The sequence below is a fragment of the Saccopteryx leptura genome, chromosome 2 (assembly GCF_036850995.1).
Source record: "Saccopteryx leptura isolate mSacLep1 chromosome 2, mSacLep1_pri_phased_curated, whole genome shotgun sequence".
Lineage (NCBI taxonomy): Eukaryota > Metazoa > Chordata > Mammalia > Chiroptera > Emballonuridae > Saccopteryx > Saccopteryx leptura.
In genome coordinates, this window is record NC_089504.1 from 43,516,458 (window position 1) to 43,660,636 (window position 144,179).

The 144,179-nt window shown below is 41.9% G+C and overlaps 1 protein-coding gene, 2 non-coding genes and 1 pseudogene across 3 annotated transcripts; all 4 read left to right on the top strand.

Annotated features, from left to right (window-relative positions):
* The first annotated feature begins 39,878 nt into the window (after nucleotides 1-39,878).
* Nucleotides 39,879-106,270, top strand: SLC28A3 (solute carrier family 28 member 3). The gene is made up of 18 exons (XM_066367880.1): nucleotides 39,879-40,067; nucleotides 72,657-72,737; nucleotides 76,903-76,985; nucleotides 79,890-79,981; nucleotides 81,666-81,855; nucleotides 82,915-83,059; nucleotides 84,293-84,406; nucleotides 85,382-85,459; nucleotides 87,508-87,588; nucleotides 89,309-89,389; nucleotides 91,540-91,665; nucleotides 93,238-93,368; nucleotides 96,130-96,298; nucleotides 96,674-96,871; nucleotides 101,618-101,699; nucleotides 102,750-102,848; nucleotides 103,088-103,208; nucleotides 104,044-106,270. Exons 1-18 carry the CDS (start codon nucleotides 40,008-40,010, stop codon nucleotides 104,168-104,170), a joined length of 2,058 nt encoding a protein of 685 aa, XP_066223977.1. The 5' UTR covers nucleotides 39,879-40,007; the 3' UTR covers nucleotides 104,171-106,270.
* On the top strand, nucleotides 42,300-42,451 carry LOC136396368 (U4 spliceosomal RNA; annotated as a pseudogene).
* Nucleotides 101,900-101,975, top strand: TRNAA-GGC (transfer RNA alanine (anticodon GGC)). The gene has a single exon. It is a non-coding gene; the product is annotated as a tRNA-Ala (tRNA).
* Nucleotides 106,271-116,151: 9,881 nt separating the features above from the next.
* On the top strand, nucleotides 116,152-116,227 carry TRNAV-CAC (transfer RNA valine (anticodon CAC)). Its single transcript has one exon. It is a non-coding gene; the product is annotated as a tRNA-Val (tRNA).
* Nucleotides 116,228-144,179: the final 27,952 nt, after the last annotated feature.

Genomic DNA, 144,179 nt, shown 5'->3' on the forward strand with positions numbered 1-144,179 from the left:
GGGGCCGAGCATCGCCCCCTGGTGGGCATGCCGGGTGAATCCCAGTTGGGCACATGTGGGAGTCTGCCTCCCCCTTCGGCTTCTCACTTTGGAAAAATACAAAAAAAAAAAAAGTTCTTCCTCCCCTAGTAGGTCACTGAGCTTGATGACTAAGAGTGGCCTCTAGAGATTGATGTCTGAATTTGTCTCCCAAACCCACATGAATAAAGCTTGGCCTCTGGTAACTTGACCTCACTGAACTTCCATTTCCTTACTGTCGGTCAAATAAGTTTGTAAATATGATATATATGTTTGCTCACTTATAGTTTGCATTGGGTGTGGGAGACAGGCTGTAAGCTGGCAAAGTCATCATAGCCTAAGGCTTAGTTTTAAGACTAAGCCTTTTCTGCCCTTTTTTTCTTTCTTTCTTTCTTTTTTTTTTTAACAGAGACAGAGAGTCAGAGAGAGGAATAGACAGGGACAGACAGACAGGAATGGAGAGATGAGAAGCATCAATTACTATAGTTTTTCATTGCGCATTGTGACACCTTAGTTGTTTATTGATTGCTTTCTTATATGTGCCTTGACCACGGACCTTCAGCAGACTGAGGAACCCCTTGCTCGAGCCAGCGACCTTGGGTCCAAGCTGGTGAGTTTTTGCTCAAACCAGATGAACCCACGCTCAAGCTGGCGACCTCGGGGTCTTGAATCTGGGTCCTCTGCATCCCATTCCGACACTCTATCCACTGTGCCACTGCCTGGTCAGGCTTCTGCCCTTTTAATACTAAGATCTTTTCATAACTAAGCTTTTCCCCACACCCTTGACTGTTGCATGATGTGAGATGGTGCACTCTTATGAGGAATCCCATTTATGCCTCAGATAAGTGACTTTGTATAAAAGACTTTCTTATTTGTATATTGGCTTAAAGGTTTTGATTTCTCCACTATAAAATGGGGAAGACCTGGGGTTAGCTCTCTCTCTCTCTCTCTCTCTCTCTCTCTCTCGGTTCCTGAAATTAGCATTGCAGAGAAGCAGCCGCCAAGATGGCGGAGTGCTAAAGAAGAAGCCAGTTTGTGCAGAGTTTGCGCAGAGAGAAGGAGATGGAGAACAGAGGTGAATAAGGCTGGTGAGGTAGACACCTTTGAGTCTAAGAAACTTGGATAAGTCAGTGGCTTTGTGAGCCCTGAATGGAAAGGGAAGTGTTTTTTCCCTCTGTGTGTATTTCTCGCCCGCTGGGTGCGAGCTAGGATGAAAGGTAATGGCCCACCAGTTCTTGGCTCCGTTGTTTCATTTCTGTGTGTCCGAATCAAATGCGAACCTGCACGGGCCAAGCAGCTGTGATGGTAGCCATGGATACTGGCTTTACACTTACCTTTAAATAGAGATGTTAAGAGTACTTACCTCCTTGGGTTAGTGCAACACTTAAATGATACAATAAGTTTAAAACACTTAGCTCCATGCTGGCATGTTCAACAGTCCTCAATAAGTGAATATGATACTGAGTGGAACAGAACACATTTCCCACTGTAGTCACACAAATGGCGATGGATAGAGTACTAGTTTCCTTGTGTTTTTCAGAGCTGTGAGTTGCAGTGCCAACTGTGTGAGAGAGAATATAAAATAGTGTTATTAAAAGGTTCACTTTAACAGGATTTGCTTTTCAGGTGAATTTAACTTCAGGAAAAGGAAAACGTGGATGCTAGGAGCCAGGTCCTAGAACTTGACAAAAGATGTTCCATGGCCGTACCTCAGTGCTTTCCGGTCACAAGCGCTGTCTTGGCCAATGGTCCGCCTCTCTGTAAAGTAAACTTGCCTCAGTTTCTTCATCTATAAAGTGATCATTTAATCAATGGTCTCCAAAAACCAGCCCAGAGCAATAATGTTCCAGCCCAACATGACTTACAACCACATTTCTCCTCCTCTTACCCTGATCTCTCCAAGATGCTTCAGGTAAAACAGTTTTCCCATAATAAAATTAAAAACAAGATTTCATAAGATGCTATTGTGTCTTGAGTCTTTGTTTAATGCAGTGGTTCTCAACTAGGGTGATTAGACTTCTAAAGGGGCATTGGGCAATGTCTGGAGACATTCCTGGTTGTCACAAGATGGGACAGGGCAGGTTTTATTGGCATCTAGAATGTAGAGGCCAGGGATGCTCTTAACATTCTGCAATGCACAGGACAGCCCCATAGCACCGAATTTTCCAGCCCAAAATGTCACCAATGCTCAAGTTGGGAAAGCATGGCTTCTCTTAAAAGCACAATTCCCATGGATGATGCTTTCCCTGGGGCTGGAGGTCTAAGAATGCAGTAGTAAAGGCACCAGCTGCTTTGCATGGTGGCCAATCACAACCTGTGGCTCCCTGCCAACTTTGAAATGGTGTGCTCTGTCACATTATTGGCTACTAGAAACCCCGAATGGCTTAATCCTGCCCTAAACCTATGTCCTAATGACCACACTTTTTTTTCTACAGTAAGATCCAATTACACTATTTTTGAAACCTAAAACTAAAAACTAGAAACACTTTGTGGATTGGGCTAAATCATAGACCTTCAACTCAGTGGAAATGATTACATTATCCCGGTAAAGAACTAGCACCTCGGTGGGGGGTAGGAGTGCTGGAAGCTGGAGTAGCTTCAATATGAATAACAGATTCTCATTGCATCACACTTACCTCTCATGCTTCTGGCAGGGAGCGAGGGAAAGGGAACCATCGTTAAGTATAAGAGAGCACTGTGTTCTTCTTAACAAGCCCTGCCCTCAGGAGAAACTATCTCACCAGAGCTTAACCTGCTGGGATTTTATCAGAGCGGAACTGACCTAGGGAAAGGAAAAACCAAACTCCAGCCCCCTCTAGCCTTCTGTGTGGAGGAAAGCCGATATATAACTGCAGCTCATTGTAACTATCCTGTTCCACCTAAGGGAAGGTGTGGGGCAAATAAGTTTGCAAATATGATGTATATGATTGCTCGCTTATAGTTTGCATTGGGTGTGGGGGACAGGCTGTAAGCAGGCAGGATCATTACAGCCTAAGGCTTAGTTTTAAAACTAAGCCTTTCTTGCCCTTTTAATACTAAAATCTTCTCAGCACTAAGCTTTCCCCCACACCTTTGACTGTTGCATGATGTGGGTGGTATACTCTTATGAGGAATCCCATTTATGCCTCAGATAAGTAATTTTGTATAAGAGACTTCCTTATTTGTATATTGGCTTAAAGCAGGGGTCCCCAAACTTTTTACACAGGCGGTCAGTTCACTGTCCCTCAGACCGTTGGAGGGCCGGACTATAAAAAAAAACTATGAACAAATCCCTATGCACACTGCACATATCTTATTTTAAAGTAAAAAAACAAAATGGGAACAAATACAATATTTAAAATAAAGAACAAGTAAATTTAAATCAACGAACTGACCAGTATTTCAATGGGAACTATGCTCCTCTCACTGACCACCAATGAAAGAGGTGCCCCTCTCGGAAGTGCTGTGGGGGCTGGATAAATGGCCTCAGGGGGCCGCATGCGGCCAGCGGGCCGTAGTTTGGGGACCCCTGGTGTAAAGCCAGTGGCCAAGGCCACCATCACAGCAGCCTGGCCCATGCAGGTTCACACTGGATTCGGACAGTCGGTAAAGAAACAACGGAGCCAAAAACTAGTGGGCCATAGTCTTTAATCCTAGCTTGCACCCAGCAGGCAAGCAAAAAACACACACTGGGCTCCAAAACCCACTCACATTCAGTGCTCACAAAGCTCCTGACTTATCAGAGTTTCCTAGAATCAAAGGTTTCTAGCTCACCAGACTTACTCACCTCTGTTCCCCATCTCCTTCCTTCTCCCTGCTTCTAACTCAGGAGACTCAAACTCAACTCAGCATGTGGGCCGCAGAGCAAGATCACAGCCGTTCGGCGGGCCGCACTAGGTCTACAAAAGGCAACTGTTACGCAACACTTTTCTCACTGCAGTTGAAAACAAAAAAAAATCAGTACAACAAGCACAATCGTACATGCAGTTTACTCAGTGTCACAAAACGACCAGAAACTGTAGTTCGCATCACAACTGCTGTTAACTAAGCTAATATCTAGCTAGGATGCTAGAGAAATGAAAAATACAAGTAGGCCCCTAGGCTTACTTAATTTTATCCAAAATATTTTGAACTTCGTGGATTAGTCTGCGGGCCGCACAAAATTGTTCGGCGGGCCGCATGCGGCCCGCGGGCCGCGAGTTTGAGACCCCTGTTCTAACTCTGCACAAACTGGCTTTTCACTCACCACTCCGCCATCTTGGCTGCTTCTCCTGGCCTCCTCCACGTGGCCTTTCTCTGCTCTCTGCTCCCTCCTCTCTGCTAATCTCAGGAACCAAGAGAGCAAACTTCTATTCTGCCCCTATTTTATAATGTAGATTCAAAACCTTTAATCCAATATACAAAGTAGGGAAGTCTCTAATACAAAGTCACTTCTCTGAGGCATGATTGGATTGTACCACCCCACATCAAAAAGGGTGGGAAAGGCTTAATCCCAAAACCAAGCCCCAGGCTACAAGGATTCTGCCTGCCCACAGCCCACCCCCAATACCCACCCATTAATATCACCTGGGTGAGGGCCTCCATGTGGGCAGCGCTATTTTTAACAAAGTAAGCATAATATATTTTATCTGCCCAACACCTGGCTTAAAGGTTTTGATTTCTACACTATAAAATGGGGCAGACTGGGGGCTCGCTCTTTTTCTCTTCTGTTCCTGAAATTAGCATTGCAAGGAGAGGCAGCCAAGATGGCGGAGTGCTGAAGAAGAAGCCAGTTTTGCAGAGTTTGTGCAGAGAGAAGGAGATGGGGAACAGAAGTGAATAAGGCTGGTGAGGTAGAAACCTGTGATTCTAGGAATACTCAGATAAGTCAGTGGCTTTGGGAGCCCTGAATGGAAAGGGAAGTGTTTTCCTACTGTGTGTATTTCTTGCCCACCTGCTAGGATGACAGGGATTAGGGGGATGGCTGAGGCCCCTTGTGTGTGGACTGATTCCTAGACTATGACTGGAATGAGCACTGATTCCTTTGTTGGATGGACTTACGGATTTTGAACAGTGTGAAATACCCTAATGGGGGAGGGAGCAGCTTTGCTGGAGGTCCTCCCCTGCCCCGGGAAGCTTTTCATATGGCTAAGTCCGAGGACATTTTGCACTTTTGGCAAAGTGCTCAGAAACTGGTGAAATGTACCTTTGTAATTGTTGAAACTGTATGATCTGTGCTGTTGTAATTTATGTAATGTGCCTAATTTCCTTGTGCAGAAATACCTGTGTTTTAGATTATAAATGAGAAAAAGGGGTGGAATGTGGGTCAAATAAGTTTGAAAAGATGATGTATATGTTTGCTTGCTTATAGTTTGCATTGGGTATGGGAGACAGGCTGTAAGCAGGCAGGATAATTATAGCCTAAGGCTTAGTGTTAAGACTAAGCTTTTCCCGCCCTTTTAGTACTAAAATCTTTTCAAAACTAAGCTTTTCCCCACACCCTTGACTGTTGCATGATGTGAGGTGGTGCACTCTTATGAGGAATCCCATTTATGCCTCAGATAAGTGACTTTGTGTAAGAGACTTTCTTATTTGTATATTGGCTTAAAGGTTATGATTTCTACACTATAAAATGGGGCAGACCGGGGGCTCACTCTCTCTCTCCGGTTCCTGAAATTAGCATTGCAAGGAGTAGCAGCCAAGATGGTGGAGTGCTGAAGAAGAAGCCAGTTTATGCAGAGTTTGTGCAGAGAGAAGGAGATGGGGAACAGAAGTGAATAAGGCCGGTGAGGTACAAACCTTTGATTCTAGGAATACTCGGATAAGTCAGTGGCTTTGAGAGCCCTGAATAGACAGGGAAGTGTTTTTTCCCTCTGTGTATTTCTCGCCCACCGGGTGCAAGCTAGGATTAAAGGTAATTAACGGCCTACCAGTTCTTGGCTCCATTGTTTCATTACTGTCTGTCCGAATCCAATGTGAACCTGCATGGGCCAGGCGGCTGTAATGGTAGCTGTGGCTACTAGCTTTACAGAAGGAAAGCTGGGAAGCACCTGAAAAGTTCATGGTCTAGGGCAGGGGTCTCAAACTCAACTCAGCATGTGGGCCGCAGAGCAAGATCACAGCCGTTCGGCGGGCCGCACTAGGTCTACAAAAGGCAACTGTTACGCAACACTTTTCTCACTGCAGTTGAAAACAAAAAAAAATCAGTACAACAAGCAGTTTACTCAGTGTCACAAAACGACCAGAAACTGTAGTTCGCATCACAACTGCTGTTAACTAAGCTAATATCTAGCTAGGATGCTAGAGAAATGAAAAATACAGTAGGCCCCTAGGCTTACTTAATTTTATCCAAAATATTTTGAACTTCGTGGATTAGTCTGCGGGCCGCACAAAATTGTTTGGCGGGCCGCATGCGGCCCGCGGGCCGTGAGTTTGAGACCCCTGGTCTAGGGGCACAGAATCACTACTTTTAGTAATCAGAGGACAACAGAAGTCCTCCCCCCACACTTTACAACCAAATTACTAAAAGTTATTTAAAACAGTTTCTTTTACCCAGTACATCACGTCTGGCTATCAAGAAAATCACAGTTTAAAGAAACAGAGCAAGTGCAGAACCGGACTCTGATACGGCAGGGATGTTAGAATTGTCAGACTGGGAACTTAAAACAAGCATGATTAAAATGCTAGTAGATAAAGTAGACAGCATGCAAGAACACATGGACAATGTAAACAGAGAGATTGAAATTCAAAGAAAAAAACTGAGCCTGGCAGGTCAGCTCAGTGGATAGACTGTGGGCCCAGAGTGCAAATGTCCTGGGTTTGATCCCCAGTCAGGGCACATAGGAGAAGTAACCATCTGCTTCTCTTTTCCTCCCTCACCCCCTTCTCTCTATCTTCCCCTGTCACAGTCAGTGGCTCAATTCATTTGGGTATTGGCCCCAGGGGCTAAGGATAGCTTGCTTGATTTGAGCATCAGTCCCAGACAGGGGTTCCCAGGTAGATCCTGGATGGGGTGCATGCGGGAGTCTGTCTCTCTATCTCCCCTCCACTCACCAAAAAAAAAAAAGAAGGAGAAAGAGGAGGAGGAGGAGGAGGAGGAACTGAAGAGAAATGCTAGAGATCAAAAACCTCGTAAAAGATGGCCTAATCTGTGTGGCACAGTGGATAAAGCATCGACCTGGAATGCTGAGGTTGCTGGTTCAAAACCCTGGGCTTTCCTGGTTAGGGCACATATGGGAGTTGATGCTTCTTGCTCCTCCCCCCTTCTCTCTCTCTCTCTCTCTCTCTCTCCCCCCTCAACCCTCTCTTTCTCTCTCACCTCTCTAAAATGAATAAATAAAGTCTTTAAAAAAAATTTTTTTTTTAAAAAACGCGTAAAAGAAATGAGGAATGCCTTGGACTCTGGTCAAGATGGCAGCATAGATAAATGGCATAGATAGTACTTGAATCCTCTCACAACAGCATCAAAATTACAACTAAATTACAGAACAGCCATCATTCAGAACCATCTGAAATCTAGTTGAATGGAATTCCTGCAGCCAGGAATTTAAAGAAGCCACATGGAGACTGGTAGGAGGCGCAGAGATGCAGTACAGGCTGGTCGCACACCCACGCGCGGCAGTTTAAATTCAGGACGACATCTCAGCTGCAGAGGTCCCCCTGAGGAGCAAAGGGTCCCAGCCCCACACTAGGCCTCTCAGCCCAGGGTTCCAGTGCCAGGAAGAGAAGTCCTCATAACTTCTGGCTGTAAAAACCAGCAGGGATTGCAGCTGAGGAAGATGGAAGGCTGGGTGAGTCCCAGGCAGCGCCTGTTAAAGGGCCTGTGCACAGACTCACTCCCTCTGAGCTCCAGTGCTGGGGCAGCAACTTGAAAAGAACCCGGGACATACAGGGAAGAACTGAATTGTCTGGCATAAGACAAGAACTGGGCAGGGGGCAGCCTTTTGCCAGTTAAAAGTACTGGCAGAGTAAAAAAAAGGGTGTTCACAGAAGCCATTGTTCCTTTTCTGAGACTCTGAGACTCTACACACACACACACACACACACACACACACACACACACACACAGCTAACAGATGGGCAGCCATTTCTGCATCTCCAATAGACCTGGCTCACTCTGTTTGCCCCGCACTGGTGATTCCCTGAGACCCTACCCTACCCAACTTGTGGGCCCATCCAAATTGTTTCCAGTGGCTTTTCCATACAAATGGCCTCTCTTGCTTCATGCTTCAGACTTTCCTAAAATCTCTCAAACAAGCTGCATCTGGTCTCTATGTACCCTGTACCTCTTGCTAAGTGGCCCCAGGCCTGGCACTTGGTGGCACACAGCCTTGGTTCACAGTTTGGCCTCTCTTGGACACCTCCAAGCCTCTCCAGAGAAATGTACCTCATGCCAAATGATTCAGTAAGCAAAGCCCCACTGAAGCAAGTCCTGCTCCATAGTGTCAACCACTGCACAGCAGCTCCTCTGCCATGGTTGCAGCCAATTGGCCTAGGGGTAAATATCTCCCAGGGATGCCAAAAGCAATCAAGGCTCAACTACAACAGGACAGTGCACACAGCCCACACAAGGGAACACCTGGAATGCCCAGCTCAGGTGACAGAGGAGGCTGTGCCACTGGGCCCTATAGGACACCCACTACACAAGTTCACACTACCGAGTCTGGGAGATATAGCAACTCTACCTAATAGATAAAAACAAGGATAGATCCTGACCAGGCGGTGGCGCAGTGGATAGAGCATCGGACTGGGATGCAGAGGACCCAGGTTCAAGACCCTGAGGTTGCCAGCTTGAGCGCAGGCTCATCTGGTTTGAGCAAAAAGCCCACCAGCTTGAACCCAAGGTCGCTGGCTCCAGCAAGGGGTTACTTGGTCTGCTGCAGGCCCGTGGTCAAGGCACGTATGAGAAAGCAATCAATGAACAACTAAGGTGTTGCAACACGCAATGAAAAACTATTGATGCTTCTCATTTCTCCATTCCTGTCTGTCTGTCCCTGTCTATCCCTCTCTCTGACTCACTCTCTGTCTCTGTAAAAAATAAAAAAAATTAAAAAAATTTAAAAAAAAACAAGCATAGAGAAGCAGCCAAAATGCAGTGACAAAGAAACATGTCCCAAATGAAAGTGTTGTAAAGTAGTGTACTTAAATCCATAGGTTACATAAAGACACCAAGTCCAAATGAATTTTTGATGAGTTTATTAGCCGGCTAGTTACACGAGGCACAATCCTAAATTATGTAGAAAATCCCTACCATACTGTGGCTGATTTTATACACCAAATCACATACCGGTTGGGTTGGGTAAGGAGGGGCTCGTGATCCCTTTGTCTAGAGGTATACGTTACTCTCATGACTTTAGGGTGAGTCTGAGTATAGGAATTCTTGATTAAGGTACGTAAACATTGTTTTCTAAGGTTTTCAGATAAATTCTATCTTCTTCACTCTGTGTGGCAGGTGGCTTCAGGCACCCTTTCAGAGAATCCCAAGAATTAGCTAAACTATGACCAGATGACCCAGCTGTCCTTATAAGCCAGGAAGCTCCTGCATTCTTCTCTCTCCACTCTCCACAGAAAGGAGGGGGCAAGAAACCTGACCTTTCCTCTTCAAAATGGTGTTGCCAATACTAAGTTTTACAATTCCTTGGCACCTTATCACAAAAGAACAGAAGTCTAAAAAAACAAAAAACAAAAAATAAAAACTAAACAATATGGAGGAAGTAGACCTACAAGTCCAGGGAGTACAGAGAGTCCTGAACAAGATGAACTCAAAGAGGCCCACACCAAGACACAGCATAACTAAAATGTAAAAGTTAAAGACAAAGAGAGAATCTTAAAAGCAGCAAGAGAAAAGCAGTTAGGTACCTACAAAGGAACTTCCAAAAGACTGTGAGTTGATTTCTCAACAGAAACTTTTCAGACCAGAAGGGAGTAGCAAGAAATATTCAAAGTGATGAAAAGCAAGAACCTACAACCAACATTACTCTATCTAGCAAAGCTATCATTTAGAATCAAAGGTCATATAAAAAGCTTCCCAGAGAAGAAAAAGTTAAAGGACTTCATCACCACTAAACCAATATTACATAAAATATTAAAGGGTCTTCTTTAAGAAGAAAAAAAGATTAAAAAATCAACAACTGTGTCTATATATAAACAAACTAATAAATGAACAAGCAGAACAGCAACAGACTCGTGCGCAGAGAACATTTTGAAGGTTACCAGATGAGAGTGGGTTAGGGGGATGGGTGAAAAAGGTGAAGGACTTAAAAAGAACAAATTGGTTGTGACAGAATAGTCATGGGATGTAAATAGTACAGCATATGGGATATAATCAATAATATTCTAATAATGTGTATAGTGTCAGATGGGTACAAGAAGTATCAGGATGATCACTTAGTAAGTTATAGAATGTCTAATCACTGAGTTGTACACCTGAAACCAATATAATATATCAACTGTAATAGAAAATAAAAAATAAGTCAATTCCCAGTCAGAGCACACAGGAGAGGTGACCATCTGCTTCTCTACTCCTCCCTCTCTCCCTTCTCTCTCTCTTTCTTCCCCTCCTACAGCCACGGCTCAGAGCAATTTGGCACCAGGCATGGAGGATGGCACAATGGTCTCACCTCAGGTGCTAAAATAGCTCAGTTACTGAACAATGGAGCAGCGGTCCCAGATGGGCAGAGCATTGCCCTTGTAGGGGGCTTGCTGGGTGGATCCTGGCCAGGGTGCATGCAGGAGTCTGTCTCCCTGCCTCCCTGCCTCTCACTTAATTAAAAAATTAAAACATTTAAAAAAAGAAAAGAAAATATTATTTTTAAAAAAGAAATGAGGAATGCCTTTGGTGGGCTTATTAGTAGACTAGGCATGGCTGAGGAAAGAATCTCTGAGTTTAACAATATTTCAGTAAAAACCTGAAACACTGAAAGCCAAGAAAAAGATAAATAGAACTAAGTACCCAGGAACTGTGTGTTAAATATGAAAAGGTATAATATATGTATAATAGGAATACCAGAAGGAGAAGAAAGAGAGAGAAAGGAACCATAGAAATATTTGAAACTGACTGACAATTTCCCCAAATTAGTGCCCAACACAGACCCAGGAAGCTCAGAGAACACCAAACAGTATAAATGTCCCCCCCACAAAAAAAAAAAACAAAAAAAAAAACCCTACAACTAGACACATCATATTTAAACTACAGAAAATCTAAGATAAAAAAATAAATCCTGAAAAAAGCCAGAGATCAGGAGGAAGGGCAGGTAGGAAACACCTTACCTATTGAGGAGCAAACATAACAAATATACCTAACTCCTCAACCCAAGCAAGTAAAAAGTGAAGTGAAATACTTAGTATCTTGAGAGAAAAAAAATCATCAATCTGGAATTCTGTACCCTGTGAAATTATCTTTCAAAAGTTAAGAAAAAATAAAGACATTTTCAGACAAACAAAAATTGATGAAATGTGTTGCCAGTAAGCCGCCTTGCAAGAAAGGTTAGAAGTTTTTTAAAGAGAAAAGAAATGATGTAGGTTATAACAATGTGCTATAACCACTGGCCTATGGACCAGTCCACCAGAAATTGCATGTCAGTCTGCAAAAGCATTAGCCACCCTGATGTTGTTTGAAGATTATGGACCCAATGATCTTAGTTGAATTTGTTTATGCCTTAATGGTCTCTGAAATAATTCTATTTTCACCTATCCCCAAGTGTAAAAAAGTTGAAGACTACTGGGTTATAAAATTCAGATCTACCTGAAGGGAAAAAAAAAAAGAACATTAGAGAACAAATAAGTGAAAGTAAAATGGAAACTTTTATTTTACCTATGCTTAATTAACCTACCAGATAATAGTTTGTTCAAAATAATAGCAACAATATATTCAATTATGAATGCTTATATATGCTTAAGTGTAAGTGAAATGAATGATAGCAATTATATAAGAGATGATAGGGAAGAAAGAAAGAATTGATAAATTATACTTCATTAAAATTAAATATTTCTGCTCTATAAAAAACAATGTCACTTGACTGGTGGTGGCACAGTGGATAAAGTGTCAACCTGTGACATGGAGGTCCTAGGTTCAAAACTACAAGGTCCCTGACATGAACACAAGCTCACCAACTTGAGCATGGGATCGCTGGCTTAAGTGGGAGATCATCAAAATGACTCTATGGTCACTGACTTGAGCTCAAAGGCCACTGGATTGAAGCCCAAGGTTGCTGGCTTGAGCAAGGGACACTGGCTCGGCTAGAGCTCCCCAGTCAAGGCACATATGAGAAGCAATCATTGAACAATTAAATTGCCACAACTGTGAGTTAATGCTTCTCACCTCTCTCCCTTCCTGTCTCAGCCCTGCCTCTTTCTCTCTCTGTCTCTGGTGTGCGAGCGTACAAAAAGAGTGTCAAGAGAATGAAAAGATAAGCCACAGGCTGGGAGATAATACTTAATACTTGCAAAAGATGGATCTGATAAGGAACTATTATCCAAAATAGCCAAAAGAACTCTTAAAATTCGCAATAAAACACAAACTACTGCCTGACCTGTGGTGGCGCAGTGGACAAAGTGTTGACCTGGAACACTGAGGTCACTGGTTCAAATCCTTGGGCTTGCCTGGTCAAGGCACATATGGCAGTTGATGCTTCCTGCTCCTCTCCCCTTCTTTCTCTCTCCTCTCTCTCTCTAAAAAATGAATAAATAAAATCTTAAAAAAAAAAAAAAAAAAAAAACTACCTAAGACCTTAACAGACACCTCACCAAAGAGGATCTATATATGACAAATAAGTGTATAAAAAAATGCTCCATAAAAAAAAAAAAAAATGCTCCGTATCACAAGTCATTAGAGAAATGCAAATTAAAACATTGAGATACCACTACACACCTATTAAAATGGCAAAAATCCAGCACTGGCCAGGTAGCTCTGTTAGTTAGAGCATTGTCACAATATGCCAAGGTTGTAGGTTCAATCCCCAGTTAGGAAACATACAAAAATCAACCAATGAATAAAATAAAGTGGAACAACAAATCGATGCTTCTCTTTCTTCCTCTCTCTCTCTCTCTCTCCCCCTCTTCTTTCTCTAAAATCCATTAACGAGAAAAAATTTTACAAGTAAGTAAATAAAATAAAATGGCAAAAATCCAGAACACTGACAACTTCAAATAGTGGTTAGGAGATGGAGCAATAGAAACTTTTTATATTTATTTTGAGAGTATGTTTATTAAAGCTGGGGACAGTGAAACAAGGAAGGGCTTAAGGCAGAGAAGCAACAGGAGAGAGACTAGGTGGGGCTGCTTTGGCTCACTGAGAAGTCAGAGTAAAGGCGGCCTTGTAGACAGATTCAGGGGATGAGCCCAGGACAAGCTGCCACTGCACATTGCTCCCCTGGTTGCAAGTCTCATGGCATCCCTAGAGCTTAGGAGATGCAGGCCTGGGAGGGAAGAAGAACGGTAAGTGAAGGTGTGGGCGTGCTCCCGGAAAGGGGAAAGGGCCAGGAACTCTCATTCATTGCTGTGAAAATACAAGATGGTACAGCCACTGTGGAATACACTTTGGCAATTTCTTACAAAACTAAAAATACTCTTACCACATGAACAAGTAGTCATACTCTTTGACATCGACTCAACAAAGCTGAAAACCTATGTTCACACAAAAACCTGCACATGGATATGTATAGCAGCATCATTGATAATCGTGAAAACTTGAAAGCAACCCAGACGTCTTTCAGTAAGTGAATAGATAAGTAAACTATGGTACATCCAGACAGTGGAATATTTTTTAGCACTAAAAAGAAATGAGCTGTTAAGCCATGACAAGACATGGAAGAACCTGAAATGTATATGATGAAATGAAAGAAGCCAGTCTGGAAAGACTGCACACTATATGATTCCAAACATATGACGTTCTCGAAAAAGAAAAACTATGGAGGCAGTAAGATCAGTAGTTGCCAAGGACTAGAGTGGAAAAAGGAATGAGTTCACAGAGCACACGGGATTTGTTAGGGCAGTAACCTTACTCTCAAGGATGGCTATATGTCAACATACATTTGTCTAAACCTATAGAATGTACAACACCAGGAGGGAACCCTAATATAAACTACAGACTCTGGGTAATAACAATGTGGACCGGGGGTGCATCAAGTGTAACAAATGTACCAGACTCCTGGGGGATGCAGATACTGGAGAGGCGATGTATGTGAAGGATGGAGGTATATGGGCAATCAATGAGCCTTCCACTCAATTTTGCTGTGAATCAAAAAACACTCTAAAAATAAATTCTATTTTAAAAAAGAAAATAGAAAATTCAACTCCTACCCGAGATATTTAGATATTGTTACCCTGGGGGGTCCTTCCCAGCAGCAGCCCCTATTACAGCTATGTTCGAAAAAACACTAGTTTATGTGCCATTCAATAGTTCTGTGACCCTGTGACCTGAGCAAATTCTTTTACCCCTAGCTTCAGTTTATTTCCCATTAAAAGGGGATAATCGCTTCCTCGTGGGACTCTAGGAGGGATTAAATGAGGATTTGGTGTAGGAAAATTACCTAACATTATAATTCCTTTTCCAGTCCCTAAGGAATTTGTGTTTGGGTCTAAGAGCATTTAGGAACTCACTTAATAATTGTAAGGAAGGGGGTTATATGATTAGCTATTGTAAAGCCAGTATCCACCCCACCATCACAGCCGCCTCTCCCCTGCAAGTTCGCATTAGATTTGTACAGATGGTAATGAAATAACAGAGCCGAAAACTGGTGAGCCATCAGCTTTAATCCTAGCTTGCACCCGGCGGGCAAGTAAAAACACACACTGGGCTCCAAAACCCACTCACATTCAGTGCTCACAAAGCTACTGACTTATCTGAGTTTCCTAAAATCAAGTTTCTAGCTCACCAGACTTATTCACCTCTGTTTCCCATCTCCTTCTCTCCGCACAAACTGGCTTCTCCTTCAGCACTCCACCATCTTGGTTGCTTCTTCTGGCCTCCTCCACGTGGCCTCTCTCTGCTCTCTCCTCTAATGCTAATCTCAGGAACAGAGAGAGAGCAAGCTCCCGGTCTGCCCCACTTTATAGTGTAGAAATCCAAACCTTTAATCCAATATACAAACAAGGAAGCCTCTGATACAAAGTCATTGGAGGCATAATGGGATTTCTCATGAGAGTGCACCACCCCACATCAAAAAGGGTGGAAAAGGCTTAGTCCAAAGCCAAGCCCCAGGCTACAAGGACCCTGCCTGCCCACAGCCCGCCCCCAACACACATTAATATAATCACGCGCACCCCAAACAAGAAAGTCTACCAATACCATCACCTGAGTGACGGGCTTCCATGTGGGCAGTGCCATCTTTAACAAAGTGAGCATAATATATTTTATCTGCCCTTCTGGCCACAATCACAGCTGCCTGGCCCATGCAGGTTTGCATTAGATTCAAACAAACGGTAATGAAACAATGGAGCCAAAAACTGGTGGGCTATTAGCTTTAATCCTAGCTTGCACCCGGTGGGCAAGCAATACACACAGTGGAAAAACACTTCCCTTTCCATTCAGGGCTCCCAAAGCCACTGACTTATCCGCGTTTCCTAGAATCAAAGGTTTCCAGCTCACCAGTCTTATTCACCTCTGTTCCCCATCTCCTTCTCTCTGCACAAACTCTGCATTAACTGGTTTCTTCAGCATTCCTCCATCTTTGCTGCCTCTCCTGTCCTCCACGTGGCCTTAATCTGCTCTCCTCCCTGCTCTCTGCCCTCCTCCTAGAACGCAATCACTCTTCTCTCAGAATAACATGATCTCTCTTCCTTTTAAAATCTTTTGGCGTGAAAGTCCCCTCCCCCAACACACATTAATATAATCATGCCCATCCCAAGCAATCACCTAGGCGATGGGCTTCCACGTGGGCAGCACCATCTTTAACAAAGAGAGCATAATATATTTTATCTGCTCAACAGCTGTGCTTAGAAAAATCACTGCTTAAAAAATAATAATTAGTCAGCAACGTGGAGATGGATGGAAGGTGGAAGAGAGGGCAGGTGGGAGGCCCTGAGAAGAGTCAGCTGGCAGCTTCTCACAGAGCTCCAGGTGAGAGACAGATCTGAGAGAGTGGGATGGGGGGGGGGGGGGATACATACATTCAGTAAGAAGTTAGGTAGATTAGACAAGTTTTGGGGATTAGAGTCAGCCTTGACAGGTGTCTTTCCTCCATGGCCCACTTCAGCTCCAACAGCAGGCCTTAACCTTCTCTATGTCAAAGGAACCAGATCCTTAGCCACTCAAACCTATGCTGAGACTCCTACCATCTACACTGCTCAGTCTCTCGTCTTGGACTGTTTTACAAAAAGCTTCTAGTTCTCCTCCTGCTTCCAACCTCAATCAATTCTCTAAAGAGCAGCTAGAATGTTATTTAGGAATGTAAACCAAATCTCATCCACTCCCCACCTTAAAATCCTCTAGGTCAGGGGGTCCCAAAACTATGCCCATGGGCCGCATGCGGCCCCCTGAGATCATTTATCCAGTCCCCGCCGCACTTTCGGAAGGGGCACCTCTTTCATTGGTGGTCAGTGAGAGGAGCACAGGATGCGGATGGAAGAGAGATCCTGGAGTACTGTATGTGGCAGCAGCGCAAAGCGCGGTGTCGCTCACGTACAGTACTACTTCCTGTGACGCAGGACACACGCATCAGGGCTCCAGAAGCGCGTCATAACACTTGTTACAGCTAGCAGTGACAAATATGAAACCAGACATTGACCATCTCATTAGCCAAAAGCAGACCCATAGTTCCCATTGAAATACTGGTCAGTTCGTTGATTTAAATTTACTTGTTCTTTATTTTAAATATTGTATTTGTTCTCATTTTGTTTTTTTACTTTAAAATAAGATATGTGTAGTGTGCATAGGGATTTGTTCATAGTTTTTTTTTTTTTATAGTCAGGCCCTCCAACGGTCTGAGGGACAGTGAACTGGCCCCTGTGTAAAAAGTTTGGGGACCCCTGCTCTAGGTTCCCAACCACATTGAATAAAATAAAATGTTTTAACCCGCCTCTAGCATCCGGCTGATTTCCTCTCCCACTTCATGGCCAATTTCCCCTCCCTCACAGCGCTCCAGCTGTTCTGTTTTCCAGTTGGAGTGTCTGCACCTAGCTGTGTCCTCTGCCTGGAATGTTCTCCCTGCCCTCCCATCTAGCCACCCCCACCTCATCCCTTCTCCCACCTCTCCACCTCACCCCTCCATATTTGCTGGCTGGCTCTTACTTCAGATCTGAGCTGCAATGTGACCCGTTCAGAGAGATCTTCCCTTCCTATTCCTATTTCATACCTAGCACTTATCACCACCTGCTATTTTTTCTTGTTCACATGTTGATTAATCATATTATTGTCTAACTCTCCTTATTGATATATTAACCTCTCCAAGAGCAGAAACTGTCTTGTTCCTTGTACCAAGCCTGTAATAGACATGCAATAAAAATTGTTGAAGGAATGAAACAAAATTATGTGGAGGTGGAGGAGTTATTTGCAAAAAAAAAAGTCTCTGGTGATCCCACCCCAATTATTACTTTCACGGCACTTTGAACTCTTGTTCTGTACTTAGTGTGCTTTATTGCGTTATCTCTTTTGTGTGTCTGCTTTTCTCATTTTCAGTTTAGGGACAATGTTTTTTATTTATCTTTATATTTCCAACATGTTGCTCAGGATCTGTCATATGGTAAGTACTCAACAAGTATTCGTAAAATGAACAAATGAATGAATGTGTGGACAAAAAAAAGGGGTTCTACAAAAAGTAACCTCACCAAGTGGCCAGATCATAAATTCCTAAATGGTCAGGTCATAGTGAGTAACCATGCCCTAGGCAAATAACTTTTTTAGTAAAAGAATTATTTTTGCCTTACGCAAGTCCTGTCCATTGTTTCTGTGCATCTACTTGAACACGCCTTTGAAATAACCACACTCAAGAGACTGCATAATCTTGTTGACTATCCTGTAATACAAGCCCACACCACCCTCCCTCACCTTGCTTTCTCCTGCCTTCATGTAATCTTCCTTATGTTCCCTCTTTACTTTCAAATGCATAAAAGGAACTGCAGAACTACCATTCTCCAGAGTATTTGAGATTTTGCTCCCTGGTAATCATCATCACTGTTAGCTTGTAAAGCCAGTAGCGAGGGCCACCATCACAGCAGCCTGACCCATGCAGGTTCACATTGGATTAGGACAGTCGGTAAAGAAACAACAGAGCCAAAAACTGGTGGGCCATCATCTTTAATCCTAGCTTACACCCAGCGGGAAAGTAAAAACACACACTGGGTTCCAAAACCCACTCATTCAGTGCTCACAAAGCTACTGACTTATCTGAGTTCTCCTAGAATCAAAGGTTTCTAGCTCACCAGACTTATTCACCTCTGTTTCCCATCTCCTTCCTTCTCCCTGCACAAACTCTATACAAACTGGTTTCTCACTCAGCACTCCACCATCTTGGCTGCTTCTCCTGCCCTCTCTCTGCTCTCTCCTCTAATACTAATCTCAGGAACCGAGAGAGAACCCCACTTTATAGTGTAGAAACCAAAACTTTTAATCCAATATACAAACAAGTAAGTCTCTGATACAAAGTCACTTATCTGAGGCATAATGTGATTCCTCATGAAAGTGTACCACCCCACATCAAAAAGGGTGGGAAAGGCTTAGTCCTAAAACCAAGCCTTAGGCTATAAGAATCCTGCCTGTTTATAGCCTGTCCCCACACCTAATACAAACTATAAGTGAGCAAACATATATATCATATTTAAAAACTTATTTGACCAACATAGCTCAAATAAACTTTTATAAAAATCTTCCACAAGTTTGGACATTTTTTTTCTTATGTTTTGGACATTTCTCACATTGCTAAATGAATAAATACTTCTAAATTGAGGATTTACTTTCTGTTGAGCCAATTCTGCTCATGTAGTTGCTTCCTGAGTTACTCCTCTGGCACTGCTCTAAACTTAATCTCTTATCCTTGCACATGCAATTGAGACCTGCTCCCATTCAACATTCAACTGTCCTTACAATGTTCTAGAAAGGAGAGGCCTTGAAGCCCAGGCCCCCAAACTTCTCTATCACTGGGTAATTTCTCTGAATTTTCTTACTTCCTTTCTTGTGTTCTTGCCCACTGCTACCTCCCCAATGCTCCCCCGTTCACCTTTTGAGGTAATGTTTCCTCCAGGTTGGTTAGAATCAACTTCATCATTAAAAATGCACATAGCAGACCCTGGCCAGTTGCCTCAGTGGTAAAGCATCACCCTGGCATGTGGATGTCCCAGATTTGATTCCCGGTCAGGGCACACAGGAAAAGCAACCATCTGCTTCTCCACCCCTCCCCCTCTCTTTTCTTTCTATCTCTCTCTTCCCCTCTGGCAACCAAGGCTCCACTGGAGCAAGAGATGGTACCATGGCCTTGCCTCAGGCATTAAAATGGCTCCAGTGGCCCTGGCCGGTTGGCTCAGCGGTGGAGCGTTGGCCTGGCGTGCGGGGGACCCGCGTTCGATTCCCGGCCAGGGCACATAGGAGAAGCTCCCATTTGCTTCTCCACCCCCCTCCTTCCTCTCTGTCTCTCTCTTCCCCTCCCACAGCCAAGGCTCCATTGGAGTAGAGATGGCCCGGGCGCTGGGGATGGCTCCTTGGCCTCTGCCCCAGTCGCTAGAGTGGCTCTGGTCGCGGCAGAGCGTCACCCCGGAGGGGCAGAGCATCGCCCCCTGGTGGGCAGAGCGTCGCCCCTGGTGGGCGTGCCGGGTGGATCCTGGTCGGGTGCATGCGGGAGTCTGTCTAACTGCCTCCCTGTTTCCAGCTTCAGAAAAATACAAAAAAAAAAAAAAATGGCTCCAGTTGCATTGGAGCAATGGCCCCAGATGGACAGAGCATCACCCCCTAGTGGGCTTGCTGGGTGGGTCCTTGTCAGGCGCATGTGGGAGTCTGTCTCTCTGCCTCCCTGCTTCTCACTTAAGAAAAAACTAAAAATAAATAAATAAATAAAATGCACATTGCCGTGTCCCTCCTTAGACCTAATGTATTGGACTCTCTGAAATTGAGATCAGAAAACACATACCGTATTTTAACTTTTCAGATAATTCTGAAGGAAACCAGAATGTCACCCCAAAATACACTTCTCTGACATATAAATTATTTTAACACCAAGGCAATTAAGAAGAAATAAACACAGAAAACACCACTTTTTCTGCCTAAAGTAAGAAATAAGTTTTTCTTTGACTGCAGATAGAATCTCAGAGCCAACATCACAGCAATCTGCAAATGAACCTTGCTAAAATAACCCCATCTTCCTAGTTAAGGAAGAAGACTGTCTAGGCCTAGGTGCACCACCCTCAGCCCAATCTCCTTTGTCTTCTTTGTTCTTCACAATTATATTGTTTCTTTGTCTGTAAGGTACAAAAGCTTTCTGCTCTGGTCACTTCCTCATGTCTTCATTCTCATATGAAAGCTTCCATGTAGGTGTGAAGAAAATTCAGTACAAATTGTATGCTTTTCTCCTGTTAGTCTTTCTTTGTCGCTTTAACTTCAGACTGAGTAAGGGCCCTAAGACAGTCAAAGAAACCTTTTTCCTTCACTACAATTCTCAGGCACACAAACACTTAAGATTCCTAGTAAGCTATTTTTAATGGTTTTTTTTTTTAAGATTTTATTTATTGATTTTAGAGAGAGAGAAAGAAAGGGGGGTTAGAAGCAAGAAGCATCAACTTATAGTAGTTGTTTCTCACATGTACCTTGACCAAGCAAGCCCAGGGTTTTGAACTGGTGACCTCAGCATTTCTAGGTCAACGCTTTATCCACTGCACCACCACAGGTCAGGCAACCTTGGGGTTTTGAACCTGGGTCCTCCGCATCCCAGTCCAATGCTCTATCCACTGCGCCACCACCTGGTCAGGCTATTTTTAATTTTTTAAAAGTTATGTTGATATTAAAAAATAATCCAAACCTGTAGAGAATTTTTATGAGTTTATTAGAGCCAAACTGATGGAATATGCTAGGAAGCAAGATTTCAAATGCTCCCCAGAATAACAGTTTTGCAGGGTTTTTTTAAAGATTTTATTTATTCATTTTAGAGAGGGGAGAGAGAGAAAGTGAAAGAGAGAAGTAGGAAGGAGCAGGAAGCATCAACTCCCATATGTGCCTTGACCAGGCAAACTTAGGGTTTTGAACCAGTGACCTCAGCGTTCCAGGTCGACGCTTCATCCACTGCGCCACCACAGGTCCGGCTGCAGTTTCTATTATGCATTTGAAATTAAGAAGCAGAGATGAGGGAGATTGGAATTAACAAGATTATGTGTTCTCTTGAAGTTAATACCCCTTTCAAGAGGTATTATTTCTAGCATTTCAAAGGTGTATTAACCTAGTTGCAAAATAACAATGGACACGAAAGAAAAAATAAAAACAGAAAAATGAAATAACAAACAAAGAAAAAACAACAAGCAGGGCTGGCTTAAAACCCTTCACTAAGAAGATATAGCCTGACCTGTGGTGGTACAGTAGATAGAGCAATGACCTGGAGCACTGAGGTCACTGGTTCGAAACCCTGGGCTTGCCCAGTCAATGCACATACAACAGGCAATCAAAGAACAACTAAAGTGAAGCAACTATGAGTTGAAACTTCTTGTTATCCTTCCTCTCTCTGTAAAATCAATAAATAACATCTTAGAAAAAATTAAAAGTTACAGGTCTGAGGCGTGACTACCCACCAAGATCTGCCCACTTAGGAATTTATGATCAGATCACCCTGTGAGATTACTTTCCATAGAACCCTCTTTTTTTCCGTCGACTGTTAATACCCTTACAATGCAAAAAATCTAACACTGCAATAAGATTTTGCAGCTTGCTACATGTAATGAGAGAATTCCTACTAATTTATAAAATGACTAACAGCCCAGTACAAAATGTTGCAAGAGATATAAATAGGCATTTCTTAGAATTGCCAACAAACATATGAAAAGATGCAATATCTTGATAAGATGAACATTTGTATTCATTTCTCTCTTAAATATCTGTGTGTGTGCATATATTTCCTAAGAATTCTCATACCTGCACACCAAAAAATATTCAAGTTCTTAACAGTGTTTGTTGTTCATGATATAAAGAACTAAAACAACTCAAATGTTCATCAACAGAAGACTGAATAAGTGAATGACAATAAATTGATACAATGGAATACTATGCAACAATGAAAATAAGTGAATCTTAGCTATTAGCTTCAACCTGAATAAATCCTAAGAAATAATGTTAGAAGGTGTAAGAGAACAAAAGTAATTTTCCCTCTACCCTTCTGAGAAAAACAAACAAAAGTTCAGTAACATATATACTTCCTAGACACGTAGAGATACCCAGGGAAATTAAGCAACGCTCCCGGGAATGGCCCAAGCACCACCTTAAATACCATCTTCAGCTAAAGACTAAAGAAAAATGTTGGGGAGGGAGGCCAATTATGGGAGTGTAATCAGAAAAAACATGGTTAACATGGCCACATTTTTTATGCAGATTTAAGTCAGTGATTTTCCATTAATAAGAGTTTCTGGAGATTTAGTCATTCTTCTCTTTTCCTTATAAAGAGACAAACACCTTTACAAGTGGAGATTTCTTTTATACAGTCATGTTCCACTTAACAACCAGAATATAGTCTGAGAAATGTGCCTTAAGGCAATTTCATGTTTGTGCGAACATCACAGAGTGCTCCTACACAAAACTAGATGGTATAACTGACTATTGTAATTGTGTGTGCTGTAGTTTTATATGACTGGCAGTGCAGTGGGTTTGTTTACACCAGCACCATCATAAACACATGAGTAAGTAAATGAAATTTGAAATAATAATAAATAGTACAAAATTAATAAATAATAATACAAGAATAAACTATTTTTGCATACCAACAACTGTAAACCTACTTTTCCCACCCTTGTATAGAGTTGACCCTTGAATAAGCAGGGGTCAGGAGCACCAACCCCATCCCTGCAGTAAAAAATATGAGTATAACTTTTGGTTCCCTAAAAACGTAACTAGAGTTGTCCTCAGTATCTGCATGGGATTGGTTACAGAATCTTCTCCCAAAACCCACAGATACCCAAATCCTTGGATGCTCAAGCCCCTTATATAAGCGGCATGGAACAAAGTGTACAGTCCATCCTTAGCATCTGTGGATTCCCAACTGGGGATCAAAAATACTATATTTCATCAGCGGTTGATTGAATCTGAAGATGCAAAACTTGGGGATTTGGAGGGCATACGGTACATTTATTGAAAAAAAAAATTCACATATAAGTGCACCCATGCAGTTCAAAGCTGTGTTATTCAAAAGTCAACTTGCCCTGGCTGAGTAGGTCAGTTGGCTAGAGTATCATCTGAATACGTCAAGGTTGTAGGTTCGATCCCCGGACGGGGCACATACAAGAGTCAACCAATAATGAATACATTACTAAGTGGAACAACAAACTGATGTTTCCCTCTCTCCCTTCCTCTCTCTGTCTCTAGAGTCAATAAATAAATAAATAAATTTCAAAGTGAAACTTAAAGGTTAGTACCCTGGCCAAGTAGCTCAGTTGGTTAGAGTGTCATCCCAATATGCCAAGGTTGTGGATTCAATCCCCAGATTATCAAAAAATAAAAATAAAAAGAGGTCAACTGTACACACCTTTTTACACAAATGGTCCCACAGCATCCACACTCTGCTTTAGATTGTTGCATTACAGTATAGACTGTCCCATTCTATATCTATCTCATTTTCCTATTGAGTTGTTGAGCTTTTTCTCATTTATTTGTAGCAACCCCTTTTAATTTTTTTAAAATATCTCTTTTTCATATGCAAATACATTTTTCTCAGTTTCTATTTTATCTCTTGATTTTGTTTATGGTATTTTTCCATGCAAAAATTTTATTTTAAGTTCTTTTTATTTTTAAAGATTTTATTTATTGGTTTTAGAGAGAGGCAGGAGAGAGAGAGAAAAGATGAGGAGCAGGGAGGAATGGGAAGTATCACCTTCATTCTTGTATGTGCCTTGACCGGGCAAGCCCAGGGTCTTGAAACGGTGACCTCAGCATTCCAGGTCGACGCTTTATCCACTGCACCACTAAAGGTCCAGCAAAAAAATTTAAGTTTTAATATTGCAATTTATCAAACATTGTGTGGATTTCTTTATGGTTTTCATCATGCTTACAAAGCTCTGCCCTTCTAGGATTTTTTAATATTCCCACACTTTTTATTGATATTTTAATGGATTCATTTTTAATATTTAATGTTTTTATACCTTGCAATTTCTTTTGGTGTATAAAGTGTAATTGGGATGCCATTTCTTTCTCTAGACGAGCATGTGTTTATCTAGCACTAAGTACTAAATAAGCCATATTTTCTCCACTGATGTGATATGAACCAAAACCTTTTTTTTTTTTTTGGAATACCAAGCAAAGAAAACCTTCCCATTTTACATTAGCTCCTTAATGGCATCACAAGACATCTAGATACAACTAGCCAGTTGCTAAGATAACTAGTTAAAAGTGTTTATAAATGTCAATGAAAAGGCCGCCCAACCTCTCCAGGTCCAGTTCATGATGATCAGAAACCTTCCCAGGTTGGGTTTCAATCATGCCAGCACAGCCTGATGCTGGATTCCCAAAGCACATTCTCTGCAGAAAACCAATTGGCAGTGGCTAGCCAGTGTCCATAGCATTTTCATCTATTAACAGGATTTTGATATCAGCCCTGTGAAAACACAACTTCACCAAGCAAAGAACTCTGCTTTGAACCGGATATAAGGGAAGCATCTCCTTCTTCCCTGGCCATGTGACTGGGCCCCTGAACCACTCTGAAAACTTTTTCAGAGTTTCTTGGCAAATAGTGCTTTCAGCTAAATTCTATCACAATTATTATTAAACTATCCTTCTCCTCTGCCAAAGGAAGTAAATAACCTTGAGAACTCTAATCGTGCATGTTAGGCATTCTGAGTATCACCAACGCCATCACACAGGGAGTAATTCCCTACTGTGTATAAGGGGCTATGCCAGGAGCTATGGAGACAACTTAAACACAAACATCCACTGGGTAAACAAAGAACAATAGTACAAGTCATAACATGATCAGAACCAGTATGCAGGGGTGAGGAGTTGGCCAGAGCCTGTATAAACTTTGGCATGTCTTTCTGGATCTCCCGTATGTCATGAATATGGAATAAAAATCATACTTCTCTCATATTGTCAATGAGATCAATGGATGAAACCTTTATGTAGAGAGTATGCTACTGTGCCTGGTACACTGAGAGCCCTTGAAAACATGAGCCATTCTTATCATTACAAAGCACTATGGGAGTAGGGACCCATTCACTATGTCTTGGGTCTTCAAGAAGAATAAATTTCACAAAATTGGTGGCTTAGAGTTCAGGTAAAGGCAGCAATTTGGAGGACAGTTAAGGGAATCCCAAGGTGCCCGATGTGTGTACTGCCTTCCAAAGTCCGTCTGCCAAGGTAGTACAGGACCATGAAGAACACGGTTAGGCATTCAGCCCTGATTCTATGAGCAAGACCTCAGCTCCTAGATGCAGCCAGAGACCTCAGCAACAGCCTTGCTGAGTAAGAGGGGCCATTCTTTATCTAACATCCTCTTTTCCCTCTGACACGTTATCCCTTGTATTTGAAATAGGAGTATCTCCGGGCCTCTGCCAGTCACTCCCCACTCACCTGGTGCATGACGTCACCCGGGTTCTCTTTAGAAGACCCTTTCACATCTTTCCATTGTTTCAGTAAATACAAACAAATCCCTGCCACCTTGTTCTTCCAGCTACATACATTCTATTTTGCTTCCTCTCTGATTGACAGAGGTTAAGGAAATGCAATATAGGTACGCCTTGATTACGCTGTCAAAATGCACATTTTCCAAGGCATTTATCAGGCCTACAGGGGTGGAAGAACATAAACACGAGGGAAAGCCAGATTTTCAAAAATTTAAAGATGCATAAAATTTATTTTTAATAAGAAACAGATGTACCATAACTAATTAGAGTGAATGTTTTCTGGAAACCACAGTCTTAACTGGAATCCACCAGCAACATCAGGTTTAAAGTAGAGGGCGACATGGGCAAAATAAAGACAAAGGGGGGCTTCTCGGGGTAAAATGAGGATCTGACCTCACTTGTAACCAGGCAAGACAGGGCCAGTATTTGGAATTGATTAGGCTTGCATATTCTAATCAAAAGCAAAAGGTAGACCTAAAAGCACATCTACTCAAGAAGAGATGGGTTCAGTTAGTCTACTCTCAATGGACAGAGTGGTACTTTGAAAATGTAAATAAGGCCCTGGCTGGGGAACTCAGCTGATTGAAGTGTCATACGCCAAGGTTGCAGGTTCAATCCCAGGTCAGGGTACATACAGGAAACACCAATGAATGCATAAATAAGTGGAACATCAAAATGATGTTTCTCCCCCCTCTCCTTTCTTTGCTCTTCTTTTCTCTCTCTCTCTCTCTCTCTCTCTCTCTCTCTCTCTCTCTCTCTAAAATCAATGAACAACTTTTTAAAAAAATTTAAAGACTTAAAATGTAAATCAGATTGAATTATGTCACAGGACCCTCCCCAATCCCTCTTCACCTTTCTGTCCTCATCTTCAATGCCCTTTCCACAGCTCCACCACCCTGGACAAACTGCCTTTCTCCTGACACACCTTCATGTTCCTGCCTTAGGGCATTTTTTCTACTTTTTTCTCAGTTCCTTGACCACACTTCTGCCAAATATCTGCTTGCATGGTTCTCAGTGAGGCTGAACACCTCCTACTCAAAGAGGTTGAGTGAATACTAAAGCAAACCCTCCTGCCCCTTGGCACCCAGTACCCTTACTCTGCTCAACCTTCATCTTTTTTTCCTAGCACTTGTCACTTTCTAGCAGAATATCGTTAACATATTTCTTCTAGTTATTGTTTCTTTTCCACCTGTACCTCTTAGAATGTAAGAACAGAAGGACAAGGCATCTTTCTGGTTTGTTGGTTTACCCCCAGAACAGTGCATAGCACATGGCTGGTGCTCAATAAATATTGTAACTTAGCTAGATAACTTAGATATATTTAAATCAGTTAAACTATTGCTTTTATTTGTTTTTAAATAACAAACAAACCAAAACCCTCACATGTTTTTATTACAGTTCAAAATTATAGTAGAACGTGTTTTAAAAGTCATGTCCATATCCCCAAGTCTGGGGGGGAAAGGGCAGAAGATAAGGTGTTTCTTATTCGTTAAAAGGAGAAGTCAAAAGGTTTGAGCATGGCATTCTTTGAGGCCATGGAGGGGCATCTTACCCTGGCTTTTCACTCTCATCTCTCAATAGCTTCTGCAAAGAAAAAGTATGTTTTTAGGATGGTTGGGAAATTTCTATGTTTGAGTTTAGTAGGGAGGGGAAAAAATCCCTTTTCACAACTACACTGACATTTAGACCTTATTTTATTTGGTTATCCTTTAAAAAATAAAATAAAACGTCATCCTTCATAAAGGTTCTAAGACTGCTACAATGCATACCTATATCCCCTTGACCTAGATTCAACAATTGTAAACATTTTTGTTGAATTTACTTTTCTCTCTTATAATTTTTTATTTGAAAATTTACTGTGGACATCGAGACTTCACCTCTAAATATTACACCATTTTTGGAATCCATTGCAATGAGCTTAAGGAGACATCAAAATCACTTGACCTTCTTTGAATTTATTGTCAATGGAAAGTTGCTACTGACGTGAATAGAGAGCTGCAGAAAACTGCGACAGAAGGGGAACTAAAGGAGAATCAGGCCAACCACTTTCATTTTATAGGCAAAGTAAGGAAGGCCCTGAAGTTAAGAGTATCACATGTCTCATTACGGGAGAGCAAGTAGGACCAAAGCCAGTCCACAGATAGGGAGATACGGGGGAAGCAGCAGAGGAGGTGGAAGGAATGCAATTCACACATAATGAGCCTTTGATCAGGTTAAATAAGGCACAGAACTCACAGTAGACACAATTAATCACACACACTGGGGAAATGGGGCACTGGGTTTGGGGGTGACAGAAGGAAAAGAACTCCAGAAAGGTTAAGACCACACATATTTGGCGTGTTTGTTTGTATCTGTGTATGTGTTGAATATTTTGCAACTTAATTATCATATAAGTTGGCAGAGTTTGCAAAATCTATGTAATCTTGTATTTTCCAAGTTGAGATTTAGACACAGGACACCAAAGTGGTGTCACTTCAAAACACTTGTACTTAGGCAGCAAATGTTGAGGCAGGCTGGCAGTGCTGGGGAGCAGGTGGTCAGCCACTTTTTATCAGAAAGGTCCCATTCCAGTGGTGTCTTGGCAACCAATAGCAGAGGTTTGGCTGATTAGCATGAGTGTCACAATGGATTTTCATTGGTAAAATCGGTAAGCTTGTTAATCAGCATACAAATCTGAGTTGTTTTCCTACATTATACATGAAATCAGAAGTTAATAAGCTTGTTGGGGAGTGATGTTTCACTTAGAGGCAATATACAAATAAGATAGCATTTTTTCTCAGTGAAGATAGCAGTACATTTGGTTTCTAAGTTAATTAAAGCAGGAATAACTATTTCTCATCTTAAAAAATATGTATGTGCTTCTATAATCTACATTTGCAGTGAGGTTAATCCAGTGCACAGTGAGGTTAATCCAAGTAGCAAGGTTTTTGATTGAAAGATGGATGATAAAAGCAGCAAGGAAACAATTTTTAAAAGAAAGAGTCATTGAATGGAAGGGTATGAAACAGCCTTGTGTCTTGCTTCTTGGAATTCATGTTTCCTGCATATAAATTACCAATTCTTCCTGAAACCACAAGGAAGGGCCCTTTATTTCCCCTGAGATTGACTCTGAGCATCATTTTTTCATCACTTACCTCAACTTCTCACTTGTGGCCTGGTCTCCATGGCGCACGCCACACACTAGACCCACTTCCAGGGAGTCTCGGGGCCTTAACAGAACTGCTTGGATCAAGACTGCAGGGTTTCTGTGCATAAACCCCACAGGTCTTTTTGTTGGTTAATTTATAATAATGTAACTATATTCTTAATACTAAGAACAGTAACCACAAAAAAAAAAAAAAAGAACAGTAACCACTAACACTTTAATACTTCTTACTATATGCCAACCATTAGTCTAAATCAGTGGTAGTCAATCTGGTCCCTACTGCCCACTAGTGGGCATTCCAGCTTTCATGGTGGGCGGTAGTGGAGCAACCAAAGTATAAATAAAAAGATAGATTTAACTATAGTAAATTGTTTTATAAAGATTTATTCTGCCAAACTTAGTGAAAATCTGACATAAAGTACTTGTTAAGTAATTATTATTATATGCTTTAACTTGCTGTATCTCTGCTTTATAAATTTTATAAAGTAAAGTTACTTCCCTACTTTATAAATCACCATTACTGTGGAACCGATGGGCAGTCAGAAAATTTTACTACTAACAGAGATACAAAAGTGGAGGTAGGTATAAAAAGGTTGACTACTCCTGGTCTAAATGTTTTCTATATAAACTCACTCAAATCTTTGTTACAACAAGAAAAAGAAAATTGGCTGAGTCATTGACCCGGGTCACACAAGTAATAAGTGACGAAGCTAGAATTGAGCTCAAGTAGTCTTACCTACTACCACTTCATTCTACTCTTTAGACTCACCATACACAAAACCCAAGAACGAAATAATAAACAATTGTGTTTCCACCGGTCTGAATTGACAGTGAACATTCAACCAACTTGCTTTACAACATTTCTTTTTAAAAACAGTACACACAGATAAACAACTCTGTCGTCAAGGACCCCATGACCATGATCCAGCCTTCCTTCTTCTGCTCTAGAGAGGCAATCACGGTCACAAATTTCATTCACAGTCTTCCACTCTGACCTGTAGTAATGCCTCAGACACTGTCAGCTGAAACAGTCCCCTTTATGGTTACTTGGTTGCTACTTGTCTCCTGCCTGTTTGAGGAAAACAAGACTGCAAACCTCCTTCTTTCTGCGCCACGGAGTGTGGAAACCTACCCTGAGGTGCGAGGACTGATTGGGCTCCTTTTGGAGAACAGGTTTTTTGTTTTTTTTCAAACTTTTAAGAGAAAGTTTACTTAACAAGTCACAGAGTTAAAAAGAAATAGGCTCAGGAAACAAGTTACAGAAGCAAATGAATGGGCCCCTGGAGTTTAGGAGGAAGAAGGTTTACCGAGAATTTCTGCTTGGGGTACTTCCTGCCCCATCTCTTGCCAAGGCTGTGTTAGGTAAGCATGGTCTCCACTCCCTGATCCCGCCCCCCTCCCAAGGACTTGAGGTTCTCGGCATTGATGGGCTCCTTGTGGTCAGCCATACACGTTTAGAGGAAGCTGTGAAGCTGGGATCTCCTGTTTGCCCACCATCTGCGTAGCTTACCTCATGAAGACCAAGCAGTTCAGTCAGAAAGAGGCTTTCAATAACATTATGGCAGAGGAGGAGTGTGATCTTAACCAACTTTGGTTTTTCAGGCCACTTTCTGCAACACGAATCTGAGATCCTGCCATCCATGCCCACCTGCCAAAGCTCCATCCTGCCAAAGGAAGGCAGCTGGCTATTCATTCATAGCCCACTTTCAGACATTGGGCCCTGGTGGGCAGGGCTCCTACTGCACATGCGCACATGCCCTACCTGCATGCCAGCTCCGGTGTTCAGCTGGTCCATAGTCTCAGAGCTCAGCCAGAGCCCCGTAGCCATGGCCACATGTAGCAAAAACTGGGGTGAGGAACCAGCCCAAGCCCAAGAGCAACTGCAATTTTGTTTGGGGGTATTTTGTTTTGTTTTGTTTTTTACTGGTTTTAGAGAGAAAGAAAGAGGGAGAAATATTGATTTGTTGTTTCCCTTATTTATACATTCATTGGTTGATTCTTGTGTGTGCTCTGACTGAGGATTGAACCCCCAACCTTGGCATATAGGGACAACACTCTAACCATCTGAGCTACCCGGACAGGACCAGTTTTACTTTTTAAACTTGTGGACATATCATACCTGTGCAATACTATCCCAGAGGGGTAGTGAGTAGTCACCAGCTTACAAACGAACTTCAGAAGGACCTTGGAAGTAGGTCCTGGGACTGAAGGAAAGAAGGCCAAGCCTGTAAGAGCTCATCGAGGGCTGACTCCTGTACTTCCGGACCCCCTGCCATTCAGGCTGCCCAGTCCTGGCACCTCAAAGTTGGCCTTTTCACTGCAAGTGTAAAGCAGTGCATACCTGTAACAACAGAGGAGAAAGCTGTTGTTAGACTTGGAGAAAGGCAACGACAAAGCCAATTTATTTTGAAGAAAGCACAATTTCTGTCTTTTTTTTTTTTTTAACTTTAGCTATCTCAGTTTCTGTCTCTGCTTCAGGTCATAAACTGACCACCAGATCCTGAGGCAAGTAGCCTTAGGGTTTGTAGGAACACTATATATATATATATATACACACACACACACACACACACACACACACACACACACACATATATACATATATATATATATATATATGATAGGAGAACTCAAGTGTTAGAAATTTAGCTTTAGTGATAGTAGCTTTTTGTTATAATCAATAGGATTAATGATTAATGCAAGGAAAAAGCTCTGTTGCAGGAGCTGGATATATGAAGGAGCCTATGTGACTTCATGAGGCTGCCAACAATCCACCTTTGTGCCCCAGACCCAGGAGATTCTCAGACAAAATGGTATCTAAGCCCCGTGCTCCAAGGACAGAAGCCCGCCGACAAGGATGCAAATGAAAGGTCAGCAGATGAAAAAACGCTAAAAGAATCGCCTGACCACAACTTTATGTAATTAACTTCCCCCTAAATTTCAAACCCCTTGCCTATATCTTTCTTTTTTAAATTTTTTTATTGATTGATTTTTAGAGAGAGGAGAGATAGAGAGAAAGAGAGAGAGAGATGGGGGAGAGTAGGAAGCATCAACTCATTGTAGTTGTTTCCTGTATGTGCCTTGACCAGGCAAGCCCAGGGTTTTGAACGGGTGACCTTGGCACTCCAAGTCGACACGTTATCCACTGCGCCACCACAGGTCAGGCTCTTTCTTTCTCTAATAAAAAAGGTGGGCTGAGACAAGGTGTAAAGACAGTTTTTGGGTACAGGACCCCATTTTCTCAGATTGCTGGCCATAAAGATTCAATCCTTGTGTCTACTTATTTGGCTGCATGGTGACAGGCAGCAGGAACGCAGACACTTTTCCAAGTTCATTTCCACTGATTTGACCCCGTAAGTGTTCTTGAGATTCCCTCTTAGGTCCAATGGAGGTAGCTGGTCGAAGTAATGAGATGCTGACACTTCTAAGTGGCCTTTTCACTGTGCTCTTTTTCTTGGATTTCAGCAAGATTCTTATTCATATTTGAACTTTTCCCTTTGCACCGCTCTTCAACAGCACTCTTGTGTCATTTAAAAAGAGTTCTTCATCACATTCTTGTCCATGTCTCATGGACATTTTTATGTCCCATCTATGTATGGGTTCATATAGTTCTTAGTTTTTTCTGATTTACTTATTTCACTCCGTATAATGTTATCAAGGTCCATCCATGTTATTGTAAATGATCTGATGTCATCATTTCTTATGGCTGAGTAGTATTCCATAGTATATATGTACCACTGCATTTTAATCCACTCGTCTTCTGATGGACACTTGGGCTGTTTCCAGATCTTTGCTATTGTGAACAATGCTGCCATAAACATGAGGGTGCATTTCTCCTTCTGGAGCAGTTCTATGGTGTTCTTGGGGTATATTCCTAAAAGTGGGATAGCTGGGTCAAAAGGGGTGTAGGGGTGGGGGAGAGGGTGAAGAAGGAGGGGGGGAGGGGAGGAGCACAAAGAAAACCAGATAGAAGGTGATGGAAGATAATTTGACTTTGGGTGAGGGGTATGCAACATAATCAAATATCAAAATAATCTGGAGATGTTTTCTCGGAACATATGTACCCTGATTTATTAATGTCACTGCATTAAAATTAATAAAAATAAGATTTTTTTAAAAAAAGAGTTCTTCAGCCTGACCAGGCAGTGGAACAGTGGATAGAGTGTCAACTTGAAACCCTGAGGACCCAGGTTTGAAACCCCTAGGTCACTGGCTTGAACAAGTGTTCACTGGCATAGCTCCAGTCAAGGAACATATGAGAAATAATCAATGGCCTGACCAGGTGGTGGCGCAGTGGATAGAACGTTGGACTGGGATGCAAAGGACCCAGGTTCGAGACCCTGAGGTCGCCAGCTTGAGCGCCGGCTCATCTGGCTTGAGCAAAAAGCTCGCCAGCTTGGACCCAAGGTCACTGGCTCAAGCAAGGGGTTACTCGGTCTGCTGAAGGTCAGCGGTCAAGGCACATATCAGAAAGCAATCAATGAACAACTAAGTTGTCGCAATGAAAAACTGATGATTGATGCTTCTCATCTCTCTCTGTTCCTGTCTGTCTGTCCCTATCTATCCCTCTCTCTGATTCTCTCTCTGTCCCTGTTTATAAAAAAAATAAAATAAATAAAAAAGAAAAGAGAAATAATCAATGAACAACTAAAGTGTCACAACTACAAGTTGATGTTTCTCATCTCTCTACCTTCCTGTCTATTGGTTCCTCTCTCTCTCTCTCTCTCTCTCTCTCTCTCTCTCTCTAAGAAAAAACAAAAACAAAAGAAAAAGAAGAGAGTTCTTCAGACCATATACCCCAAATCACCCCTTTGAGGTGGTGACAGTGGGGGCCAGGAGAAAGAGGCCTCTACTATGTATTCTAGAAAAAAAACTACCCATTTCCCCAGCTTATACTCCTTATATGTGCTTGTCTGTCTCCTACGAGACTTGTTTGCTTCCTTGCCCCAGGGACTGACCTCAGTGGACCTCTGGGATTTGCAGATTTTGTAATGTGCTGCTACTTCTTTTTTGTTTGGAGGTTATTTCTCCAGAGGTAAAAGCAGTAATTTCCTCAAATCAAAAAGCACTGTTATTGGTTATTGTTGTTCTTTATAGTGCAAAATAAAAATAGTAGAAGACAAAAATATAAACTATAAAATTAAAAATTTCACTGTCAAACATATATATTCAGTTTAACATATATAACTGAAAAAGAGGTTAAATTTATATTTACATATATGTCAATAGTTTCAAAAGCACTTTTTAAATTTTATTTATTGATTTAAGAGAGAGAGAGAGGAAGGGAGAAAAGAGAGACAGACGGAAACATCAATCAGTTCCTGTATGATTCCTGACTAGCAATTGAACCCACAACCTTTGCGTATGGAGACAACACTGACCAACTGAGTCATCCAGCCTGGGCCTGAAAACGTTTTCTGTGTAACTTTTCACTCTAATATAATTTCAAACTTCTATTTGAAAAGTTGCAAAAATAACAAAAACTCACAACTTAATCAGAGTTGCCGTTAACATGTTGGTCTGTTTGCTTTCTCTATTCTCTCTCATACTCATTTACATTACATGTTGTTGCTTTTTTTCTGAATCATTTGGGAATAAATTGCAGACATCACACCCCTTTATTCCTAAATCTTATAATGTCTAACTAAGGACATTTTCTTACATAAGTGAGGAAAAAAAGGATGCTTCAGCTTTCTGACTTAATTTATAACCAAGAGAAAACAACGAGCTTCCCTAACATTTCTTACTAAGGCACAAACCATGGGGATAGTCATGTATATCTTTTATAGTTTCTTTTTCTTTTCTTTTTTCTTATTGAATTTGTTAGGGTGACATTGATTAATAAAATTATATAGGTTTCAGGTGTACAATTCTATAATATATCATCTGTATATTTTATTGTGTGTCCACCACCCCAATGTTTTACAGTTTCAACACTAAAAGTCAATTACTATAGAAATCAGTGCCTGTTCTTGCTACAACCTGATAAAAATTCACCTGGGAGGGGACAATTTATGTGTCTTTAAATACTTTGGGATTTGTTTTTCTAACAAAATCACCTTTACAGTTAGAATTTGCTTTTCAATACTCCCCAATGAATATTGATAATTACTTCCATTCAATCTTTTGTGCTAAAAATAATTATCTGGAAATAATTAACTTACAGTTTCAATGCAGTTTAATTATTTTCAGACCCTATCCCCAGACTCCCCGTCACCAGGGGGCACCGTGACTCAACCTTATCTTTGCTATACATACATTCCTTCCATTTGCTGTAAAATTGTTAATCATTGAAATGTATGCACCCTAATTGAAACTTCTGACCCACCAGATGTACTTTTTGCTTACTCCTCTGCCTATATAAGCACCCCCCACTTTTCCAAAGTTGCAACACTGTTTAAAAATTTCTTGAAGCTCTGCTCTCCAGCGATAGTCCTCAGCAAGACCTAAATGAAAATCTTTCTAATACTTTCAGAGATTCAGGTTCTTTTTGTTGATATAACTATAGTATAATTATCAAGGTGAAGTTTTTGATATTGATGCATTACTATAATCAAAATTTAAATTTGGTCAATTGTCCCTCCATTGTCCTCTATAACAATGGACCCATTCCAGCATGGTGTGTTGCAGTTATTTGTCATGGATTTTGGTGTCCTGTAATCTGGGATGGTCTGTCTTCTTTGTTTTTCATGACCTTAGCGATTTTTTTTTTTTTTTTTGACAGACAGAGAGAGAAAGAAAGAAGGAAGGGAGAGAGATGAGAAGCATCAATTCTTCGCTGCGTCACCTTAGTTGTTCATTGATTACTTTCTCATATGTGCCTTGACTGGGGGGCTATAGCAGAACGAGTGATCCCTTGATCAATCCTACAGGCTCAAGCTGGTGAGCTTTGCTCAAACCAGATGAGACCACGCTCAAGCCGGCGACCTCCGGGTTTCGAACCTGAGTCCTCCCCGTCCCAGTCCGACGCTCCATCCACTGCGCTACCGCCTGGTCAGGTGACCTTAGCAATTTTGAACAATACAGGCCAGTTATGTTGTAAAGCATCTCTTGTTAAGTCTAACATCCTTGTTGTGAGATTCAGATTGTGTGTTTTAGACCGAAATACCACAGAAGTGATGTGTCCTCCTCAATACATTATATCAAGAGGCACATAATGTCTCTTTGTTCCATTCTTGGTGACTATTTGGTTATGTATCTTATAAAGTTGAAAGGGTTTTTCACCTCATTTTCTAATGATATTTCTATTTCCAATTTGGCAAATTGAGCCATAGCTTCTCCCAAGGTACCATCATTTTAAGTGATAACCCCACATATCAAGTTAATTTTTGTGCTGCATTAGGGGTCTAGATGCTCTGAACTATAGATTTAGAATAGCGAAAACTTTTTTAATTAAAACAGCTCTGTATATTGCCATCATATTTGCATTTTAGTATCATGGTTGTATGTACAATTTGTTCTAATTAAGTCTAAATTTTTCCTCTTAGCAGGGATTGTGGGAGAGTGGAAGGGGCAGGTCACTGGGTCTTTTAATCAACACTTTACAGTGTTTTTCATTTTTTAATTTAATTTTTTATTTTAAAATATCATTGACATCAGCATTATATTAGTTTCAGGTGTCAGGCACAGTGGTTAGACATTTATATAACTTACAAAGCAATCCCTCTGATAAGTCCCAACAATGTACAGTGTTCTTGCTTGCACAGTGACATGCTCTCAAAATGCTTGTTGTCATTAAATTTACTGACTCTAGCCAAGGGATAGAAAAATGGATGGGCTGTTGCATTTTTAAAGTTTCATGTGACAGTCGCTATAAGAATATCAGGCTCCTGACCAGGCGGTGGCGCAGTGGATAGAGCGTCGGACTGGGATGCAGAAGACCCAGGTTCGAGACCCAGAGGTCACCAGCTTGAGCGTGAGCTCATCTGGTTTGAGCAAAAATTCACCAGCTTGAACCCAGGGTCACTGGCTCCAGCAAGGGGTTACTCGGTCTGCTGAAGGCCCGCGGTCAAGGCACATATGAGAAAGCAATCAATGAACAACTAAGGTGTTGCAATGCGCAATGAAAAACTAATGATTGATGCTTCTCATCTCTCTCTGTCCCTGTCTATCCCTCTCTCTGACTCACTCTCTGTCTCTATAATAAATAAATAAATAAATAAAATTTAAAAAAAAAAGAATATCAGGCAGTTGAGTCAAGTTTGTGCAATTATAAATAATCATTAATGGCAGAATGAAAATTTTCCTTTTCCTGCAGAGAGTAAGTTTCCTCTATAACTTTAAACTAAATTGAGTCTTGAATTCATGAAGTTTATACTATCTGATTGCCACAACTGGTTTATTTCAAATTTTTTACCATATAAGTGTGCCACATTATCTGCCTTCTATTTCTCCCACATCCCAGTCTGATGCTTTACCCACTGCGCCACCGCCTGGTCAGGCTGCCTTCTATTTCTCTGCATCTCTCTTTCAGTCTGACTTTTTGCACTTCATAACACAGTAATAACTTATTTTGGTTTATCACAATTACGGGGAAAGAACTGATAAAAATTTCTAAGTCACCTGACCAGGCGGTGGCGCAGTGGATAGAGCGTCGGACTGGGATGCAGAAGACCCAAGTTCAAGACCCGGAGGTCGCCAGCTTGAGCGTGAGCTCATATGGTTTGAGCAAAAATTCACCAGCTTGGACCCAAGGTCGCTGGCTCCAGCAAAGGGTTACTCGGTCTGCTGAAGGCCCGTGGTCAAGGCACATATGAGAAAGCAATCAATGAACAACTAAGATGTTGCAATGTGCAACGAAAAACTAATGATTGATGCTTCTCATCTCTCTCCATTCCTGTCTGTCTGTCCTTATCTGTCCCTCTCTCTGACTCTCTCTCTGTCTCTGTAAAAAATAAAAAAAATAAAAAATTTCTAAGTCTGCAATCATCAGCGAATCAGGAAGAGCTAAGGCATGAAGAAAGCATGGATGGTGTTGATGAATGGAGGACTTGGAACAGGGGTCCAGGCACACAAAGTAAGCGAGAAGTCAGAGTCACCTTTCCTACAATACCAATATGGTGGGGATTTGAGGGAAAGATTGACTTGACCCCCAGTCCAGAATGGGGTTTGTATGTTTTCTTGTGTATATGCAACATAAAACTTGTTCAACCATAGGTGTATCTGGCTTCAGGTAGACAGATGTACCTAAAACACATGCAAATCATTTTGTAAAGATCATTTCGCCTTTTTTTGTTTGTTTTAGCATTTTAAGCTAAGTATTATCTTACAACAACAATTTATTATATGCCAGGTATTATGCCATGTGTTTTTAAGTATTATTAACACAGTCATCATCTCAATAATAGTGTAAAATGGGTACTATTATTTACATTTTGTGGACACAGGATCTGAAGCCCAGGGAACACAGTAACTAACTCGCCTGAATTCACATGGCTAGTGAGTCAGAGTTCAACACAGAATTTCTGAAAAAGAGACAGGAAGTGCATATTTTAGCCTTTGAGCCATACAGTCTCTGTCGCAACTACCCAGCCGTACATTTGTGGAGCAATAGCCACAAAGACAACACATAAATGAATGGGTATGTTTGTGTTCCAACAAAATTTGATTTATGGACCCTGAAATTTAAATTTTATCTTGTTTGCATGTACTATAAAATATTTGTCTTTTTAATTTTTTTTCCAAACTTTCAAAAATCTAAAAACCATTTTTAACTCTTGGGTTGTATTAAAAAGTCAGCAGGCTGCATTTAACTCTTGAGTTGTAATTTGCTATAGTAAGTGATAGAGGAGCCAGGACTTGAACCTAGGGAGTATGGTTCTAGCAAGCTCTTAACGAGTGTGTGTGTGTGTGTGTGTGTGTGTGTGTGTGTGTGTGTGTGCGCGTGCGCGCACGTGTATGTGTATGCACGCATGCGCAGGTTATAGCATGATAATAGGCATGTAGTACTCTTTATAGAAAGCTCAGCAAAGTATATGGTAGAAACTAACAACTATCTATAAAACTACAACCCAGAAATAACCACTAATAATATTTGATAATTTATTTTATTCATTTGTTCACTATATATAGTATTCAATTTATTAATTCTAGTTTTTTACTTATCATAAATGTTTTCTACATTTCCATATAGGCCACACAATTATAGTTAATAGACAAAAACATTGATCTGTTCCTGTATGTGCTCTGACCAGGGATTGAACCTGCAACCTCTGTATATTGGGACAACGCTCTAACCATTCAAGCTATCTGGTCAGAGCCATAATAGTTCATTTTAAATGTGCTATTTTGAAAGAATCCTACAGCTAATAATTTCATAAAGCAAAGAGTTCCCTTCTTAAGTGAGCAGTTGGTCACTTTTTATTTATCTGCCACATATTTGCATTTCTAGGAGTTAGATTTTTATTGTTCCACTTATTTATGCTTTTATTGGTTGTTTCTAGCATGTACCCTGACTGGGGATCAAACCAGCAACTTCGGCATAGCAGGATGATGCTCTAACCAACTGATCGAACCTGCCAGGGCTCTAGGAGTAGGGTTTTTAAAAGCAATCTCAGTCTACAGACAAGGATGGAGGAAAAAGGCATTGGGATCCACCATACCTGGATATGGCTTCTCTTTGTGCCTTTATTAGTCAAATGATCCTGAGTATTTGTTAACGGCCTTGTTCTGAAAATAAAGCCAGACCACCATATATAAAGTTTTGAGCATCTTCGCAGCACAGCCTAGTGATCACTTCGTAGCAGCCAGCCCTCTGTTCTCTGCCATCCCCACCACCCCTACTCTCTAACACCACCCACAGGAAACAGATTATTTCACTCTTGGATGTCACGCCAGTGTCCCTTTCTGTCCTGTGCAGGACATGAGTTTTCTCCCTGGGGTGAAAATGGGCTGGCAGTCATGGGGAAAGAGGAAGGCATAATGAAGTGGGCGGACCTGAACTGAAAGCCTCCACCCCACCCACCCCTCCCACCCCGCCCCAATGAAGAGATTATCCTTGACGTTTCCAAACTGAAGCAGTGCCCAGGTTTCTATCACAGCAGGTGGCATTCTGACAACAGCAGAGGCTGGGTTCCTTTCCACAGGTACGGAGGACCTCCAGACCAGACACCTGAAAGGAATTCAGAGACCAGCCAACTCCACCAGCAGCAAAGAGCCCATGGAGCTGAAGAATGTGACCACCTCCGAAGCTGAAGGCCACAGAAACACTGGCTTCCAGGTGAGCAGAGGTCTCACCTATTTTTAAGACCAAGTAAATGGAATAATCCTCTTTCCTTGCCTCCTTGGCAAGTTTCTTATCTAAAGCAGTGAGATTATTGGAACCGAGTAAGATTTTTAATGGCACTGTTTAAACCTATTGCTTTTCCTTCTTGGGTAGACAAACCTGAAAAGTTTCTTTTAACCAGAACCTATTTTGATCCCTGATTTTCCCTGTTGGTTAGAAACAAGACAGTCTTCTCCTGCTTTTATCTCAGCGGCTCCAGGCAGGGATACAGTATTTCCTTGCAGACTGGGTGAGAGAGAAAGAATAGGGGGAATTCAGATCCCCAATGTAGCTCACACCTCAGGGACTCTTTCTCGTAAACCAAGTCCCAGAGTTCCTGTCAGGTGGTTTGTGCAAACCAGTCTCTTGTCATCAACCAAAACTCACTGAGTGATTAATGTAGGTTGGCCCAGAGCTGGGTGCTACCGAGCTCCCAGAGTCCCATCACCGGAAACTTTCGCCAGGCTGCTCTGGCTGGGGCTGGCCTGGGGGTTTTCAGGGCTGTTCCTAAGTGTGCTTCCTTTCCTAAGTTTACGGTCAGCATGGGAGCCTGCAATTCCTTGGACTTCAGAGTCACTAAACAGGCAAAAAAACCACAAAAAACTTTTAGGCACTAGCACAAAAGGAACAAGGAAGGTAAAAGGGCTTTAACATGAATTCTGACTCTCCTACCCACAAGTTATTAAACCTTCCCCAAGCCTCAGTCCAGTTGCCTGCACAATGGTTATAATGATGCTCATCCCATAGGATATAAGCGTAGGGGGAGGAAAAAAATTTTTTTTTCTCTACCCTCTTAGTGTCAGTGCCTGGGGTCAGTGAATTAAACTGAAAAATTATAAATTTACAAGAAAAAAAGGCATACAAATGTTATTAATATTTTTAATTTTACCTGCACTGGGTTTTATAGAAAAGAAGTGAAAAACTCAAAGAGGCAGTAAGACTCAGGAGCTTATATACCATTTTAACAAAGAACAAGTAAATATGACAATGTGACTAAACAAAGGAAAGAGAGGTTGGGCTTTTAAGGCCAATATATTGTGGAAACTGATAGGGAAATATACAGGGGGAACTAATGGAAGGTAAGGTTTGTCAGTGAGGTTTGTTTAAGCAATCTTACCTCAATGTCATCTTTCTTTCCAGTGATAAGGGTTGTTCACCTCTTTCTGGTGTAGGAGAGGGGGACGCATGCACCAGGGAAATTTATGCGCTGTTCGGGGGCAGATAGAGGAAGAAAAAAGAGCTCTTTCTGTGTCTGCTTTTTGTCAATTGCCTTTGGCTCAAAAATTTCTTATGCCAAAGTGACGTATTTGTGGGTGGCATATCTTCATCATCTTCTAAGGGTTAGGTGAGAAAAAAAAGCATAAAGCAGAGGGCCTGTTATGATCCAAGAGAATAAAATGGATGGAATGGGGTAAAGAGTGAATATGGCAAGACAAAGGTGTCTGCTAAAGAGAAAGGCCCGTGTCATGAGCAACGGGCTGCGCAGTCAGAGAAGAGGACTCATCAACTGTGGCCCAGTTTTCTCTCACTCTCTTTTATCAAAACAGCATCTCTAGACCTCAGGGGGCAGAGCAGGGCACTGCACACCAACGTCAGTCAGTGGTGACCAGGTTATTTCTTCCAGTGCTTGCTTTTCTTTTTTTTTTATCTTTTTTTTTTTTTTTTTTCATTTTTCTGAAGCTGGAAACAGGGAGAGACAGCCAGACAGACTCCCGCATGCGCCCGACCGGGATCCACCCGGCACGCCCACCAGGGGCGAAGTTCTGCCCACCAGGGGGCGATGCTCTGCCCATCCTGGGCGTCGCCATGTTGCGACCAGAGCCACTCTAGCGCCTGAGGCAGAGGCCACAGAGCCATCCCCAGCGCCCGGGCCACCAGTGCTTGCTTTTCAACAAGAATTTCCAGGGGCATGTATTTACCCAGAAAAACCATTAACTACCCTCTACCAGGGATCCCCAAACTTTTTACACAGGGGGCCAGTTCACTGTCCCTCAGACCGTTGGAGGGCTGCCACATACAGTGCTCCTCTCACTGACCACCAGTGAAAGAGGTGCCCCTTCTGGAAGTGCGGCAGGGGCCAGATAAATGGCCTCAGGGTGGACGCATGCGACCCGCGGGCCATAGTTTAGGGACGCCTGCCACGGCCATCACAGGGAAGAGATTCAAATTCAAGGAGGAATAATACATAGCTTTGTTCAGTGGCAGTATCGTAGCCAATGAGGTTTATCAGAGGTGCGATTATTGCTAATTGAAAACTTTTCCCAATACCTCGTCATGACAACTTGTAAGATAGTCGGCATCGACAACTTTTGACAGTCTATACTGTTAAAAAAAAAAGAAGGAGAAGGAGAAGAAATAATAATATACTATTCTAGCCGTTGGCACCCAAGTACCTTGTAAATAAATGTAGGGAGAGCTGGGCTGGCTGGGTTTGTGGCAGCTTCACAGAGGGAGAGAGAACATCAGATAGGGCTTAAAGAGGAGGCAGGTTCCCCAGCTGAACAGGGAGAGATGGGGATAGAGCATCACAAGCACAAAGGCCCCCGGGGGCCTGAAAGCGCATGTGTTCCGGGGATAAGAAGATGTGGAGGTGGGGATGGGGATAGGGAAAGGGGGCCAGCTAGCGTCAGACCACGAGGCCTCTGTGTATGCTAAGGCATTCGAGAAGGAATCGCTCAGAATTAACACAATCAAATTATAACTTGGAGTGTTCTACTATCCCTGTTGAAGATGGACAGAAATGGAAAGAGATGTGCTTGTGTGGTTGGGACAGCAGTTAGGAGATTGGTATAACAATCCAAACCAGGTTAGAGGCAGTGGAAACTACTACTGGGCAGGGAAGTCTGACCGCTGATAAGAGGCCTTCAGCTCTGGGACTGATGGGTGTCCAGTGCTGGAGTAAGAGCTGCTGGCTCTAAAGATTTTGTTTTCTCCCCCATAAGGAAGAATAATAATATCCTATTCAGGGTTGTTGAGAAAATTAAGTGAGTTAATGTAACTTTTTAAAATCTATGTAAAAAAATGTTTTTTTTAAACAGTTCTGTCTTAGTCCATTCAAGTTGTATAATAAAATATCACAGATGGAGTGCCTTATAAACAGAATTTTATTTCTCACAGTTCTGAAATCCAAGATTAAGTCACCAGCAGATTCCAGGTCTGGTGAGGACCTACCTCCCCTATGACGGCCATCTTCTCACTGTGTCCTCAAATGGAAGAAAGGCCTCTTATATAAGAGCACTAATTCTATTCATGAGGGCTCTACCCTTGTGACATAATCACACCTTAAAGCAGGGGTCTCAAACTCAACTCAGCATGTGGGCCGCAGAGCAAGATCACAGCCGTTCGGCGGGCCGCACTAGGTCTACAAAAGGCTACTGTTACGCAACACTTTTCTCACTGCAGTTGAAAACAAAAAAAAATCAGTACAACAAGCACAATCGTACATGCAGTTTACTCAGTGTCACAAAACGACCAGAAACTGTAGTTCACATCACAACTGCTGTTAACTAAGCTAATATCTAGCTAGGATGCTAGAGAAATGAAAAATACAAGTAGGCCCCTAGGCTTACTTAATTTTATCCAAAATATTTTGAACTTCGTGGATTAGTCTGTGGGCCGCACAAAATTGTTCGGCGGGCCGCATGCGGCCCGCGGGCCGCGAGTTTGAGACCCCTGCCTTTAAAGCATCCACCTCCTAATATCATCACATTGGGAATTAAGAAATTAGGGTTTTAACATATGAATTTGTGGGGGACAGAAACATTGAGCCATAGCAAGTGCCTAGCACAAAGAATGAGCATAAAAATAGTACCCTTGGAGCGGGGGCAGGTTAAGGAGAGTGGCAAGTCAATATTTCTAGCTTGAGATGTCGACTTGGAGGTTCAGTGAGATAGAAAATTCAGGGATAGCATTGGAGCAAGGAAGAGAGTGAATTCGTTTTGAGGCTTGTTGGTTGAAATTCCAGTGATTTCATACACCTAGGTACAGAGGGAGAGGAAGCAGGAAACTTCTGCCTAGCTGCACCAAGAGCCCACAGGGAGACATCATCCACCTGGTGGCTGTGAGCACAGAGATGGGCCACAGGTGTGGATGAGACCCCACGGAGGGAAAGCTGGCAAACCCCCAGTGTTGAAGGAGCAGGAGAATTAGAGAAGTCAGAGGGAAGGGTCAGAGCTGACAGAAAGCAGAGTTAAGTTCATTTGATTTGCCAATTACTGGTGACCCCCGGGGGAGGGGGAGAGACAGTTTATGGCGTGAGTGGGAGTTAAGAGACTGGAGACGATGAGGGCAGAAAGGACGTTCCTTTGGCTGAAAGAACTGGGCGGAGAGAGGTGGGCTCAAAGGAGGCAAGATAGGGGTTGTAGGCAAGGAGCTTTTTCCTTAAATTTGTTTTTTACTGTGAAATATGACATGCAAAAAACCACTTAGAACGAAATATACAACTTACTATAAAGTGCCACCCAGGTTAAGAAACAGGATATTGCCATCCCTCAGCTCGAAGGCCCCAACCTCTTGCATTCTGTCATAACTGCCTCCCCTCCCAGGATCACAGGTATCCCAGCTTTATGGTAATGACTTCCCTGTTTTGCTTTATACCTTAACTTCTAATTGTGAATCCCCAAGTACCATCTTTGCCTGGTTTTAGCTCTATGCAAGTAGAAATACACAAGAAAAATTCTTTGCTTATTATAAAACATTTATATGGAATTAAGCAAGATGAATCATTTTGTAACTGGCTTTTTTTGGTTCAACTTAATATATCTAAGATTAAGCCACAGTGTTGCATGTAACTGGAGTTCATTCCATTTCATTGATGTACAGTATTCTCCGTGAATATTACCCAATGTATTTTTACTGTTAATGGATAGTTGTGTTGTTATGTTTGGAGCTCTTACAAACAGCAAAGCTATGAATGCTCTTGTACATGTCTCCCAGTGCATATGTAAGTTTATTCTAAAGTTATACTTAAGGGGTGGGAGCTAGGTTATTGGAAACACATTTATGTTTTTCTTTTTTTTTTTTTTTTTTTTTTTTTTTTTTTTGTATTTTTCTGAAGTTGGAAATGGGGAGGCAGTCAGACCAACTCCTGCATGCACCCGATCGGGATCCACCAGCATGCCCACCAGGGGGCGATGCTCTACCCATCTGGGGCATTGCTCTGTTGCAACCAGAGCCACTCTAGCACCTGAGGCAGAGGCCATAGAGCCATCCTCGGCACCCGGGCCAACTTTGCTCCAATGGAGCCTTGGCTGCGGGAGGGGAAGAGAGAGACAGAGAGGAAGGAGGGGGGAGGGGTGGAGAAACACATGGGCGCTTCTCCTGTGTGTCCTGGCCGGGAATCGAACCCGGGACTCCTGCACACCAGGCCAACACTCTACCACTAAGCCAACCGGCCAGGGCCCCTTTTTCTTTTTTATTATGTGAGAGACGGAGAGGTAGAGAGATAGACTCCTACATGTGCTGCAACCAGGATCCACCCAGCAAGACCACTAAGGGGTGATACTCTGTCCATCTGGGGTCATTGCTCCATTGCTCAGCAACCAAGCTATTTTAGCACCTGAGGTAAAGCCATGGTGCCATCCTCAGCACCCAGGACCAACTTGCTCAATGTGCCATGGCTGCAGGAGGGAGGAGAGAGGGAGAGGGAGAGAGAGAGAGAGAGAGAGAGAGCGAGAGGGAGAGAGATAAGGGGGAAGGGTAGAGAAGCAGATGGTCACTTCTCCTGTGTGCCCTGACAAGAAATCAAACCCCAGACTTCCTTTCCACACGCCAGGCCAATGCTCTACCACTGAGCCAACCAACCAGGGCACATTTATATTTTCAACTTTAGTAATGAGACCAATCTGACGTCCTAAGTGGTTTTACCAATCTACATTCCCATCCACAGAGTATGAGTTCATATTGAGGTGAGATTCATAGCCTCACCAATATTTATCTGGCATTTTAATTTCAGTGATTCTGGGAGATGTATAATAGTATGTCACTGAAATTTAATTTTAATTTTTGTATGTTATTGGCCACTAGATGTCTCCTTTATGAAACACTTGTTGAACCTCTTGAATACTTTCTTTACCGGATTTTGTCCTTTTTTATTGATTTAGAAGAGTTTTTTTAATGTTTCAAATACAAACCGATTCTCAGTTTTATGGTTTACAAATGTCTTCTATCACTCTGAAGCTAACTTTCACTGTAATTATTTTGATGAACAAAGTTAATTTACATCGGGTCCCATTTATCAGGTTTTTCTTTTTCTTTTTTTTTTACAGAGACAGAGAGAGAGTCAGAGAGAGGGACAGATGGGGACAGACAGACAGGAATGGAGAGAGATGAGAAGCATCAATCATCAGTTTTTTGTTGCAACACCTTAGTTGTTCATTGATTGCTTTCTCACATGTGCCTTGGCCGTGGGCCTTCAGCAGATCGAGTAACCCCTTGCTTAAGCCAGCGACCTTGGGTCCAAGCTGGTGAGCTTTGCTCAAGCCAGATGAGCCCGCGCTCAAGCTGGCGACCTTGGGGTCTCGAACCTGGGTCCTCCGCATCCCAGTGCGACACTCTATCCACTGCACCACCGCCTGGTCAGGCAGGTGTTTTCTATTTTATATATCCTGTTAAATAAATCTTTTCTTTACAGAGAGCAAACTAATGGTTGCCAGATGGGAGAGGGGGTAGAGGACTGAGTGGAAAAGGTGAAGGGATTGAGAAGTACAAATTGGTAATTACAGAATAGTCGTGGGGATGTAAAGCACAGCATAGAAAATATAGTCAATAATATTGTAATCACCATGTATGATGCCAGGTGGGTTCTAGACTTATCTGGGGATCACTTTGTAAATTATATAAATGTCTAACCACTATGCTATACACCTAAAGCCAATATAAAATAATATTCAATGTCAACTGTAATTGAAAAATTAAAAAAGAAATCTTTTCCTAACTTATAAGATCATGAACATACCCTCCCATATTTTCTAAGAGCTTGTTCTTGCCTTTTACATTGAAGCTTCTAGTGCCCCTGAAATTGATTTTTATGTATAGTGTAAGTGGGAATCAATTTTGTTTTACTACAGGGATACCCAATTATTTTAGCATCGCTTTTTTATTTTTTAATTTATTTTTTTTAATTGATTGATTGACTTTGAAAGAGAGAGACAGAGAGAGATTTGTTGTTCCACTTATTTATACATTCTTTAGTTGTTTCATGTATGTGCCCGGACCAGGGATCAAACCCGCAATGTTGGCATATCAGGACAATGCTGTAACCAACTAAGCTACCCTGCGAGGGCTCAGCATCACTTTTTTAAAAAACCATCTTTTCCCCACTTGAAAAATACCATATTTGCCAAGCATCTATATTTGGGGTAAGTCTTTTTAGAACAAGGCAACTGAAAGATTTTTCCATTCAATGGAGGGGTAAGGATCTAGAGAAGAGGGAGAAATAGCAAGAGAGGTCAGATAAAGTTCAGAATTTCTAAGGGTGCAAATTCAGGGAAGTTTCTGAAAGAACACCTTTACTGAAGGATGTCCCAAATCAAGTTGCCTAATGCTCATGAGGAAGTCAGTTAAGTGGAAATCACTGACGAGAGTCTCGAGACAGGACTAGTCGGGAAATGTGCCCCCGCCCTTCACACACACAGAGGAGGGCTGACCTACTCCATGAGTTTCCTGGTGAGCCAGTCAGGTATGGAGACTTCGTTCGATGGAGGTTAAAATTTGAGAGGTCATATAGGCGCTGGAACATTGGCATGGGCTAAACCCAATACTTTGAATATAAAAGTTCTGAGGCTGGAAGAAATTATGCAAAGTAAAGAGGAAGATTATTGTTTCTCCAACACATTAGTCAGGGAGGTCAGCATGAATCACACTCGGGTTATTAAGCAGGTTTTCACGTAGCTTAGGACAAGCTTGCCTGGAGCTACCTAGATGCTTTGTTTTTTCTACAAGTGAATTAAAACACAGAAAGCACATGACAACACAGTACTTTGCTTTTGTAGAGGAAGTTTTTAAAATTGCATTCTCTACTGTTTCTTCATATCTGTGTGGTCATTCCTAGACTTACTTTTTCCTAAAGGAAAACAACCTAGATGAATATAACCCATGTCACTTCCATGACATCTCAGAGGGGATGGATTTAATGATTTTGTTTTTTCCTCATTCAAGCATTCCTGAAATGATTCTCTTCAAAAAATGGGAGGGGAACGACTTACTCATCAGTAATTAAAGCATTAGAAAGAAATCATTAATAATGTGGATAAAAGATATTAGTTGAGGGCTAGAGCAGTTTTGTCTAATAGAAATATAGTGCAAGCCACGTATGTAATTTAAATTTTTTCTACAAGTCCATTAAAAATGTAAAATGAAACCGGTATCATTAATTTTAACAATGTAGTTTAACCTAATATATTGAAAATATTATTTCAACACGTGATTAATATAAAGTTAAGATGTTTTCTTTACATTATTTATTTAATACTAACTCTTTAAAATTCAGTGATTTTACACATATAATACATGCCAATTTTAATGCTAAATTTTTATCAGAAATACTTAATCTGTATGTATTTAGATTTCATAAAATGTTTAATTGAAAGAGTAGATTCATTCCCATTTCAAACACACTTAAATGTTTTCCAGTAAATAAATGTCTCATGTTTATTTTTAAATATAAATTAGTAAACTTTTTTTTGTGACAGAGAGAGACAGAGAGAGGGACAGATAGGGAGAAACAGACAGGAAGGAAGAGAGATGAAGAGCCTCAATTGTGGCATCTTAGTTGTTCATTGATTGCTTTCTCATATGTGCCTTGACTGTGGGACTACAGCAGAGCAAGTGACCCCTTGCTCAAGCCAGTGACCTTGGGCTTCAAGCCAATAACCTTTGGGCTCAAGCCAGCAACTATGGGGTCATGTCTATGATCCCACTCTCAAGCCAGCAACCCAGCGCTCAAGCTAGTAAGCCTGCACTCAAGCTGGAGGAGCTCACGCTCAAGCCACTCACCTAGGGGTTTCGAACCTGGATCGTCTGCATCCCAGTCTGACGCTCTATCTACTGTGCCACTGCCTGGTCAGGCTAAATTAGTTAACACTTAAATATAATTAACATTCAGGTTCTCAGTTGCACCAGTTACATTTCAAGTACTTAGGAGCCATATGTATTGATGACTCAAGTTAGGCACATATTTTTTGGTTTGGGAAGATACAAAAAACATCTCATTATCTCTGTCCTTTAAGGACCTGACCACTAAGTTTATATCACAAAATTAAGAGTAAAGTAACAACTTTAGCTTTGCCTGGTTTTAGTAATTTATCTTTTCTCTCTTTCTTTTTTTCATGTTGGTCTTTTAAAAATCTTTTCTGGACCTTTCTATGTTGGGAAGTTTGCAATTACTAAATCAACCTATTTACTTATTATAAATTTGAGATATTTTATTTCTTTTTTTTTTAACAGAGGCAGAGAGAGAGTCAGAGAGAGGGATAGATAGGGACAGACAGACAAGAACAGAGAGAGATGAGAAGAAGCATCAATCATCAGTTTTTTGTTGTGACACCTTAGTTGTTCATTGATTGCTTTCTCACATGTGCCTAGACCGTGGGCCTTCAGCAAACCAAGTAACCTTTTGCTCAAGCCAATGACCTTGGGTCCAAGCTGGTGCGATTTGCTCAAACCAGATGAGCCCGCGCTCAAGCTAGCCACCTCAGGGTCTCGAACCTGGGTCCTTCCGCATTCCAGTCTGACACTCTATCCACTGCACCACCGCCTGGTCAGGCGAGATATTTTATTTCTTATTGAGTCAGTTTAGGTAATTTGTGTGTTTCTAGGAATTTGCCCATTTCATCTACATTTTTTAACTTGTTTGGCATAAAGTTGTTCATAGTATTTGCTTATTGTCCTTTGTATTTCTGTAGGTTGGTAATAATGGCCTGGAACCAATAGTTCTCCCAGTCTTTGCTGAAGGAATTGTGTGCGTGTTGGGGGTTTGCCTTCCAGGCTCAGGCAAGCACTTGATGTTCCTGAGCACTTCATACTCACCTGCACTTCCTGCTTCTGTTAAGTCTCAAGATCCACCAGAGATGAGAAGTTTGATCTGTCTCAGATCTTTCCCATGCATGGACACAGCCCTGGGGATATACCTGGGCTTCTAGATTGCTAGGAATGTCAGAGCTTTTTAAAGCCCCTTGTAAACATCTCATTACCAGCTCTTTAAATTCTTTAAATTTTTGCTTAGCTTAGCTTTGTTTTTTTGTTTTGTTTTCCCCCTCCAACTGTTCTCACTGCTTCCGGTGCTTAGCTTAACAGTTGCCCCCAGGGGGAATAATGGTGAGGGAGCTCTAAGTCAGATCAAATACAGACAAGCCTTGTGGGATCTTCTAAAAGAATCGCAAGACAGGTCAAATACTAGCAGTTATCTGGGAACTGGATTCTGAGAGCACTCCAGTCCATTCTGCCCTCTCCATAGGCTGTTAGGCTGCCAGTGTTCATTGTGATTGCAGAGTTGTATTGCAAGGCTATCGTGAGTCTGGAGAGAGTGGAATTGGACTAGAGAATTAAGACACCAGAAAGCGTGTTCTGATTGGGATTTAGTTGTTTTACAAGGAAAAAAAAAACACTTTCTGGATTGCTGTGAGCCTTTCATTAGTTTCCAGAGTTCTAAAAAAGTGATTTTGACAATTTTTCCAGCATTCTGGTTGCTTTTGTAAAGGAAAGTTTTGTAGGTCTGTACTTCACTATCCTGTTAATATCACGAACAACCTTAGCTTTAAATAGCAAAGTCAGACATGTCACAAGGGAGAATCTGTATGATCAAGGTATAAATAGTGTTGACCACATCTCTGGTTTCAGGTAAGTAAAAGTAACATAGGCTCAAATGCATTGACGATCAGTCATTTGTACAGCAAGGATTAGGGTTCTGCGGCTTAACAGCCATCACTGTGGCCTTTTACTAAAACTGGGGGAAACATTCAGGTGGGTCATGGTCACAGGAAAAGAAAAGAAGAAAAGGGAGATTAAGTGTTATTTTTTTCCTACCATGAACACCCCAAGAGAGATGGCCTCTTAATTTAAGTAGGCTTCTTTTGAGGCTCCACATGGTGATCACATGGAGTAAGGGCCGGGGTCTTACTCATCTCTGGCCCTACATGAATTGCCACACAAATGGCATGTCAGTAATGATTGGTAGCCCCTGATCAGCCACAAGAACACCAGCTTCAACTGGCCCACAAGGCAATGTGTTCTCCAAGTGCACCTCCAACCTTCAGAGGGTAGGCTACAGAGGTTTTCAGAAAAAATTTCTATCTCAGTTAAGACAAAACCAACACTGGTTACCAGGCTCTAGTTTTATCATTACTCATTATAAAATTTCCACTCCACAGTCTCTTAATTTAAAATGAGGATGGTAGTACTTGCTGACCCAGCTCACCTAGACACTGTTGATGTTGATGAGAAGCTAGGCCTTGGATGATAGTTAAACTGTTACTTGTCAAATTTTTAAAAAAAAATCAAAGGTGAGAGTATTTTTAATTTCAAATAAAACAGATTATTATGAGCATGAACCTCAAGTCTCTATTGTGCCACAGAAGTTTAGAATTCTGTCTTTAAAATGCAAATTTAGGCAGACATAGTACAGCATGGTTTTCACTTTAAACCAGGATCTGAATCGGGAGGTGTCTAACATGACTGGAAAGAGAGAAAGAAAGAAAGAAAGAAAGAAAGAAAGAAAGAAAGAAAGAAAGAAAGAAAGAAAGAAAGAAAGAAAGAAAGAAGGAAGGAAGGAAGGAAGGAAGGAAGGAAGGAAGGAAGGAAGGAAGGAAGGAAGGAAGGAGAGAGAGAGAGAGAAAGAAAGAAAGAAAGAAAGAAAGAAAGAAAGAAAGAGAGAGAGAGAGAAAGAAAGAAAGAAAAAAAGAAAGAGAAAGAAAGGAAAAAAAAGGAAGGAAGGAAGGAAGGAAGGAAGGAAGGAAGGAAGGAAGGAAGGAAGGAAGGAAGGAAGGAAAAGAAAAGAGAAAGAGGGAGGGAGAGAGGAAGGGAAGAAAGATGAAAGAAAGGGAGAAAAGAGATGGTATGTACAATTGTGTGTCCTTTGGAAGTAAATCAAGATAGAGTTTTCTTATGAAAACTCTGAGTCGTGTGGTTAAAGAGCCTCCCATGGTGTTCAGGAACAAAGTAGATTATTACTAGGAATAGGCAAATCAGGGAACAGGGAAATGTACTTGAAGACTTCTCTTAATGTTTCTTTCAATTTCCTGGTTTTGCAATCTAGGCTATTTGCTTCTTTCCTCCAAGAGCCCAAACTCTTTGTTATAAACTATGACATTTATTGATTCAACAAAAATTTATCAAACTCTGACATAGTGCCAGGCACTAGGAGATGAAAACAGAGAGCTACTGTTTGGTTAAAATTAGTTAATAGTGGCCAACTAGTATAACAGAGAGTATACAAAGTGCTATTAATCACATAAGAAGGTGAGCTCACCTAGGTTGAGGGTTGGAGAATATTTCCCAAATATTCCAAATGAACCCTTACAGGTTTTCATTCTTTCATTCATTTATTCCAAATATATACTGAGCATCTACTTTGTGGTAGGTGGAAGGAAGATACCCAGTAAAGCACCAATAACGCCGCAAGCTACCATGTCAAGAACTGTTTTTTCCATTTACCTTATGTGGAGAAATCAAGGCGCTGAATGGGAAGTCATGAGAGACGTGAGCAGGGAGACAGAAAGGGCGGTAAAGAGAGGCACACAGGAATAGAGGCCAGTCTGATCTACCTCCGGAAACTTGACTAATATCAAAATCCTGGTCCCAAGAATCCAAAACCAATGGTAAGTTTAGGTTTAAAACCAAATTTCTATACTCTGTGGATTCAGGAACACTCCAGAAAATACTAGCCTGCCCGATTATAAAGGATTATAAGGGGTTGTAACTAAAATAATCTTATAAACCCTTCCATGAAACATGGTCAGAAAGTAATTCAGGCCCTGGCCAGGTAGTCCAGTTGGTTAGAGTGTCATCCCAATATGCCAAAGCTGTGGGTTCAAGCCCCAGTCAGGGCACATACAAGAATCAACCAATGAATGTATAAACTGGTGGAATAGCAAATTGATGTTTTTCTCTCTCTCTCTCTCTCTCTCTCTCTCTCTCAAATAAATAAATTTTTTAAAAACTTGATGCAAGTAATTAATTAATGTGAGGTAAGTAAGGTTCTTTTCCATCATGATGAAATGTCAGTCATAATCCAAAAGGGTTCAGGACCTTAACTCTCCAGTTGCCTGACCCTCCTGACCTGCTCACCTTTGGAAACATACCAAAGTACCAAACAGCACAATTTATAAATCTGTGCAGTTGTCCACTGATGGTCTTACTTCCCTGTCAGAGTCTCTCCCTTTCAGTTATATCACTTTGCAACTTTGCTAGCTTTTAAATAATTTTTATTTCTCTAATTCAAGTTATTGCCTCTGAGTTTCTCATCCACCCAAATCTGTTGGTTCAGGAACATTTGCAAGGAGAAAGGTGGTTAGGGAGCACTTGTCCAACTTGTGCAGCCATGGATATTTAAAGTAAAGAATTGCTTAATTCAGGGCCAGACCCTGCAGACAAAGCAGATGGGGAGCAAAGGTCTAGTTACAGGGTATATTGGATCTAGCAAGGAGGGAAAGAGACAAAGGAACACAAGTCAACAGTATGTTAGGTTTCCTGTTGACCCAAATGCCCACTTCCTCATTCCCCTGTAGAACATGAGGTCTTTAGTCAGAGAACGGGGAACAAAGAAGTAGAGGAGGAAGAATTTAGAAAGCACAGGCAGGAGTAAAAGGTAGTCTGTAATGTTCCACGCACTGACTCCATTGTGTGTGGCCTTGATTTTGGCTGGAAATGACAAGGGGGATCTCACTAAAGAGGAAGTAGGAGAGGGAGAACAAGGGTGAGCTTTGGAAAAAAGCCAGATGGGGGGAGGAGAGAGCAGGGGTGAGGGATGACAGCGGGAACAGATGCTGAGGTTAAAAACTCCATACTGAATGAATCATGAGGACAGCGACATTTTGATCCCTTCAGACTACTGGGGATCTGCTTACAAAAAATAAATCAGAGGAGCAAAAGAAACTAAGGAGAATTAATAGATTCAAAGGAATTATATACCTTTTCCTTTATTTTTTTTTCTCAAGTGTAGGAAGATGTTTTGCTGATAGAAGGGTTTCCAGTTCTCCTGTGACTTAACGGGCTGCATTTTTGAAATTTCAGACATAGACAAGTTTATTCCAATTAACCTGCAGAAATAGTACCTTGAACTTTTTCTTTTTCTTTCTTTCTTTCTTTTTTTTCTTTCTTTCTTTTTTTCTCTTTTTCTTTTTTAAGGTAAGAAGAGGGGAGGTAGTGAAGCAGACTGCCACATGTGCCCTGACCGGGATCCATCTGGCAACCCCATCTGGCGATGATGCTCAAGTACCAAGCTATTTTTAGCACCTGAGACTAACAGGCTCAGACCAACCAAGCTATCCTGAGTGCCTGGGGCCATGCTCAAACCAATCAAGCCACTGGCTGCAGGAAGGGAAGAGGAAAAGAAGGGAGAGAGGGAGGGAGGAAGAAACAAATGGTCACTCTCCTGTGTGCCCTGACTGGGAATCGAACTCGGGACACTCATATGCCAGCTGATGCTTTATCCACTGAGCCACTGGCCGGGGCCAGTACCTTGAACTTTTTAATAGCCTTTATCATAACTATAATTAATCAATTATATAATTTATGGTTGACAGCTTTTTTCCTAAACTCTCTAAGAACAGAATGCTCAGCAATTCTCAGCAATGCCCAGCAACCAGCACAATGTTTCACCCATAGTAGGTGTACAGTAAATATTTGTTAGAGGAATGAAGGAGAATGCCTGGGACAGAGACACAGGGAACTGTATGTAACATTAAGGGTTGAGTGAAAAGGCTGACACCATACAGGAAAGGGAGAAAAAGAAGTCCAGGTGGTAGGAGTCAACTAGCAAAATATGTTATCACAAAAATCAGGGACAAAAGTATTTTAAGGAGGAAGTGGTCTACTAAAAATATGAAAACTGGATTTAAGGAAATGGGAACATTGATAACTTTAACAAGGGTAATTTCCATAGCATGGTAAGAGTAAAAGCCATACTGGAATGGGTTCAAGAGTGAAACCAATGTGTTAGTCCATTCGGGCTCCTGTAACAAAATATCATAGACACAGTAGCTTATAAACAATAGAAAGTTATTCTTCGCAGTTCAGGAGGCTAGAAGTCTAAGATCAAGGTTAGCATAGTTGCAGTCTCTTGAAGGCCCTCTTCTAGTTCACAATCAGTACCTCCTCACTGTGTCCTCGTGTGGTGGAAGGGGTGGGGGGTCCTTGTAGGGTCTCTTTTATAAGGGCCCTAATCCTATTTATGAGGGTTCCACTCTTGTGACTTAACCAACTCCTAAAGGATCAACCACCAAATACCATAATCTTTAGGGGGTAGAATTTCAACATAATGAATTTAGAGAGGACACAAATTTTCAGACCATAGCAACCAGGAAGGGCAGAAAGAAGATTGTTTTTTAATGGGAGGAGAAAGGATGTTTATCTATGAATTCTTGGCTTCAGGGTAAAAAAAATTGATAAAGATGCAGATATCATAGAATCAAGGGAAGGAGGGGTTGAGTAAGATAGTGTGCAGAGAAGGACAGAGTATTGTGCCTATACTGGCTCAGAGTAAAAAATCCAGGTATTGTCATATTACTGCTCTTGAGATTAGCTTCTCATTGGATTCTTGAGACTTAGTTCTGATCTTCCTTCTTTTAAACATATAGTAGAAGTTCTTATGGGAGTATTTTTTTCTCTTAAACAAATCAGACTAAGTCAAATAAAAGCAAGAAACAATAACAGGAAATTTGAACCAGGCTTAAAGAATCATACCTGTCCCTGGCCACATAGCTCATTTGGTTAGATCATCTTCCCAGAACTCCAAGGTTGTGGGATTGATCCCCAGTTAGGGCACATACAAGAATGAACCAATGAATGCAAATAAGTAGAACAACAAACTGATGTTTCTCTCTCAATCTCTCTCTCTGTCTCTGTCTCTCTCTCTCTCTCTCTCTCTCTGTCTCTCTCATCCTTCCTCTCTTGCTCTAAAATAAATGTTAAAAAAATTTTTAATAAAAAAAATCTTATCAATCAAATTATCAACACAAATATCAAAAGCTATAATAAGAGTGAAAGGCACCTACCAGGCAGTGGGGCAGTGGATAGAGCATTGACCTGGGACACTGAGGACCCAGGTTCAAAACCCTGAGGTTGCCAGATTGAGCATGGGCACACCAGCTGGAGCACAGGGTGGTCGGCTAGAGCATGGGATCATAGACATGACCCCATGGCCACTGGCTTGAGCCTAAAAGTTGCTGGCTTGAAGTCCAAGGTTGCTGGCTTGAAGTCCAAGGTCTCTGGCTTGAACCCAAGGTCGCCAGCTTGAGCAAGGGATCATGGCTTAGCTGGAGCTGCCCTGATTGCACATATGAGAAAGCAATCAATAAACAACTAAAGTGCCACAACTATGAGTAGATACTTCTCATCTCTTCCTTCCTGTCTGTCTCTCTCTCTCTTTCTCTTTCTTTCACTATAAATAAATAAACAAACAAACAAATAAATAAAGGCACCCCAGCAGCAGAAGGTCAGTGATGTCTTGGAGTGTACAATTCTACTTTTATATGACTTTTAGCTAGCTCCAAGCTCTAAAACTCTGCATGTGAAAAAGAAATAAAGAAATATACATAAGTGCATTTGGAGGAATTTAACTCTCCTGTTGGTGAAGACTGGATTAGGGTCGTGATAAGCAGACCACTTTATTATAAAGGTACACTTCCCTCTTTCTAATTAGCAAGGAATATGAGGAGGTGACACTTCAAGGATATGTGAATATCCAGTTTCCCAATGCACTTCACCCAATGGTTTTAGCATCTATTGATGACCCTTTTCTGAGTCAATTATTACTTTGGGATCTATAAAATAGTGATTTTTCATTTCTTCAATACTCCTTACCTCACATTCCTCTGAAAAGAACAGACTTTCCTCTTTTTTGTTCTGCTTTCTCTTTTTGAGTATCTTTAAGGACTAACATTCTCTTTTACTTTGTATTTTATAATAAATTATAAATGTTATTTGTTTCTGACATTTTGATATGAAATTTTTTAAACATATGGAAAAGTTAGAAGAATTTCATAGTGAGCACATATATACCCACCACCTGCATTCTATAATTAATATTTTACTATACTGGCTATCTCACATTTATTCATTTATGTTACCCTCTATCCACCCATCAATCCATTGATTTTTGACACAAATTGCAGACATTTTACTTAGGTTTTTTACTTTTTGGTGCTCAAATTGTCCCAAAGCTGGCCAACAATCTCAAAATGCTTTTGACAAGGATTAAATTTCTTTATTAGTTATAACCACCCTGGACAATATACAGTGGTGGGATTCAAATAATTTAACAACCAGTTCCCTGCCCTAATGACCGTTTTAAGTATAAATAAATGATATACCAAAAGGTAGTTTATTATTTCATGCATTTAATACTTAAATGAGAACATTAAAAAAGGTACACAAAACTAGATTATGTTTTAAGAAATTTTTAAAATATTAATGAAAAAATATTAAATAATACCTGACAACAATAAAACTGTTAAGATATTTTCAATGACAGCTTGTTACCACCTGGTTGTTTGGCACTTTTTCTCTTTACATTATATGTTTGTTTACTGAAGTGAGGGAATTAAAATGTAGTATTTCATCAAAGGTACGAGTTTTAGAAAATGAATAAATAAACATTACAAGCACAGTTGCATCAGTTTGTTTGTTTTTTTAACCTATGGACAGAATGAACATCACTACGGGTGCTTAGAATATGCTATTGCACAGATAAATGTTAAAAAAGAGTAAGGAATGTAAATTTGTGATTTCCACATTGGGCAGCTGTCCAGGTGCCCATCTTAGAGAGAACCCTGATTACAAGTGGCATTTTAACAACTGGTTCGCCGAACTCAACAAAAAATTAGGTGTGAACTAGCTAACTCCCATATGAAGTAAACCTAGTAGGTAAAACTGGGACCATGGCTGAGCATATTAATGCTTTTAATCAGGTTTCTGCTTCCAGAGCCAACATATTGCCATCTTCCACAGTCGGAAGTTGGGCTAGCATTGGCCTTCATAGCAACTGTATTTTACAGCTTTGATGAAATGGTGCCATCAAGTGGGCATTTCATGCGACACCACTAGAGTCCAGCCTACAGGAGCCTGTCTGGTCTGGTACCAGAATTACACTAGACATTAATTTGCATTTCATCTTTGAAATGTAACCTGGGACTCTGATGAAGTCAGTGGTAGTCAGCTTCAGAGACAGCTAAGCAAAATGCTTAGCCGTTACTTGTTTGCTGCCAATTTCAAGAGTCTACATAAACACAATGCTGAGGCCTTTATTCCTGGGTAGTATTTGATTTCCCCCACTAGTAAATTTATAGACAGATCCATAAATAAATTTAAGAGATCCAATTACAAATTTTAAAAAAGATCCATATTCTCCCAGTTGTATCCATTTATATTCATAACTAAGAGACACATTTGAGTGAAGGAGAGGTGGGACTTCCACATAAGCTTGAGGGGGAAAGGGACACATTTTATTCCATTCCTCAGACCAGTGGTTCTCAAAGTGTGCGCCAGGGCGCACTGGTGTGCCCTAGAAGATTTCCAGGTGCGCCCTATGATATTCCAGAGAAATATGTGCCTGTTGGGGACCAAAAAACCAACAGGGTTTTTGGAGTTTAGTTTTTTGGGGGACAGAGGTATGGGGAATTGGCTGTAAACTGACAGTCTGCCCAACCCCCCACCTCAGTTGCCTGATTAGGTTGTAAAAGGCTGTTAAGCTGTGGTACTGGATTGTTTACACTACTCCCCATGGTCCCCGGAAAGACTGGAGGCAAGTTTCTTCTATCCTTTGGTATAAAGTTAAGATGATATGTATGGTGGGGGTTTTCTGCACTCAACACAATTAAGAGTAAAAAGAGAGGAATTCTTCAATGTATTGACGAGGAAATGAGAGTTTGCCTTTCAAATATATGCCCAAACATTGAAGAAATCGCTAGGTCACATCAAGCTCACGTTTCTCATAAACCAAGAATGAAAAAGAACTTAACACATTCACGCCAGGACCTGCTGAATTTACTAAATCTTACTAAGAATGTATCTATATATATAAAAAGATAACTTTTTTGTTGTTTTTTTATTTTTTTAACTCCTCTGTTTTATGAATTCTAAAAAGCATAACTCAAAAAATGTAACATAAAAGTGTTTTTTAATGTCAGAATAAATTTAATTTTGTCGTATTTATTTTGTTTAATTACCATAAAAGCACGCTTGGACTTTATGTTTTTTCTTTAATATTTGACTTAATTATTATAACATATTTCTCAGAAATTTGTATATAGTGCACCTACAATTATTTGTAGGATTTTAAATGCATGCACCCCAACTTCAAAAAGTTTGAGAACCACTGTCTCAGACCAAGAAGAGGTAAAACTTCTAGTTTGAAATGAACATGCTAGATGTAGCTGCAACCTCACTCTATGGAGTTAATACATAGTACTCAAAAGAATTCATATCTGCTGCAAATACAGGGGGTCCTCGGGTTACCACAGTCACAACATACAACGTTTTAAGTTGATAATGCTTACCCCTGTAAAAACTTCAAAATATTGAGACATGAGTGCTTTGGTTTACGCCATTAGTGCCGTACTTATGAACTATGTGGGCGAACTAGTTTGGTTGCAGACGGTAGAAGAATATGCAGTACAGTATACAGTACAGTATATTTTGTCATTTTCCTTCTTCTGTGCCTTAATTGTACTTTTATGTTCTAGATTATAATTTTACAACTGTGTTAGGATAAGTAAGTGACTTAGGCTAAGTTGTGTTTCAACCTACACCAAAATTCAGGTTATGTCACTGTCGTAGGAACAGAACTGTGTTGTAACCTGAGGACCCCCTATATCTCAAAATATAATTTACATCCAATTTCATTCAAGGCATTGAAATGAACAGTTATTAGACCTTCTCACTTGTTGGGGTTTTTGTTTGTTTTTTAATGTGTTAATAAAGATGTATATACACCATTCTAGCACAAATTTATTTTAATAGCTATTCCAATAGTTATTTTAGTCCTATATATTTAATTTTATGTATTTTAAAGCACCCAGAAAGAGGTCTAGAGGCCCCCTGCCTGTCCTGCTTGAGGACACTTCCCAGAAGTTGCACTCAGCTTCAATCACACGGGCAGAACAGAATAGAATCATCACCAAGGGGAGATTAAGATATATACCTATATACCTTTATTCGGGAAAATCTTTGACTCTGCTAAAATTCAGAGTTCTATTTTTAAAGGAAATGAGGAAGAATACATATTGGGGACAACTAGCAGTCCTAGCCACAATGTATTTTTCTATTCAGGTCATAGAGTTCAAAAGATGTTAATGAGATTCCTATTATTCATTGTTCTTTTGGTCTTCCTTATCCTTACCCTTGCCCGCCTGATCTGTCATAGACTGAGTCTCTCTTAAACTCTTCTAAATGCATTTCTAGATGTTTCTTTTTGTGTTTTCTTTATGTTAATATATACCATTTGCACATAGATAACTGTGTTTCTCATAGTGTTAGATTGTTTCCTGACCATTGCTGTTCTGTGTTTTATTTTGTTTTGTTTTGTTTTGTTTCGTACTACATTCAGCTTTGGTGGATTAAAACTATAATCATTTCATGTTTGTCTTCTCTGAGTCATCTTCAGTATAGGGTTGTGTTTTGTTTTTGTTATCTGATTCAATCAAATCCGGTGACTGATTTGCCAGATATGTTTGCTTGTTCCTAGAGTTTCTCTCAGCATATTTTATGTTGTCCTTCTGAAAAATCTTTTCACTGTATGGTTGTGTATTCTTTATTTTTGTTTGGTTGCTACTAAAGACTTGTGTTTGTTTCTTAGTTTTGTTTTAATGGTAGCTCTCATAACCAGATTAAGACTACAAGTAATACAAAATTGGTGTTTTCAGCCTTTCATAATTTCTCTTTTGCTCTGCCACCACTTGATTTTAACTGAATGTATATCTTGTAGTGTTTATGCTTCTATCTTTTTTTTGCAAAAGAGAGAGGAAGGGAAAGAGATGAGAAGCATCAACTTGAAGTTGCAACACTTTAGTTGTTCATTGATTACTTCTCATATGTGCCTTGGGGGAAGGGGGCTCCAAAGGAGCCAGGGACCCCTTGCTCAAGCTGAAAGCATTAGGCTTCAACCCAGCAATCTTTGGGCTCAAGCCAGTGACCATGGGATCATATCAGTGATCTCATGCTCAAGCCAGCAATTCCTCACTCAAGCTGGTGAGACTATGCCCAAGCCAGATGAGCCCACACTAAAGCTAGTGACCTCAGAGTTTCCAACCTGGGACCTCAATGTCCCAAGTCAACGCTCTATATCCACTGTACCACTACCAGTCAGGCTATGCTTCTATCTTAAACACAGCTATTGATAGTCTTTTGCAGCTCCTAGAAATTAACAAATGAGGAAATGGGCCTACATATCCTAGCTTCTACCTTTGCTTTTCTTTCTCCTTAAAGTACCCAGAAAGTTCATGGAAACCATATTCTATGAGTGTTTGCATACTTAAATCTTTCTGTTTTGTTTTTAATTTTTCAATTACTGTTGCCATTTGGACAACATGGATGGTCCTAGAGGGAATTTTGCTAAGTGAAATAAGTCGGACTGAGAAAGACAAATACTGCATGCTTTCACTTAAATGTAGAATCAAAAAGCCTGACCTGTGGTGTAGTAGTGGATAAAGCATCGACCTGGAAATGCCGAGGTTGCCGGTTTGAAACCCTGGGCTTGCCTGGTCAAAGCACATATGGGAGTTGATGCTTCCAGCTCCTCCCCCCTTCTCTCTCTCTGTCTCTTCTCTCTCTCTCTCTCTCTCTCTCTCTCTCTCTCTCTCTCTGTCTCTCCCTCTCCCCTCTAAAATGAATAAATAAAAAATAAAATAAAATAAATAAAAAATAAGAGATGATTGTTATTAAAATAAATAAATAAATAAATGTAGAATCAAAAAAACAAAATAAATGAATAAACAAAACAGAAACAAGCTCATTGTTGGGCAGATAAAATGTATTATGCTCACTTTGTTAAAGATGACGCTGCCCACGTGGAGGCCGTTGCCCAGGTGATATTAATGTGTGTTGGGGGCTGGCTGTGGGCAGGCAGAATCCCTGTAACCTGGGGCTTGGTTTTGGGATTAAGCCTTTTCCACCCATTTTGATGTGGGTGGTACAATCCAATCATTCCTCAGAGAAGTGACTTTGTATTAGAGACTTTCCTATTTTGTATATTGGATTAAAGGTTTTGAATCTACACTATAAAATGGGGGCAGAACGGGAGCTTGCTCTCTTGGTTCCTGAGATTAGAGGAGAGAGCAGAGCAGAGAGCAGAGAAAGGCCACTTGGAGGAGGCCAGGAGAAGCAGCCAAGATGGCGGAGTGTTGAGTGAGAAGCCAGTTTGTGCAGGGAGAAGGAAGGAGATGGGGAACAGAGGTGAATAAGGCTGGTGAGCTAGAAACCTTTGATTCTAGGAAACTCGGATAAGTCAGTAGCTTTGTGAGCACTGAATGTGAGTGAGATTTGGAGCCCAGTGTGTGTTTTTTACTTGCCCACCGGATGCAAGCTAGGATTAAAGAAAATGGCCCATCAGTTTTTGGCTCCGTTGTTTCTTTACCGACTGTCCGAATCCAATACAAACCTGCATAGGCCGGGCTGCTGTGATGGTGGCCCTGGCTACTGGCTTTACACTCATAAATTAAATTTTTTTAAATCTGATGATTATAAACCTTCCACTTTTCTCCTTTAGAGATAGAACCTTTCCCTCTTTCTTACTGTATTTAAGGGTTTTGTTTGCCCCTAGCTCCCAAAGATCACAAGGGGAGCCTGTTGCACCCAACTCGAAGCTCCCTGCAGAGCATTCGGAGGTGGTGGAGAACTGCCAGGGCAGTGTGACAGTGAGCCCCAGGCTTGCCAGGTAGTCTCCTCCTGCTGCTCTTTCCCAAGTCTATAAACCCACAGTTTCCTAAAGAAAAACAGGAACATTCAGGGAGGAAGGATCTAGCCCAGGCAGGGCCAACAGTTTTTGCACCCTGGCCAGATTAGAAAGAAAACTTTTTTCACTGGCCAGACGACATATTAAAATTTAAAAATGTTAAATACAAAAAACGATTCGTTTAAGTAAACAAAATTTTATTATGTAAATAAATGTAAAACAAAATTTTATTATGAATAAATGTAAGTAATTTAGTACAACAATTTAACAAAAAAACTAATGTGATGTGTTGAGGCGCTTTGCATCGCCTATTATTTTTTTAATATCTGGCTCTATACTTGTAGTAACTATTTTTAACACAGCCTCCAAATGTAAATCATTCAATCTTGATCTTGTTGTACTCTTATTTAGATTCATTAAAGAAAAAGTTTGTTCACAAATATAAGTTGAGCTGAAGATTACCAAATATTCCTTGGCAAGGTTTTTTAAATTTCCATATTTTCCATTATTCAATTGCTTATAAAAATTGCAGATGAGTACAAAAGTTGTAAATCTTTATAATGGAATTTTTTTAAAAAATCAAGAAGTATCGCGAATCTATTCAACCAATTATTAGAAGTTAACCCTAGATTAGTCACACACAGAATTCTTTTCCGCATATCACTATCTTCTTAAATATCTCAATTTCCAATAATCAAAGATGCTTCCTGTTGGGCAGATAAAATGTATTATGCTCACTTTGTTAAAGATGGCGCCGCCCACACAGAGGCTGTCGCCCAGGTGATATTAATGTGTGTTGTGGGTGGGCTAAAGGCAGGCAGAATCCTTGTAGCCTGGGGCTTAGTTTTAGGATTAAGCCTTTCCCACCCGTTTTGATGTGGGGTGGTACAATCCTATCATGCCCCAGAGAAGTGACTTTGTATTAGAGACTTCCCTATTTTGTATATTGGATTAAAGGTTTTGAATCTACACTATAAAATGGGGGCAGAACGAGAGCTTGTCCTCTTTGTTCCTGGGATGATTAGCATGAGAAGGCAGAGGGAGCAGAGCAGAGAGCAGAAAGAGGCCATGTGGCCAGGAGAAGCAGCCAAGATGGCGGAGTGCTGAATGAGATGCCAGTTTGTGCAGAGTTTATATCCGGGATAAGGAAGGAGATGGGAAACTGAGGAGAATAAGGCTGGTGAGCTAGAAACCTTTGGTTCTAGGAAACTCGGATAAGTCAGTGGCTTTGTGAGCACTGAATGTGAGTGGGTTTTGGAGCCCAGTGTGTGTTTTTACTTGCCCGCCAGGTGCAAGCTAGAATTAAAGAAAATGGCCAATCAGTTTTTGGCTCCATTGTTTCTTTACCGACTGTCCGAATCCAATGCGAACCTGCATGGGCCAGGCTGCTGTGTTAGTAGCCCTGGCCCTGCCTTCTGGCTTTACACTTCCACTTCTGAGTAGCTGAGATATTAACTTTCATTGTTGTACAATGGTTAGATATCGTAGTTTATGTATAACGATAATAAAATAAGTACCACTTATTTTATTTCCACAGTGCGTCATGCAGAGAATATTAAAAATTTAATCGTGGGCCACATAAACTCATTACACGGGCCGGATCGGCCCATGGGCCGTATGTTGGCCATGCCTGGTCTAGCCTGTGCTCATTAACTCACATTAAGGATTGCATAAATCCATGATATGAGCCAGAAGATTACATGAGCTAAAAAGGTCAAGAGCAATAGGTAAAGATCAAAGGTTTCTGGAATACTGCCTTTGAAAATGCAATCCCTCCAGGCAAAGCCCAAGCAATTTGGAGGAAAGCATTATAGAGAAATGGCCTTTAAATATTTGACATTTGTCGATTTTGGAAGTAAAAACATAAATAAATATAGGAGGGGAGGAATGATCTCAAACAATTTGGAAAGATCAGATTCACAAAACAGTTGTTGAATTTTACAAGCCATATTTTAATAATAGAGATCAAAGTGACTGTAAATGCCCTGGAGCAAGCAAGCAAGTAGCAAACTAAACCATAAGATTAACATAAAAGTCAAGGAACTCTTACTCTGTGTGGCACTGGACAGCCACACAGACCCACAGGCAAGTAAGTAATGAATGCTACCTCCCCATGTGACAGGGTACAGGGCCTCAAACAATTAAGGCTGGATTTGAACCCAGGTATGACCATGGAACCCAAGCTTTTTATTATAGTGCAGCACCAGTTAATACAGATAATTTATCAATATTCCAAAAAGCAGTCCCCCTAAGATTTTTTGTTGAGCCACTCCCTATAATTTCTTTACATTGCATTTTGGAATTTTAAGTTACTACTTGAAGTAGTTGCTCTAGTCTAGTCTCATTCGATGTTCAGAGAAATGGTCACAGAACAGTCACTTGAAGAAGTTCAGAAATTAGAGATGTGCTCTTAATACCTTTATTTAAACACCTAAGGCTTAGAATAGTAGAACATAAGATAACCTTCTTGGAAAAGTAGAGAAAGCAGTCCTGTACCATTTAGTGTCTACTTAGTTGTAGAGGCACTGTTTCGGCTTCTACGATAATCAGCTCAACAGCCCCTAGGAGTATCAGAAAGTATCTAGCATTTCTATGCCTGGCCATATGGCATCCAGCAGAGAACAAGGGACAAGGTATCTGACTTCTTAGCGTAACAGGCTAGTGGGTGAAATATATAGATTTACACAGTCCCAAGTCCAACTGATATCATATTTCCATTTTTGTCACAGGTATTGGGACTTTGACATTCATGGCAATAATTAAGTATCATTCTTTCTCAGAATGTGCCACATTGCCTGCTTCTAGGAAGATTGTTCTAAAAGGGTACAGAGATGTGCAAATGATGATGATGATGATAGATGATAGATAGATAGATAGATAGATAGATAGATAGATAGATAAATAGATAGATAAATAGATGATAGATAGATAGATAGACAATAGATAGATCAATCAAACATATATAATAAACTAAGCAACTTTGACCACCAATCTAAATCTGTTCTGGTAGAATAAAACCTTTCAGCCAAGGTATATTATCAAATACCTCATAGAAATGACTGTAAGTATCAAGTGCTAAAACCAGTTAAACATCTTTATAGCAACTCTTCATGGTCCATGTCCACGGCACATTTGCCTGCTGGGCCACGCCTATCTTCCATAAACCTTCATGATCTACATCCTACCTAATGTCAGGATGAAAATCTCCCTGGGGTATAGGTTGCCATTCTTGCCCCAGTCCTCAAGCCCAGCTCTATCCCCTCAGCAAGGCCATTCATGCATTCAGAGCAAGGACAGGCCACAACACTTGGTGTGGAGAACGTAGAAGAAAGACTCTCTTGTCACAGTGATGCTAAGTCTGCGGCAGAGAAATCCTGGCCATAGAAACTGAGATATGGAAGTCACATTGTGATATCAGGGCCACAATGGTGGGGACAGACTGAGGGAGTGAAGCAAGGTGGTTGGAAGAAAATGAATGTTAAACTAATCACAAGGACATGACGCGCCCATAGTTCAAAAGTGGTCACAAGCATTTCTGGAATGTTTTACCACCTCTATCTACTTGTCTTTTATGTAATCAAGCTTTCTTAATTAAAAGGGAATTTCATCTGTAGGTGTGTCCTACTATGTCTTTAGATGTTCCCAAAACCAAAGGGCCTTTGCCCAAGGGCCAAATTCTACAGGCACTGTGTGGCCTGAGACTGGCCAGTCTGAGCTCAGATCTAATCTCAGCTGTTTCTGGTTGTGCAACCCAAGTCAAGTGACTTACTTATTTCTGCCTTAGTTTCTGGTTTGTAAAAAGAAGGGTCACAAAAAATTAAAATTAAAAAATGAATGGTCACAGTATTCACTTCACAGACCTCTTAGCATCAAATACAAAACTTTTAAAGGGTTTAAACCAGTTTGTCAGTAATGGTATGTAAAGCCAGTAGCCACAGCAACCATCACAGCCACCTGGCCCGTGCATGTTCACAATTGATTCAGACAGACAGTAATGAAACAACGGAGCCAAGAACTGGTGGGCCATTAGCTTTAATCCTAGCTTGCATCCAGCGGGCAAGAAATACACACAGTGGAAAAACACTTCTCTTTCCATTCAAGGTTCCCAAAGCCACTGACTTATCCAAGTATTCCCAGAATCAAAGGTTTCTACCTCACCAGCCTTATTCACCTCTGTTCTCCATCTCCTTTTCTCTGCGCAAAGTCTACATAAACTGGCTTCTCCTTCAGCACTCCACCATCTTGGCTGCTTCTCCTCTCCTCCACATGGCCTTCCTCTGCTCTCCTCCAGCATGGGCTCCTCTGCCCCACTTTATAGTGTAGAAATCAAAACCTTTAATCCAATATACAAACAAGAAAGTCTCTGATACAAAGTCACTTATCTGAGGCATAAATGAAATTTCTCATGAGAGTGCACCACCCCATATCATGCAATAGTCAAGGGTGTGGGGAAAAAATTAGTTATGAAACTAAGCCTTAGGCTATAATGACCCTGCCTGCTTACAGCCTGTCCCCCACACCCAATGCAAACTATAAGTGAGCAAACATATATATCATATTTGCAAACTTATTTGACCAATATGATACAAATAAAAGCAAAACCCAAAAGGGGAGAGTTTGTTTCCTGTAGATAAAAGTCAGGAAGGAGGGGGTATAGAGCTGGAGTGGTACAGAGCACTGCTCAAGGCTTTCAGGGACCCAAGTCCCCCCACCCCAGCTCACCACTCTGCTCCCACTAGGATGGGGCCCTTCTGTTCTTGGTCCAGGTGGAACCAGCCACACACCAGGCAGCAGGACAAGAAAAGATTAAAGGGACAAAGAGTACAGTGGTCCCTCATCTATTGTGGGAGTTAGGTTCCAGAACCCCCCACAATAGGTGAAAATCTGCGAAGTAGCAACCTTATATTTATTTTATTAATATATATTATATATGTGTATATATATTTTAAGGCTTTATAAACCCTCCCCACACTTATCTTGCTTATTTTACCACAAAAAATAATTAAAATAATAAATATATAAAAATAGCTATATACTGCAAAATCCCGCAATATAGCAAAAAATCTGTGATACAAAATTAGGTGTATTCGATTTAAAAATCCGTGATACAGTGAGACTGCAAAAAGTGAACCGTGATAGGGCGCGGAACAACTGTGCCTGCCACCATCTCTTATGAAACTTCCCCAAACCCCCACCCAGGGCACCACTTCTGTTTACATTTCATTGTCAGAATCTAATGAAATGTGCATCTAGGACAGCGGTTCTCAACCTGTGGGTCGTGACCCCGGCGGGGGTCGAACGACCAAAACACAGGGGTCGCCTAAAGCCATCGGAAATACATATTTTATTTAAAAATGTATTGTATAATAAATATGTATTTTCTGATGGCTTTTGGCGACCCCTGTGTTTTGGTCGTTCGACCCACAGGTTGAGAACCGCTGTTCTAGGAAATGTATTTTGAGAGGGCATGTGTTCAGCTAAAATTCTATAGAAGGGGACATTGCAAACAGATGGAGGGAGGAGTAATTTCTAGAAGTTATAATACGGTCTAGAAACTGGGTGAAAAGAAAACATCACTGAAAAGGTCTCTGTCCATCTGTACTCCCTGCAATAACCACCGTGGATCCGTAGTTACTTGAGCAGCATGGAAAGGGCAACATCAAGAGACAAACCCCAGGCACAGTGTACTCCTGGCTTACGGATCTGCCCTTCAGAGGGGGCTCTATCCAGGATTATCACCTTCAGGACACCAGCAAGTAACATTAACTTGAGAAACTAAAAGTAGTGTGCTATAAACAGTTTAGAAATACTCACACGTGACAACCACAATGTTTTACCCACTCAGTAGAATGACATAATTTTTTGCACAGAGAACACAGACATGATTTTAGGAGCCCGGGGCACTACTAAGCTATCTAGTAATAAATAGATGTGGTAAAAACAATTGGTGAATAAACAATAATAGGCCACCTATTAGAGCCCTGCAACTCTATTTTAAAAAGAAGCAGAGAAGCAGGGCATTTTTTTCTGGCAACAGTCCAAGCCCGCACAACAACCCCATTATTTCTGTTGGATATCCTCAAATAGGAGACATTGATCTTCCTGGAAATACTAAAAAGCCAAGGTGTGTACTCCACTGGGGGTAAAACACCCCATTCCCTGTTGCAAAATACATCCAGACATACCTTTGTTATCATTCATGCCCACTCTGCACCCCCTGCCCCATACACAAACCTACAGACACCCCTCCTCTCTTTTTTAACTTTGAAAGGCAATCTCCATCCTTGTGTTTCACAAGGAATCATCAGATTCTGCCACCAGATGGCAGGAATGATCAGCATCAAGAAGCTGACATTCCTGGAACTGGAGGCTGTCAGGATTCTGGAAGGAGCCTTCAGAACACCAAGTTAAAACTGGGGGTGATTGATGCTTACAAAGATATGACCTGCCCAGTGTTACACTTGTAATTAGGGACCCTGAGGACCAGTCCCTTCTGTTACCTGTGTTCTGTTTTTCCACCAACTCTTGCTGGATTTTATTTTTAATGTTTTATTAAAGAAATTTTCAGCATCCCTGAAAGTAAGAATAGTAAAGTGAGTCCCTAAGTACCATCAGCTAGCTTCAGCAATTAGCAACATTTTTGTCATCTTTTCATACTATATATATTGTCTGCACCCCCACCTACCAGGTTTGATAGGAAATACCCAAAGGTACTACATTGCAGTGCCAGTTACTGCAACATTAAAACTGTGGTTCATTAATTCAACAAACAATTTTTAGTGTCCACTTAGTTCAAGGAATTGTGCTAAGTAAGATATAAACAACTGTAACACAAATGGGCATTTGGCAACAAGACTTATGGGTAAGTCATGTGTGCGCTGGAAGTTAGATTTTACTGATGTTCCACTAAATGGAAAATGCAACACAAGTTGGAATTACAATTTTTTTCTAGATCCTTGTTGCCCAACCAGAAAGCCAGAGTTAAAATCAAAGTCATGCACTTGTTCTTTTTTCAAAGACAAGGTCACAGCCAACAGGGCTAGCAATGGACATTTCCCAAAAAGATATAGGGACATACCTGACAATGTTTATCTATCTGTTGCCTTACGTGGAATGAAGTATCATGTAAAAGACAAGTCGGATGAGATGGGAGAAAGATTGGACACCCTAAAAATGATAAAAGAGAAATGAGCCAGGTGTTTGTCACATCTGGAAACAGCACTAAGGTATGAGGAGACCCCTTCAGGAGCAAACTGCATTCAGTTTCTTAACCCTTTGAGTAGTGAGGTTTTTTTCATGCTCACTGACCCCGGGAGTGAGTTTTTTTGTTGTTTTTTTTTTCAAAAAATGAAATTAGTTCCAGTTATAGTTTTATTAACTTAAAATAATGTTTGTTTGATAACCAATTTATGGAAACAAGAACATACCTTTGCCTTTTTTTAATGTTGCCTTACACATTTTTAAAATAAAAATTTTTGTTATGATTGTACTCTGGATGGTCAGGAGACACAAGGACCTACATGAACATTTGTTCTACTCAAAGGGTTACAGTTAAATCAAGAGGACATCACAAAAGAAGGCATTTCCTTATTCTCATTACTACCAGGGATTGCTTTAAACCAAACAAGACACATTTTAACATCTCATAAATCCAATAAAATTATGCAGCCTATGGTTTACTATATTTTGGATTTTTTTATAAGTTGAAAACCTGTGTGATGTGATGGAAAGGAGACTGGCGACTTGCACCCTTAGCCTCAGCCCTGCTTATTAGAAAACTCTATGGCCTAGATAAGGGCAACTGTCTTATTTTCCTCTTCCTCAAGTTGGACCATACCAATCGTTTCTATCAGAACAAAATAACAAAAATCATCTTTATAAGCCAAGAGTCACTGGTTCTTTCTTTAGTCAGTTTCTTATATAAACATCTCATCTTTGCCAACCCACCCCTACACTGCTATTTGTCCCCATATGCAAAAGTTAATTCAAAATGGATCAAAAACCTACATATAGGACCTGAAACAATAAGTTACATAGAAAACATAGGTACTAAACATATAGACCTTGGTCACAGAGAACACTTTATGAATTTGACCCCAAAAGTAAGGGAAGCAAAAGCAGAAATAAATTAATGGGACTATATCAAACTGAAAAGCTTCTGCACAGCAAAAGAAATCAACAACAAAACAAAAAGTCAGCCAACTAAATGGGAGATGATATTCACAAACAACTCCAACAAGGAATTAATATCCAAAATATATAAAGAACTCATACAACTCAACAGCAAACAAATAAACAACCCAATTTAAAAAAGGGTAGAGGATCTAAACAGACACTTCTCCCAAGAAGACACACAAATGGCCAATAGATATACGAAAAGATGACCAACTTCACTAGCTACTAAGGAAATTCAAATCAAAACTACAATGAGATACCACCCCACACCTGTTAGAATGCCTATTATCAACAAAATGAGTAATAACAAGCACTGGAGAGGTTGTGGAGAAAAAAGGAACTTTCATTCACTGCTCATGGGAATGTTTTCCACTATGGAAAATAGTATGGAGGTTCCTCAAACAATTAAGACTAGAATTACCAGGCCCTGGCTGGGTAGCTCAGTTGATTGGTCAGTCATCCCAATGCACCAAGGGCTTGCAGGTTCAAGCCCTTGTCTGGGCACATACAAGAAAGAGCCAATGAATGTATGAGTGGGTAAAACAACAAATCTCTCTCTCTCTCTCTCTTGCTCTCAAATTAATAAAAAATTTACAAAAGAATAATTACCATATGACTCAGCAACCCCTCTTCTAGGTATCTAACCAAAAAAATTAAAAACATTTATTTGCAAAGACATATACACCCCTATGTGCATTATAGCACTATTCACGGTGGCCAAGACATGAAAACAACCAAAGTATCCCTCGATAGAGGATGGGATAAAGATGTGGTACATATACACAATGGAATACTACTCAGCCATAAGAACAGATGAAATACTGCCATTGGCAACAACATGGATAGACCTTGAGAATATCATGCTAAGCAAAATAAGTCAGACAAGTTAAGAACTGTATGATTTCACTGATATGTAAGATATAAAACTGAGAGCAACGAATGAACAAACAAGAAAAACAAAGACTTATAGACACCAGGTTACCAGAGGAAAGGAACATCAAGGGGTGTAGCAAAGGTTAAAGGGCATCATATATGTGGTGACTGAATATGATTTGACTTTGGGTGGTGAGCACACAATGCAATATTATGATCATGTATCATAATACATAGAAATAATACAATTGAAACCTTATTATCTTATTAACCAATCAATGTCACCCCAATAAATTTAATAAAAAGAAAAGAACTCTTCAAGGCACCATTCATTGAAAGAACATTTCTTTTTTGACTCTGAAATTTTATTTTTGCAAACTCTACTTTGTTTTCAGAATGAAGAAGACATTCATGAAAACCAGAACACATCAGGAAACAATTCCCTAAGGAGTAGAGTTGTGCAAAACGCCAAACAGGTAAGGCTGGAGATCATTGAGTGAGTTTATTACCATGGTAACCACTATGCAACAGGCACCTGAGAGCTATGGAGACAGAAAGCATAGTGCTCAGCTGGCACTCAGAGGAATGAGTTAAATGGTAATTAGACTGTGTAGGGCAGTCATGAAGAAAACATACATGCCCAAACAAAGGTTTCATGTTTATACACCTGCCCTCAGAGTTCTCTGATGGGATGGGGGGCATACCCAGGCTTTCTCTGACCCTTCACCACTACAGATTTCAAGCTCCATCCTGTGCTGAAGGCCCTGCCTTAAACAAAAGCATTTCCATTTTAAGGTAAATGAGGCAGATGAGAAAGGTATCTTAGAACCTGTGTCCATCATGCCCTAGGGTAAAGTATCACCTACGTTACACAGCATGCTGAAAAGCTCCATCACAATGCCACTTTTATGTCTTTTCTATATTGAATTCTGGGTAGGATCTCATTTGAAGAAAGCCTTCTGCTGTTAAAAAATGAGCAAATTCTCCATGTCAGTCATTCTTTTTTAGAAAAAGTAATTATGGGTGCCTACTATAGAGACATTTATTGGGGGAGAGTTATTCTCATGATAAAAAGAATAACATGTTGGAAATAGAAAAAAATTTTTGGAAAATTATTGCAGCACAATTTGGAAGACAAAAACAATAGCCTGTAATTTCATTAAAAAATCAGTGTTTAACATCTTTTAATAAGGTCTTTTAGTGAAAATATACACCTACATTCACAAGTTACTATATTGAGACCGTGCCATACATATTATTACTGTCTATTTCATTTACTATATTCTAAAAAGTGTACATTTCACTAAATATTATTCAACTAAACAAAACAAGATTCTGTCCACACAAAACCCACACATGGATGTTTATAGTAGCTTTATTCATAATCATAAAAACTTGGAAGCAAACAATATATCCTTCAGTAGGTGAATGATTCAATGAACTGTGGTCCATCCAGACAATGAAATATTCTTCAGCGTTATAAACAAATGAATTGTCAAGCCATGAAAAGGCATGGGGGAACATTAAATGCACATTACAAAGTGAAAGAGGCCAATCTGAAATGGCTTCATACTGTATGATCCCAACTAGATGACATTCTGGAAAAGGGAAACCGGGAGACAGTAAAAAGATCAGTGGTTGCCAAGAGGGGAAGAAGGATGGATGGGCACAGAGGATTTTTAAGGTGGTGAAACTACTCTGTATGATACTATAATGATTGATGCATGTTGTTAAACACTTATACAAATGCATAAAATGTAAAACACGATTACACAAAAACCTTCACAGCTGAAAGATTTTCTGAAAGAGTTTTTTGAACCACGTGCCAGCCCACGAGAGGACCCGGTCCTGGGGCATGCAGACCAAACCACCAATAGCCCAGCTAGATGGAGAAGGCAGCATGACTATCACCCTGAGGCTGAGGGGGCTGTTTTATACAATGAATTGGGGGGAGAAAGATGTAAATTGTTTTCAGTTAGAGCATTGTCAGGAAATAACAAGGTTGCGCAATTGACCCCCGGTCAGGGCACACATGGAAAACAACTAATGAATGCATGACTGAATGGAACAACAAATGAATGCTTCCCTTATCCGTTCCCTGCCTCTCTCTCTCCATTCTTCTCTCTGTCTCTCTAAAATATCAATCAATAAATAAAAAATTAACCCTTACTGGATAGCTCGGTTGGTTGGAGTGTCATCCAAAGCACAGAGGTTGCCAGTTTAACACCTGATCAGGGCACATACAGAAAGAACTTTATGTTCCTGTCTGTGTCTTTCTAGAAAGAAAGAAAGAGAGAAAGAGAGAAAGAGAGAAAGAAAGAAAGGAAAGAAAGAAAGAAAGGAAGGAAGGAAGGAAGGAAGGAAGGAAGGAAGGAAAGAAAGAAGAAAGGAAAGAAGAAAGGAAAGGAAGGAAGGAAGGAAGGAAGGAAGGAAGGAAGGAAGGAAGGAAGGAAGAAGGAAAGAAAGAAAGAAAGAAAGAAAGAAAGAAAGAAAGAAAGAAAGAAAGAAAGAAAGAAAGAAAGAAAGAAAAGGGAAAAATATTTACATTGGCTGGAGACAAGAGAGACAGGAGAAGGTGAAGCAAAGAAAGGTCTGGAATAGGTGTATAGTCCATGAGGAAGAAGTGTCTGCTGCTTTTGGATTGATGTAGGCAACAGTCCAGAAAGCCTATGATCAGTGGGGTCTGGAGGTCAGCTAGTCTCTCTAGGTAAGAGCTGGACTAGCTACCTGGAAGTTGATTCAGTTTCAACCTGCATTCAGGAATATGAACTGCCTTTTGTCAATTTCTGCCCTTGGCTCTATTAACTGATTTACTTTTTGTTTCTTCTTCCCACATCCAGCCTGCTATAATTTAATTTAGGATAGCTCAGAATTTTTCTCTTGTCAATACCAAGAGTGAACACTGATGTAAACTATGGACTTCTTAGGCCCATTGATTGTAACAAATGCACCACTCTGGTTGGAGAAGTCAATATGGGGGAGGCTGTGGAGGGAAAACGGCCGGGGGTGTATGGGAAATCTCTGTACCCTCCCCTCGATTTTGTTGTGAACCTAAAACTGCTCTAAAAGGTCTTTTGAAAAATTGTTTCACACACACACAAAAAAACTCAAAAACAAAAACTTAGACACTTTGCTATCTTAAACAGGAATATAATGACTGAGAAGTAGATATTTGGTATCAACGGTTCTTGAGTGACCTTGGCAGAAGTCATCTCAGTAAAAGCCTGGAAGGAGGGTAGATGTCTCATGACTGTTGGATCAAGATTTTGTTGTTGTTATTTTGTTTTGTTTTATTTTAAAGACAGGAAATTGGGGGTGGGGAACAATGATAATGCTTGGCATTCCATAGATAGTAGGTAACTTGGGGCAATTTCTCTGTAATATATATTTACAAAACCTTAATATTGGCCAAGCTGAGTGTTAGATGGAAAGAAAATGAACAAGGGTCCTCCTCTGCCTCTGTCCTCAGCACCTGCAGCTTGGCTTCAGCTGGTCTTTCTTGCTAGTATCCTCTCACCTTTCTTGTTCCTGGGGTCCAGCCAGAAATGTAAGGTGGCCAGAGTCAGAAGTATAGTGTAGTGCTGGCCGTTTGGCTCAGTGGTAGAGCATCAGCCTGGAGTGTGGAAGTTCTGGGTTCAATTCCCAGTCAGCGACTATCTGCTTCTTCCCACCCCCTTCCTCTTCTCTCTCTCTCTCTCTCTCTCTCTCACTCTCTCTCTCTCTTTTCCTACTGCAGCCATGGCTCAAATGGCTCCAGCAAGTTGGCCCTGGGCGTTGGCCTCACCTCAGGTGCTAAAATAACTCAGTTGTCAAACTACTGAGCAGTGGCCCCAAAAGAGCAGAGTATTGCCTGGTAGGAGGCTTGCCAGGTGGATCCTGGCTGGGGTGCATGCGGGAGTCTGTCTCTTACCTCCCCGCTTCTCACTTAATTTAAAAAAGAAGGAGAAGGAGAAGAAAAAGAAGATTATTCTTGTATTTTTATTTACTAATTATTGTATTATTTTTCCATACAAACAACTCTAAACCTACTTTTATCCCGCCCTGTACTTCACTCATTGACTAAAGCAAGAGATAGCTGAGGAAGGAAAATACTTCCTTTTAGGCCAGCTGATAGAAGCGGCTTTGTTCCTCAGGGGAGGTTTATCTGCTCTTGAAGATGCTGAGCTGGTGTTACAGCTGCAGACCAGCCTTGGTCTCAGTCCTTAGGAAACCGGAGCTGGCTCACTATAAAGGGAGATTTATGCAGCCTCTAGTATTTACCTCAATTAGCACGTTCCTGAAAACAGAGCTAGGGCTGAATGATCGCTGTAGACAAAGGAGCAAAAAGCAGAGATATGAGTGAGTCTGTCCCCCCAAAACAAGAAGATACCAATAACCCCTTTGGGGGAGAGAAGGGAAAGAGAAGTGTGATACTGGATCACACGTGTGTGTGTGTGTGTGTGTGTGTGTGTGTGTGTGTGTGTGAGAGAGAGAGAGAGAGAGAGAGAGAGAGATAAGGAGGAAAATACCTAATAGGAGCTATCTTCTCTCATAATAATTTAAAAGAACATTTTGAAAGTTGTTTGCCGAGGGAAGGAGATGAGGGTTCATTATGCCCAGGATTCACAACATTGCAACTCTGCCCCAATGTTTGATTTCCAGGGTGAAGAGCAGGTCACCATTGAGCAGGATTCTCTAAGAAACCAAGAAGATGAGGAAGATGATCAAGAGACGCACCCAAAAGGGTACAAGCTTAACCCAGAGAAATAACCACACCTACCTCCTAAACAAATGGTTTTGCTACTTTGTTTATCATCACCTAATTTTTTAACATCTATTATTATTTATTAGAGATGATCACCACCATCAATCCCCTTTCCTCACTGCTCACCCAACCATTTTCAGAAAAATTAATGGAGCTCTACGATAATCAACATGGTAACTTCAAATTGCTGATGTCCTGGGAACCCAGTATCCAGGACAGTGAGTCTTTTAATTTCGGGTGTAAATTACCAACTAATTGCTCCAGTCCACACAATAGTAGTTAATTCATCTTCTCAGTGACAATCAATTTGCAACTGGTTTCTCAAAACCCAATCTACTTGCTATTATCTTGAAGTATACTGAAGGTGTTCCAAGTTTTTATCACCCCTTGAGGTGGGAGAGGCAAATTGTATTATCTTTATTTTTTTGGACCAGGGAAATGAAGCTCAGACAAGTGACTTACTCCAGGTCAGTCAACTAGAAAGAAAGGAAGAGGACGTGCAATTTCAAAGTTTCTGATTCCTAGTCTAAGATTGTCTGGTACTCTAGTGTAACACTAAACTATTTATCAATTTTCTAAATTCTGCTTTAAATTTAACTTAAATTTCTAAGACTCTGGAGTTGGTCAGAATTAGGATAGAAAGATCTTGTCACATAAACACCATCAAAAAATATTTACCACCTTGGAAACCTGAGCTTAGTGCTAGCCTTCATTGCACCCCGTGAATCTCTGACCCTGGGGGCTCAGACAGTCTCCTGGGTGGTCAGAGGTACTCGTGTTTCACTAATGTTAATGGGACAGAAACAACCATGGGGAATTGGAACTGGCGTAGCCTAGATGACCAAATGACAGAAGCATCTACTTCTAGCTACTTTATTTTATACAGTGTCAGGTTGCTTTAATGGACTACACACATTCCCTGCAATTAAAAAAATCTGATAAATCCAACCTAAAGTAGATAGATGTTCCCTATTAAATGTTGCCCCTCACCACTGGCTGCTCTTTAACACTATATCCACACCTGAGGATAAAGTATTATCCTCAATGAGACCATAAAAACGTAGTCTTCACTATACTTCTATTACCTCAACATCTTCTAGAAAAGTGTTTATAATCCTCAGTGTGCACATTCACACACATATACAACAGAAGTTTCATAAAATAATATCTATCATCATTCTGACATATTCTATTTATTTTAGTAATGGTTATCATTCACAACCTACTAATGGGACCCAACCCACAACTTTAAAATACTGTTTCAGAAAGGCAATATACTCTCTTATTTCATTTATCTACTAATTCAACAAATGCCTGTCAAGCACCCTTAATGTCCAAGGTGTTGGCACTATAGGGGCGCAGCAATCTATTCTCCAGGAAGTCAATCAGATCAAGGCTTCATAACAAAACACAATTAAAAAAGAGAGTAGTAGTAAGGAACAGAAGGATGCCTCCGTCTGAGGATATGCAAGAAAGCTTTGCAGACGCGAAGAACTTGAGCTATGCCCTAGAACTTGAAGAGGGCTGAGACTTGGACATGTGGGCATGGCTGATGAAAGAAAGGGAACTAACTGGAGGCACTGAGGAAGAGGAGGGAGGTCCCAGCAGGAAGCCGAGTCCTTTCTGGTCCTAGACATTGGGGATCTTCTACAAGGACAAGAAGTGGTTGTTGTAGAAATGCTACCCAGTGGCCTGGAGGTGGCAATGGTTCACTGTGCAGATGAATTCCTTCCACCCAGCCTCAAGTGGGAGGCGAGGCCTCCATTCGATGTGGCGTTGAGGAAAAAGGTACCTGCAGGGAAACCTGTGTGCAGAGCAGGTGAGAAGGGACAGGGGCCTCCCATGAGAAGCAGAGCACAGTTATTGTGGGCCCCGCCCTGTGGCCTCTCCGATCTTACTCACAGGTGGTCATGATCTTCCCAAAGAAGTGACCACAGGCACATGCCGCTCACATGCTACCCACCACCCTGTAACAAATGCCTGAACAGAAACAAAGACACATCAACAATTCTAGAACTTTCTGAGAAAGATATATGACAACTTACTGGTTAAAGCTCTCAAATCCATAAAATTCTACTTTACATTTTTTTTTTGGTCTACTTTACATTTTAATTTAACCCTTTGAGTAGTATGAATGTTCATGTACGTCCTCGTGCCTCCTGACCATCCAGAGTATGATCGATTTATTTTAAAAATGTGTAAGGCAACATTATAAAAAGGCAAGTGTATGTTCTTCTTGTTTCCATAAATTGGTTATCAAACATACATGATTTTAAGTTAATAAAATTGTAACTGGAACTAATTTCATTTTTTGAAAAAAAAACTCACTCCTGGGGGGTCAGCGAGCATGAAAAAAAACTTACTACTCAAAGGGTTAAGCACCCAGTGAAGTCTAATTAGCTTCCCATCAAAAATTGTGGTGAATGAGGACAGGGAACCACCACTTACTTAAACTTTGTAGAACCAGAGAAATGAGAGTTCACTGGATTTTGGGGTGTTTTTATTAAATCAACATTTAACAACCATGGCTTAAAATCTAACGGAGGCACTCAGAGTCCAGTGGAACCAGTCTCGTCCTATGTTTTATTTTCAGCCTTTGGTTAGTTGCCCGTCACCCCTGCTCTGTTTCCAGGAACATGTGTTCTGCATCTCTGAAATCCCTCAGCTCTTAGCTCATCCATTCAGCAAAGGTGCATCCAAGCCATGGCTGAGTTTAGTTTACAACGAAATGAGGCTCCCATGTCTATTTGGTAGGACGTATACTCCGTGAATTTGTTCATCTGCTTGCTTTATTTATAAAGCCCCATCTATTGGTAACATTCCAGTTTAACTCATGTTTTTGGCATTTAGTTCTGCCTGTCATTCTGCTTTTGTGTTGTTACAGGTATCTGGCAAGGAAGTATGGTACAGTTTGTCATTTTTGTAGGAAACACAACACCACCATTCGGTACATCACCTGGGGCATCTTATTAGCAGGTAAATAACAGAAGGGGATGGGATGCCAGTGTCACTCTTTGAGGGTCCCCTAATATTAAGCTGAGCTTCCTGTGAAAAGAAAATAAATCTTCCCTTCCCCTAGACCGCATGAATCATCCAAACAGGCAGAGAAGTAAACCAAGAAGCCCCTAAATTACAGGTCTCATCTTGGGGTACCTACTAGGTTGTCTCCCTATCTGTTTCATTTAGTTAATTTAGGTCACCCACTGTGTGGGCTTTGTTATTGGGATGTGGATTTGAAAGTCAGTTAATGCAAATCCAAGTAACTGGAAAACATGGTGGTGATCACAGCATAGGACTCTAATCGCAGGAGGAAATATAAGCCATTGATACTTTATATGGATACAATGCTGGGAGTGGCCTAGAGGGTCAGGCAGCCCACTCCTCTGGCCTGAAGGCAGAGTTGTACTGATTACAGTTAACTGTTGAACAATGCATGGGTAGAGGCACCCCAACCCGAACCACACACAGTCAAAAATCCATGAATAACTTTTAACTCCCTAAAAATTTTACGACTAGGCTACCTTTGACAATTAACATATTTGTATGTTAATGTATTACATACTGTATTCTTACAATAAAGTAAGCTAGAGAAAAGAAAGTGTTACTAAGATCCTTAAAAAGAGAAACTACAGTATTTATTTTTTTTAAATTCCCAAATAAGTGGACCCATGCAGTTCAAACCTGTGTTGTGCAAGGGCTAGCTGTACACAGAAGAGCAGGGTTTTTGTTTTTACTCCCTCCAAAGCAAAGGAATCCACCCATTTCAAAGAACACGCCTGTCTACAAAACGCAAACCATACCACCCAAGTCCACAAATATCAATCCAAGACTGCTGCAGCTGCAAGGGCAGTGGTTCTGCTAGGCTCACACAGCTGGAACAGGGAATCGCGGGGTAATAAGTCTGCTCTGCACTGGGCCAGGTAGCCCTTTGCCGGCTATACATCAAAACCACATATCTGTCCCTTCATAGTACAAAAATAAACAGACATGCGTGGCTGTGTTCCCATTCAACTTGATTCATAGAGTACAAATACAACTATCCTTGTTACCTACAAAAATAAGTGGCTGGCCAAACTCACCTTGCAAACAAAACCGTGTTTGCTGACTGTTAACAGGATACCTTGTTCTTCTTATCCTAGAATTTCCTCCTCAGAAGCAGCCACCTTGGTCATCACCCCCACCGCTCTCCTTCAGAGATTCTGTGGCACTTAGAGATTGTTGATATGGCACTTAGAGATCGTCCTACCCAAGCTTAGGCCAAATCTGAGCTGCAAACCAGGAGAATCAATACCTTTTGTCAGTGGTTGCTTCAATACCTGGGCTTTCTCTGCTAGAAGTTCACTTTCTGAGTCTGGCTGGATACCAGGAAAAGGTGCTTAGTACTAAGTAAGAGAGGCCCAATGACTAAGCATCAAGATTCAAGAATTCAGAGGTCTCTATAAGAAAAAAAGACCTAGAATCCTGTCTTCCTGGCATTCATGGTTAGACTGTTAGGAACTTATAATCAGAGGAGCCAACAGCCATATCAAGAATATGAAGAGCAATCCTGTATTCCATGGTTTGTTCGTTGAACCTGCCCTTGACTGAGCCAGATCAGTGCTGGAGCCTGGTCTCCAGCTGGTGTTGGTGATGTTCCTGTCTGCCTTTGCCTCCTGGACAGGTTACCTGGCTATGGTGATAGCAGCCTGCGTGCTGAATTTCCACAGAGCCCTTCCTCTGTTTGTGATCACCGTGGCTGTCATCTTCTTTGTGATCTGGGATCACTTCATGGCCAAATACGAACATCAAATTGATGAGTTCCTATCTCCTGGCAGAAGACTTCTGGACAGCCACTGGTTCTGGCTGAAGTGGTAAATGCAGTTAGTTCTCTTATTACAGCTTAGAGGGGCGTTAGTCTTTTCCAACACCATTCCAAAAAACTTGTTCTGAAATTGCTTCCTGATTTATGGGATACTGCAGGGAGAGACAACGTGGGGGGTAATCTGTTAAAATGCTTTCACTTTACAAACAGGAAATTCAGGCTTAGATAGGCAATAACTCATTTGAGGTGTTTTCAAATGTCCCTATAAACTACCTTAATTTCAGGTGCTACTAAATGGTGAAACATCATGGGGAGGTGACTTCTTGCTCCGGCCTCCTTGGGAGGAAGAGCCTGTGAATTACTAAAACCAACTTTTCCTTGTAAGACCCTGTATCCAGGTGACCACTCAGAGCTTTTCTCTCAGTCTCCAGCTGTGGGGCCTCCTCTCCCTGCAGGTGGCCCTGCTGGGTAGGATCCAGGACCGGTTTTCCCCAGTGTGACTCACAAGGGATCTACCAGGAAACTTCACACATCCTTGGCCTAATAAACCAGGCTGTGCAATACCAACACAGCACCCTTTCTGGCTCTGCCGTCCAAGCCGTAAATCAGACTTGTCATACCTGCCAGATTCCCCAGGGAGTTAAGAACCCAATCTAAAATCCAACTTCGCTCTCTGAGGTTCGGGTAAGTTCCCTTAGCTGCAGAGAACACATTTCAGGTTTCTCTTAAAGGGTAGCACCTTGTCCAGCTCCCAAAGCAGAAGTGTGGACTCCCAGTAGCTCTCTCAAAGAAACCACCAGACTTCTCTCTACAAACATCCTTTCTCCTCTCTGATCCTTTTGTTGAGCCAGCAAAGAGCCCAAGAGTTGTGGAGTGAAGGAGACACATTGCTTTTTCTTTTTTTTCTTTGTTTGTTTGTTTGTTTGTTTGTTTGTTTGTTTGACAATTTGCCTTTATAGCCACAACCAAGGAGTATCTGTTGCAAAACTTTTGGATGACAGGGTGTGTTAATCTTGTTAATATTATTTTGTTTGGTGATTTAAGCCTGATTGAGATTTTCAATTTAGCACAGCAAATGATGCCAATGCCTCTTTCCTGGTTCTCCTAGGGTGATTTGGGGCTCACTGATCCTGGGGGTTATTTTCTGGTTGATCTTCGACACCGCCAAACTGGGCCAACGGCAGCTGGTGTCCTTCGGTGGGCTCATCATGTACATTATCCTACTACTTCTATTTTCCAAATACCCAACTAAAGTAAGTACAAAACCAGTCCTTTTTGTTTTGTTTTGTTCTTTCCCTTTTTCCTCTCACGGATAAATTGTTCAAATTAACATATACGAGAGAATTTAACTGTTATTCAACATTTGTCTCTCCTTGCTATAATACTTTCAGTGGCTAGAGAGCCCTTCTTCCCGAATTTCCATCGCACAGTTATTCTCTCATTTTTCACTCTCAGTAACTTTCCAGTTCCACAACCAGTGAGATATTCTCTCCTATCAAGTCCAATTGCTGCTCAGGCACCACACCTCTCCCTGTGAAACACACGTACAAAGAAAATTCATCCATTTTGATCCAGATTTCCTCAGACCAGCAGTAATCTAATATTCTACCATTGGATTCTGCAGCTTATCAAATTTCCATTTGCAATTTGGGCTGTTTTACTCCAAAACTTTGTTCTTAAACAGTTTTGTTCACATAGAATTCAATTCTCATCCTTATTCAGTCAGCCTGTAACCCATTAAATGGGCAAGAATTCTGAGACATTGGAACTTTCGCCTATGACTCATACAGCAAACTCCGGAAGGCTTTATTGGCTGAAAGGTTGACCCGAGGAATAAAGAAAGTTACCTAATATGATCCCAGTTCTTTGCCCTGTTCTGGGGAATGTCTCCGCTGTGTTCTATGCCTCCAGCCCCATTGTCCTTTGCAGGCCACTCATCGCTGCACCAAAAAATGAAAGCAGATGTTTGTCCATTACTGCTGCACTCTCTGGGGCTGCATTAGAGTTAATTGGTGCCTTTTACAGTGAAATGAGAGCCCATCTCAGGGTGGAATGTCACTTAATTCACTTATGAATTGTCAGATCAACCAACCTGGGGCACACAGAAGTCTGTTCTACCTTTCCATTCCCCAGCCAGGGAAATAATGACACATGTCTAATACAAACAGCACAGCTAAGAAAGCCGGATCCTTCCTCCTTTAATGGCCCTTCATAAGACTCCTCTTGTGTCTAAGTTATTTTATCATGACATAATGGTTACATATTCTCCCAGGACCGAAGGCTTCAACCTCTGGATTAGGAAGAGGGAATGCAACTCTGAGATGGATGGGTTTGATTCTACCAAGGGATTCTCTGCCCACGGGCACAGAATACAGGTCAAAGGCTGCGTGAGAGGAACTTCCAAGGAAATAAGAGACCCTTTGGGCATTGTGCTGGGTGCAGCACTCAGTTTCTAATAAGACATCTCTCTTCACCTTGCTCTATAGGTTTACTGGAGGCCTGTCTTTTGGGGAATTGGATTACAGTTTCTTCTTGGGCTCTTGATACTAAGGACTGAGCCTGGATTTATAGCCTTTGATTGGTTGGGCAAACAAGTTCAGGTAAGTTGGGTTCCAATGAACACCTTGCTTTTATCATGTTTTGAACATTTGGATATCATTCTCAAGACATGTCAAAAATAAGTTTATCTGTCAGCATTAGTTGACACAAATTTTAATTCAGTTGGTTTTGTTTACGTAGAGTATGCTCATCTGTCCAGTTTCTTAATACCATGGTTGTCCCTTACCTTTATCATCCACTATATCACACCATATCCCAATTGCCCCCTTTATTCTCCCCAAGGGATGGCATACTTTTTTTTTTTTGTATTTTTCGGAAGTGAGAAGCCAGGTTGGGGGGTTGGGGGGGGGAGGCAGACAGACAGACCTCCCACATGCACCCAACTGGGATCTACCCAGCATGCCCAACAGGGTGCGATGCTCTGCCCATCTGGGGCATTGCTCTGTTGTGGCAGGAGCCATTCTAGCACCTGAGGCAGAGACCATGGAGCCATCCTCAGTGCCTGTGCCAACTTTGCTCCAATGAAGCCTTGGCTGTGGGAGGGGAAGAGAGAGAGAGAGAGAGAAAGGAGAGGGGGAAGGGTGGAGAAGCAGATGGGCGCTTCTCCTGTGTGCCCTGGCTGGGAATCAAATCTGGCACTTCCATACGCTAGGCCGACATTCTACCACTGAGCCAACCGGCCAGGACAGAGACTTTTTTTTGCATCTAGTGATAAGTAATGCAACCTATGTGCCATCCATGACTTGCTGGAATAATTTAACACACCTGGCTCACTCTTGGACATTCTGGAGTCAGATTGAATGTCAGAAATGACAGGAAGTCTGTATGTGGGTATAATTCAAAAATACACTTTCATGCCATCTACTAAAGGGTGGAGAGCTTAGAAAATTAACTTCTCAGGTCTATCCAACAAGTTTACAGGGCCCCCGCCCTCTGCAGAGCCAGGTAGATCCAATGAGTTGTAACCACTGCTTCCGTGGTTGTAATGATCTTCTCTTTGCCTTTCTTCAACTCAGACATTCTTAGAGTACACCAATGCTGGTGCTTCGTTTGTCTTTGGTGAGAAATACACAGACCACTTCTTTGCATTTAAGGTAAAAACAAACCCCTTCTAGTCACTTTCTTTTTGGTAGTATCTCAGTCTTTGTAGATGTTCAGCTAGAACCTAACTGACAGAAACCAGGTATATGCCTGCCAGGCATGTCACAGGTATATAGCATTTTATCTCCCTTTTTCATTTACAATTATATCTGAAGTCAGTGGACACAAACATTTTGCTTTGGTACTATAGCATTAAGGAAAACATCTATTCTAGAGAAAGTCAGTACTATTCAAAAAATCCTTTGACAAGTAGGGGACTTGTAGCATGGCCTAAGATACTTATGAAAATTTCATGGGGTAATAGTATCTGAGATTTCAGGGAAGAGAACATATCTGCCAGCAAATAGCCCACTAATGGCTTCCAGGTCCAAAACTGGTGAAAAGTCTTTGCTAGGCAAGCCCCTTAGGCTCAAGTAAACCAGGACAGCTGGTCACCCATATCACCTCTGTTCTTTCCAAGCCATTCTCAAGCTAAATATTTCCCATCCTTCCTTGAGCACAGCCTTTGCCAAGGCAGGCCTGGAGGCTGGGCCTCCTCCCAACCCAAAAGGGGATGTTATTCTACTGGCAAAAGGCAACCTGGCCTCATGCCCAGACCTAACAGGTTCCCTCCCAACGCTCCCACAAGCCCTAGGAAGCTCCCCTTCCTCTGGGAAAGCCCTATAAATACTTGTGGATGAGTCAGAAAGACACATGTGGTTTTTTTTCTTCAGTTTTTTTTTGTGTGTGTGTAGTGTGTTATTGTTCCTACACTTCTAACTTGTTGGCTCCCTTATGGACTCCAAATTTACCTCCACAGTACCCCAACATCAGTTAGGCCCACAGTTAACTGGGAATCTTTTTTCAAACAGCAAATTTTTAGAACTGTTGATGTGATGCTTTGATGCTGAGATAACTAAGCCATCTCTGAAAGGTCAAGTGCTTATAAATTGAGATTGAAATATGCTCATATCGTGAATTTAATTCAGAACTGGAAAAAATAAAGTCACAACAAAGTAACCTGCTGCCCAGACTGTCTGAGTGTCCTCTCAGATCTTGTCCCTGGGGCAGCAACCTCTATCCCATTCCCTGTGGGAACACTCGAAATGAAGCCTTCTAGCTCCCTGAGGCACTCAGGAAGGTTTTGCCTGCACAGTAAAGCCAATAAAAGTACATGAGTGAGTGCAAAATAATGGCACCAGAATGTCTTTTAATATATATTATTAATAGATTTTTCTAAATTAGATCGTGTTCAAATTGTCTTCCGTCATTCCGTGCCTCGGGTGCAGCTCATCCCTAGCCATTTAGGTGGGGAACAGAAGGCTTGCAGGGGCGCTGTGGGTAGGAACGAGGAGGGACACAGACCAGCTCTGTGTGATCTCTGCGGAGAGAAGCTGCTCCTGTAAAGACACAGACCACACTGAAGGCTCTCAGAGAGCATCAGGAAGGTAGGATATAGAAAAAGACAATATTTTGTTAACACAGCAATTAACTACCTGTAGTTTCCCAAGTTTAATCATTTTGGTGATTCAAAAATCTACAAGTGAAGTACTTACTGCCTTAAAAGCTAAATGAACGAGCGCTTATTCTATAGGAGGCACTGAGTGCAAGCACTTACCATGCTGTATCTGATCTGTGTAGCAGCTCCGAATAAGGAGCTAAGATCGCTTACACTTAAATCCCTACCCAGCTGACTCTGCTAATGAGTGGTGGCACCCACATCTGTTTCATATCAGAACAAGAATATCTGGCAGGAGCGTTCAGTTTGTTTATCTAGTATTCCCCTAAAACATCTCTGAGAAACAAAAGTAAGAAGAGTTCAGCGTAGCACAGAAAAAAAAAATGTTGTTTCCTATTAAATGTACTCAAGCGTACCCAGAACAAATTAGAGTAAGAAACTGACCGTGGGGAAGTTGCCTAATAAAAACATTGTTTAGCTCAAGAGTTGTTTCTAGTATTGTTATGAGGTGTCAGAGGCAGAAAGGAGACTGAGCTGAAACCTACTAATACTGCTTGGGCCAACATCAACCCATGATCACTTTCATCCCTACCTCACCCCCAGGTCCTGCCAATCGTGGTTTTCTTCAGCACTGTAATGTCCATGCTCTACCACCTCGGAATGATGCAATGGATCGTTAAAAAGGTACCGGGATTGGAAGGGATTAGGTGACAGGTGTAGATCTAAATTATTTCAGGAACAAAGCCTTACATGCCTTTCATCCAGGCTTTTCCAAGTATTGTTCTCTTTGTAGCAAGATCCACCACCACTGTCCAAATTATTAGATTGAAACGCCCCAAATCCCACATGTTTCCATAGAGGAAATTCTATCTCAGGGACTCCTATTAGCAATTGCTTCTTTAAGCCAAAGACTTGGCTCCAACAGGTCAGACACCTGCCGAGAAAAGCAGCACTGTTCCTTCATCTTGGCTGTCTACCAGGTGCCTTCCACTGTGTTACTCTGTCAGGAGGTCACAAAGGTGGGCGCTCCCAGTCTAGGAGTTACTAAAGAATCGAAGCAAGAAGGAGAAACGGGAAAGCTGCTTTTTGCTCCTGGGGGAGTTTTATAAGCACACATATTAAAAAAAAAATTTCCCATTGATTTGAGAGAGAGAAAGAAGGGAAGGGGGAGAGAGAGAGGCATCAACTCGTTCCACTTTCATTTAGTTGTGTACTCATTGATTGCTTGTCGTACGTGTCCTGACAGGGATCAAACCCATGATGTCAGTGCACTGTGATGGTGCTCTATCCACTGAACCACCCGGCCAGGGCCCACACTTTTTTTTTAATCTGAAAAGCTAATCTCATTCCTGCTGCCCCAGCAACTGTCAGTTCTACGCGCATATGTCAGATCAACCAACTAGGAAGTTTGTAATATATAGTAGTTTGAATGCACACAAGAGTGATGCAATACACACAGGGCCTCAGCACAGCCATAGCCCTCCTTTGACCCCTGTAAATAAATAAAATGGATCAAGAAAGAGAGAGAGAGAGAACCAGAATATAGCAGAATTCAGAATTTCAGTAAGAGTGCCGGGGCCTATAACTATCTGATTGATGATTTAAACATTTAAAATTATTACGCTTATATCTAAGCAGAAAGGAGAAAAAATGCAATTGGAAGTCCTCATTCCGAGGTGGGCCCCACAGGCTGTGTTTGGAAGGAGCAGTAAGATGAACATAAACTATGTTCATCTGAGATAAGTAGAAAAGGTCAAACCTCAACTACATGCCACTATTTAGGCACTATTTAGTAGCTAGGTGGGTTTTTTTCTTCACTGATGATTTTTAGAGATGGGGGTGGGGAGAGAAGCATTCATTTGTTGTCCCACTTAGTTGTGTGTTCATTTGTCGCTTCCCATATGTGCCCTGACCTGGGATCGAACCCACAACCTTGGTGTTTCCAGACAGTTCTCTAACTGACTAAGCTAACCAGCCAAGGCTGGGTGATCTTTGATAAAACAACTAAACTGTTCTGTGCTTTGGTTTCCTCTTCTATAAAATGGGCATAATTGTAGGACTTCCCTCGAAGGATTATTATGAGGATTAAATGCATTACTCTGATAAAGGGCTTTACAAAGTGCTTGGAATGCAGTAAAGCCTGCATGACTGCCTATGATATTTCAACAGAAATTCATTTGTGTAATGTTTAAAGTATATACAACTCAGACTATGACTCAAATAGGAAAATTTAATCAGCCTGCTCCATGCACTAGATATAATATTCTCACATATAACACCTTCACTGCCTGCCAACAGTTGTTGAAGGTCACAGCATTTCCCTCCAGTTTAAAGATTTTTATCTCTACTTTGAAGTTTTGTGTATATACAAAGAGTTCTTCACTGACTGACTTTTCCTATTTAGGTTGGATGGATAATGCTAGTTACAATGGGATCGTCTCCTATTGAATCTGTAGTTGCTGCTGGCAATATATTTGTTGGGCAGGTAAGTTGTAATAGTAAAAAATAAAGCAAAACACCTGCTCAAATGAAAACTTTTCCCAAAAAATGGAATTTAAAAAGAACTGTGCTATTTCTTTCAGTGTCAGGGGAAGAGTGTCAAAATAGGAATGTTCAGTATTGACAGTGTCCAGGATTCCAGAGAAAGAGAGAAAAAAGTGAGAGCAAGAGAGAGAGAGGTAGAGATTGAGGTCCCTCCTAACCATCTCAGTGTCTTAATGTGTATTTCGGGTCTTGAAAGTTTATGGACAGAAAGATTGAATTGTTTTATCAAAGCCTTGGGCTTCTCATACATAAATTCTCAATTTTTTCTGAATTTACTGAACTGTTGAGATCTCTGGCTCACCTTTCAGAGGCTAGCAGCTCATCCAGTCAAATAGAGTTTACCATTTATCTTGAAGCTGCAAACATACCCAGGCAGCCTCACCTTCTGTAGTACCATGCTCGTGGTAATGAAGGAGACCAAGAAAGGCTTTCAACCAACAGCCGTGCAGCTGTGTGAGTACTCAAGCTCACGTTCACTTGCCTGAATTGGCCAACAGTCTGTCTTTGCTGGGCCTGAAGAAAAATGCTGATGAACAAAAAAGCCTTTTCATTTCCGTGATCCATCCATCACATGGATAAGCGTTCCTTTCCCATGGACTCCATTTAAGAAAGAAAAAGAAAATATGTCAAGGGGTATTCCTCAGAATAGCAGCACCCCTAAGGGGTGGCTAAGTAAGAAATGGTAATGACCATCCTCACCTCTCAGATTAGGTAGCGTCTGGAAGAATGGCATCACACCACTGAAACCAAAGTGTGAATGCTTGCTATCATGGCCGCCCAAGGAAATTGGACTTGAAGCAAATTCAAGTCAGCCAGAAAAACACATGGCCCCAAATCCTAGGCTTACAACTGCTCCAGGCAGCCTGGGCATTCTTACTGGGAAGCCCAGCTTGCTAGCTTGGAGCATAGTCTTTGGAGCAGGGCCCATATTCCTTCTCTAGGAGTTGAAATTATTATAATTATAGTCATAAAATCTGTCAGGACTAATTAGGGCACCATCTTGAGTTGATTACTCCTACCTACAGGGTAAGAGGGCTCATGTACTAAGTTTCAATTTAGTTCATAAATTGAAGCTCAACACATTCAATCTTATGGAACAATTAGAAATAATAAGGGGAAAATTGTAAAATTGCACACATGCTTCTGTAGTGCTGAATTTGATACTTAATGTGCTAAAAAAGTACAGTTATTATTTATGGAGAGCTCCATGCTGCAGGTGGTGTGCTCTCCTTAATGGGATTCAAGCCTTTACAACCACACCTTCTCTAATTCCTTTCTGCCCAAGGGAAAGTGGGGCTCCTGATTCTCAATGAGAAGAGGGCCTGTGGGCCTCTGTATTGTTATAGCTGGCTGTTCTTGTTTTGTTTCGTTTTTTAACTTATTGACTTGAAAGAGAGAGAGAGAGACTTATTTGTGCATTCATTGGTTGACTCTTGTATGTGCCTTGACGGGGGATCCAGCCCCGCAACCTTGGCATATGGGGACAATGCTCTAATCAACTGAACTACCCAGCCAGGGCTTGCTGGTATATTTTATATTGTGTCTCTATTTCCCTGCGGTGTCAGCAAAGTGATTTAGGGCCTGCCGAATGAAGTTGGACAATGGGAAGTTACAGAGGCTTGGGAATCACAATTCGCAAGGCCAGGCCACTGGGTGGAGTTACTTGACCGGTGATGCTCCCACCCTAGAAAAGTGTACACAGTCATCATAATCCAGTTCTAGGCTAGGTGGGGGCCTTATGTGAATTGACCTTGCAAACTTTGCAAATTTAACACATGGCTATATACCATAAGCTCACTGACCTGGAGTTCAGATGACCCAGACATCTCTGTTGGGGGTCCCCAAACTTGAGCATGTATCAGAACCACCTGAAAGTCTTGATAAAACAATTATTGGCCTCCACTCCCAGAGTTTCTGATTTAGTAAGTTTGAGGATTTGCATATCTACGGAGTTCCCAGGTGATGCTGGTAGAGCTGGCCTGAGGTCCACGCTTAGAAATACTGCATTTAGAGAATAGGAATTTCTGTAGACTGTCATAAATTCCAGATATTTAAAAGGCAACATTTAATCTGGTCACTCTTCATTTCCAGTCGGAGTCTCCCCTGCTGGTCCGACCTTATTTACCATACATCACCAGGTCTGAACTCCACGCAATTATGACCGCTGGGTTCGCTACCATTGCTGGAAGCGTCTTGGGCGCATACATTTCTTTTGGGGTAAGACTGTTTTAGGATTAATTTATGGGAAATACAACCACTTCTTTTTTTTGCTATTATTCTTTTCCTTTCTTTCTTTTCCATTGCTGCTGGATAAGGAGGTTAAAAGAGTATCCTCTTTGCTGTATAGTCATAGTTCCTTTGGCATTTGAATAAAGTGATCTTTGGTGGACTTTACTTTCATATTCCTGCCACCTTAATGTGAATGATATCCAAGTATAACACAATGAAATCATCTCATAAGGTTACTTTGGCTGAAAATGTAAATTTAATAAAAATAAATAAATAATGACAGACATTAGTAAAGGCAAGCTAGACCAGGGGTCAGCAAACTAGGGCACATGGGCCAAACCTTGATCGCTCCTTTTTTTGTAATTGTAGTTTTGTTGGAAATCAGCCACTCCCATTAGTTTCTGCGTGGCAGTTTTCATACAGAAATATTTACCCCCTCACCCTTTATAGAAAATGCTGTCTGACCGCTGGCCTAGAGCAGTGGTTCTCAAACCTTACTGCACATTGGAATCACTGGAAACTTTCTGTAGAAAGAAGCCCTTATGCCCAAGTCCATATGCCAAGAATAATTAAACCAGAATCTCATGAGATGAGACTCAGGCATCGGTACTTTTTTATAATTCCCCAGGTTCCAATGCACAGCCCACCCAGAGAGCCGGTGCCTGTGGTATGGGGCTAGAGAATGTTATGATCACTGGTGTACGTGCCCCCAGCACGGGGCTTTTGAGCCGCACGTGGAGGCAAACCCCGCCCCGTCCCACCCACCCCCTTCCCGAGGAGAAATGGAATAACATAGCAGCTGTGTGACCTGGTGATTCGGAATACATACAAGATAGTCATGTTTCATTCCAGGACTTCATCTGGGCCTCGGAAAGCCAATCAGTAAAAAGAAAAGAAGAAAAAAGGCAAAGAAACCTCAGGGATGGAAGTTTGGCCAGATCCCCAGATGGAAGTAGAGAGAAAGGTGCTGATTCTAGAATTCTGAAACTCGAGATGAGAAACCAGAAACAACAACAGTTTGGGCAAGAAAGGGGAAAAAATTTAAGTAGACTGGCATGGAGAAAACAGAAATGGCTTAGAAACTAGAGACTCTGGATAAATGAATATGATGGAAAGACAAAAAGGCTTTCAGGAGGGCAGAAGAAGGGTGGAGAGGGCGCTCCATGCCCGCACCCCCAGATTCCTCTATCTAAATTGATGACATAATGCAATATGGACTTTAGGGACTATTCGAACATTCAAAAGGTCCACATTCTCATCCACAGAACGGTGGATGAGTGTTCTCTGACAGTTCCTCCAGCACAGGATTAATTCTCTCCTGAAATGATCTGGCTACTTTTATACTTCTCCCCAAGGATGTGATTAACACAAATTCCTCCTTTCTCCCTCTCAGTCTCAAGGTGATGCTAACTTGGCTAAGTGATCTCTTCTAAGCCCCCAAAGAAACATTGTTTCCTGGCAGAGAATCAATTCCTGCCCATCCTTTGCCCTGTGTGGCTTTTGGGTCATTCATTCTGAGCACAACAGAAAAGCTATATCTTTTTTCTCCTGAAATCACAGGTTTCGTCCACCCACTTGTTAACTGCTTCAGTTATGTCAGCACCTGCGTCACTGGCTGTTGCGAAGCTCTTTTGGCCTGAGACAGAAACACCTAAAATAACCCTCAAGAATGCCATGAAAATGGAAAATGGGTAAGTCACCACATTCACCTAGTTAATGACTACACAAGCCAGAGGGGGAGAGGGGATCTAAGTTCAAAGTACAGCACAAATGTGATCATCAGAGAGCACAGTGAATTATGACAGTAAACTGAACTTAACTTCCCAGTGACTGTTTAAACTCCGTCCAAAAAAATCTCATTTCAACACTGGAGGAAATCTTTCTATATACCTGAATGTCAATACATTTCTTCAACCATTCAATGTTGATATTTCACCTTAAATATAGCATAGTGTTCATTGAGCTTTGATTTAAGACCATTGGCAAGCCATAGGACAGGGGTCCTCAAACTACGGCCGAGGGCCGCATGCGGCCCCCTGAGGTCATTTATCCGGCCCCCGCCGCACTTCCGGAAGGGGCACCTCTTTCATTGGTGGTCAGTGAGAGGATCATAGTTCCCATTGAAATACTGGTCAGTTTGTTTATTTAAATTTACTTGTTCTTTATTTTAAATATTGTATTCCCGTTTTTTGTTTTTTGTTGTTGTTGTTGTTTTTTTTTAACTTTAAAATAAGATATGTGCAGTGTGCATAGGGATTTGTTCATAGTTTTTTTATAGTCTGGCCCTCCAACGGTCTGAGGGACAGTGAACTGGCCCCCTGTGAAAAAAGTTTGGGGACCCCTGCCATAGGATAACCATTTCTAGAAGTTTCTTATATAATAGGGAAGAGATTGTGTGATATAATAGACCCTCATTGGTTCACTTTCTTTGGCTCTGTGCAAAAGAAAAAGGGGTGGAAAAGACTTAAGGGATTTAGGATGTTCAAAACAATTTCATGAAATAACAGAATTAATCAACCAACATACTTTTCAGATTCATCCCTTGTTTGCATGTAGGTAAAGTCCTAACCATGAGTGAAAAACAAGTTGTCAGATGTGTGTATGAAATATGTGTGATTCCACTTATAAAGTTAGCAAATGTGTAAATTTATATGACATTATTTAGAAATACAGACAAGTAGGAAAATTGAAAAGAATAAGAATGGTAAGGGGGGAGGGCTGAGGGGAACACAGGGGGGCGGGGAGGGGCTGAGGGGAGCACAGGGGGGCGGGGAGGGGCTGAGGGGAGCACAGGGGGGCGGGGAGGGCTGAGGGGAACACAGGGGGGCGGGGAGGGGCTGAGGGGAACACAGGGGGGGCGGGGAGGGCTGAGGGGAACACAGGGGGGCGGGGAGGGCTGAGGGGAACACAGGGGGGCGGGGAGGGGCTGAGGGGAGCACAGGGGGGCGGGGAGGGCTGAGGGGAGCACAGGGGGGCGGGGAGGGCTGAGGGGAGCACAGGGGGGCGGGGAGGGCTGAGGGGAACACAGGGGGGCGGGGAGGGGCTGAGGGGAACACAGGGGGGCGGGGAGGGCTGAGGGGAGCACAGGGGGGCGGGGAGGGGCTGAGGGGAGCACAGGGGGGCGGGGAGGGCTGAGGGGAACACAGGGGGGCGGGGAGGGGCTGAGGGGAGCACAGGGGGGCGGGGAGGGCTGAGGGGAACACAGGGGGGGCGGGGAGGGGCTGAGGGGAACACAGGGGTGCGGGGAGGGCTGAGGGGAACACAGGGGTGCGGGGAGGGGCTGAGGGGAACACAGGGGGGCGGGGAGGGGCTGAGGGGAACACAGGGGGGCGGGGAGGGGCTGAGGGGAACACAGGGGGGCGGGGAGGGGCTGAGGGGAGCACAGGGGGGCGGGGAGGGCTGAGGGGAACACAGGGAGGCGGGGAGATATATTTGGTGGGACACTTGAATTTATGTAAACACAATAAATTAAAATTTTTTTTAAATGCATAGAAAAAAAGAATGGTAAGAAAATTTTGCGGGATAAGGCACTTCTGAGATTAGAGAGAAGAGGCTAAGATAAAGAGCACTGGGGGACAGGAGGGTGGGATGCAAAGGTGATGGTGACATTCCACTCCTTAGATGAGATTATGGATATTCAGGCCTTCCTTGAATTGTTAGTTCTTACACCGTGAATATTTTATAAATATCCTCTGATAGTTCCTTTTATTATTTATTTATTTTTTTATTTTTTTATTTTTCTGAAGCTGGAAACGGGGAGAGACAGTCAGACAGACTCCCACATGCGCCCGACCGGGATCCACCTGGCACGCCCACCAGGGGCAAAGCTCTGCCCACCAGGGGGCGATGCTCTGCCCCTCCAGGGCATCGCTCTGCGGCGACCAGAGCCACTCTAGCGCCTGGGGCAAAGGCCAAGGAGCCATCCCCAGCGCCCGGGCCATCTTTGCTCCAATGGAGCCTCGGCTGCGGGAGGGGAAGAGAGAGACAGAGAGGAAGGAGGGGGTGGGGGTGGAGAAGCAAATGGGCGCTTCTCCTATGTGCCCTGACCGGGAATCGAACCCGGGTCCCCCCGCACGCCAGGCCGACGCTCTACCGCTGAGTCAACCGGCCAGGGCCAGTTCTTTTTAATTATATATAATTTTTAAAACTTAAATCATTTTTTTCTAATTTTCTAATTAGAAATGACTCCACATTACAAGAGTAGCGTAACACTTAGATACCGACACTCAACAATAACAAATGCCATCCTGGTTTGATAGAATCCAGGTGAGTGTTGTGAGTCAGGCATGGATGGGTCTGAGAGTTAGAATCCAGGTGAGTGTTTTGAGTCAGGCATGGGTCTGAGGGTTGCTCTCTCCATCCAGCTGAGCTCTGATTAGGCCATTTCCATACGTGTGGTGTCCATCTGCGCCAACTCCTTGGTAATTCTGAGATTGCTATTTTTTGATAAAGTGATTCCAGGAATCTCATAGAAGCTGCAACGCAGGGAGCCTCCTCCTCCATCTCCCTGGTGGCAAACATCGCTGTGAATCTGATTGCCTTCATAGCCCTGCTGTCCTTTGTGAACTCAGCCCTGTCCTGGTTTGGAAACATGCTTGACTACCCACAACTAAGTTTTGAGGTATAATTCTACCGTGTTTCTCCTCCCTTCTATTTCTGTCTATATTTGTTTCAAAATAAAATAGGTTTGTGAACAGCCGTCCCTAACTGTCTATTATCTTACCCAATGTATACACTTATATAGTGTTATCACCCATCTCCACACTCCTCCACACCCCAACATTCAGTCATTCTCTCCTGCCCCCATCCCAGGAATCCAGATTACTTCACATGACCAATTCCAACCTTAATTACTAATGGATAAAGATAGGCAAGGGTGTGTGGAAGGATTTCTGTTCCTCAAGGAAACACAGAAGGGGCAGAAACAATCTTGCAGCTAGTGTGAGGCAGAAGCTAATCACTATTCTAATAAAATGCCTATTTTTGGTTTTTGTAGCTAATATGCTCCTACATCTTCATGCCCCTTTCCTTCATGATGGGAGTGGACTGGCAAGATAGCTTTATGGTTGCCAAACTCTTAGGTTACAAGACATTCTTCAATGAATTTGTGGCTTATGAGCACCTCTCAAAATTGATCAATTTAAGGAAAGAAGCTGGACCCAAATTTGTGAATGGTGTGCAGCAATATATGTCGGTGGGTAAATATTTTGATTTTTCAGTATACTTCTTCATCACATGTATACATTTATCACATAGTTACTGGTGCCTTTTGTGTCAGGCAGCATGGTAGGCACTTGGGATACACCAGAGAACAAGAGACCAAAACCCCTGGTCTCATGGAGCTCAAAGTGTACTTAGCACCTCATAATTTTCAGTTCTATTGAATTAGTGTGTGTGTGTGTGTGTGTGTGTGTGTGTGTGTGTGTACAGAGAAACATAGCTAATCCTTACACTATGATCAGATACTTTTGAGCACTGTGGATACAAACTCAGAGTCATATGAGCTGGGACTGGAATCAATCAGTCAACTTAGGTACTGACGCCAGAGCACTGAACAGTGATGAGGCCTGAGCCCTAATGGGACTCTTAGTCTAATGATCATGACGGCATCTTCCTTCCAGCTTAAGCATTTCTATGAACTCTGAGAAACTGCCTAAATGCAACACAGTGTCTGAACATCCTAAAGAAATAGTATTTGGCTTTAAAAGGGAAGGAAAGGGAAAGTATGCTGCCCAAGGCTCTGATGGAGACAAACTGCTCACCTCTAAACAACATCACCTTCCCTCCCAGCCTCCTAAAGACCAAACATGCAAATTCACTTCCACATAGTGTACAAATATGACAGCATATTCCAGGAGGGTGCTAATCTGTATTATGGTCAGAGACACTTGATATGAGCAGTGGCTCTGTAGGTCTCCTGTTTCTCACATGTTCATTCTTCAACTGACAGCACTGTGGAGCTTGGCCTCAGGTCCTCATTGTTTAGATGCCACTACTAACCAGCTTACTTCCCTGCCAAAAGTAAACAATAGGCTAGATTAAGTGAAATGTTTTCCATCCCTCGCTGCCAGCTCCCAGAGAAAGTGGTGTTGTTAATGAGCGGAGCAATCTCACAGCTCTGGCAGTGCTGGGCGGGTTTGTGAGCAGGTAATGAAGAGGATAGAGAGGAGAGCAGGAGAGCTGAGAAGGCCTGGGGAGGAGCCCAGCCAGAGGCAGCCACACACAGGACATTTGGAAACAGGAGCTGAATGCCTTCTACTAATGTTGGCAGTTGTGTTGAGGAAAGTATTTTTTATTTTCTCGATCTTATTTCCAATCAACAAAATGGGAATGAGTCCCTACAATTTCTTGTTTACCAGCCAAGAAGTGGTGAGGGTATCTCAGCAGTCTCCTAGAAAATGTACCTCGTACCTGGAGGGTAAGATCTAGGTGCATGAGGCAAAAACCCAATGTAATCCACTGAATTATGCCCACTGCTATCCTCCACTGAAGAGATCAGAACATGTATGTAACAGCCACATACCTAGAATGAGCTTTTTATTGCTCCATGATGTTCTCTTCCCTAACCATTATACCTTGCATGTTTGTTTATGTGTAATACATACCATGGTACAGAATTCAAAAGGTACAAAAAGATGTAGAAAGAAAAGTAAGTCATCTTTACTATTTCTCTGCCCCCAGCCACTCTCCCTGTACCATATCAGGCTCTCTGTTCTTAACCTTGCTCATTGCACTTAATGACATATTTCATATGCCTGTGCCTATCAGTGCCTGTGACAGAGTATTGTAATGTACAAGCACACTGTAACTTATTTTAACCAGCCCTTTGCTGATGAACAGTATTACCAGTGTTTTGCTATTGAGGGTAGTACCACAATGACTGTCCTTGTACCTGTGGTGTCTGTGCTCATGTGCAAAGAGAGTTGTGGGATCCATTATTAATTTCCTAGTACAGTATAGCTCGTTCCTTCATGTAACCTTGCACATTTATGGGAAAAGTCAGGGTACAATCATCCCAGCCTCCTTTTCCTCTTATTATAAGCCCTTCAGGGTCACATCTGTGCATCCATTCCTCATAACTCCCCAGAAAGGGGAAGAGGAATCTCAAGTGCTTTATGCCATCTCCCTCCCCACGGCCTCTTAATAGGCTTGCCTATTTCTGAGGCCAATTGAACTAGATGAAAAGCACTAGAGAAAGCACGAGATGAGAAGGAGCTTTTCCAAAAATGCTGGACTGCTCAAATACTTGAAATATTTTTTCCTGCCTTCTATATATGCACACTGATTGAAAACCAACAAAAGCACCTGATCAGGAGGTGGCGCAGTGGATAGAGCGTCGGACTGGGATATGGGGGACCCAGGTTAGAGACCTTAAGGTCGTCAGCTTAAGCCCGGGCTCATCTGGTTTGAGCAAGGCTCACCAGCTTGGACCCAAGGTTGCTGCCTCAAGCAAGGGGTTACTCGGTCTGCTGTAGCCTCATGGTCAAGGCACATATGAGAAAGCAATCAATGAACAACTAAGGACCCACAACAAAGAATTGATGTTTCTCATCTCTCTCCTTTCCTGTCTGTCTGTCCTTATCTTTTGCTCTCTCTGACTCTGTCTCTGTCACAGAAAGAAAGGAAAGAAAGGAAGGAAAGGAAGGAAGGAAGCAAGGAAGGAAGGAAGGAAGGAAACCAACAAGGACAATCTCAGAAACCATAAAAAAGAACTTATCATGACCACATCAGTCTTAAATGTGAGCTTTAAAAAATTTCGCTTAATGAAAGGAAAGAGAAAAAGGCATCGCTACTTCGAATGTAGCATTGGCCTGACTAGTTCTTGGAACCAAATCGTAGATTTTTCAGGATTTTGGAAAAGAAAGCTGTTGCCTCAGTTGTGTGGGCACCTTTACCAGACTGGGTGAGCCTCTGGTGAGCAAGAGTCCTCTGAATCTTCTGAGCCTCCTGTAGGCAGTCCCTCAGCCTGAGAAAGAGTGACCTGACCTGAGCAGCACCTCTGGGCTCTCAGAATAGAGGTGGAGGCCATGTTCATGGTTTTACAAACACACCCTCCCTCATCGCACCACCCTGTGAGAGGGACTGTCCCTCCCATTCCTCAGCGGGCACCTGATGTTCCTATGGGATGGTCAGAGCTGAGGGACAAAGAAAGGCACGCATGCACCACAGCCACAAAAGGAACTCCTGTGATATCTGTGAGCTTCCTTTTTACTTCTATAATGTTTTAACTTATATTCTTTTTACTAAAGTATAGTTTACATACAAAAAGGCCTGTTTTTGGTGTACCTGAGTTTTTAAAATATTTTATTCATTGATTTTAAAGATAGAGAGAGAGAAACATCAATTTGTCATTCCACTTATTTATGCATTCATTGGTTGATTCTTGCATGTGCCCTGACTGGGGATAGAACCCCCAACCTTGGTATATCAGGACAATGCTCCAACCAACTGAGCTACCCGGCCAGGCATAGGGTACATGAGTTTTGACAAATGTGTCACCGGTGTAATCATGACCACAGTCAAGACCTAGAACAGGGGTCCCCAAACTATGGCCCGCGGGCCACATGCAGCCCCCTGAGGCCATTTATCCAGCCCCCACCGCACTTCTGAAAGGGCACTTCTTTCATTGGTGGTCAGTGAGAGGAGCATAGTTCCCATTGAAATACTGGTCAGTTTGTTGATTTAAATTTACTTGTTCTTTATTTTAAATATTGTATTTGTTCCCATTTTGTTTTTTTACTTTAAAATAAGATATGTGCAGTGTGCATAGGGATTTGTTCATAGTTTTTTTTTATAGTCTGGCCCTCCAATGGTCTGAGGGACAGTGAACTGGCCCTCTGTGTAAAAAGTTTGGGGACCCCTGACCTAGAACGTTTGCATCACACCTAGGAAATTTCCCTCACGTCCTATTGTAGTCAACAACCCTCCACCCCGGTTCCAGGTAGCCAGTGATCTTCCTTTCACTGTAGAGTACTGTTGTTTATTCTAGAATTTCATATAAATGGATTCACGTAGCATTCATGTGATTGCATATGTTATTTTCCTTTTCATTACAGAGTAATATTCTATCTTATGAACATCCACAGTTTGTCCATTTGCTTATTTCCAACTTGGAGCTCCTATGAATAAAGCTACTGTAAATATTCATGTACAGTTTTCTTGTGGTCATATGTATTTATACTGGAAAAATTCCCAAGAGTGGGACTGCTGGGTCCTACAGAGAGTGTGTGTCAAGTTGATAAGAAACTACCAAGTATGTTCATATTTTACAAACAGGCTGTGTCACTTTACATTCCCACCAACAATGTACAAGAGCTCCAATTGCTTCACATCCTTACCAACATTTGCTATTGTCCATCTTTTTTAGCCATTTTAGTGAATGTGTAATGGTATCTCATTGTTTTAATTTGCATTTCCTGGTGAGTAATAATATCGAACATCTTTTCATGTGCTTATTGGCCATTTGCATGTCTTCTGTGAAATCTCTTGATCTGTTTTTTATTGGGTGCTCGTCTTTTTACTATTGAGTTATAATAGTTCTTTACGCATTCTGAAAGTTCTTTGTCAAATAAATGTATGTAATGTGAATATTTTCTTGGGCCAATTTTGTATCTTCAGTAGCTAGGTGGCCAAGTTATACTGAATGTTAGAAGTTAACATTGAGCAGAAAGTAACATTTTGTAGAGGCCAAGATGACCAATCCCGAGTCCTTTGTAGAGAGTTTCTGAATCCACACGGCCCCTCCCCCTCACTTCAAAATTCAGGGGAAAATAAAAAAATTTAAAAAAAGAGGCTAGGAAGCAACAAGTGTTGGACACCACACACTGTACATTTACTTGTCAATACTGTTTCCATAGTCACAACAGGAAGCCTGGTTAGGATGTCAGATTTATAAGCTGGGTCACTGTGTATACATCTATGTGTTTATGCTTATTTACAGATTCGTTCGGAGACAATTGCCACTTATGCTCTCTGTGGCTTTGCCAATATCGGTTCCCTAGGAATAGTGGTCGGTGCACTCAGTAAGTGGAAAGAATATTCTTTGACAATAGACGTGATGTAAACATGCTTCAGATCTCCATTTTGCTCTGTAATATTATTTGTGTCAGGAAGAAAAAGAGAGAGAGAGAGAGCCCTGCAACACAGTAAATACTTTATCCCAGCTCTGCAATGTAGTTTTCCTATGCATACCCAAGCTAACCTGAGCAAGAATTTGCTCCTAGCCCTGGCCGGTTGGCTCAGTGGTAGAGCGTCTGCCTGGCGTGCAGGAGTCCCGGGTTCGATTCCCGGCCAGGGCACACAGGAGAAGCACCCATCTGCTTCTCCACCCTTCCACCCCTCCTTCCTCTCTGTCTCTCTCTTCCCCTCCCACAGCCGAGGCTCCATTGGAGCAAAGTTGACCCAGGCACTGAGGATGGCTCTGTGGCCTCTGCCTCAGGTGCTAGAATGGCTCTGGTTGCGACAGAGTGATATCCCGGATGGGCGGAGCATTGCCCCCTGGTGGGCATGCCGGGTGGATCCCAGTCGGGTGCATGCGGGAGTCTGTCTGACTGCCTCCCTGTTTCCGGCTTCAGAAAAATACAAAAAAAAAAAAAAAAAAGTATTTGCTCCAATGGACAGATACTTCTCCATCCAGGGATGACACATAAGTTTCACTTTGCATGCCAATTCCAGGCGATTTCTCATGGCCACCTCGAGAAGGATTCTGAGGTCCATTGGAAAATGCTCTGATTAAATTGCAATGTCTACCGTAGACATAGAAATGGATGGTGATGAATGGATTGCAAATATTTGGAATCCAACCTTGCACCACATCTGCCTTGTCATGACCCCAACATACCAGGAGCCTTCTGGATGAAACTGAGAACTTGTTTCTATGTGTGGACATACTTCTTCCCTTCCTCACACACTAAGCTCTTAAATCTTAAATTTCCAGCTAAGTTTTGTTCTGTTTTGTCTTTAAGTTAGCTGACTCGAGACCCCAGGCCAAGAACAATTCTCAGAGGCTAGGAATTCGGAATTCTAACCAATAGCCTTGACATTAATCTCATGCTTGCTTCCATGTGTCCCAGCATCCATGGCTCCTTCCAGAAAGCGTGACATCGCCTCAGGGGCAGTGAGAGCTCTGATTTCAGGGACCACCGCTTGCTTCATGACAGCCTGTGTCGCAGGTACCGCATCCTGTCCTTTGTGTTCGGTCCCCTTGTGCCCACAGGATGGCAGCTTTCGGGGGGTGGTGCCTCCAACCTGCATTGGCAGCATGTGCTGCTGCAGAAAGCTGAGAGGCAGAGCTGCCCTTAAGCGTGTTGAACAGTGAAATGTGTGGAGCATAGTGGCGAAACGAAGAACAGAAGAAAGGTTCATGGACTTTCTTAATTAATAAACTCAATGGCCCTCTGTCCACTTCTAGGCATCCTCTCTAGCACTCCTGTGGACGTCAACTGCCATCACATTTTAGAGAGTGTCTTCAACTCCAGTTTACCTAGAAACACAACCAATGTAGTATCTTGTTGCCAAAGTCTATTGAGCAGGTATTGTATTCTTAATTATAACTTACTTATATCCATTAAAGACTCCATCCATTTATTTGTATACTTCACAATTCTTACTTTATTTAATATAAGAATGTGTGTGGCAATTCTAATCCCCTTTGACTTTGACTTTTCTCAGCTGAGACTAGGAACCATAAGACTAGCCAGTGCTGCTCAAGCATTTTCTATGCCCCCAGCTGTGTATTAGGCACTGTGCATGACTCAGCTCACTTGAATTTCGAAACCACTGTTTAAGTTAGGCACTCTTGCTTGGTTAAGCATTGGATAAAATCACGGCTTGGAGAAGCTATGTATGTCACTTAGCCAAGCAAAATGAGTGCACATATGATCAAGACAGAAAGACCTAGGAAAAATTAGAGGTCTTTCTGCTACAAAACCCATGCCCTTAACTAATACCCTAATAGTAATTACTAGGCACTTCCTCCCTTTGAAGGAAATCAAACAACATATGCTGTCTTGACAACATGGTGACAGACTATAGTGGATGAGGGGCCACCAGTGACCCATGCCAGCCACTCTCACCTTACAAAACCAATATCCCCAAGCACCTACGCTTCTTAATATGTAAGTGTCCTGTAAGGATTGATTCGACCCTCTCTGTTTATTTGGAGGATATAGGGGAAGTCCTTGAGGCCAAATAGGGCTTGAGAGTAAAAACTAATTCTCTGGGGTCTCTCCTTAACCCACCCTAACCAGAATGTGAGGTAGGAAATCATTCCCTCCCCTATGCTCTTTTCTAACATATCATCTTCTGCTCATCTACAGTTTCTGTTTTCTAAGGCTCAACTAACTGTTTCATTCCACTTTTCACTAGCACTGTTGCCAGTGGTCCCGGCAACGTCATCCCAGGAGGAAACCACAGCCTATATTCTCTGAAGAACTGCTGCCAATTGTTGAGTCCATCAACACTGAACTGCAGTTGGATCCCTAACGCATTTTGAGTTCAGCCCCTTCTCCAACAGAACTCTAAGTACAGGTGATCAATATGTCTACTTGGGGAAGAAAAAAACTATTCTCCACAGATTGATACTTCCATCATGGAATCAGCTTTAACTGGAAAGAAAAAAAATAGGAGTGAACCCTTTGGATCTACAGCATCTTTCTTCAGATCTACAAAATCTTCCTCCTTGTCCCGCCCCTTCCCAGCCCTTTCCCCACTGTGAATTACGATGGTGTCCCAAAGTGAGGTATCATTTCCAGCCCCAAAAATGTTTTCTAATCTTAGAATTTCAGGACATTTAACTAGAACACAGGCATAAATGACAGCTCACAACAACTGTGCTAGGATTCAGCCACACCCACTTAGTATGAATCTTTAGTAGTCCAAAGTAGCTCGTTTTAAAAACATTTCCGGTGAGATCACTCTGTATTCACCCTGCTGGAAGTGAAATAGCATGAACTTGAATCTCACATAGAGGAGGGCCAGTCATCAGTCATCCACTCATTACCTGCCCTGAGGACATCTCGCAGAAATCCAAAGTCCTTCAGGAGAACACCTAGGCTTTTCTAGAACAAGGTTTAAATCCCATTTGCTTAGAGGGTTATATCAGTTAGCTTAAATTAAACTGTGCTCTAGTAACAAATAAACCAAGAATCTTGGTTTACAAGTTTACTCTTCACTCACATTTTATATTTATTGTCAATTCTGGCCATACTCTGTCATCTTCATTTCTAAGATCCAGGCTAAAGGATCGGGCCCTATGTGGGGCATGTTTGTCTTATAAGGAGGGGAGGGAGGTAGGAACCAAATGATGGTTCTTAAAACTTCTGCTAGCGAGTGACACCTTTTACTTCTACTACATTTATTATCCAAAGCAAATCACATGACAAACCTGATGTTAATGGCCATGAGTGAATTATCCTGTCATAGGGAGAGATCGTGAATATTTTTAAAAAATAATATAGACCATATGGCTGCATAATACCCATGTCTCCCTTCAAGGAGTCAATCTGTTATAGGGCATAACTGTAAGCCTATTTATGTGTAAATTTGGTTATGTTCCTTGTGACAGGACTGGCAAATGGTGCTACACTCTAGTCAAAAAACCATGTAAGGACCACTTGAAGAAATATAAGTCCTGGTTGAGATGTGAAAACCTCCCATTGAAACTTCCACTAACCAGAAAAACACCTGCATCAAACTTGCTTCCTTAATGGGTTCTAAGGCTTGATGTGTCTCAGAAGAAAATTCCAAAGACAATGGTGAAGTGCTTGCTCTTTAATGAAATGCTCATCACCAATGCTTTTTATACCATAAAGACATCTTTGTGTGAGAAAACACAAACACTAATGACTGGATTCACACACACACACACACACACACACACACACACAAATGTGAAAAATGTTTTGAAATACTTTAAGTGAATTATTTATATTTTCCTTTTTGTTCATGTGTAAGAATAATATTTTTAAATCTATGTGTAAATAGTTGACTTTCTTTGGTGGTGCTGGTGGTACTGGTGGTAATGGAGCAAGCTAAATGTCCAAAGAACTCTTTATTTCTGAAGTATAATATACCAGGATATTTCTTGTTATTGATCATTTATATCAAAAATTTTTTGAAACTCAATGTGCCCTTTTAATATAAAGACTTTATTTTGTGAAAACATATATGGTATGTGTCTTTTCCATCTGTCCTTTCACCTGGTGTAAACCTTCATAAAAACCTTGGGCTTAGTGTGCCAGGGATACCAGTTATTTATATGCTGGTTCTCCTTTGTCTGTTATGGCTGTTATTTTTCTCTCCTTTTTAACTCTTGGCATTTTTCTATTTTGTTTTATTTTTGGGAATCTTTTTCTAAGAGAATCTCTTTGCTGTTTCCAGTGTGCCTTTCTGACCAATTAATTTTTAAATTCTGCCTGTTACCATTACTATTCCTTAGCTGTTTGTAGCTCTTCTCTGAGCTCTTTTTATATTACTTCAAGGAAAACAATTACTACTCTGTTGTTTGTTAAGCATTTTTATTTTTCATATTACAAAATGTAATACCTATTTGTAATTTAAAAATGATGATGTTACAAATGCTCCTCAATTTACAATAGGGTTACATTCCAATAAATTCATTATAAGTTGAAAATATGTCTAAAATGCATTTAATACACCTAGCCTGGCAAACATCATAGCTTAGCTTAGTCTACCTTAAATGTGCTTAGAATACCTACATCAGCCAACAGTTAGGCAGTTATAAGTTTCATCTCAAGAGTAATTGCCTTCCTTGTCTTCGCACCAGAAACAGGAGACAGAGATGGGCATTTTGTGGACATGATGGAATACAAAAACACAGTATCTAAAACATGCTGGCAACACAGTACACTGTAGAGTGTCAGTTGTTTACCCTTAAGATTGCATGGCTGACCAGGAGCTGTGGCTCACTGCCACTGCCCAGCATCAAGAAGGAATATCTTAACACATATCGCTAGCCAAAAGTCAAAATTTGAAGTTCGGTTTCTCTTTTATACCATTGTAAAGTTTTAAAAGTTGTAAGTTTGGGATCATCTATATACACTCACACATACGCATACCTTTTTTCCCCACCCTATTGATCCCAGCTCTTTCTAGTACCACACCCCTGAGATTAATATTGCTAACTGACTGCTATATACTCTCCAAACGTAAGAATGTGGGAATGTGTTATTTCTATATGAATAGAATGAGTCTTTTAACATATCACCTTCAACTTCATTTCACTTGGCAGTATACCTGGGAAATTTCTATAAGTCATTATGTATAGTTCTATCTAGCTCTACCCTTCCCGCTATATGTGTGTGTGTGTCTGTGTGTGTGTGTGTGTGTGTGTGTGTGTGTGTGTGGACAATTCTACATAAATAAGATAATATGCTGCAGGCTCCCACTTAATGGAGGTTTTTGGTGAAATCTTCACTCTTCTTTGGCTGACATAGAAGCTGAAGGGCTGTTCCCCCACCCCCATCCCCACCCCAACCCACCCCCAGTTTATCCTCCACCCATCTCCCGCAGTCTTCTCAGATGGTGTGTCTATGTGTTTGCTCAGTTGTTGTCTGAGGTCACTTAGTGCTGATAGCGTGTTGCTGTCAGTCTAGGCACGCTGACCTTATTTTAATCAAAGTTGTGACATCTATTTTGAAGAATTCTGCACTCTGTCTAGTCTGCGCATGAAATTTGAAGCCCCAGCCTTCTCTCTAAGTCTGTGTTCTCACACAGGTACAGTTTTCAGCAATCTAAAAGCCCTTTTCCAAACATTGTTATGAGTCTAGATGTGACTGTCTCCTAATTTCAATGAAGATGGAAGTTTGCTTCAATACTTACTTATTCTCCTTATTGTTATCCATTAGTTTGCAAAAGGAGGGGGGGCAGAAGTAGAATTTCTTTTCCCAAAGCAAATTCTCTAACTTGCAGAAGCCATAGGGCCTCAGCCAAGATTAAATTGAAGTCACAGACTATGGAGAATTTTCTCATTTTTTTCCCGTTAGGAAAATCAGCAATCGAAGCAGTTAGATCTGAGTGGCAAGGTCCCTGTAACTACACAGATTACTAACATACACTCACTTTGTAAATGCTCCCAACTAATTGCCTTTATATTTCCTTAGTTTAATTAGGCTTGTAGGCCACTGTGAAGGGTTTAGGACTGCACTTGCCCAGTGCAACTGACTTCTACTTACAGAACAATTCCAAAATCAGGCATGCTTTAAAGAAGGTATTGAAGGGCCCTGTATGCCAGGAAGGATTAAGCTACCCTGAATGTACTGAAGGGGAGGGGTGCAGGAGGGGAGGCAATCATTCATGTTTTAGACAGGTGGGAGCACAGGAGTTAAGGAAGCACCATATGGTGCTAATGAACACATGACCCTGAGAATAGCAATATTTTGCAACCTGTTACTTAATTTAAAAAATAAAAATAAAAAATAAAAAAATTCACTTTGTTTTAAGCTCAATCAGGAAGGAAAGTATACATTGACCAATTCTTTTTCAGAGTCTAAAGATAGCACAAGCTTATAATAACAATTGCTCCCCTTTATATTACAAAGCAATGTGGCTGCCCCCAGATGCAGAGGGAGTCCTTTCAACCATGCTCATTAGTGGGGACTACTTGGCATTTTCATTTCAAAAGACTCTAGAAAACAAACAATGAATCTGCAACAAGTCAGCCCCTCTTACCCAATATATCTTGTGCAGAATGAGAAGACAGCAACTGATACTGAGGAGGATATAACCTGTAGCCTTGCATCAGAGAAAAGCATTAAATGACAACCTTAAAATGTTGTCATCCCCTGGCAACTGACACCCAACCACTTTAATAAGAGAAACCAGGATTAGAATAAAATTCATGTCTTTCAAGTCATGTTAACATGTCAAATTAGCCCTGTATCTTTCATGTATGGGTGAGCTCCTGGTAATATTCATAAAATAAGAGGAGGATATATATTCATAAAATAAGAGGATATATATTGATATATATATATATTATATATATCCTCTCCATATATTGATATATATATATATATTATATATATCCTCTCCCACATTTTTGTGAGAATTAAATAAGTTAAATCATGTAGAGCACTTAGAAGAATGCCTTACAGAGAAAGGCTATATAATACACTTTTTCTTCATTGAGGTATAATTTACATACAGTAACTGCACAGATTTTAAGTGTACAATTTGATGAGTTTTTTATTTGTTTGTTTGTTTGTTCGTTTGTTTTGTGACAGAGACAGAGAGAGGAACAGACAGACTGGAAGGGAGAGAGATGAGAAGCATCAATTCTTTGTTGCAGCACCTTAGTTTCCCAGTGATTGTTTTCTCATATGTGAATTCACCAGGGGCTACAGCAGACTGCATGACCCCTTGCTCAAGCCAGCAACCTTGGGTTTAAGCTGGTGAGCCTCGCTTAAACCAGATGAGCCCGCGCTCAAACCGGCAACTTCGGGGCTTCGAAACTGGGTCCTCCACGTTCCAGTCCAACGCTGTATCCATTGCACCACTGCCTGGCCAGGTGATTTAATGAGTTTTGACCAATGTGCACACCCATGCATGTGCCTATCACCCCAGCTGGGATGGAGCAGATTTCCTTCATTTTAGAAAATTCCCTGGTGCTCCTTCCCAATCAGTCTCACCCCCACCCCCACCCCCGTCCCCCCAGTTGGGCATAATTGATTTCCTTTCCCCTGGAGATCAGTTCTGATCTGTTCAGACAGAACCTCCTATGAACAGAATCATACAGCACATGCTCTTTCCCTCTCATGCTTCTCCTCCAGCAGAAAGTATTTAGACCCTTTTGGTTTTTGCACAATATTATTTTTAAAAAGAAATTTCTATTTACCCCACATTGTTTAGGTGTTTTGAAATATTTCAAGTTTAGGAAATGTGAATTGGAAGGTGAAGAAGGTGTGCTTTGCCCACAGGGGGGTTTACCTTTTCTCTCCCTCATAATCCTGCTTAATCTCTTTATTTACATGGTATTTTTCAAAGTATTTTCAAGATTGTTGGCTTCAGGCCACAAACTGGAATATCAGTGTTAACTGAGCCTCAAAAGAGAATAACAGGGAAGGCAGAGCACCAGGAGGTCACTCTTGGTTGAAAAGAATGCTGATTAACCTGTTCCTACACACTATATAATGCAGGGGTCGGGAACCTTATTGGCTGAGAGAGCCATGAATGCCACATATTTTAAAATGTAATTCCATGAGAGCCATACAACGACCCATGTACGTTATGCATTATCCAATAAAAATTTGGTGTTGTCCCAGAGGACAGCTGTGATTGGCTCCAGCCACCCGCAACCATGAACATGAGTGGTAGGAAATGAATGGATTATAATACTTGAGAATGTTTTATATTTTTAATGTTTTGTTTGTTTTTTTTTTACAGGGACAGAGAGAGAGTCAGAGAGAGGGATAGATAGGGACAGACAGACAGGAACGGAGAGAGATGAGAAGCATCAATCATCAGTTTTTCGTTGGGACTCCTTAGTTGTTCATTGATTGCTTTCTCATATATGCCTTGACCACGGGCCTTCAGCAGCCCAAGTAACCCTTTGCTCAAGCCAGTGACCTTGGGTCCAAGCTGGTGAGCTTTGCTCAAGCCAGATGAGCCCGCGCTCAAGCTGGCGACCTTGGGGTCTCAAACCTGGGTCCTCTGCATCCCAGTCCGATGCTCTATCCACTGCGCCACTGCCTGGTCAGGCTAACATTATTTTTTTATTAAAGATTTGTCTGTGAGCCAGATACAGCCATCAAAAGAGCCACATCTGGCTCATGAGCCATAGGTTCACAACCCCTGATATAATGGCACTTCCACTGTACTGTGTTTTGAAAAAATTCACTTTGTTCTTCTAAGTCTCCAATAAACCTCCTTTCCATTAGCATCTGATATCATAGGGCTGTAGGGCAGAAACATGAACTTAAAAAACTACAAGAAATGGGCCCTGGCCAGTTGGCTTAGCAGTAGAGCATCGGCCTGGCGTGCGGGGGACCCGGGTTCGGTTCCCAGCCAGGGCACATAGGAGAAGCGCCCATTTGCTTCTCCACCCCCCTCCTTCCTCTCTGTCTCTCTCTTCCCCTCCCGCAGCCAGGGCTCCATTGGAGCAAAGATGGCCCGGGCGCTGGGGATGGCTCCTTGGCCTCTGCCCCAGGCGCTAGAGTGGCTCTGGTTGCGGCAGAGCGATGCCCCGGAGGGGCAGAGCATCGCCCCCTGGTGGGCAGAGCATCGCCCCTGGTGGGCAGAGCATCGCCCCCTGGTGGGCAGAGCATCGCCCCTGGTGGGCGTGCCGGGTGGATCCCGGTCGGGCGCATGCGGGAGTCTGTCTGACTGTCTCTCCCTGTTTCCAGCTTCAGAAAAATACAAAAAAAAAAAAAAAACTACAAGAAATGTAAGAAAACACTTTGTAGTTTAAAAGTATCGCATGAAAAACCTCACGTGTGCACAGGAGGTGACCTCTAATCATGTAACAGATTTTGGCCCCAGCAACTTGCAAAATACAAAAGCATCCATCAGCTGAAAATCTTGTTACTTAAGAGCTATAAAAAATTTAATCTCATTTATGGTAAAGGTTGGCCTTCTTAAAAGCACTGTGTGAAGCAAAGAACTAATTCTCATTAGAATTCACTCATCAAAATTCAACCTGCCCTTTCTAAGACAGACATCTCAAACAGTTGAGAATTATTAGCTCTCTTTGACCATCTATCTATTCATCTATATCTGGCTGTGGAAAACAGATTATCCAGGAAGTTTGTTCATGAAACCAAACAGAAGGAAACAATATGTTCTTGAGGGCTCAGGTGAGGTCCTCCTGTCAGTGTGACTTGACTGTTATTTTCATAGCGACGGATTCTGCACTTCTCAAACAGATGCATATGCTCACAGGAGGCTGCAGCTGGACACTCAAGAAAATTCATTGTCAAAAATTACTTAAGTATTTAGAGAGAATTCAATCAATCAGCTCTTCTAGATGACCTGAAGGTAACATGAATTTCTTAAATGCTCTCTCTTCCTTCTTACCAGCAATAATACTACGAGAAATATGCTTGAGGGGAATTTTATTCAGGTCGTAGGTATTTACAAGTGCCTCTGCTCAGGTAGATAGCACAGACCCCTAGTATTCAGACATCAATAGTGAGGAAAAGGGCAGAGACCTTGTTGGTCAAATAAGTTTGCAAATATGATGTATATGTTTGCTCCCTTATAGTTTGCATTGGGTGTGGAGGACAGGCTGTAAGCAGACAGGGTCGTTATAGCCTAAGGCTTAGTTTTAAGACTAAGCTTTTCCCCACACCCTTGACTGTTGCATGATGTGGGGTGGTGCACTCTCATGAGGAATCCCATTATGCTTCAGATAAGTGACTTTGTATCAGAGACTTCCTTGTTTGTATATTGGATTAAAGGTTATGATTTCTACACTATAAAATGTGGCAGAGAGGCCCATCCAGGAAGAGGGCAGAGAAAGGCAGGCTGCACAGAGGAGAGGAGAAGCAGCCAAGATGGCGAAGTGCTGAAGGAGAAGCCAGTTTGTTCAGAGAGAAGGAGATGGGGAACAGAGGTGAATAAGGCTGGTGAGGAAGAAAGCTTTGATTCTAGGAAACTTGGATAAGTCAGTGGCTTTGGGAGCCCTGAATGGAAAGGGAAGTGTTTTCCCACTGTGTGTATTTCTTGCCTGCCAGGTGCAAACTAGGATTAAAGCTAATGGCCCACCAGTTCTTGGCTCCACTGTTTCATTACCGTCTGTCCAAATCAAATGTAAACCTGCACGGGCCAGGCGGCTGTGATGGTGGCCATGGCTACTGGCCTTACAGACCTGACCCAGACAGTTTCCCTGGCAAATGGCCAGAGCCCACATGGTCCTGGGAAAACAAGGCAGAGACAGGTTCTAGAGGTGACTCCCTACATTAGCCTGCTATAACTGGATTGAAAAAGGAGGAAAAGGAACTCAAAAGTGTTTCTCTGTGCCTTCTCATAATAGCTTTTATAAGATGTTTCATTGCTAGTGTTATCAATTGTTTGTTGCAGAAGAATATTCATAATCTTTATTTTTATTAAAATTTTTAATTTATTGTGTTAACATGGATTCAAGTGTCCCACTCAATATATCACCCTCAACTCCCAACAACATGCCCGCATAATGTTATAAAGTATATTACCTTAATTCCGCGGGTTGCGTAGGGACACCAAGGCAGAATACAGAAGAAATTTTAAGAGGAGATTTATTAATAAGCCAGCTACATATGACTTACATGGGATATAGCTAACCCAAATCGTGCAGCCTCAAATATAGCTCTGAGGCTAGTTATATAGACTTGATCACATACAAGTTGGGGGAAAAGGAGGGGGAGCATGACACAATAGTCAATTACTAACAAGCTTACAACATTTATCTATAAGATCTACTAAAAGAAAAAACATTCCTACATATTAAAACTTACAAGGTAACACAATAGTAATAAATGTCATTTTACATATTAACACAGTAGCGATAAATGTCATTTTACATACCAAAGACATTTCAAAATCTTCTACGTTGCCACACAGTGAAAAGTTTTAGCTTACGATAAGGAAATAGTTCCAGAATGCAGGTTTTTCAAGCAAGGGGGAGTGGGCTCATGATCCCTTTGTCTAGAGCAGTGGTCCCCAATCTTTTTTGGGCCACGGACCGGTTTAATGTCAGAAAATATTTTCACGGACTGGCCTTTAGGGTGGGACGGATAAATGTATCACGTGACCGAGACAAGCATCGAGTGAGTCTTAGACGGATGTAACAGAGGGAATCTGGTCATTTTTTAAAAATAAAACATCGTTCAGATTTAAATATAAATAAAACAGAAATAATGTAAGTTATTTATTCTTTCTCTGCGGACCGGTACCAAATGGCCCACGGACGGTACCGATCCGCGGCCCGGGGGTTGGGGACCACTGTCCTAAAGGATCTTATTGAAGGGGAAGAGGAAGTTTTAAGATAACCTTTGTCTACTTTGTTGTCTAGCAAGTAGAGGCCTCAGTCCTTCCAGAGAACTATAGTTAAATTATGACTAGATGACCCAATTGTCCCTGTAAGCCAGGAAGCTCCTGCATTCTTCTCCCTCCACTCTCCACAGAAAGGAGGGGCAAGAAGCCTGACTTTTCCTCTGTAAAATGACGTTGCCAATACTAAATTTTACAGTTCTTTCGCACCTTATCACAAGTACACTCCCTTTGCTCCCCTCCCCCCTTCCTTCTGGGATCTGCTGTGCTGTTATCTGCATCTATGTGTTATGCATTTATAACTTCACTACTCCCTTCACCTTTTCTGATCTCATCCCCTCATCCCCCTTCCCTCTGACAGCTGTCCCTCTGCTCCCTATGACCTCGCCTCTGCCTCTATTCCATTCCTCAGTTCACCATGTTCATTAGATTCCACATGTAAGTGAGATCATATGAGATTTGTCTTTCTCTGCCTGGCTTATTTCACTTAGCATATTAATTTCCAGGTCTACCCATACCATCACAAAAGGTAAGATTTCCTCCATTTTTATAGCTGCATACTATTTCATTGTGTATATGTATCCACTCATCCACTAATGGATACTTGGGCTGTTTCCAGATCTTGGCTATTGTAAACAATGCTGCAATACACATGGGGGGTGCATGTTGAGCAAATGAGTTTGTAAATTTGTATTTTTTGAGTTTGCTCACTTTTATTGTTAAAAAATGGCACTGGGCAGCCCCGTGTGTGCTTGCCCTCAGAGCAGAGCAGTTGATTGCAAATTGCAGATTGCATTCCTGCTTGGGAGGGGCCATTGTTTTGCTAATGTTTGCTGGAGGAGGGATCTTTGTGGGCCCAAGTAGTTTTTCCAGGGCAAGCGGAGAGAATGCAGAGTGGTAAAGAGAAAGCCATATTGGCAGGGAGAGAAATGTGTGCAGATGGGGAACCAGAGCTAAGGGGCTTTGGGAGCCCTACTAAAGCTGGTGAGGACCTTTGATTATAGGAGAAATCAGAGAAGATTCTCCTGGTTGTGAAACCGGAGAATGTGTCAGGGCTTTGGGAGCTCTGAAGGAGAGGGAAGTGTTTTCCCTGTGTGTTTGCTCATTGGCCGGTATGAGACTTTAATAAAGGGATGGCCCACCATTTTTGGCTCCACTGTTTCTTTACCATCTGCCTGAATCCAATGAGAACCTGCATGTGAATGGCTATGACAGTGGCGGCCACTAGCCTTATAGTGCATATCTTCTTTTGAATTAGTGTTTTGGGGTTCTTAGGATATATTCCTAAAAGTGGGATAGCTGGGTCAAAAGGCAGCTCCATTTTTAATATTTTGAGGAAATGCCACAGTGGCTGCATGAATCTGCAATTCCACCAGCATTTCAGGAGGGTTCCCTCTTCTCCACACCCTGGCCAGCACTTGTGTGTTGATTTGTTAGTGAGAGCCATTCTGACAGGTGTGAGGTGGTATCTCATTGTGGTTTTTTAATTTGCATTTCTCTGATGATTGGTGACATTGAACATTTCTTCATATGCCTATTGGCCATGTGTATGTCCTCTTTGGAGAACTGTCTATTCAGTTTCTTTGTTCATTTTTAATTGGATTGTTTACCTTCCTGGTGTTGAGTTTTAGAAGTTCTTTATAAATTTTGGTTATTAACCTCTTATCAGATGTATCAGCGAATATGTTCTCCCATTGTGTAGCTTATCTTTTTTTGTGTGAATGGTGTCTTTTGCTGTGCAAGAGCTTTTTAGTTTAATATAGCCCCATCTGTTTATTTTGTCCTATATTTCACTTGCCTGTGGAGATATATCAGCAAAAATATTGCTATGAGAGATACTGAAGAGTGTACTGCCTGTTTTCTTCCAAGATTTTTATGGTTTCCCAACTTACATTTAAATCGCTTATCCATTTTGAGTTTGTTTTTGTAAATGGTGTAAGCTTGTGGCCTAGTTTCATTTTTTTGCATGTACCTGTCCAATTTTCCCAACACCATTTATTAAAGAGACTGTCTTTTTTTTTTAAGAGACTATCTTTACTCCATTGTATACTCTTGCCTCCTGTGTAAGAATATTCATAATCTTAAGAAGAAAATAAAAACTTTACCCATACCCTATTACAAAAATATAACTAGTATACTAATAATTTGGAATGTACAGCCATTCAATGGGTGTGTGTGTGTAACTCTAGTGTAATATATTTTGAGGTCAGCTTTCCCTCCTTAATATATCATGAACACTTTTGCATGTTGTTAATATTCCTCTCATTATTTTTAAATGGCTGCAAAAAATCCCATTATATGACTCTGCTCTAATTTAACCTATCTCCTATGGCTAGCCATTACAGGTGTTTCCCCTTTTTCATGATTATTAACACATCTGCAGTAAAAATTCTTGTTATCAACTCTTTGTACAAGTTCATGAATAGTTCCTTGTGGGACACACAAAAATTCTAGAGACATAGAGATTTCTCTCCCAAAAGAATGTTTCCAGCCCTGACAGGTTGGCTCAGTGGTAGAGCATCGGCCCCACATGTGGAAGTCCCGGGTTTGATTCCCGGTCAGGGCACACAGAAGAAGCACTCATCTGTTTCTCCACCCATCCCCCTCTCCTTCTCTCTCTCTTCCCCTCCCACAGCCAAGGCTCCATTGGAGCAAAGTTGGCCCCGGCACTGAGGATGACTCCATGGCCTCTGCCTCAGGCGCTAGAATGGCTCCGGCTATAACAGAGCAATGCCCCAGATGGGCAGAGCATTGCCCCCTGGTGGGCATGCCAGGTGGATCCCAGTCGGGTGCATGTGGGAGTCTGTCTAACTGCCTCCCCGCTTCTAACTTCAGAAAAATACAAAAAAATAAAAATTAAAAAAAAATAATGTTTCCAATCTTATGCTAAGCCTTAGCCAAATGCTCAATCTTTAAGTGGACAGTTTATTTCCAGTACAAAGTCAGTCTATCTATAATCAAAATTCTAGATTCTGCTGACAATTAGGAAGGTAATTAGAAATTACAGCAAGCCTAGGCTTGTGTGGGATTTCTACTCTAACCACTGACATTCATTTTGTAAAAAACTAGGCATTCTTCATCTTATTAACAATGAATTGTCCAGTTCCAAAATTGGATCAGAAAGTGTTTTTTCTCTTTCTTCAGTGGTTCTTTATCCTGCTAACATGGGTTCATCATGTATGAATAAAACTAAAGTAAGTGTGAATGCTAACTCCCAACCATCCTTAGACCCAGTCCAAGAGAAAAGAAGTCCTAGTCCACAAAGAATCAAAAGGCCGGTGGTGGCACAATGGATAGTGTCAACCTGGAGCGCTGAGGACCCAGGTTCGAAGCCCCAAGGTTACTGGGTTGAGCTCAAGGTTATTGGCTTGAGTAAGGAGTCACTGGCTCAGCTGTAGCACCCCAGTCAAGATACATATGAGAAAGAAATCAGGAAACAGCTAAAGTGCTGCAACTACAAGTTGATGCTTCTCATCTCTTTCCCTTTTTGTCTGTCTGTTCCTCTCTCTCTCTCTCTCTCTCTCTCTGTCCTTCACCAAAAAAAAAAAAAAAAAATCAAAATGTATAATTCCCAGTGTAGCTGGATATTAAACATGCTGACAGCAGGGGAGAGGTGAGCACTGTGTAGGTCCCTGGAGATCTGGAGTTGTTTGCCCAGCTGGAGGAGAGCTAGCAATTTCATCAGCAAAAGCAGGATCCAGAATTGGATCCTGCCCTATCTCCTCACGTTGCCCAGGAGAGCAGCATGGGTTCCCTCTTATGGGGAGAGGGGGTGCACTCCCTGTATTCATTATTGACAAGTAGTAGCAAACTGTACACACTGTTCTGCACTTAGCCCTTTTTACTGAATAATATATTTGAAGGCTCTTTCTAAATCACTATATAAAGATGTCATTCTTTTGTATATATCATATGGGTTTACTATAATTTATTTAGCAGTCTTCTATTTTTCAGAAAGAAATGCTACAATAAATAGCTTCTGCATGTGTCACTTCACACACATGTGAATATATTTGTAGGAGAAATTTCTAGAAATGGAATTGCTGAAACTTAGGGTACATACATTTATAATTTTGAAAGATTGACAGATTGCCCTCCATTGAGATTAGACTGATTAATAGTCTTCACTAGCCAAACACAGAGCAGTATTTTATAAAACTTTTGGATTTTAAATGACATCTCAGAGTTTTTTAATTTACATTTAACTTGTTTAATGAGGCTGAGTATCTTTTTGAATATTTAAGAGCCATTTAAATTTTGTCTTCTAGGAATAGCCTATTCCTATCTTTCATCCATTTCTCTGTTAGGTAAATTGTCTTTTCCTTAGACATTTGTAAGTGCTATTTTTCTATTAGGGGTTATAACCTTTTGTCTGCAATATAAATTGCAAACATTTCCCCATATTGTCATTTGTATTTTTACTTTTTTGTGGTGATTTTTTTTGCCATGCAGAAGTTGCCGCAACATCACTTATTGAACAGCAATAGTTTCAATTTTTCCCATTTACTTGAGATGCCACTTTTATCATATAACAAAGCTTTATATGTGGTGTATACATGGTGTTGGTCAAATAAGTTCATAAAATATAATTAATTAATTTATTTATTTTAGAGAGGAGAAACAGAGAAAAAGACAGAGAGAGAAAGGGGGAGGAGCAGAGAGCATCAACTCCCATATGTGCCTTGACCAGGCAAGCCCAGGGTTTTGAACCGGTTACTTCAGCATTTGAAGTTGACAGTTTATCCACAGCACCACCACAGGTCAGGCAAAAATATGATTTTTATGTTTGCTCACTTATAGTTTGCATTGAGGCCTGGGCAGCACCAGGTATATGTTGTCTGTAAAATTGCAAATTACCTTCCTGCTTGGGAAGGGCCATTGTTTTGCTAATATTTGTTGGAGGAGAGGTTTTCGTGCCAGAAAGTTTTGAAAAGAGAGAGGAGGAGGAGAAGTAGAAAGAAGCCATGTTTGCAGAGAGAGCAGAGTGCTGAAGTAGGAGCCATGTTGACAGGGAAAGAGAAGGTGTGCAGGTGGGGAACCAGCAGTGAGGGGCTTTGGGAGCCCTACTGAGACTGGTGAGGCCTTTGATTCTAGGAGGAAACGGAGAAGATTCTCCTGGTTGTGGAACTGGAGAATATGTCAGGGCTTTGGGAGCTCTGAAGGAGTGAAAGGGAAGTGTTTTCCCTGTGTGTGTTGCTCGTCAGCCAGTGTGAGACTTTAATAAAGGAATGGCCCACCATTTTTTGGCTCCACTGTTTCTTTACTGCAGGGTCCCCAAACTTTTTACACAGGGGGCCAGTTCACTGTCAAGTAAAAAAAACAAAATGGGAATGAATACAATATTTAAAATAGAGAACAAGTAAATTTAAATCAACAAACTGACCAGTATTTCAATGGGAACTATGCTCCTCTCACTGACCACCAATGAAAGAGGTGCCCCTTCCGGGGGGCTGGATAAATGGCCTCAGGGGGCCGCATGCGGCCCGTGGGCCGTAGTTTGGGGACCCCTGCTTTACTGTCTGCCTGAATTCAATGAGAACCTGCATGTGCATGGCCATGATGGCAGCCCCTGGCCCTACACATGGACTTTCTATTCAGTTCCATTGATCTGTCTATCTACTCTAGTGAGGATCAATCCTTTGATCTTCAAAGGGATCAGATATGCTAGCCCAAAAGATGCCACTTTGGTATAAGGATCACTCTGAGCTGAAAGCAATTAGCTCGCCCTTTGACTTTCTCTCTAAAAGCAGGAGATAAATTCCCATTTGTAAAGGTATGTTTCTGTCCTGTACCAGGAACACGAGAACAACTCAATCATTAGAGACAACTCTTTTCAATGAGGAAGGCACCAACTGTGCGTCTGTATAACAAATTTTACTAAATAATTCTTTCATTTTGTTAGTTTTCCCCATATATTTATCTTCCCACAATTTACTGCCCCTAGAAGCACAACTTATTTTCCATAATTTGCTCTGCTCCCTTTGTATAATTATTTCACAATTTATCACTCTGGTAAAATGAGATATGAGCCCCCACAAATAGCCACTTCTTTGAGTTTTCACTTCTTTCTTCTGAAGCTCCCAAATGCATGTAATATGAACTGTTTCTTTTGTCAATCTATATTTTGTTAATTCAATCTGTGGGCCCCAGTCACAGAACCTAAGATAGTAGAGGAAAAGATCCTTTCTCTTCCCTACAATCTCTGAAATGGAGCTTATCATATCTACCCCAAAGAGTTAGCCCTAAGAATTAAATAAATGTGGAATGTTTGGCCCATAGAAGAATTCAATAAATTTCAGCGATGATGACAAAGAGCAGAGAATATGACCTACTTCAATCTTGTGCAAAGAAATGCGGATACCCTGAGGGTTCACAGAGAATGATCGTTAAAACATTAGCCTTTCCATTATATCTGAACTAAAGACTTCTTTACAAGTAGAAAATTATATTATCAATGATCTTGATAATATGCAGGTTGTTTGAGACTATTTTAGTGAATTTTTTCACTAATCTTGCTTGAAAGGGACTCTCCCTGGCTGTTATTCCCCTTGAAACAGACCTGCTAAGGCAAGATGTCAGCTAGGACCAGATTCAAATTCTAGTTTAGCCACTCCATTTCCTCATCGTTAAAATAGAAATAATCTCACCCCCTAATTCTGACAAATGAGACAGTCATATAAGAAAAGTGGCCAGTACTATGCTTATCATATATGTTCAATAAATGATATTTTTGTTATAACATTTTGTTATGATTTTGTTGTAATCATAAAAGATAATGAATATGGGTGAATGAGGACAAATGATTGGAGAGTACTAAATGCCACAATAGGAAGGAAAGAAAGTAGAACATAATCAGAATATTAAAATCAAAACTATCCAAAAAAATAAGATGCATTGATGGAGGAACAGAGGGATATATACATGGATAAAATGTGACAAAGTAGCTATAATAAAATGTTAATGGTAGAGTCTATGTAGTTTGTTTCACTATAAAACTTTTTCAAATTTGCTATATATTTGAAGGATTTTTATAGTAAAATGTTGGAAGAAACTTTAGGCTACCATCCCTCTCTCCTTATTGTCCTAATTTCCCATACCTCTTCCCCAAATACTCAAAGGCAAAGGATGATTGATTTTTTCTGTCTCGATATTTCACATAGTGTGAAGAAATTATAATTCACCTTCTGGACTAAATTTTAAGCTGTCTTTGTGAAAGTGATTCACTCTTGTTGGTCAAATAAGTTTGTAAATTGATATATATGTTTGCTTGCTTATAGTTTGCATTGTGTGTGGGGGACAGGCTGTAAGCAGGCAGGGTCGTTATAGCCTGAGGCTTAGTTTTAAGACTAAGCTTTTCCCCACATCCTTGACTGTTGCATGATGTGGGTGGCGCACTCTTATGAGGAATCCCATTATGCCTCAGATAAGTGACTTCGTATCAGAGACTTCCTTGTTTGTATATTGGATTAAAAGGTTTTGATTTCTACACTATAAAATGGGGCAGAGGAGCCCATGCAGAAAAAGAGCAGAAAAAGGCCACATGGAGGAGAGGAGAAGTAGCCAATATGGCGGAGTGCTGAGGGAGAAGCTAGTTTGTGCAGAGAGAAGGAGATGGGGAACAGAGGTGAATAAGGCTGGTGAGGTAGAAACTTTGATTCTAGGAAACTCAGATAAATCAGTTGTTTTGGGATCCCTAAATGGAAAGGGAAGCGTTTTCTCACTGTATGTATTTCTTGCCCACCAAATGCAAACTAGGATTAAAGCTAATGGCCCACCAGTTCTTGGCTCTATTGTTTCATTACCATCTGTCTGAATCAAATGCAAACCTGAATAGGCCAGGCAGCTGTGATGGTGGCCATGGCTACTGGCTTTACATTTGGCGTAGTCTGTGGCAGGATTCTATACAGTTCAGTATGGAGCCACCACCACCTTTGAGCGGTGGAGTAGAGGACTGCCTGCTGTTATGGTTCCCCATGGCTGTCCTTTTGGGGACCATAGGCTGGCTGACTTTTACAGCCATGCATGAGGAAACCGAGAGCTCTGTGGAAGAGGCTGCCCAGGACCTGCAAACCAAGCAGTGGAAGGAGCTGGAACAAATGTGGGGGAAAGAAATGCCGACCCTGGAGCTGGAGCAAGCACCAGAGGAGGCTGACCACGTTCATGAGATTCACTTGAAAATACAGCAGCTGCTGGAGGAGGAATCACAGGTTCATTAGTTGCAGATTGCCCTGGATATTGTGGACAGCCAGCAGCGACAGGAGGCCGGGGCTGAGGCCAGAGCAGAAGATGATGGCAGCCTGGGGCTTGAGCCCGGCAGCAGGACCTGGTGTTTTCAGTCCCTTTTTGGAGGATGAGGAGAATTGGGCTGGAGTTGCAATCCACAGTCTCCAGAAGATGAGTGTTAAGCCTAATCCAGAGGGACCTGAAACATTGAAGACACGAACAAAATCCGTCGATTCCACACCAAAGCTTTATTGTCTTAGCTTGGCCAAGCGGCGGCAACTCCCTACAGAAATCTGAGGGAAAGCGCGCCGGCCCTTTGTTCTACCTTGTTTTTATAGTTTTGCAAGTAGGAAGTACAGAAGCAAAAATTGCAGTTAGGTGCCCTTTACCACTATTGGTTATAGTCATATGTCCTTTAACATGATAGGACCATGTTCAATTTGCAAGCCAACATCATTTTGGAGAAAACAAAATTTATAAGTCAACACAATGGTAGAAAGATGTCTCTTTACATATTAAAAGGAATTCCTATATTCTTTAATGTTTATCCGCCATCTCTCTGTCCAGAGTCACACACATTAACCACATGCATTCACATAGGAGAGGTAGTTTCTGTAGGGACAAATACCCGCAAATGGCTCATTACTATAATAAAAGGTTTATTTTGGCTTTTCTCTTCCTGCACCTGGCTAGCCATTCACCCCTAGCCATTCACCCCTTTCCCCACAGGTGTGGTGGAATGTCTGGGAATCCATGTTTTCCTTCCCTTTGCATTTACAATACAATGTCAAGGGCCATCCTGGTTTTAGGCCAATCACATAGTACAGAGATTATTCTCAAAATTTCTCTGCACACCTTAACCCAAATTAATAAAATGTTCTTCAAGCCTCTTAAAATATTAATATTAATTCTGCAGCTTTTGGTACTTTACAACACCTGTGGGTAAGGTGGTGCAGTGGCTCCTCAGTGAGAGCCCAGCAGCAAGGAGTACTTACTACGCCCCCTGATAGGTCTGCAATTTTGGGACATAGGGTGAATTCCATCATGCTCTCTGGAGCAGAGATGGAAATGCTGACTGCCATTGCCACGTGCTCCTCCTTGGGACAGTGTAAGACCTGCCAGGATGGCAGGAATGAGGGGGGTAGCTGTGGTCCCATGTGCTTGAACTGATTCCAGGACTATGACTGGAGTGGGCACTGGCTCCTTTGTTGGACGGACTTACGGATTTTGGACAATGTGAAATACCCTGATGGGGGTGGGGGCAGCTTTGCTGGAAGCACTCCCTTGCCCCAGGAAGCTTTTTCTATGGTTAGAAAGAAGGCCAAGGACATTTTGCACTTTTGGCAAAGTGCTCAGAGACTGGTGAAATGTACCTTTGTAATTGTTGAAATTGTATGATTTGTCATGTTGTTGTAATTTGTGTAATGTGCCTAATTTCCTTGTGCAGGAATACCTGTGCTTTAGATTGTAAGCAAGTAAAAGGGGTGGAATGTTGGTCAAATAAGTTTGTAAATTGATATATATATGTTTGCTCACTTATATTTTGCATTGTGTGTGGGGGACAGGCTATAAGCAGGCAAGGTCATTATAGCCTGAGGCTTAGTTTTAAGACTAAACTTTTCCCCACACCTTTGATTGTTGCATGATGTGGGTGGTGCACTCTTATGAGGAATCCAATTAGGCCTCAGATAAGTGACTTTGTATCAGAGACTTCCTTGTTTGTATATTGGATTAAAAGGTTTTGATTTCGGTCCTGGCCGGTTGGCTCAGCAGTAGAGCATCGGCCTGGCGTGCGGGGGACCGGGGTTCGATTCCCAGCCAGGGCACATAGGAGAAGCGCCCATTTGCTTCTCCACCACCCCCCTCCTTCCTCTCTGTCTCTCTCTTCCCCTCCCGCAGCCAAGGCTCCATTGGAGCAAAGATGGCCTGGGCGCTGGGGATGGCTCCTTAGCCTCTGCCCCAGGCGCTAGAGTGGCTCTGGTCGCAGTAGAGCAATGCCCCAGAGGGGCAGAACATCACCCCCTGGTGGGCAGAGCGTCCCCCCTGGTGGGTGTGCCGGGTGGATCCCGGTCGGGCGCATGCGGGAGTCTGTCTGACTGTCTCTCCCCGTTTCCAGCTTCAGAAAAATACAAAAAAAAAAGGTTTTGATTTCTACACTATAAAATGGGGGCAGACTGGGAGCTTGCTCTCTTGGTTCCTGAAATTAGCATTAGAGGAGAGAGCAGAGAAAAGAGAGCAGAAAAAGGCCATGTGGAGGAGAGGAGAAGTAGCCAAGATGGCAGAGTACTGAGGGAGAAGCCAGTTTGTGCAGAGAGAAGGAGATGGAAAACAGAGGTGAATAAGGCTAGTGAGGTAGAAACTTTGATTCTAGGGAACTCGGATAAGTCAGTGGCTTTGTGAGCACTGAATGAATGCATCTTGGAGCCCACTGTATTTCTTACCCGCCGGGTACAAGCTAGGATTAAAGCTAGTGGCCCACCAATTCTTGGCTTCATTGTTTCATTACTGTCTGTCCGAATCAAATGCGAGCCTGAATAGGCCAGGCAGCTGTGATGGTGGCTTTACAACTCTCTTGCCCTAAGATTCATACTGCTTATTTCCTGCTGGTCCAGCTGACAGCTCCAGTTTACATATATCTGCTACCAGTTTTGCTCATGTCCCAGAATCCCCCCTCCCACTCTGTTTCTCTCAAGCTCTGAACTCCCAGAGTGCCAACAGCTTCACACCCAGAAACTGAAGAGACAAAGTTGGGGCCTGGGATTGAAAGCCCTGTTTCCAGCACACTTGGACTGCCAAAGTCAATTGCAGCTTTCTCCTGTTGCTATGGCACAGGTGACTCTGTAGAGTTGCCAGCTTGGAAACTGACAGACAGGGATCAGTGTGCACTGGTTGCCATGGTGAGGAGGTACTGAAGATGATTTCTCCATGCCCATTGGTGCCTGGCATGTCAGGTACTCAGAGCTGCAAAGGAATGCTAAAAGCCCCTCATCAAATCATTAACATTTAGGTGGGAATTCAATTGTGCACAATTTTGCTTCACAAAAGATTGTGAGGGGGAGGAGAGCTGGACCTTTCAGAAACCTGGAAATTTTAGTATTAATGCAAATTTTATATTTTGTCGTTGTTTCCGTATCATTATTTTTTTAACTTTTGTTCAATTACAGTTGGTATTTGTTGGTCAAATAAGTTTGTAAAATATGATTTTTATGTTTTCTCACTTATAATTTGCATTGGGAGCTGGGTAGTGCCAGGTATATGTGGTCTGTAAAATTGTAACTTACCTTCCTGTTTGGGAAGGGCCATTGTTTTTGCTAATGTGTGCTGGAGGAGATGTTTCTGTGCCAGAAAGTTTTGAAAAGAGAGAGAGAAGAAGAGGCAAAAAGAAGCCATTTTTGCAGAGTGAGAGCAGAGAGAATGCGAAATACAGAGAAAGAAGCCATGTTGGCAGGTATAAGGGCAGCAGTCACGTCCGCCGCCATCGCTGTCGTGGCCATGCACATGCAGGTTCCCATTGGATTTGGGCAGACAGTAAAGAAACAGTGGAGCCAAAAAAATGATAGGCCATTCCTTTATTAAAGTCTCACACTGGCCGACGAGCAACATACAGGGAAAACACTTCCCTTTCACTCATTCAGAGCTGCCAAAGCCCTGACACATTCTCCTGTTCCACAACTAGGAGGATCTTCTCGGTTCCTCCTAGAATCAAAGGCCTCACCAGTCTCAGCGGACTCACAAAGCCCCTCAGCTCTGGTTCCCCACCTGCACACCTTCTCCTTCCCTGTCAACATGGCTTCTCTGCACAAACTGGCTGCTTCTTCAGCACTCTGCATTCTCCCTCTCTCTCACTCTGCAAACATGGCTGCTTTCTCCTCTTCTCCTTCTCTCTCTCTTTTCAAAACTTTTTGGTGCAAAAATCTCTCCTTCAGCAAACATTAGCAAAACAATGGCCCTTCCCAAGCAAGAAGGCAATTTGCAATTTCATAGACCACATACACCTGGCGCTGCCCAGCCCCCAATGCAAACTATATATAAGCAAGCAAACATAAGAATAATATTTTACAAACTTATTTGACCAACAACCACCCAAACTTTTTCCTAGTCTGGACTTTTGGTCATGTTCTTCCATCCCATGGCACCCCAAAAGTCATACTCTTTGAAGGATATTTGTCTACCGAACAAATTGCACATAGTATTGAATAATAATGATTTCTCCCCTTTTTAATCTAAGACTTATATAACCCCAATTTGATTGGCAGAGAGCAGTATTAAGATATTACATTGATAAAAATTCAATTCAGATTAAGGAAAGTTTATCCTCCCTACTAGTGTTAAGCCTAATCCGGAGGGACCCGAAACATTGAAGACGCGAACAAAGTCTGTCGATTACACACCAAAGCTTTATTGTCTTAGCTTGGCCAAGTGGTGGCAACTCCTACAGAAATCTGAGGGAGAGCGCCCTGGCCCTTTGTTCCACCTAGTTTTTATAGTTTTGCAAGTGGGAAGTACAGAAGCAAAAATTACAATTAGGTGCCTTTTACCACTATTGGTTATAGTCATATGTCCTTTAACATGATAGGACCATGTTCAATTTGCAAGCCATACATCATTTTGGAGAAAACAAAATTTACAAGACAACACAATGGTAGAAAGATGTCTCTTTACATATTAAAAGGCATTCCTATATTCTTTAATGTTTATCCGCCATCTCTTTGTCCAGTCATACACATTAACCACATGCATTCACATAGGAGAGGTAGTTTCTGTGGGGACAAATACCCGCAAATGGCTCATTGCTATAAGAAAAGGTTTATTTTGGCTTTTCTCTTCCTGCACCTGGCTAGCCATTCACCCCTTTCCTCACAGGTGTGGTGGAATGTCTGGGAATCCATATTTTCCCCTCCTTTGCATTTTCAATACAATGCCAAGGGCCATCCTGGTTATGCCAATCACACAGTACAGAGACTATTCTCACAATTTCTCTGCACACCTTAACCCAAATTAATAAAATGTTCTTCAAGCCTCTTAAAATATTAATATTAATTCTGCAGCTTTTGGTACTCTACAATACCTGTGGCTGAAGTGGCGCAGTGGCTACTTACTAGTCTCAGCTTAGGTGAGTCTATATTGCTCATTAAGCTTTTGGAGATAAAAAGAATAGCCCACACTCACCAGTATTACTTTTGCCCATACTTGGTAATCTGAGCATTCCAAATTGGGATCTACAGAAACTGTTAAAGAACTCCATGGCATCAAAGAGCTCGTTCTGAGTGTAAGGTATTTTTCCCCGCTGAGAAGGAAGGAAGAGGGCTTGGAGCCGCAAAGTGTGAAATAATAAACGGCTTTATTGAGTACAGAGCACACACCCTGCCCAGCAAGGTTCCCTGGACCCGAGGAAAGAAACATGGAGGCTAGGGAAGTTGCAAAGATTAAACAGCGTGGGAGATATTTAAAGGGTCCCTCTAGGGAAGTGGAGCTACTATGACGTGGTAAAATTTCACTGACTGGCAGACGATCGCTTCTTTCCAAATGGTTCCTGGGAAGCTTCCTTTGGCGGGCTTGATTGTGGGCGGTCCTAGCCAAAGTGGGTGGGTCTGAGTTCCCCACATGACGATCCCTCTATCCACCGACCTTACACTGAGATTCTGATTCGTGTTAAACAGGAACAGTAACAAGATCCACTGTTGGGCAAATGAGTTTGTAAAATTTGTATTTTTTGAGTTTGCTCACTTTTATTGTTAAAAAATGGCACTGGGAAGCCACGCATGTGCTTGCCCTCAGAGCAGGGCAGTTGATTGCAAACTGCAGATTGCATTTCTGCTTGGGAGGGGTCATTATTTTGCTAATGTTTGCTAGAGAAGGGGTCTTTGTGGGCCCTAGCCAGTTTTGCAGAGAAAGAGAAGGTGTGCAGATGGGGAACCAAAGCCGAGGGGCTTTGTGAGCTCCACTAAGACTAGTGGGGCCTTTGATTCTAGGAGAAACTAGAGAAGATTCTCCTGGTTGTGGAATCGGAGAATGTGTCAGGGCTTTGGGAGCTCTGAAGGAGAGGGAAGTATTTTCCCTGTGTGTTTGCTCATCAGCTGGTGCGAGACTTTAATAAAGGAATGGTCCACCACTTTTTGGCTCCAGTGTTCTTTACTGTCTGTCCGAATTCAATGAGAACCTGCGTGGCCATGATGGCAGTGGCCACTGACCCTACACTACACCTTCTTCTAATGAACGTTAACTTACTTATCTCTTCATTTACTTATAACTGCTCCTGCCTCAGTATGGATTTTTTGCAAAAATCCACTAAATAATCCAAATTACAAATAAATGTACCACAGGCTGCTACTTGTTCCCTAATGGCCCATCTCACCTTCTGCCTCAGTACTAAGACTCCTCATTTTAGCTAAAATACACATGTACCCATATTCACCAGCCCTGTGTATAAGGCATGGTCAATGGGATGTAATGGAAGTTGTGTGTTTGCCACTTCTAGGAAGTATTCTTAGAAGGGAGGATACTTTTCAATCGTGTGCCTTTTCTCTTCAATCTCCTTCCTGCTGACTGGATGCAGACACAATGGTGAGAGCTGGAGCAGCCGTCTTGTGCCATGAGCTGAAAGGTGTGTGCTGAGGATGTCTGAGTAATACATCAGAAGTCTGGGTTCCTGATCAGCTGCCGTCCAAACCAGGACTACCTATCCAGAATGTTACCTGAAATAAAATGAAGCATCCATCATTTTTAAGCCACTGGAATTTGGGATTGCCCATTCCTCAGAGCCAAACCTAATCTTTGTTACTAATGTAAATGAGAGAGAAAAAAGATAGAAACATACTAAGAATCAGAAACAAACAACACAAAAATGTATCCTACAAAGTCTTTGTGTTTGCTATGAATAAGTTGCAAATTTATCTTCAAAGTTTCTAGTGGTTAAAACTTTTTTTTTTTAGTTTTTTTTTTTTTCTGAAGTTGGAAATGGGGAGGCAGTCAGACAGATTTCCACATGGATCCACTCAGCATGCCCACCAGGGGGCGATGCTCTGCCCATCTGGGGCAATGCTCTGTTGCAACCAGAGCCATTCTAGCACCTGAGGCAGAGGCCATGGAACCATCCTCAGTGCCCGGGCCAACTTTGCTCCAATGGAGCCTCGGCTGCTGGAGGGGAAGAGAGAGAGGAAGGAGAGGGAGAGGGGTGGAGAAGCAGATGGGTGCTTCTCCTGTGTGCCCTGGCCGGGAATCGAACCCAGGACTCCTGCACACCAGGCCGACGCTTCACCACTGAGCCAACGGCCAGGGCCGTGACAGTAAAACTTTTAAGGACACAATTCTCTGTATCATAGGTTTATTTTTCTAATTGCCCAGGAGAAACAACTGTTCCTGATGCTGCTGTGGTCAACAGGCAGGCATGTGTAGAGCAAGAAGTAAGGCCAGGTGTGGAAGTTCACCAGAACAGAAAGCCCCAGGTGCCTAGCAACTGGCAAAATTGGGAAAATAAGCCCCTGGCCGGTTGGCTCAGCAATAGAACGGTTGCAGCGAAGCAATGGCCCCAGATGGGCAGAGCATCGCCCCCTGGTGGGCATGCCTGGCGGATCCCGGTTGGGCACATGCGGGAGTCTGTCTCTCTGCCTCCTGGCTTCTCACTTCAGAATACAAAAAAAAAAAATTCTAAATGTAAAGTTCAACATATAAGATACATGACACTAGATTGTATAAATAAACTATAGTTCGCCTGACCTGTGGTGGCGCAGTGGATAAAGTGTCGACCTGGAAATGCTGAGGTCGCTGGTTCGAAACCCTGGGCTTGCCTGGTCAAGGCACATATGGGAGTTGATGCTTCCTGCTCCTCCCCCTTTGCTCTCTCTGTTTCTCTCTCTCCCTCTCTCTCTCTCCTTTCTAAAATGAATAAATAAAATAAAAAAATAAATTGGGTATTATTATTAAAAAAAATAAATAAATAAACTATAGTTCAATATAAGGTTGCTTTGTATTAAATTAGAATGTTGCTACTTGATTTTACTTTTTGAGTAGTACGAACGTTTATGTACATCTTCGTGCCTCCTGACCATCCAGAGTATGATCGATTTATTTTTAAAATGTGTAAGGCAACATTTAAAAAAAGGCAAATGTGTGTATGTCCTTGTCTCCCTAAATTGGTTATCAAACAAACATGATTTTAAGTTAATAAAACTGCAACTGGACCTAATTTCATTTTTTGAAAAAAAAACAAAAACAAAAAAACACATTCCTGGGTGTCAGCGAGCATGAAAGAAACTCACCACTCAAAGGGTTAAGAATGTTTTTGAGAGCCTGACTGTGGTGGCACAGAATGAGCGCTGACCTGGGATGCTGATGCTGAGGCCCCAGGTTCCAAGCCCTGAGGTCACTGGCTTGAGCCCAAGGTTGCTGGCTTGAGCAACGAGACAGTGTTGGCTTAAGCCCCCCGTCCCTACCCCATCAAGGCACATACTGTATGAGCAATCAATGAACTTAAGCACCACTACTATGAATTGATGCTTCTCTTTCCTTCCTCTCACTAAAAAAGATTTTTGGGGAAAAAAATACTTTTGAGATATTTTCATGGTTCAGCCTCTTCCAGGAGGCAAATTTTATTTTTTATTTTAATTTAAAAGAAAGATTTTATTTATTCATTTTAGAGAGCAGAGAGGGAGAGAGAGAGAGAAGGGGCGAGAAGCAGGAAGCATCAACTTCCATGTGCCTTGACCAGGCAAGCCTGGGTGTTAAAACCGACAACCTCACGAGTTCCAGATTGACGCTTTATCTACTGCGCCACCACAGATCAGGCCAGGAGATGAATTTTAAACCACTCGGTGGGAATTTCCTGATCAAAGCTAGTCAGGTACGAAAACTCCTTTTCTAGGCCTGGGCTATAACATCTCATATATGATTATAAAGTGCTTCAAGCACCCAGAAGACAGTAGGGCCACAGATGCAAGTCTGGGCCCCAAAATTATTGTGTGCAGTGGTGCCCTCCCCACCAACCTGCAGTCCAGTGACTATAACATTGTGAAAAGTGATATAAATGTAGCTACTTTTTGAAGTTGGAGCTGCCATCCCAGTGAAAATACCTTGCAAGTCTTACTCCTCGAACCTTTGAAATGTGAAGTCAGCAAATTAACCTTTGTCCTAGGCCTAAAGCAGCCTTGTATTCCAAAATGTTTGCAAAGCTAACTAGAAAGCAGATACAACTATTCCACTGATTAACATTCTTTTATTTTTAAATGCCCATTTAAATATTATTTTAAAATTAACTTTTAGAAAGTTCAATTTGTTGTTCCACTTATTTTATGCATTCATTTGATTCTTTTATGTCCCTTGACCAGGGATCGAACCTGCAACTCTGGCACATCAGGACAACACTAACCAACTGAGCTACTAGGCCAGGGCCTCCGATTAACTTTCTTTAGAAACAGCATCACTATGTTAGCTTATCTAGACCTATAGAAATTCCTTCCTTCTGTTCATGTACTTGTTCGCCTACCATTTCTCATAAATACTCCTTGCTTTCACCACCTAATTGGAACACTATTTAGATTTCTGCGGGCGTCTGTGTACAATTTTGTGGATGAAAATACGAGGTTCTATGGAAAGAAACTCCAGAGTAAACTGATCATAAATTCTTAATTGGGCAGGTCAGAGTGGGTAGTCACAGACCCAGCATATAATAGGAAGTTTATCTTTGCCTCAAGCAAGTCTGTTTTTGCACACCTAAGATTAACACAACTTTGAAAAGGAAAAAAATTGGGAAAACGAGGATCCTGTCCCCCCCCCCCCCCAACCTTTCTCCACTAGCATATCACTTTCTCCACTAGCACATCACTGGTCACGTGGTTCAGACCCTCCCTGATCTTTCTCCTTCTGGCATGTTGCTAGTGACGCAGGTCAGACCCTCTTAGCAGCGGGGTGAACAAGGGGGCTGGAGAATAGCCCTTAAGCATTAAGCCCCCAGGACAGTGAGGTTCTGACCCGCATTAAATACATCTAAGCTTCAGTTGTGTTTCAGCTCCAGGCCCAGAAAAGCAGCAAAACCAGACAGATGTCACGCTGACTTCAGGACCAGCTGCATTGACTAATCACACCTTTCCCAGGTGCTGACCAACCAGTGGAAACCATGACCCTAAAAGGACACACCTGGAGAGCTGATGGATATTCTATTAAGATTCTCCTCTGGAACTTCCCCTAAAATCCCTGCGGAGGGAGGTCCCAGGGCTCTCTCCCCTCTAAGAGCACACCCTAGCCTTTCTCTTCCTCCTCCTCCTCCTCTTCTTCCCCCCAGGTATGTTTTCCTTGCCTCCGTTTCTTCTAAGCTTTAAGTGACCCCACAAGACTTGCAACCAGGGAACAGTGGGCAGCAGCAGCTCATCCCAGGCCAACCTCCTGAACCTCTCTTCAAAGGCCTCCTTTTTCTCTGTCTTCCTGCATAGTCAATAAATTCTTCTTTTACTTGCTGTACTCTGTCTCTCGATGGAATTATTTCTCTCAAGAGGACAAGAATCAAGATTTCATTTCACTGGTGACATCTTCTTGGTGCTATGACTCTTTGATGGTCTTCTGGTAACACTATGAACAAACTGATTTATCTTAAGAGTCTTCATAAAGAGGACAATCCATCATGTAATTAAATAACTGCTGCCTGACCAGGCAGTGGCACAGTGAGCATCTGCGGGTATGCTGAGGATCCAAGTTTGAAATCCCAAGGTCCCCAGCTTGAGTGTGGACTCAACAGTTTAAGCACAGGGTTGCTGGCTTGAGCATGAGAGGATAGACATGACCCCATGGTTGCTGGCTTGAGTTCATAGGTTACTGGCTTGAAGCCCAAGGTTGCTGGCTTGAGCAAGGGGGCACTCATTCTACTGAAGCCCCACCCCAGGTCAAGGCACATATGAGAAAGCAATCAATGAAGAACTAAGGTGCCACAATGAAGAATTAATGCTTCTCATCTCTCTCCCTTCCTGTCTGTCTGTCCCTCTCTCTCTCTCCCTCTCTTGCTAGTTAAAAAAAAAACAAAAAAAAAAAAAAACAACTTTCTTACAGTAGAAATTATGTGTTTTGTGATGGTCTTCAATACAGGCTGGGAGAATCAAAGTATAGATAATTTGAAATTGCTCTGTGTAGCAACTTATGTAGGTACACTAGATTGCATGCTCCCTCTCCCATGCCCCACAAGAACAAGCTAGGAAGGGCTTACTTAGGTAACAGGTGGGAGGATAGGAAGGCAATTTAAAAAGCCAACTCACATCCACATTGTCTATCACCAGCAGCACCACCATCACCAATGAGAAATGGGCAGAACTGATCTGCCCTCTCTTCCACACACCCTATTCAACTTTTGCTCTCATGACTTATTTTCTTTTTCAAAAATTATGTGTGTGTGTGTGTGTGTGTGTGTGAGAGAGAGAGAGAGAGAGAGAGAGAGAGAGAGAGAGACTGACCTGTGGTGGTGCAGTAGATAAAGCATTGACCTGGAATGATGAGTTGTTGGTTCAAAGCCCTGGGCTTGCCCGGTCGGGGCACATATGAGAAGCTACTACTAGTCAGTGCTTCCTGCTGCTCCTCCACCTCTCTCTCTCTCTCTCTCTCTCTCTCTCTCTCTCACTCTGCTCTCTGAAATCAATAAATAAAATCTTTAAAAAAAATTGTGTGTGTGTGTATACTGAGGAAGGAACTAAGTGTATGATTTTTCCAATTCTAGTTTCTATAAAATTCAGCTATGTATAGCACTCACTTACCCATAAAACACAGGGACCAAAAATGTAAATATTTAGCTAGTTGTGTTTCCCAACTGTGAATACAAAGTGGTGAATGTCAGCAACTTATATCTCATAAAGGAGACTGAAATGGTTTCCAACACACCATTCCTTTGCCAGGGGCAATACGGCAGGCACCCCTGAAGCCGCAGGGATATATTTTCAAAATCTGCAGAGAGTCTGTGACCAGTTAACTCAGTTGGCTCGAGTGTAGCCTAGAAATATCAACGTTGCAGGTTCAATCCCTGGTCAGGGCACATATGGGAAGTGGCCAATGAATGCATAACTTAATGGAACAACAAGTGAATGCTTCCCTCTCTCTGTCTTTCTCCCTTTCTTTCTTTCTTTCTCTCTCTAAAATTAGTTTTTTAAAAGTCTCCAGTGAGAGGCTTACTGATGGTCCTCATGCCTGCTCCATTGATTCTACAGCACTCCAAGCAGGATCTTGTCCTCCAAAGACGTGCTAGTCAAACCTGGGTCGCTTTCTGGATTTATCCTGATGAGGAATAATTTGAGGGAGCAATGTGTGGAAATGAGTGATGAATATGAGCTACCCAAAGCAGGTGATTGTATACTTTGCATTCAATATGGTTTCTTTGTGCTCTGCGCCTAAGTTTTGTTAAGGTGGGCTCCCCTGTGACCCAACAGTGGCTTTAAGTAAAAAGGGTACATTGCTTTTTATTTGGTTGGTTTTTACCCAAGCATTACTTAACTTAATGATGTAAATGCTGCCCTGACATCGATAGAGAGGTGACTGTATATCTGCAGGATACCCAACCATTCCAAATACATCACTCAAGTTCCTCCAACACAGAAAACAAAATAAAGTCCTCTTTATACCTTAGAATAGCTGAACATCTTTTTCCCCCTTCTAATTTAAATTTACTATCCAATTCATCTACCTACAGGCCAAAAGCTCTAAACTGTATCACAATGGTCCAAAGCCTTTTCATTTATATACTGAATTCACAAACAAATTTATTTTCCACAAGTGGAATCTGTAATTCAGATCAGCTTGTCTGAAATTGTATAGCAAATGGGAAATTGAGAAGATTAGAGAACATCAGTACAGCAACTGCAAATAACTTTTAAATCAATCTGGATATTTCTCTCCAAGAAGTCACTTTTCTCTTCCATTTAGGAAATAAATTTTAAAAATATTGCCTGCTCGCCCTGGCCAGTTGGCTCAGTGGTAGAGCGTCAGCCTGGTGTGCGGGGGACCCGGGTTCGATTCCCGGCCAGGGCACATAGGAGAAGCGCCCATCTGCTTCTCCACCCCCCCCCTCCTTCCTCTCTGTCTCTCTCTTCCCCTCCCGCAGCCGAGGCTCCATTGGAGCAAAGATGGCCCGGGTGCTGGGGATGGCTCCTTGGCCTCTGCCCCAGGCGCTAGAGTGGCTCTAGTCTCGGCAGAGCGACGCCCCAGAGGGGCAGAGCATCGCCCCCTGGTGGGCAGAGCGTTGCCCCTGGTGGGTGTGCCAGGTGGATCCCGGTCGGGCGCATGCGGGAGTCTGTCTGGCTGTCTCGCCCTGTTTCCAGCTTCAGAAAAATACAAAAAAAAAAATATATATATATATATATATTGTCTGCTCATAGCAATTATCTCATCAGCATGCATAATAATAGTAATAATGATATTTTTTTAAATGTCAATCAACATCTGGGTAGATCTTTTTCAATACAACATGCTTTCATTGCATTATCTCCCTTGAATTTGCATCTTTTTTGCGTACAGTAAAGTGTTTTTACTTTATTTCACAGACACAGGGCAGAAGGGTTCATAGTGGGGACCGAGTTACACAGGGTTGGGTCTCAATTCTACCATGTTTCACTTCAGTAACCTCGGACAAGTTACATAATGTTTCTGAATCTCAATAATTCTGTAAAATGGGGATAAAAATAGTACCCACCACAAAAAGATGCTGTGATATGCAGTAACATGCATGAGGTAGCCCTGGTAAAATGCTTTAACTAGCAGTTGAGAATAGAGGGGTGAGTTAGTCTTCCCAAGAATGAACGGCTTAGCTTGCAGAACCAGGAAGAATCTCACCTCTCAACTTCAGATCTGGGGCTTTTCTGAAGCAAGAACTGCTTTAGGAGCAAAATCAAGCTTAGACGTTTCCAATACTTAACCTTGCTTCACTTCAGCCATAACATCTGCTGTGGAAGCACCCTTAAACAATGAAAGGATTACTGACTCTCCTTTGGGGCTATGATATAATGCAAACATTTGATGACCAATGGAAGAGTCTGTAGAATAGGACCCACAAAATTGTGCTTGAAATCCCAAAGCCCAGAAATGCCTGTCGCAGGCTGCGTGTCTACCCAGGCTCAGCCTAAGATAGCCTGTGCACTTAGGGGACAATGCACAATGCTGAAGTCAACAACTGGCCACAAGGTGGCAGAATGTCACCAGCGAGGATGCTCAGGCCCAGATTTCACTGTGGAACAAATCTTTACTCAAACCCCAACTTCATGCTGGAGCAAATTGGACCAGGACACTGATTAATGTCTGATGCCCAAGACAACAAACTGAAATTCTCCAAATAACATCAGCCTTAAACCCAAATTCAGTGCCAAAAATTCTACAAAGGCCATTCTTCTGCATAAATGCTCCACTTTTAAAGCAGTACAGTGGGCAGCTCATCAATCTACACATACAGAAAGGAACCTTAAGATGATCGTGAATGTATTCCAATACAAATGACTACTTCTGTTTGCATGAATTCCAATTTTCAAGTATATAAAGGAATTGATGAGCTTCAGATGCCAAGAGCAAACCTCCCGGATCTCCAGAACTCTCTTCTTATATTTTCTTGTAAAGATAAAAGTATCTTTAAAAAATAGTCAAATTTAAATTATTTCCATATAAATCAATTACCATAAACATTTTAAAACCTGGATTTTCTACTAACCTTTTTTTTTTTTTTGAAACCATCTTTTTTCTTTCAGTACTTACAAAAATGAATGTTTAAGGATTATAGAATAACTTAAATGCAGTGTAATGATACGCAAGGTTTTACATAGACTGATATAGTTTTACAGTCAGATGATAATGGAGGATTTTCCACTTTAATGGCCTCCTTTTCCCAAGGAAGAAACTGGTATTGCCAGAAGTTAATGAACTTGCCTAAGATAAAACAGAAAGCCAGTTCAGAGCTGAGACCCACACTTTTGTTACCTGACTTTCAGGATAGTTTGGACTTTTTTTTCTTTTTAACTACATCTGGAAACTCGTGCTTTTCCTTTCCCCTACTGCACAGAGAGCCACCAGCAAGAAGAGACTATTTCAGTCCGCTCACATCCTAGGTGATTACAGTAGTTCAGCTGGCTCTGTATTAGAGATTCAGTGGCAGCCAGGACACAAACTATCTGAGAAGCATCATGATTACTCCAATAGTAAAGCCTAAAAAATAAAAACCCTGATGATCCAGGGCTAATCTCTCTAGAACCTGAAAAATAATGTGCCAGGTCACAGCCACACGGCTATGATGTGAGATTGCACAAAATTCAGGCAGAAGGCACAAAAAGCCTTTTCCCTGGACTCTGGAGACCGTGAGCCATGTCTCACAAAGTGTGACAGTAAAGTAATGTGTCTGATGTTAAAAGAAACACAATCAGAGCTTTCTAAGTGAGCCTGGCGTGCTCCGAAGCAGTCACCCTGGGAAGCGGCATGTTTGTGCCAAAGATACTGCAGCAGTTCAAACATTAACTCTTCTTTGGGACCTGCCTTCAGAGCGTTAGCGTGTTCTGCCAAATCTCTACCCCAGCGTAAATCTCGGTCACGTGAGGGTGCAGTTGTTTCCAGGAAACTTGCAGAGTCCACTTGCGTTGGGGAAAACGGGGGTGGTCAAGGCAGATCATATAACATTTTCTGATCAAACTAAATTGCATATAATCACTGGGTTGATTTTCCTGTAGCTTATACATTGGATCATATGGTGCATCTAGTGAGGAATAGATTCACCTTCATGGAGAGAGTCAGAAAAAACCTTAAGGTGTTACTAACACTGTGTGTGTTACTAGCTTCAAAATAAAAGCTTCTTAATTCCAGGTCTTAATCATTTTGCGCCTATTGATAAGTTAATCTTCTGTCTCCCAACTCATGGCTAAGTTCCTCTAAAGGAAAGACCACTGACCAGATTGAATTCTATGAAATTGCTGCCATTTCACCATATTTGACCTACAAAATATTGTATGGTTAAGTTAACATCTTACTTTTTTAGCATGATGGGGAAAAGGAGTTCAACAATTAATATCATTATGCTGAGATGGACAACCCTGAATGTCAGTATGGGATTGCCAGACACTGTACCAGGGATGATAGGTAAACACCAGTGTTCCCCTTTGGTAGTTCTACTGTTCATGCACTTAGGTCTTTTTTGTTTTTGTTTCTTTCACCAATTTAAAAGGCACATCTTTTTTTTTTTTTTTTTTTTTTTTTTTAATAATTTAATTTTTTTAATGGGGTGACATCAATAAATCAGGATACATATATTCAAAGATAACAAGTCCAGGTTATCTTGTCGTTCAATTATGTTGCATACCCACCACCCAAAGTCAGATTGTCCTCTGTCACCTTCTATCTTGTTTTCTTTGTGCCCCTCCCCACCCCCTTTCCCTCTCCCATTCCCCCCTCCCCCCCGTAACCACCACACTCTTATCAATGTCTCTTAGTTTCACTATTATGTCCCACCTACGTATGGAATAATACAGTTCCTGTTTTTTTCTGATTTACTTATTTCGCTTCGTATCATGTTATCAAGATCCCACCATTTTGCTGTAAATGTTCCGATGTCATCATTTCTTATGGCTGAGTAGTATTCCATAGTGTATATGTGCCACATCTTCTTTATCCAGTCATCTATTGATGGGCTTTTTGGTTGTTTCCATGTCCTGGCCACTGTGAACAATGCTGCAATAAACATGGGGCTGCATGTGTCTTTACGTATCAATGTTTCTGAGTTTTTGGGATATATACCCAGTAGAGGGATTGCTGGGTCATAAGGTAGTTCTATTTTCAGTTTTTTGAGGAACCACCATACTTTCTAAAAGGCACATCTTAAGGGTGAAAAAGTCGGCCCTGGATGGTGGCTCCATGGGTAGAGTGTCAGCCTGGCATGTGGGCGTCCCAGGTTCAATTCCTGGTCAGGGCACACAGGAGAAGCAACCTTCTGCTTCTCTTCCCTCCCCCTCCCCTTTTCTCTCTCTTCTCCTCCCACAGCCAGTGGCTCAATTGGGGTCACACTCACTGAGATTGCTCTGTTGGAGGGCATCAGCCTCAGATGCTAAAAATAACTTGGCTGATTCAAGCATCAGACCCTGATGGGGTTGCTCGGTGGGTCCCAGTCAGGGCATATGTAGGAACATGCCTCACTGTCTCCCCTCCTCTCTCCAAAATAAAAGGGAAAGGGATAAAAAAAGTGTCGAGCACATCAACAAGCAGCCTTTCACAAACAGGGCTATGCTAGAAGAAACATCAGTCTCACTCTAAGTAATAATCTACAAATCATGGCCACCATCCACATACCTGGAAGCAGGTTTGCTGACCTGGTCATTCTAAGTCCTGGGACTCAGCTAGACAAGTCAGATGATCTGCTTTTCCTTAACCTATTTCTTTAAGGAACACTCTTGGTCTTTCCACCACCTCTCTCCCACAGGGCAGATGTGACCCTGCAAATCAGGGCTGAAGTCCTGTGCTGCAAGCCAGCTTTTCTCTCTGGTTCTTCTTTGCTTCATCTTTTATTTTGTTTTTCCTTATCCTAAATTTTCCATCAAAAGTTGATTAGAGAAGCTGCTCCACCACCCATTCATTTGAATATTCAGGAGGTGTCATCCAGCATCTCTACCCTGCGCAGGAAAGAGGAGTCATTGCTTAGAGCATAGAACTTTCTGGCTATGATTTCATTGTCAAGTGTCATTTAATGTTTGGGTGAGAAGCTGAGTGTCATCTATCTGCCTCTTACAGAATACTGTTCAGGGAAAGCACTGACTGAGGGAAAATGTCACTGATAAAACCTGGCCCTGAGGAACTTACTAGGTGATACACAAAGCCATCAGGATGCTTGAAGAAATGTGTCCCATCTGGAACAAAGCATGGTCTGAGCAGACACAGGCTGACCTCTTCCTGTGAGCGTGCCCCACCTCCACCTCAACAGTCTCCACGCCTCCAAAATCATCATCAGTGGGAAGTCACTCTGCACGTTCAATTAATATTGTGATAAAATTTAAATTGTTCACCTGCGCCTCAAAATGAAAAGAGCAGGGTTATGTGGTTGTAGGATTCTGGTCTCTGCTGGGGTCTCCTGAGAGGTCCCAAGCTGGCGGGGAAGTATTCACACGCTCTGGGCCAGCCCGTGAGAGCGAGCAGCTGGGCTGCCCGGCTTCCAGGTCCCTTTGCATCATTGCTGCCTGGAAATGTGTGTCTTGTTATTTTAAACAAACTTTTGTGATTACAAAAGCAATACTTTTTCAACATTAAAATGTTAAATCAGGTTTGCAATACATATATGTGTCAAGTTATCATGTTATACGCCTTAACTTATACAGTATTATATGTCAGTTATATCTTAATAAAGTTAAAGAGAAAATTAAAACACATATTCTTCTTTTTCTTCCTTTCCAAGTGAGAGGAGGGTAGATAGACAAACTCCTTCATGCACCCCAACTGGGATCTACCTGGCAACCCCTATCTGGGGCTGATGCTTTTCCCATCTGGGGCCATGCTCTCAACTGAGCTATTTTTAGCACCCAAGGTAGAGGCTCCATGGAGCCATCCTCAGCACCTGGGGCCAATGTTCTTGAACCAATCAAGCTATGGCTGCGGGAGAGAAAGAGGGTGGGGGAGGAGGAGTGGAGAAGCAGATGGTTGCTTCTCCTGTGTGCCCTGACCAGGAATTGAACCTGGGATATCTACACGCCAGGCTGATGCTCTACCACTGAGCCAACTGACCAGGGCAAAACATCATATTCTCATCCCCCAAAGTTACCAGTTACCACAAAGTTATTTTTCTACACTTTCCCTCTGAGCACATGTGTGTATTATATATGTGTGTGTATATACTGAAACATATATAATCATATATATGTATATACTGATATATATATATATCTTTTCATGTCAATAAATTTTCTTCTAATCAAATACCTTTCAAATCTCTCCATTGTCCCCAAAATGTCTATTTTTTTTAAGTGAGAGGAGGGGAGGCAGAGAGACAGACTCCTGCATGCAACCCGACCAGGATCCACCCTGCAAAACCATGTTTTGCCCATCTAGGGCCCTTGTTCTGTTGCAATCTGAGCCATTTTTAGCTCCTGAGGTGGAGGCCATGGAGCCATCTTCAGTGCCCAGGGCCAATTGAGCCATGGTTGCAGGAGGGGAAGAGAAGAGAGAGATCGAGAGAAAGAGAAAGGGGGGGGGGGGTAGAGAGGTAGATGGGCGCTTCTCCTGTGTGCCCTGGCCAGGAAGTGAACCTGGGATATCCACACACCAGGCCATTGCTCTACCACTGAGCTAACCGTCCAGGGCCTGTATTATTCTTAGTTTAGCTAAATAAGCATCCAGTCCAAGACCTTGCATTGTATTGGGTTATATTCCTTAGATTTCTTTTACTCCAGACACTCATCCCCTATTACAGAGAGCAGGCCAATTGTTGGACTGAGGTTCTGTTCTCTGGAGTCCTTGGGATTTATTTGCCTTGTTACTTCCTAAGATTGTTTGTCATCAAGCTGTTTCTCTCATCCCCACATTCCCCGCGAACTGGAAGTTAGATCCAGAGAATTATGGCCATCCTGGTACCCTCCACTTTCCAAAGTAATTGATAGACATTAATGAAGCCTGGCATAAACTCGCCAGCCCCTGAGACCTGGGTGAGACTAACAGTTGGGTCTTGTGCATTTTTTTTTCCCTGCAGAGCTATGCAAGAGAGATCACCCAGGATTCTGATTTCGCTCTTTTAACACTCATTAGTCAAAGTGACAATGCCAGACTTACAGGTGCAAATTCTTTAGAAACAAGTTAATTTTGATCCTCCCCAGAGGAGCCTGATCTAAGTACTTGCTTCAGCTGCAATCCCATGGGCTGGGTATTGTCACAGCAAGTAGGCAACAGCAGGGGCCTGATCCCACCTCCCAGCTCCCCTCTTTAGTCTAACTTTTCATTCTGGGGGCAATCACTTGGTGACACTGTCTCCATACAATGAGCTTGTTGAGCTGTGGTTGCTGAGTTCACTCTTACATAGGGGATATGGAAAAGGGCCCTCTCAGGTGCAGATGGTGTCAGGAATCACCAGTGGGAATAAAGGACAGGGACCCAAAGGTGTTCTGATGGGCTGGATAGCCGTGCCCTGTACATGTGGTACTGCTTGCTTTTTCAAGATGAGAGTGACACAATATTTCACACATCAGAAAAAAATGGAATTTGTCAGCCCCATAAGCAAGTACAACTGGAAAGTCACAGAAGGAAGACGTCTCTAAAGATGTTTGCCTCTCCACCACTATGCAAAACATTCGTGTGATAACGCAGAGGCAAGGTGTCTGTCTGAGATCGCCAGGATGGCCTAATTTTCAGATTAGTAACAAATATGTGCAATTAACCTGAATACAGCACATTGGCCCAGGACATGAAGGAGAAAGAAAATAAATACCACATATTCAGAGGACACACACACACACACACACACACACACACACACACACACGAAGCCAAAATTGGGCCTCATACATATAAGCAAACATAATATAGATTTAGAACAGTCCTGTTCAAGTGAACTCTTAGGACAGCTTCAATAAGTCATTCCATCTTTCCTATCATATAGAAAGAAGACGTGAAAGGGCTCCTGGGACCACTTGGTGAATGTCAGACTCAGGAGCTTTCAAGTGCTTCGAGTTAATGGGGAGTTCTTTGCATGACCTGCAGACACACAGACTTGGGCCAAATGGAAACTCAATTAACTGTCTAAATGATCCAACCAGGTAAATTTTTCACTAATGGACATCAAGTTGAGAATTTGAAGGAAAAAAAGCGTGGTATTAAGAAAATGGGTCCTAGAGGCTGTTTACCTCTGGGAAGGCTCCTCTAGCCTCTGCTTTTAGTACAAGCAGCTTGTACAACCTGTTCGGCTGGAAGCATGCCTGCCACCCTGCCAACAGCCCTCATTTGCTGCCCCTGACCTGTTGAAAAACTGAAATAGAACCTTGAACCATTTTCTCAGCAGCTCAACTCTAATTCTCTGTCTTTCCAAATATTAGCAGCAGCCCAGTAATGCCATCGTTTCTTTAAAGTACTTGTCACCCTTTGCCTTTTTGACACCCCGACCACCACACTACTTTTCTCTGGGAAAAAAAAAAGCTTTTTAAGTGCTTTTCTCCCTATGTGGCTAGGGATGCCACTATTTTATTCTTAATGGCTTTTATAATTGGTTAAAATCACTTGGAAAAATCAGTAGGGAAGAATGGACTTACCCATTGGCCATAGCAACTAAAGTCTATAGGAATCCAGGGCCCATTTTCTATTAAAATTGTCTAAGCATTTAAAATATTCCCTTGGATGCTGTGTGTTTCCTTTTGCAACTCAGCTGAGCTTCTTCCCCACCCCGAGGCCTGAGGGCTGACTGATTTTCCTCAGTTACTTTGCTCATTCAAAATATCTTTTTTTTTTTTTTTACTAATAAGTAAACACCTAATTCTGTTCATTAAAGCAGCTACCTTTGAATTTTCTAACACGGTTCCCTCCTAAACTGGAGCCAATGTTTGGCAGCACTTCAGCTGATGGGCACACACGCAGTAAACTCTACCCAGGATGTATTTTTCTTCCCGACTTGGTAGGATCCTCTGTGGTGGAGAATAGGCTCCCCACAAATCATAACCAAGATTCACCGCAGCTTACCTTTGCCAGCTTTAAAGCGGACATATATGCCCTCTCTGTCACATCAGTGGGCCAGAATCATCCAGCCCTGCCATCATCACTCAGCTTCCTTATCCTAAGGGGACTTAAACCCAACTGGGCTGATACATCTTGTAATTTTCTAGAAGCTCTCAAAGATCAGACTTTCAGGATTTTATTTAGATTCCCAGGTCTCACCTCCCACAGGCCAAACCCAATAGTAGGTCTTAGTGAAATCCATGAATCTGCATATTTCCAACAACCTCTGTCTCTACCCCAGCCAAGTAAAGGGTCTCTGGAATTCACTTTGACGAACCAGTGTTCTCCACAAGTGTACATTTCAGTGGCTTCTGATCAATGATGTGTTTGTTCATTTATTCAACAAATAGTGACCTGCTATAAATTTCACATGGACCACTACTCTCAAGAAACCCAAGAAGAAAAATGAAGGAGAAATGAAACATGAATATAAATAACTACTCAAAGGGGGTAAGAGATTTGTCACGAGAGAGGAACAGAGTTTGGAGGGGAAGAGGTAACACTGAGCTGGAGGGGTTGGGGCATGGCACTGTGGAGAGAGGGTGTGTATATTAAACCTGAAAGAGGACGTAGTATTCGGGCACGTGGAGGTAGAAAAGAGAAAGCATCCTGAAACACAGCAGACGTGA

Coding starts and splice junctions, on each gene's coding strand:
- SLC28A3 (XM_066367880.1), top strand. CDS start 40,008: ATGGAGCTGAAGAATGTGACCACCTCCGAAGCTGAAGGCCACAGAAAC. Junction 93,369..96,129: donor GCCATGAAAATGGAAAATGG/GTAAGTCACCAC, acceptor TTTTTGATAAAG/TGATTCCAGGAATCTCATAG. Junction 101,700..102,749: donor AATAGTGGTCGGTGCACTCA/GTAAGTGGAAAG, acceptor CATGTGTCCCAG/CATCCATGGCTCCTTCCAGA.